General features: G+C 37.7%; 1 protein-coding gene across 3 annotated transcripts; it reads left to right on the top strand.

Annotated features, from left to right (window-relative positions):
- Nucleotides 1–23830: 23830 nt before the first annotated feature.
- On the top strand, nucleotides 23831–86265 carry Emcn (endomucin). Of its 3 annotated transcripts, XM_042701702.1 has the most exons (12): nucleotides 23832–24075; nucleotides 42881–43003; nucleotides 46528–46602; nucleotides 51183–51293; nucleotides 63418–63456; nucleotides 70462–70563; nucleotides 70789–70842; nucleotides 72894–72989; nucleotides 76360–76384; nucleotides 77444–77505; nucleotides 81792–81865; nucleotides 85714–86265. In XM_042701702.1, the coding sequence occupies exons 1-11, from the start codon at nucleotides 24006–24008 to the stop codon at nucleotides 81824–81826; spliced, it is 792 nt and encodes a 263-aa protein (XP_042557636.1). In that variant the 5' UTR covers nucleotides 23832–24005; the 3' UTR covers nucleotides 81827–81865; nucleotides 85714–86265. The 3 variants fall into 3 exon arrangements, with proteins under 3 accessions (XP_042557637.1, XP_042557636.1, XP_042557635.1); XM_042701701.1 differs by lacking the exon at nucleotides 81792–81865; XM_042701703.1 differs by lacking the exons at nucleotides 70789–70842; nucleotides 81792–81865 and having other exon boundaries at nucleotides 23831–24075.
- The last annotated feature ends 57914 nt before the right edge of the window (nucleotides 86266–144179 follow it).

Raw genomic sequence — 144179 nt, forward strand, 5'->3', positions numbered from 1 at the left:
GGTGATAGTGTTCATTTTTGGCTGGGTGGGGTGCAGAAATGGAGGGGGAAAGGGTGAGCAAATGAAATCATGCTATTCAGTATACATTAGGTGGGAAATGACCCACGTTACCTGTGGACAGGGAGGAGAGGAGGAAACTGGTAGGAAGAAAAGGAAGGGGTGACATTGTTCAAAAGAAGCAAATGGACTGATTACCTGACTTCTGACATGGTAACCCCTCTGTACACCATCTCAATAATCACAATAAAAATGAGTTTTTTAATGTTACATGAGATGAGGGCTCATTCACAGGAGGGATGGGGGAGGAGGAGCCAAGGCAGCCTGCTGTCTCCCAGCTCAGCAACCATCATGGTTCACTGATGATTCACTGTTCTCAACGCTGGCATTGTACTGCTTGCGACTTCCATTTCCACTCGCATCTTTCCTTAGCTCTGAATCTCTTCCCTGAAATTGAAGGCTATTTTCGTTCTAATTTATTTCAGTCACCATCATCCATTGAAAAAGTAGCCTTAAAAAAGAAAAAGTAAGATGGTCTTAAACACTCAACCCAATGTTCTTTAGAAGGGACATTTTAGAGTTAATCATGGAACTCTTCTAAGACTAGGGAACTGAGAAAACAAGAAATTTCACAAGACAATAAAGAAAAAAGAGTCAACCACATTTCTTTTCTATAGAACCAGAGGTTTTCCATGAGAAAATTTCAAAGTAGATACCTGTTCAGAATCTCTCTTAAATTGTATAATCTTTTATCATGTTAACACATACAAAAATCAGGACTGAATGCTTGGAAAACTATGATTCCATTTTTAGATACTTCTAATTCTTTTAAAGATTGCCTTCAACTACAGAGAACAATTCACATTAACTTCCTCTGGAACTACTAGAAACATCACACCCACCTTTTAATGAATAAGCTTTCTTTTCTATAAAGACTGTTTCCATTGCCCTGTGAAGTCTTTCGACAAACTTTCCAGCTCTTTAAGTGTATCTCCTGAAATATCTTGTTCATTACTTACTTATTACTTTAACAAATATTTCCTGAGTGTCAGTTTTGTACCTGATCCACAGTTAGATGCTGGTGATATAAGAGTAGTTAAAATATTCCTGATTCTTTAAGTCTTTTGGGTGAACATTTAAACTATTTTTGTGTGATCACATCAGTGAATAGAAATGAAGCTGCATGAACAGAATTTTATTGCTGTTACCTGAGCTTTGATTTGTACTCACTAAACCGCTCCGTGACTCTTTTACATGAAGAAATGTTAAGACACAAATCCTCCATTTTTAACGTTTCTATTCAGAAATACAAAGTATTGGTTGTTTTTCCTATTGTCTCTGCACTTAAATATTTTTTTCTGTTTAGATTTCTACAGCTTCATTCATGATGTAGTTTAAAATACATGAAAAGAAAGCTATCAGCAGAGTCCTGTAGTATATCAATAAAAAACTTATTCCAATAAACCTTGGGAAATTTTGCAATGAACTGCAACACAGAAGCCCACTTGTATGAGTCACCATTAAATCATTAAAAAGCACTTGTATGAGAATATGTGTAGTAGGTGATCAAATACATTTTGAATCAGAATTGAAGTTTTTCAAGTTAAAATGGCATGGATTTCTAGAAATTTCATAATCTGCTAACAACTGTACAACCATTACTTATTGGAAGTGGTCTTATATAACAGGCAAAAACTTATGAGTAAATATATATATATACATATACATATTTCATTTGCTTTATGTAATGTGTATACACACGTATCTATTCATCTTTGAAGATGAATGAATGAAGATTCCACAAATCCACTTTCAAAAATGTTCACAGATTTTTAATATACCTGAACTTCTTTTGCTATGAACAACTTCTTTCTGACTTACAGAGAGTCCTACATGATAGAAAACAGAAATGCACACTTTTACTCCTAAGCTGGTTTAGGCCACCATCCCAGAGTCAACACTAAATATGCTTTGTGTCCTTGGGCAACTTAATGTCCTTCTTTGAGCCTTAATTTCCTCTTCTGTAAAAGTAGTGCTATTTTCAAATTCCTAGGAATGCATAATATCTGCATAAAAATTTCACTGGATATAAAAGTTCCTTGAACATAGAGTCTTGTTTCACATTTTTATAGCTATCTACCCGGAGCTTATAAAGCTGCATATAGAAAATGTCCAAAAAGTAATCATTGACTAAATGCACAGAACATATTAAATGCCAATAAACATTGTTTTGATTGCTCCCTATGGCCTCCTTAATGCTTATTTTTTTTCTTGGCAGTTTTATGCTGCACACTCTGAAGATCCTGTCTTTCATATGGAAAGTAGAAGTAAAATAAATGTTGACTTATTCTCTTTCTCCCTGGTTTAAGACCAATTCTTCCTTGAAGTCCTTCCATACATATAATAGGAAAAAGAGAGGTTTTTTTTTTTTTCTTTAATCACCTTAAGTATATTTCAAGTCCCTGTTCATTCTGAGTTTTAGGGTTTTTTATCATGAATTCTCTAGGTAAAATATTTCTTTATGTTCCTCACGTGGATGATGCCTCTTTTTCCTTCATTTCCTGCATTTCAGATACCTCTGTTGCTAGCTATATGGATTTCTTTAAGTCACCTTCTTTTTCTCCTGTTACGGGATTTTGTTTTACAATTCAATTGTCAGAACTTATATTCTTAAGGATTCATATCCTCGTCTATTCCAATTGGTTTTTGAATTACCCTCTTAAGTTCCTGAACTTAGGTTATCTATGAATATTCTAACACCGTTTTCCTAGAAACCAGTGACCACATGAGTCTATATCCTGTGTACATCCTTCCTTTGATTTTTATGCCAAGGTTAATACATAGAAAATAAGCTTTTTATTTTTGTTCAGTGATGTTCTTATAGTTGCTTTCTAGAAAATGAAGTTTATTAGTGAAGAAAGTTGAACATGGGCTACTTTAAGGGGAATAAGACTTCCAGAAGCCATTTTTATATATGAGGACTTCAGTATACTCTTGTGTCTTTTATATATTAGTAACACTCTTTTACCCTTTTATTTTATTTACATTATCCATACGCACCATGTGATCTATTGTGTGAGCACTGTTGGTCCTTTGGTAGTAACTGCATTTATTATTCCTCTTTTCTCCCCTTTATTTCCACTCAAATGCCTTCCAAATGAATACTACCACAACAACCTCATGACTTCTCTTGCAGATAAATACTTTGATCACGTAGGTATCTAAATTACCTTACAACTAACCTCGCTCCTAGGTTGTAAGCTAACTTATCCAAAATGGCCAAGTGGTCAAATGATGGCTAGGCTATTTGACTGAAGCCATATTCTTTTTTTTTTTAATTTAATTTTATTTTTTTTGTGAACATACTGTACAGAGGGGTTACAATTACATGGGCAGGATAATGCATACGTTTCTTATCAAGCATTGCAGCTTCCTCCTTTGTTTACCCTTCACATCCCTTCCCAGCCTCCCCCCTCCCCCCCACCCAATCCTCCCCCCTCCCCCCCCCCACCAACGTTGTAAAGCTCGTTTTCGACATGACCTTGTACTTCTCATTGTTGCAACAGGTCCACCTGTATCCTTAAACCACTTGTTTTTCCCCATCTCCTCCACAAGTTATACTGACATCAAATACAGTGAAAGCAGGGGTTATACTGTGGGGGAGGGACATACAAAGCAAAGAGATAATCTTATAAATGCGTTAGAAACAAATGCATGAAATAAAAAAGCATTAAAATACATATCTAAGGGTTCGTTTTCCTAACATCACATTATCTGACCTTTTCCGCTTGACTCATACATATACTAGATATTGCAAATAAGGGAAACCATGGGACCTATGTTTTTTTGGGCCTTGAAGCCATATTCTTATATTAGCATTGATTTGACAAGGTTTTTGACTACATCTTGAGTTTATTCTGGTTTCCCATGTATATATTTCCTGATTTTTATTTAAGACATGTTTTTATATTTTAGTTGTTTGATTATTTTTACCAACTAATAATAAAAGAGAAAAATATACTGGACAAATTAACACAATAACCTCCATCATAAATTAAAGCTAATGTTAAGAAGGAAGAGTAACTGTGGAGTAAATGCTGAGATTCTCATGAGATAGCACTTTCCTCACTTTCTGTTGTTATTATCCAGGCTCAAAGCATAAGCTCCCTCCGAACAGAGGTGGGTAAAATGAGATTTGTGCCTGGAAAGGAACAACTGAATTTTTCAGGCTTCTGGAAAATTAAAGACCAACCCAAACACACACTTCTGTTTTGTTTCCTTTGAGACACCCAGGAGTATGAGATAATAATTCCAAGCATCTCAACTATCAGGAGATGCCAAAACTGATGCATTGTTCCCCATTTCATGAGCTCACAACAGGATGCTCAACCCATAAACACGTGTAGGGATCTTTATTGGACACAAAATCACTTACACAGCACTGGGAGTCTCCAGTTTTTAATTCCCTTCCAAATTAATTTTTATGACTTCTCAAGGAGCTTTTTCAATTCCCTACACAGATCATGAAATTTTGATTAAACATTTAATGAGGTTCTTTGCACAGATCTGTCTTATTTCCCAAGTCCCTTCAAGCCACCATAGTCTACACAGTAACCCATCTCTAAAATAAACTAAGGAAAGTAACTCATAATCCTTTTATAAAAGTTGGATAACGTGGAATTTTCGTAGCAAGTTTTAAAGCTTCATAAATTTAATATGCAGAGCTCACTGTTCACTGTCTCTGATGATAAAACATAGATAAATAAAAATGTGACAATTTCCTTCGAAGAATTTTAGTTTAGTTGGAACACAAAATATTATTTATAGTGTTTAAGTACATTTGCCATCTTTAAGTGAATTGCTTCTCTATCTTTTGGCTAAGATCAAGTGTGCTTAGTTCAAGGGACACAAAAACAAGTTCCTGTGGAATACCTGTTACAGTGGTCTTTCTTTCACATCATTTTTGTCAGAATGATAAAGTTGTAGATTCCAACACAACTAATAGAAGTATTTTCCTTTAGTGCAAACAATAAAATTAGTGTTATCTGACCTACTATATGTTCCTACCAGTACGTATATACTATTTGCAGGTTACAATAGTTATCATTTTAAAAAATTATAAGGAAGATTCAATGTCAACATTTTTTAGGAAGAAGAACTGGCAATGTGTCAACTTTTGCCTATCACCTTGACTTGGATGTAAGAGCTCTGCGAATATCCTTGGATTATTCTTGACAATTTTATAAGATTTGAACCTGCTCATGAACCCCCATCTCTGAACTCTGAACCCCCAACATTTCAACACTAAATTACCTCCCTTGACATTGCAACCCCAGCCTTACCAATATTTGTACTTTTCAAACTTTAATATGTCAGGGTTCTGACTCAGGAGTTCTGGGGTGAGATGTGAGACTCTGCACCTTTGACAAGCTCCTGGGTGAAGCCATAGCTGCTGGTCCATAGGCTGTGATTCGGCTTCAGTGCACACTGATGCCATTTTCCTCTCAGACTCTTATTGTCCTGGGACTCAGGATGGACTCTCTCTTCATTTCCTATGACTCCAGTACAAACTATAGGACACCCCCACCCCAAACCATTTGCTGGGAGGGGTCCATGTTAAATTCAACAGAAGAGCACTGGTTACCACTGTCTAAACCAAAACTATCTTTCATTAATTTTACAAATAAATGGAATTACACTTAAAAATATTCTTGTGCATCTAAAAGTTTATAAAACCCACTGTACTTCCCTGAGATCCTAAACAGAGAATACTAAAAATGATCGAATCTTTCATTATTAACTCAGGAACTTTATTAGTCTGTCACGCCGTGCTATCCGCTGGAGCTACTGAGATCTGTTTATCCAAACTGAAAGAGGTCCTAGGTTGTAATTTTCCATGTTTTTGTGTGCTTTTGGAAATAGTTTTTGTGTTCTTAATTCCCTGACAGACTCTCGGCCGCTAAGTTCTTATGATTAGAGCTGACCTCGCTGTCACAGGCATTATTTTCTCTTCTAATTGCAGTGTCAATTCAATTATAAAAATGTTAAATGAGTAACCAAACAAATGTGTCATGCAAATATAAACTAAAACACTCTGAACAAGCACCTAAATGAACATGCAGGGGTCTTAACACTCCACTTTTACCCATTTGGCAACTTAAGAGGCCCTTGTCACATTCTCTTTTATGACATTGATGTTTGAAGATGTGCTAGTCCACGTTGGATGCATGAACCATTTACAGCTGTTTTGTTTATTTATTGAGGCTGCTAGGACTGAAGCCCCAGAAATGCAGATTCATTATACCGATGGGATTCTGCTTAACAGCCAGTACCTCAGGGACTTCCTGTGCCCGGTATACTTGTTTTTTGTTTTTTTTTAAAAAATTTTATTTTATTTTATTTGAGAACATACTGTACAGAGGGGTTACAATTACATGGGCAGGATAATGCATACAATTCTTACCAAGCATTGCAGCCTCCTCCTTTGTTTACCCTTCACCTCCCTTCCCAGCCTCTTCCTCCCCCCCACCCAATCCTTCCCCCCCTCTCCCCCCACACCGACATTGTAAAGCTCGTTTTTGACATGACATTTTGTACTTCTCATTGTGGCAACAGGTCCACCTGAATCCTTAAACGACTTGTTTGTCCCCATCTCCTCCACAAGTTATACTGACATCAAATATAGTGAAAGCAGGGGTTATACTGTGGGGGAGGGACATACAAAGCAACAAAGAGATAATCTTATAAATGCGTTAGAAACAAATGCATGAAATAAAAAAGCATTAAAATACATATCTAAGGGTTCGTTTTCCTAACATCACATTATCTGACCTTTTCCGCTTGACTCATACATATACTAGATATTGCAAATAAGGGAAACCATGGGACCTATGTTTCTTTTGCCCGGTATATTTGAAAAGGCACCATTACCATGTAGTACCATTGAGCAGCTGACAATGGATCTGCTCTCTTCAAATTCTCATTGGAATGTGTCTTTCATCTACTGGCTTCAGGAGAATGGCTAAGCCTCACTTTCCACGCTGGACCAGAAGATTTGTTTGTCTCCACAAGGAAACTTCTTATCACTGGATGACTCAATCATTCCCATTTCTTGGGAGTGGAAAATTAGATGGAAATATACAAACTTCCATAGCAGGATTCCCAGTCTGGTGTGTGACCCTCCACACATAAAAAAGCATCTAAACTGCAAATTCATCTGTCTGCCAATATAGACAAAGTTTTCCCAAATGAAACTACATATGTGTGAATGATGTCTCAACTTAAGCTCTCCTTGTTAATATAAGACCAAATCTTTTATCGAAATGATAGATCATAATGTAATTATGAGCAGTTAGTGACTCTAACACTCAATTAGTGACTCCAGAATTTTTACAGGCCCTCTAAGAGTGAAATATCCTTAGCTTTTCTCTGTCTAAAGATTCAGAAAACATAGAGAAGTCCAAAAAGTTATCTATGGTAGAACAAGAGAAAAAAAAAGGTCATCTTTGAGCCAAATTCCAATGTAAGTAGAAACTCATCCCTTGTTCTGCACCCCAACAATTCAGAACTAGAGCAGAAAAATCATGTGATCATAGCCACCATCCTCAATTGGCTGTCATTTATTGTCTAGATAAATTTTGGTCAGGTACACATATTTCTAAGCACCTGACTCACACTCTATAATTCTTCACTTAACAGGTATTTATGAAGCACCTAAAAGCCAAACACGGTGCTAGCCACTAGAAACAATTGTGTTGAAAAATAACAATAAGATGAAAAGATTAAAGTATACAATATGATGAGGAGTTATAAATGATGAGAAAAAAGTAAAGAAGGGGAAAAAAGATAAGAATTATTTGTTCTTATGGGATCTTAATAGGGCCAAGACTATAAACTATAAATTGTATGTCAGCTTTTTCAACAGATATGGCTGCTTGAAACTGGAAGAAGAAATATTCCCCAGTCATCTTGGGGAGGAAGATAGGTGAGAGACTTGAGTCATGTAATTCCCTCCTACCTCATGTTTTCTCCTGGGTAATGTCCAGTCCTCCAGCAGTTAAGTTTTCTGCTCTTTTGAGTTTTGTGGTGCATAACTTTTAGGGTATCAAATTCCATACTGTCAGAGTGGTGTGTGTTTATAATCCATAGCAGCTCAGAAAAGAAAAAGCTAAAAAGTCTAGTCCATAGGTTATGGAGGGTCACCTGAGCTGCATAAAAGTAGCCAAGAGAAAGACCCAGTGTTTCCAGGGCCAGTTGAGCCCAGACTGTGAACCTGTGTTGACCCAACACACTTGATTTGTCTCCATTGGAGGCAAGGGTTTGTGAAACAGGGGATGCTTTCTGGGATAGTCACATGGGATGAATGGCTTCAACAACAACACAAAGCTCTCTCAAATTTGCTCCGACCTTCAACTCTTTACAAAGTGTTACCTCTTAAAAACTTGATTTTGTACTCCATTTCCTTCTATTAACTCTTTTTTATTTTGTTTTCGGTACTGAGAATTGAACTTAGAGACCCACAAGAGCTAAGCAAGTGTTCTACCATTTGAACTACAGCACTAGTCATTTAAAATTTTTATTTTTTTTATTTCAAAAAATTTCAAGGTCTCCTGCCTCCTCCTCCAGATCAGCTGGCATTACAGACATGTGCCACTAATTAACCCACCTTTCTTCAATATTGGGATTTGGATTTAGGACTTCATACTTACTGGGCAGGTACTCTACATCTTGAGCCATACCCTACCTAGACCTCTTTTGTCTCAGTTGTTTGTATTTCAGGTAGCATATCCTGATTTTTTGGTCTGACTGGCCTCAGACTAGGATCCTCTTGACCCATGCTTCCTATTAAACTGGGATTCTAGACAGGTTACAATGCCTGGCCTTCTATTCACTTTACTTAATTAAACCTATGAAAACATTTCTATTATTATTTCAATCCCTGTGTCCATTGATTAGTTCTCAACCTTTGAGTCATACCTCAACCCATTCCACTATGGATTCTTTCCCACTGGACGCAGTAGATCTCCATATCTCTAAGTTCAGAAAGAATTCTAGGGACTTTATCTTACTTAGCCCAATTGTTCTTGACACACTCTTCTATGTAAACAGATTTGAGTCTTAGCTTCCTGCAAGTTCTGTCTCCATCCACACTCCTTATCATTCACTCAGCAATTGAATGTTGATGTTGTCTTCCTGTCTTTTCTTCCCTGGGCAAGTTCATCCCTGCCTATTACTTTAAAAGACACTGAATACACAAAGGTACATCAATCAAGTTCATGTTTCTTGCTCATGCTTTTCTTTTATTTTCAGATTAAAAAAAATATGTACATTCCTACTGGCATCTCCACTTAACTATCTCAAGAGAATCAAAAAGTTAACACCGGCAGAATCAGACTTAAGAGCTCCCTCCTGAACCCTTGTGTATTCATGATGGTTTTCATTTACGCTTGTGTACTCTTTGTTCTTTGAATTTTGTAGGTCAGAAACTTGACAGCATCTCTCTCTCCCTCAATTTTTAATTCCATCCTGCATCAAATGCTCTCAGTATTGACTGCCTGCGAGAATCTCTCTCATTCACTGACTTTTCTCCGTTGGCTATAGTTTCAGTTTTCTATCATCTTAGATCTGGGCATTTTTCATTCATCTCTTTATTAGACTATCAGATTTGCTCTTGCCTATGACAACTCCATCCTCAGTGTAGCACATAGGTGTTGTTATCCAAATGTAAACCTGTACCGATACTCTTAGGATAAAGGCAAGAGTTTCAAACATAACTGAAAACCCTGACATCACCTATCCCAACTTCTTTTCAGCCCTTTTTTGTTTTACTTACTTTGGATAAGATCACACACGTTTTGCTTGGCCTGGTCTGATTGTGATCCTTCTATCTATGTCCAACATAGCTGTAGTTACAGCATGTAACACCTTGCTCCTGTTTGTTGACATGCAGACTCACTAACTTTGTGCTCAGGTTGACCTTGAACCAGAGTACCCCTGACCTCACCTCCTTACTAGCTAGGAATATAGATGTGAACCACCTTTCTTCACCCTTATTTAACTCTTAAATGTACTTCAAATTGAAAAATAATTCTAATTTTGCCAGTGAAGCCTTGATGTATTTTCTTAACTGGATCACTGCTATGTGAATTTTACTAAACCAAATCCCCAAATGTTTTCTCATAACCTGTCATATAAAATAAATGTTAATTTTGACATTTTTGGTACATTTGTGATTAATTCCTAGCTACTACCCTCCCCACAAAATTGTTAGCTTCATGAGAAGAGTGATGCTCACATTCATCATTTTCTCCCTCTTACCTATAACAGTATTAAGAGTGGAAAATAGACAATTAATCTGATGATAAATGAAATGAATGCACAGGGCATATTGCTTAGGAGAGTCTCTCCTTTTGAAGATTTATATATGAATGAAAACGTTAAAATATGAGCATCTCTAACGTGCTCCTCACAAATCTTCATGAATGTATCACATTTGTTAAAAGCTGAGCACCAAAGACAGGTCTCCTGGGATTCAGGTTCAGTTTTACTATCGAAGACATGTCAATCCTTGTGTAGGATATTTAACTCTCTAAGCCTCACTTTCTGATAAATGGGGAAATTAGTTGTGCTACCACATCCAGTTCCCATGAGAACTGAAAGGAGAAATGTGTGCAAGTGAGTTAGTCATCACCTGTCACCTACAAAGGTCACTAAACTGAAGCTCTTTTGATTACTGCCTTTATTTCCTCTTTTTCTACCCATGTGTCTTTTCAAGTTACTTAAATTTCCATCTCTTCGGTGAGGTTGATGAAAAATATAGCCTCCAAGCAGCTTTTATTAAAAAAGAAAAATCAGCTAGCACCAAGTTTATTCCAATTCCAGAGGTTTTAGCAAAGATAAGCATTTGTCAGACTTACCCACGACCCAAAATAACTCTTCCTTTGGTTTTAGCCTCATAGTCTACCTTCTTTGGCTATCAATCTACACTTGATTGCTTTCCCTAGCTCTATGTAACCCACGATCTACCCTCACACAGAAGTCCTTAGAGTTTTCATTCCAGTTTTCTTCCAGCAGCATCTATATAGCGTGGTAGTCTTGTCTGGCTTGACTCCTGAAGAGTTAACATTTATGAAAATGCTCTATTTCACATCAGTAATTCCCTCCCTTGCTCAGAATCCTGCTCTATGGTCTCCTGAGCCTTACAGTAAAGTCAAAGCAAGTTTTGGCATGAGCTGGCTCCTACTCACTTTTCTGTTCTATCTCTCCCTTGCTCAGTTTTTTGTGAATACAAGAGAGTTTTTGTTATTGTGGTGGTTGTTGTTGTTGTTTGCCCAACACTGTATGTCTACCTACCAAAGTCCCATTTTTCTTTTGGATCTAGATTTAATAGCTCTTACGGTAGAAAATACTCAATTACTAGAATTAACTTCTCCTGTTCTATATTTTTATTCCTAATATGTATCTCCTGTGTGACTCTCCTCACAGCTGTACGAAATCATTTGCTAATTAAATCCTTATAATTATATTTTCTATAATTGGCATAAACAGGATTAATTACGTAATAAAAATCAAGGTTTGTTTTCACATCATAAATGCCAGCCATGAGGGTAGGTATTATGTCTGTCCTATTCATTGCTTTATATTTAGTCCCCAGACTAGGGATGAATATATCCTGGGTATTCAGTAAGTATTTTCTGAGTGAATGATCATTGAATCTGTACAGTGTACTATTGTGGGGTTTTTTTTTTCTATGCTACTTTTATCTTATTAGAACTCCCAAATCATTCACTAGTCTCACCTCCATGGAGGTCTTAAGTCCTGAGTTGATTCTGTGATGTTGAACCTGAATCTATTGCTATTATAATCCCGCTGGCTCTCACTAGGATGTTGCAGAGGGCACAAGAGTGTAATCACACAAACGCTGGGCTGCAGGCAGCAAGGCTGGTTCAGAGCCTGGTGGTGCCCTTTGTAGCTTCTGAGACTTCATTCAGGATGAGTGTTGAATTAAATGAGGACTTCAGAGGTTTCCTTGAATGCAAAGTTGTTCCACTGAGTGATCTTGTCTTTGTTTTCACAACTGCATGCAAAAATCCTAGTCACTCAGTCATTGGTTTTATACATTTAATCATATAATCTCTTCATCTGATTAAGGAATCTGTTGTGGTTTCTTGTTTTCACAGAGAGAAAACTGAACATATTTTTCTGTGTGGTTTTGAGTTGTTTTTCTAGTTAGCATCTGCAGCATAATCATGGAGAATGGCTCAGGAATATAAAAGGACTTTAGAGATCCCTGTAAGAGACACAACAGATAAGCAATCATTAGAGATACCAAAGGTTGAAAAAAAATGATACTCCAAAGTTGATTTGGAATCAAACAGGGGAAGAATTATCTGACCTTTTGTAGAGACAAGAAAATGAAGGCCACTCTAGAATTGTCTTGCTGAAAGTGATAGATCTCATGAAGATTACAAGAATATGGAAAATATCTGTATTCCAAAGTATAGAAAATTCCAGAAGGCCTGTGGTGTGTTTGTGTGTATGTGTGGTGTGTGGTGTGTGTGTGTGTGTGTGTGTGACAGAGAGAGAGAGAGAGAGAGAAGAGAGAGAGAGAGAAAGAGAGGGGCAAAAGGGAAAGAGAAAGGGAGAGACAGACTTCAAGGGTGAGTTACTCTGAAGTGGTTCTGTGGCTCAAGTGGTAGAGTGTTTGCCTTGAACTGAAGAGCTCAGGGATAGCGCCCAGGCCCAGAGTTCAAGCCCCACGACCAAACAAAAAACAAAAACAAAAAACCAGAAACAAAAACAAAAGAGTGAGAGTCTTGAAAACTCAGATTCAATTAGTTTCATTCAATTAGTTTCATTAGTTTCATTTCATTATACAGTTTTGAAAAAATTATTTTTAGAACTACATTTTTTTCAGTTGGTTTTGTTGAAATTTTAGATGTTTTAATATCCCCATTTATTTCTCCCGGGAAGGAGAAAAATAAGATTTTATGGGTCTTGAAGCTTATAAAATTTGATGGTCACTTTTTTTTTAAAAGAAGTTATAGGAATACTATTCATCCAAAATGAGAAAGAGAAGCACAACAAAACACTTTTTGAAAGCCCATAAACATCATAAATATCATAAGAAAGATTCAGTAGTACTTATTTCTGTGTGCTTTGATTTTGTAATATCTCATCACTGCTTCATTTGATAAAACTTTGGTAAAACATCATGTCCTGCAGAGTTAAAAAATAATCAGCTTTCTCAAGCTAAGATTGAACAAAATTTGTGAAAGGTTACGTGTAATTAGGATGTCTAAACGTGTGGTTGAACACACATATGTACTCGCTTTTATGATACTAATTCAAGAAATTCAAGCATAGCAATACATTCTATTGCCTATGATTTACATCCAGACAGAAACAATTGCACTGTGTTACCTACTGGAATGTCTGGCATTTATTAAGTGCTTCTATGGCAAGGAAGCCACACACCCTGCTTTTAACTCGATATATCTGATGATTAGAAGAGTTCCCCACAAAATAGCTGCTCTCTCCCTACATTTCAACCGTCTTCGTTACTTCCACAATCCACAAAATTCCAGTACCAAAAGCCACTAAACACACTCATAGTATGCACATCAATAGTATAACCAGTGCAATGAGCAGTAGCTGTTCTAAAAAGCACTGAGCCAGTCGAATGACATAAGTATGTACCATTCAAATACTAAATTCTCCAGCTCAAATTTTCCTTCCCTGCATTCTGAAAATCAATTTCCAAATCTACTCAGCAGGAGAAAGGAGACAATAAGCAAGAGAGAGAGAGAGAGAGAGAGAGAGAGAGAGTCAGTCATGTTCAGTGTCTTCAGTCTGAATATCTTCTTTTACAAATACCACAGCAAAAACATAAGACTAAATGGATTGCTTGCAAGATTCCACTCAATAAACTTGGGGTGAGCATTTGTAAGTGAAAAACTGAAACTTATATTTCAATTGCCTTGTTATAATTGGTTCCCAGCTCTGTATCTGGTGAAGTCTTATCCATTAGTCTATGGCAGTATTTTTTCTCCTTGTTGAAGGAAACTGGCAGAGGCCACCAAGGTGGAGGAAAAGTCTGTCCTCTGGCAGATTAGGACTCTCTATGGCTTCTTAAACAGCCTTCAGCCCTCAGCCCCAAATAGTCTTTTAGACATTTGTCTCCTGGAGAGTCAGGGGAAAAAATAAATTCATACCTGAGATATGTAAATAGTATGTAACTACTACTAGTTTACATTATGATCACCACCATGGAGAAAACCAACAAAAGGGACTGACAGGCACCAGTCAGTGGCTCATACCTGTAATCCTAACTACTCTGAGGATCATGGTTCAAAGCTAACCTCGACAGGAAAGACTATGAGACTTTTATCTCCAATTAACCACTGAAAAACTGGAATTAGAAGTATGGCTCATGTGATAGAATGTTAGCCTTGAGCAAGAAAGCTATGGGACAATGCCCTGCCTTTTAGTTCAAGCACCAGTACCAGCACTTTTTTTTTAAAGGGATGATGGGGTAGACTGTAATCTCCCTTTAGGGCCCTGGTTGTACACATTAATAAAATTTAAAAACAAGTTTTCATAGGCTTTGAGTTCTTCTCAGATCCCCAATGAGAGCATATTTCTAATGTTTGTTTCTACTTTATATGTAGTCTTCATCCTACAAAATGTCCCCAGTATTGTAAGTTCACTCTTTAAGCTAACTGGTCATCTCAGTCACGGGCTTAGCTCGAATCAACTTCCCAGAGCTTATGTTTTACTGCACTGCAGCAATTCGCTTAACAAAAGAGCAGAGACTGTGGTTTTAGTATATATATATATATAAGAACACATTTAGTATTTTAGTACAAATTTAGAACAAATTTTAGTATACATAAGAACCATCTAGATGAACCTCTTAAAAATATAATTTTGGGTCCTACTTAGAGAATATTAGACTTCAAGCTATCATTTTAAATTTGTTTTAGCAAATTTCCTGATACTGATATACTTAATAGGACACTGATTATATTTTCAAGCTCAAGTTTGACAAACCTGGAGTCTTGGTTAACTCAAATTGAGTTAAAGCTAATCAGTAGTCTTAATATACAAACATTGAATACTTTTTCATGTCTTTCCACCTCTATAAACACATGGTAGGTTTTGTTTATTTATGATGCAACAACCTACTTTAACACTTCAAAATGTTGACCTAATATTTCTTTTTGCATTTTTAATTTTAGAATTCCTTCTTTATAGTCTTCCTTTTTTGTTGATTTCTCCTCAGGACAATATAAATTGTCCTTCAAAGACAACACTCAAGAGAAATCAAGCAATCCAGTAAAAACAAAAGCCTCTAGAATCAATTGTGTCTAGCCAACTGTGAAAATTTGGCAGCAATTACAAAAAAAATTTAAATCAATTTTTTTTTTTAGAGTAAGAGCTGCTTAGTTCAAAATCAATATCAGCAGTGAAGCTGCTGGAATCAGGAATCTGATCCTGGAAGTGCAGAAGGAATACGCTGTAAAGATAGATTTCTGGAAGAAGTATCTTGATTATCATGTAAAAAATAGTGTACTGTGTAGGGCCATGGAAACTTTGGGAATGCCATGCTTGTCTTCTGACCTTCCTTACAATGTGTAAACTTCTACAAAGACATAGTTGTTGATGTTCAAAACAGAATAGGTCAAGTTTTGTTAAACTTCAATAAACATCAACATCACCGTTCATAAAAACGATGTGGAAGAACTGCAACAGCTCGCTGAGATCCTTTGTCTCTTTGGTCTTAAAGAATGGTTCAAGGACAAAGACGAAGAAGAAAAATGGCAAAAATTTACTGATTACAAAGTCACGTCGAGGGTACAGAGCAAGGGTACTACCTGGGGTATATTATACAGCAGAGAGATACAAGGTTCTCAAGATCATTCATTGAACAGCCAGTTGGGGCATCCCAGAGCCAATCAGAGGCTCCACAAAGCCTGCATCTGCTCTTTCTCCCCTCTGACTGGATGTCTATCCAGGCACACACCTCTAGGGAGCCGGGGTAGGGGTGTCCAATCAGCTTGTTATTCACATTCAAGTCTTCCAGGGTTGATGGACCATGCTGTGAAATCCAGGGGCCTGCATTGCTCAAGGCTATGGTAGGTGCAGCCTGGGAGCCTGCATGAAGGACTGATCAAGGCCATGGGGAGGGATGCTGAAGGTCTATGGGAGGGTGTCTTTGTCCTGATTACCCAGACAGGCTTCTTTTCTCAAAAATAAGAAAACCACATTAGAGAGAAATGTGAACTATTTCTCAACATTCAAGATTCAAGGCTTAGAGAGCCAGCTTTGACATTTAAAATAGTTGTGGGGATGGGGAACAAAGAAGAGAGATAAAAAGGTTCTTTATAGTATAGGCAATAATAAAACTCAGGAAATTCTTATTGTAACAGGAGCAATAACAACACAAACAGGGCTGTGATCCTGTGACAATCAGTCTGGGCTTTCATTGAGTCATAACTTGATGGAGGCTCAATGGACCAAGGTCTGGCATTCACGTTAACAGAAATTCAAACTTATCAAATGTGGAGAATTAAACCAACTTGCTTATGCTCAAAAGAAACTGGCTGAACAGAAACACAAGTGTTAGTTCACTTGTTTAAACTAGGTCTGCTTGTTCAGGTGTCTCAACACATGCTTTATGAATCAGCACATTATTTTTCCAAGAGGAGAACTGCATTTGGGTGCAAACTTGTAATTAGAAAACTTTGGAAAGCATGAAATAAAACATGGCATAGTTAAACACGAGTAGAATGCTATTCTAATGGAAGTGCATTTTATTTCCTATGCCTCAAACATGAATGTTCACAATAACATCTTATCCAAACAGAAAGGAAAAGTTTCTAAAGCTTTTCAAGAATGGGAGACATTTTATTCCTACTCTAGAAAACAGGATGCAAATAGAATGAAATTTCCATGAACCAATTTTGTGACCACTGGAAAGAATCAGCACAGGCTTAATTAGCTGTGCATCTGACCATTTAATAATTGGAATTTATATTTTACTTGGAAGTGCTAAAATTTTTGTAAATGTGACTTCTTAAAATGTTTCTGTGTTTACATGAAGAAATGTTCAACCTCTCCGGCCATAAAAGAAATGCAAATCAAAACAGCATTGAGATACCACCTCACCCCAGTTAGAATGGCTATAATCAAGAACTCTAATAACAACAGATGCTGGTGGGGATGTGGACAGAAGGGAACCTTACTGCATTGTTGGTGGGAGTGTAAACTTGTTCAACCACTTTGGTAAGCAGTATGGAGGTTCCTCAAAAGACTCCACATAGAGCTCCCCTATGACCCAGCAATCCCACTTTTGGGCATTTACCCAAATGATCACAAACATGACTACACTAAAGCCACAAGCACAACTATATTTATTGCAGCATTATTTACCATAGCTAAGATATGAAACCAACCCAGATGCCCCTCAGTAGATGAACGGATCAAGAAAATGTGGTATATATACACAATGGAATTCTATGCCTCCATCAGAAAGAATGACATTGCCCCATTTGTTAGGAAATGGAAAGACTTGGAAAAATTATATTATGTGAAGTAAGCCAGGCACAAAGAAACATAGGTCCCATGGTTTCCCTTATTTGCAATAACTAGTATATGTCTGAGTCAAGCAGAACAGGTCAGATAAGTTAATGGTAGGGAAATGAACCCCAAGATAAGTATTCAAATGTTTTTTTCTTTCATAAGATTGTTTCTAACATATTTATAAGATGATTACTTTGTTGCTTTGTATGTCCCTCCCCCACGGTATAACCCCTGCTTTCACTGCATTTGATGTTGGTATAATTTGTGAAGGGGAAGGGAAAAAACAAATCGTTTAAATAGAGATACAGGTGGACCTATTGCAACAATGAGATGTACAAGTTGTTATATTGAAAAACGAACTTACAACTTTGGGGGAGGAAGGGTGGGAGGGGGGTATGGGAAGGGATAGGAAGGGGAAACAAAGGAGGAGGCAACAATGCTTGATAAGAAATGTACTCATTATCTTGCCCATGTAATTGTCACCCCTCTGTACAGTATTTTCACAATAAAAGAAAGAAAAAAAGTTTGTGTTTAGAATTACAAATACGTTCCTGTTAAGAAGACTTGAGAACTGGATGTGGTGTCATATGCCTGTAATACCAGGTGCTTGGGTGATGGAGGTATGAAGATAAAGCAGATGCAAGGGAAAAAATGGAAGGTTCATAGATGAGCATGTTGAAGGGTGACAATGATCAAAATGTCTTGTATTCATAAATTGCTTTGTTAAGTAGAAATTCCTTTGTGCAACTATCAAAGACAAGAAAATGAAATAAAAATGCAAGCTGCCAGGCATCAATGATTCATACCTATAAATCTTAGCTACTCAGGAGGCTAAGATCTGAGGATCATAGTTTGAAGCCAACCCAGGCAGGAAAGTCTGTGAGACTCTTATCTCTCATTAACCACCAAAACACTGGAAGTAGACATGTAGCTCAAGGGAATGAAAAGAACAAGAAGAAAAGTCTATCTAAAAATATTTTAAGGCATAAAGGGATATGGGTGTGGATTAAGGCTTTAACTGACACTTCAGTAACAAAATAAAATTCAATGAAAGCACATTGTCATTGTCAGAGAACATTTATTGACTCATAACATGAAAGCTTTCTGGGTGCATGCCGGCATAGAGAACCAGGAAATGCAGCTGCTTCCTTTAAAAACTAGCAAGAACACATTCCAGATATGTTGTAGTCATAAACTGCCTTGCTCCATGGCAACTCCTTTGTACTATTACTTAAAGATAATAAAATAATTTTGATCAACTACATAATAATCCAAGTCATTCCTGAGAATAACCATCAGAATTACCAGGGGCCCTGTCTCCACACATATACCTGGCCCCTGCCTTATACTTCCTAAATCTCATGGACAAGACCTACATATCAATGTTTGTGAAAGACTCCCTGTGGTGATTGTGGTGTAATAGTTGAGGAGAAGCAGAGGCAAACTTTCTAATGTGATAGCATGAGGCTAGTCCAACACCTCCCAACTCAGAATGTTTAGATTTTATAGATGTAGCACTGCTCTGCTTGTGAAAGTCATTGTGGTTGTTTCCTCCGACAAAGGCTGGATTGGAAGGATGAGTCTAGTTGGGTTCCAGCTTTGTTGTTCATCCAAGATATTTTTATGTTTAGTTACATATACAGGGTGGGAAAATATTCAACCATTTGTAAACAATTCTATTTGCTGATGTAATGGAAATGATTTATTTCAAGAGGCTTGGTACAAAAGCTATTTGTAGTTTGCTAAAAGTATTTTCATTCTGGCTCAACAAGGAATTTGATAATGATCATGTTATTAATTATTGACACCTTGGTCCTAAAACTATTTGTATTGCTTTATAACTCATTTCCTTAATTTTTGGAAAGCCTAAACCTTATCCTGGGTCTTTTTTACATAGGAAGGCATAGATTTTGAAATATTTTCACTCAAATCATTTTCAATTTCAAAAATGATACTCTGAACTGGATAGTTCTAGAACTAAGAATTGTCACTTTATAGATGGGTAAACTGGCATGTAGAGATAAATGTTGTTTTGTTATTTTTATGCCATTTAATAGCAAAAGAATGTAAGTTATGATGATGACTTCAGATAACTAACATCTATCCTGTTTTAGTACAGCAGCCACCAACTATGGTCCAGGAGGTAGTGGTGTTGAGAAACTGCTATGGAACCTTTAGCCTAAGGAGAGTCTCATGTGTGTTCGAAGTCATAAGGAACAAATCTTGGTGGCTCTCCTGTGACCCTTTAGGTTCTCAGAAGACAAGTGTTATGAGAAACAGCCAGCATGACCTGCCTCTTCTCTCACTCTCTGCCCTGGCACGTGTTCTGGTTGTTGTCTGCTATAATGTGGCACAGCAGAGAACCACAGCTGAGAACCATAGCACCAGGCTATGGAACCTCCAAAACTGCGAACTAAGTAACTCTTAGCCTCGGTCAAGTATTCCATTATAGTAATGCAAAACTAATCCAAGTCCCATGACAAGAAAAAACCAAGAGAATCCGTTTAATGACTTGTTTCATTACCTATAAAGTCACAGAGAGAATTATTTGCTCTCAGTCTAACGAGTGCATCTGTGTGAATCATGGAGACCACCTGGAAGCACTCTGCTTTCTACCCAACTCCTTGATCACAGCGAGTCTGTGTTGAGGACCAGAACCCAGCTGAGGTCCTGGGATTCTACATCAACGCAGAAACTGAGACCATGCTGGCAGACTCTGAATGTGTGGGTAACCTGAGGCTTTAAGCAAAAGAACAACCATTGAACCTTCACTTGGATTCCTGGGGTTTCAATTGGATTTTGTTGCTGAAGGCCAAATGGGAAAGGTGAAGGGAAGGGGAAAAGTCTAATTTAAAATCTTCCCCCAAAAGTCAATTTAGTTGACAAAAAAAATTATTCTGTGGCAGATACTGTGGGGATGCATGAAAACACTTCTGCAGTCTGGTACAGGAGGTAAATTATATACAACCAAATCAATCCTAATTCCATCAAATTAAGATTTTCAAGTGAAGGTAAGAGGATCCTCTACCAGCCAGGGTCAGGTACATTAGGGTTCAGTTACAAAATAAACTTGAAATGTTGGTGGTTTAATGCAACAAATTTTTGTGCCATGCTTATGCAAACTTAAAGCAGATCCATGCTGCTGTGGTTACATATATACTCATGCAGAGACCCAAACTATACTGTTGGGAATAGATATTTTTAAAGGCCACATAGAAGCAAAATAAAAAGCAACTGATAGGGCTGGGAAGGTGTCTCCGTGGTAGAGCACTTGCCTTGCATGCATGAGACCCTGGGTTCCATTCCTCAGAACCACATAGCAGAAAAAGCCAGAAGTGGCACTGTGGCTCAAATGGTAGAATGCTAATATTGAGCTGAAGAGCTGAGGGTCAACACCCAGGCCCAGAGTTCAGGCCCCATGACCAACCAAAAATTAAAAAAAAAGTAACTGACTAGTAATTTCAAGACTTTGAGTGCAAAGTGATAGTATTATGAAAGAGAGACTAAAGGAGAGACAGACAGACAGAGACAGAGAGGTTTATGTAGGTTTGAGAATCAGTAGGAGGTGATCTCTATGTTTGAGTATAATTTAAATGGATATTGGGGGATGTGAAAGAAAAGGCCCTTGGAAACCCAAGAGCCAGTTTGCCATTTGACCCAAAAAGGACTTTTTGTACAAATTAGCCTAGAATTTCAATACTCTTGATCTCAGCCTCCTCATTAGACAATACTATGGGTGTGAGCCTCCAAGTCTGGCTTGGTTACTTTTTATATTTAAATCTAACATATAAGAAATTAATATTTGTATTTGAGGCAATATAGAGACATTAAATATTTTACATAGTTAACGTCAAATAAAACAGTTATTAAATATACACTGTATTCACCACATTCACTGTATGTAAAATTCACTTATGTCTAGTCTCTCTTTATACACATGCACACACATAACCCTTCATGTGTGTGCAAACATTTCTATATGTATATATAAACTGTGTTTGGACTTTCTATTCTATTTTGTGATATTGATTTCTCTGTCTTCTCTAGCTATCATCACATTTGAATTTACTAACCTAAAAACAACTTCCTGATCGAGTACAGAAAAGCTGCCCATCCTTTATCACTCCTGGTTTTTGTTGCTTATTTAGCTACTTCCTTTATTTATTTTTTTATTTTATTTTTTGGTCGGTCATGGGGCCTGAACTCTGGGCCTGGGCGCTGTCCCTCAGCTCTTCAGCTCAAGGCTAGCGCTCTACCACTTAAGCCACAGCACTACTTCTGGCTTTTTCAGCTTATGTGGTGCTGAGGAACCGAACCCAGGGCCTCATGCATGCAAGGCAAGCGCTGTACCACTGAGCCACCTTCCCAGCCCCCTTCCTTTATTTTTATGTTTCTGCTTTCTTTTTCATCTATGGGTCTTCTGTTATTTGTTTGTTTTTTTGCCTGCAACAGGCCTTGAACTCAAGACCTGACACCTAGTCAGTGTTCTTGTACATCAGTGACACTTTACCTTTAATTTTTTGCCCAGGCTGGCTTTGAAATGAGATCTTCCCACTCTCTGCTTCCAAAGTATGTAGAATTGCAGGCCTAGATAATGATTTCTTTTGGTGGAGGAGGGAAGGGGTCCAGCGCAGTGCCTGAACGTCTGCTTGTGTACACTTGGTTTTTAGTTCATGGCTGGTATTCTACCATTTGAGCCACACTTCTAGCCCTTCTGTCTTTTAAATAGCCTAAGCATCTATGATTAAGCAATCTTAGGACAGATATTTTGTATACTGCATGAAAATGTGGAAGACTTAGGGCTGAGGAACCCAAAAGCTGAGTCCCCATAGAACTTGTTGTGTTCAGCCTCAGTGGGCAGCCTGTATGTCCAGTGCTCCAGGGTCAAGTATGGTAAGAAGCAGGAAGTGAGGCATTGTGCTTTCTTGAAAGTGCCTATGACATCTATTTGCATATGTTGCTATTTCTGTATTTTCCAGGATATGACAAGTAAATCAATTAGAAATGAAGGTTAAAATTAATCTTGCTATGCCTAAAACATAGTTCCTCTAAGCTTCAGCAGAACTTCAGAATGAAGCAAGCTATATTTTTAGGTATTTCAAGACCTTGACTCACCCTGGCCCTTCATGAAAGGAATCTTGTTCTGAATGGTGGACAGAGATGTGTGCCATCCTGATTCATAGGTCTTGGGATAATAGTTTTACGAGTTTTGTGGTAGGAAACATATGCATCAACACTCCTGTCCAGTACACATCATGCCTAATGGTACAGGAAGAGTCATTGGCTAAGGTTCAATGTGAAGTCTATGTCTGGGAATTTGTAGAGTTCCTTGTCACACACAGGGATTGTATCCAAGACTGAGCAATGTTCCCAGCATGATTTCTTCAGTTATCACTAATTACAGCGAGACCATGATACACAGACTAACCTGTCTGGTTGACATTTTGGTCCAGCAGAATTTATCTGTCCCTATCTTACAGTTTCACTCTCATCACATTCCATTCAAGACCATTCCAATTCTATTCACATGAAACATTATGAGAAAATATGTCCTTGGTCTTCATCAAAAGCCATCAATTCAAACCAAGAACTGGGAATGGAGGTCAGTGGGAAGAGTTCTTGACTAGCATGCACAAGACCCTAGGATCCCCAGTACTACATGAATAGCAACAGACATATATATATATACAGACACAGACACACAGACACACAGACACACGCACACCCCTAAAAGTCAGGAATATACAATGGATATTTACATACCTTTGCTTAGTTATCTTAGCAATATCTTTCAAAATCTCCCTAGATATCCTTCACAAGGCTTTGCTTTCTCAAGAGCAGATGGTGATCTATTTAATAAGATTTTTTCTCTCTCTCTAGAAGATGGTCTACACTAACCTGGCTTTAAAATTGAGAAGAGAGGAGAAAAGTTGGTGTCTGTGGCTTTGTTGTAAAGATGTAGCCCTTGGGAAGTGGAAGGATTTTTTTATCCCAACCAAGTCATGCCGAAGGAGGTCCATTTATGACTACTTCCAAAATGTGCTTTCAAAACAGAAGGAGAAAGCCTGCTAGTCCATTCTGTAGACGGATCTGATTCTGTTCAAAACTCATCCTGACCTTTTTGTGGAAGAAGAACAAAATAATGTAGCAACAAAAACACAAGTGGCTGCCAAAGGAAGAGAGAGGAAAAAAAAAGAGTTCCTGTAGGGACTGAAACAATAAATCTCCTCTCTGCTGAACTCCCCAAGGGAGTGTGTGTATTTCCTCCTGTTCTTTATCAGAGCCCCCAAAATAAGTAGGAATGGGCAGTGGCAGTTTACACTCGACATACCTTTCCCTTGGCTAGTAAGACCCTACCAGGCTGGGAGGAAGGTTTCCCAGCCTTATTCTGGAGAAAGAAGCCACTGAGACAATCCATAGGCACCATGAGATTTCTTCAGGTGACTACCACTTTTCTTCTGCTGTCCAGTCTTTGCAGCAGCCAAGTCAGTGCAGGTACTGTTTTCTCTTATTTTCTGTTGGTATATGTGTTAGGGATGACTGCTAGAGGGCTCAGCTTTAGTTTACTAGGAAGAAGCTTTCCCCTGAAACATGAATGCAGCAGTCTCTTTGCTCAGTGGAGTGTTTGGACATGGACTTGCAGCTCAAGGAGTCTGGTTCTCAACAGGGAAAATATTTGCTTTCACTAAAGAGAAATGCTTGCTGGTGCAATAGCCAATGTGTATTGAGTGAAATCACAGAGGTTAATATATAAAAATCTGGTAGAAGAGAGTAAAACTGGAATAGTAGCTAAAAATGTTGATATTTCATTAAATATGTATTCCTTTCAGAGATAAGTCTAGAAATAATAAAACTTGTCACATATGGGCAGTGAAAAGTTACACTTGGCAATACTGCACTGTCAATGTCAACCTGAACTATTCTCAAACACTTTTCAGCTCAACTAGTACAAAGATGCTTAGGGAATGAACCTTAATTCACTATTAAGTGAATCATAGTTATCTTTAAGTGAATGAGAGAGATGAAAGTTCAGAGACTTTTGTTACAAAACTATTCACCTATCTAAACATACCCGAAAAACATTTCATGTAACATTTCAGGAATTTATACACATAAAAACACTCAAATGGAGGATATATGTATGCTAACTACATTAATGACTGGTTTTTAAAATGTTGGACACTTTACCCTTCCTAAGTAATTCAAGATAAAAAGTTAAGTTTAATCAGTATTTATTAGGATTCTACCTGTCTTGGACAGTGCAAACAATATAAAAATGAGAAAAATGACTTTGCATATAAAAATGAGAAAAATGACTTTGCATAGTGACAAAGGCACTCTTGAGAAAAACAAACAAATAGTTCTAATATAAGACAGATTTAGTAATTTGTGAAAGGTGAAATGCAAACTATCATTTAAAAAAAAACAAGAGAGATTGATTTTGATCCTCAGAAGACTTGGGTGAATTTCTTTGAAAGGTCAGTTATAATTTTATTTTGATTGTGCTCTTTTCAAAAGTTTTCGGCCTATAAAATTCTAATTTCATAGTATATTTCTTCTTGAGCAACGTTTTTATCAGTAATTTTTCAAAATATCTGCATATTTAGAACAAATTTCAAAGCACTTCAAAATCATCTATTTGCTTACTTTGCATCTTGGAATTTCCAATTAAGTTGCAGCAAATATCAAAGCCAGCAAATTTAACTTCCAAGGGATACTAAGACTTGGACTTTTTAAAATAAAGAATATTTGTGAGGTGTCACAGAAATCAATGCATTAACTTATAAGGAACTGTTTGTTATGCATGAGAAAAATTGATGTGAATTCCAACTCCTTGAAACACATTGCTCATAAATATATACCTGGTTAATATAAATTCAGAAAGTCTAGGTTAGGTTGCTAGCTATTCCAGGTCTATAGGCTTTAGTTAGGACACTACTCTGCTTGCATTGTTCAATACAGAATGGATTATATGTCTTTCTGAAAACAATATGGAAAATTATCAATAGAATAAGCTCCGATCCATGTCCATATAGAAAACTCAAAGGCAGAGAATGGCTTGGCAGATTTTTCTATGGTCCATATTAAGAAAACACCAACTTCTTTTAGCAAATTAGCAATGAACTCACCTTTTCTTTAACCCATGTAAGATCAGATCTCATTTGAAACATGATACCAGTTACCCAGTAACTTCAACTATCTACTTCAACTTCAAAAACAAGCACAAATCAACCATTTGAATTGACTTTGAAGGAACTGGACTACATTTTCATGTATGACTTTGTTCCATTTGACTCTGCCTGGTTTATGTTCCCTCAGCAGATCAAGCACCGGAAATGAAGCATTGCCTAAGAAAATCCAGTAGCTTCTTTCCTAACTCGCAGTATCAAAAACACAAGGATTTAAGAACTTTCCTTGTCAACCAAACTTAGAATAATTAACACATTTTATCAGCAGAGTTGATGGTTTCAGGAAAGAGGCACTTCATCTGCCTGAAATTTACAAATTGTCAAGCAGATGCCGGCTTTTTACATAGTAATTTACTTCTGAATAATAATCGTTTAGCAAAATTGACTGTTTTTCTTTTCCTTTCTGATTTTTTTAAGTCTCAGCTTTAAGTAAATACAAGCTTTTGTAGTTTTTTTGTCAAAAATCAAGGGAATCTTTTTACAGGGCATTGAGTGGCTTTTCTTACTTGGTTGGTGGTATAATATTTTACAATGTCCAATTTGGAAGGCTGTTCTTGTGAAATATGTATGGGAGGTTCAGGAAAGGAAACAGCCATTCTTTCTTAAGTTTTCTAAATTGTATTTAAAACAGAACAGACCCCTGCAGTGGCTTTTAAACTCCTTTGACTTTTAGGTCTTGATCGATGAGCTTTTTGACTGTTGGAACTCAGAAATTAAAAGAAAGATTTCAAGAAAAGGGAGACCTTGGGAACAATATGTACTTCCTTCTCAAATGTCATATACTGTTAAAACTTTATATGAACTTAGGAGATATTACCATGTTTTATAAATTTATAGCAAAGAAGAGATGCCACTTTATTGGAATCTAAAGGACTTAACTGCTAAAAGAAATTGGGGAGTGGGGGTGGGTGGGAGATGGGAAGGGATAGGAAGGGGAAACAAAGGAGGAGGCAACAATGCTTGATAAGAAATGTACTCATTACCTTGCCCATGTAATTGTAACCCCTCTGTATGGTATTTTCACAATAAAGAAAAGGAGAGAAATTCATCTGTTAGTGACATAATGTTTCAGAAAACAAAAAGTGGTTAAAAGCATTGTAAGCAGATACTATACTAAACACTGAAGGCTTACGGAGAGCAATATGACACATGGAAAGGGAGGAGAGTCTCCCCAGAAATTTTAAGTTTGATTGATTTAAGAGGTAAGTTTGGTTTAATTGTAAGTTTGATTATTTAAGAGGTAAATAAAGACTGGAATACAGAAAAGTGATAAACTCACAAAATTGGCCTGAGGTGTAAAGATATCACATAAGTTCATATATAAATTTGTAGATTATGAGAAGCTTTGAAAGTCTGAAGATCAAGAGGGTTCAGGTGAATAAAATTTCTTGAGTAGGAACACTGAAACATATTCTGGTCTAAAAATGAAAGGAAATCACCTGTTAGCCATAGTTAAAGATTAGAAAATAAGGTTGAAACTATGGTATCAGTAAATACTAAATATCAGGACAGGAAGTACTGACATACATTACTAGCAGCTCAGTGGTAGAGTACAGGCTGAAGAAAAGGAAGGACTTGAGTTCAACTTGTAGTGACACCAGAAAAACAAATAACATACTGACTCCCATGGTTAATTACTTTAAAGCCTATAACTGTGTTTTAGAATAGGAGGTACATCATGATTAGAGCTCTTAAGTTGCGAAAATTAATCTGAATTAACTTGCAGACTATTGATCAGATGTTATTAGAATCTGGAGAAATAAAGGTTAAATTAGTTCAAATCTGATGGTCTTTCAATTAATTGAAAAGATGAGTCATACTTTAAGGAAGTTGAAAGTTTGTGATTTTACACACTATACTGGCAATGCAATGGACGGTTGAAGCATGTAAGAGGTTATTTGAATTCTAAATGTGGGCAAATGGTTTGGCAGCCAAGATGATGAAAGAGAAGAGGGGATAATTCAGGGATAAAAATGGTGTCTGATTTCAGACAGGGTAATTTTGAAACCCTGATAATATATTCAAGTTTATCTGTCCAAAGGCAAATTAAAGTTGCTTCTTGGATAGTAGGAATACAGCTAGACCTAGAGATGATGGGAGGGGCCTAGAATTCTGCATGCAAAGATGTCTTACTCTAGCCCATTGCAACATTAATAACATTACCAATTTACTTCCCTCCTAGATGCCCAATGTTTTAATTCTTTTATGACACTTACTTTCTAATTCTACAATTTTCAGGTATTTTTTCTGCTTAAACCACTGCAGAAGAAAGAGCTAGATTTAGTACAGTTTATCTATAAGCAAGAGTACTAAACCTATAATATTGAGTAGTTGTATGAATGAATGCATACATAAAATCATGCCCTCTTTATTATTGTCATCTTTAATTTCTTTCTATGCCAATCATTTACCAGCCTATCACCTTGTCTCTGAGGGAGATTGTGAGCTGGTGTGAATGGTATAACACAACAAAGATAGGAGTGGATGATAGCCATCAGGGAAAAAGGATAAACAGAATTGGTTTAATTCCTCCTTTTTTGGTTATCGGACATTTATAGTTCCTTAGTATTAGAAATGTTCAAGCAGATACCCTGTGAGCAACCAGCTTCCCAGAAATACAAAACAATTTTAAAAATAAAGAGAATTTGGGGGCTGGGAAGGTGGCTCAGTGGTAGAGTGCTTGCCTGGCATGCATGAGGTCCTGGGTTCGATTCCTTAGCACCACATAAGCAGAAAAAGCCAGAAGTGGTGCTGTGACTCAAATGGTAGAGTGCTAGCCTTGAGCTGCAGAGCTGAGGGACAGCCCCCAAAGTTCAGGCTCCACAATTGACGAAAAAAAGAAAAAAAAAACAAAAAGAGAGACAATTTGGAATAAAAATTAATATTCCACATTTTTACTTTATCTTTCATTTTAAGTAAACCAAGTTACTTCAAAGTAGATCATTTAAGCTAATACTTTGTATTTACTTAATAGTTTAATTTGCACCTAAGCTGATATGGGTGATCTGTTACAGGAGTAGTAACCTAGTGTGGAAAAAATCCAACGGGAAACCCATTCCCAAAACAATTTCAGTAGAATTCCTCACTAACTCATTTAAAAATAGTCCCCACCCAAAAATAGAAATGATCATTGTAGAATTTCTATTTTCAGAAGATTCATAATGGTTGCCAGAAACAAATTCCCTGGCAATTTTTATCTTAAGGATTGTAATTACTCAGAAGACTGAGGAAAATACTCATGTTTGAAGGTTTCAGAATGCTTTTCATTGGCTAGGTAACTGACCTTTTCCTCTTTATTGGTGAGGACACATTCCAAGCTTAGATAAAGATTTGAACTTACAATGATCTAATCTCTGTTACTTATATTCTTTTTTTTTAGTAACTATTTGCCAATTTCCTCTTCATCATTAAGAACATTTGAGATACACATTTTTTATTAATAATTTTTTATTGTGAAAATACCAGACAGAGGGGTTACAATTACATGGGCAAGGTAATGAGTACATTTCTTATCAAACATTGATGCCTCCTCCTTTGTTTCCCCTTCCCATCTCTTCCCACCTCCCTCCGCCCCCTCCTTCCCCTCCCCTCCCCCGCCAAAGTTGTAAAGTTCGTTTTTCTACATAACGTCTTGTACATCTCATTGTCGCAATGGGTCTACCTGAATGCAAATTTCTTAACATTGAATTTCCAAAGAGAAATTTGCCATAAAAGATATTCCATTCCTGTGCTGTCTACTTCCATGCATCTGAATCCCCTGGGTCATTATAGTAACTCTTGGTTTAAGACTAAGAAAGCCTGTTGAGGGTTACAAGTTCTCTCAGGAGAGAGGTATTTGTAAAATCAGTTACGTTGACAAAGTTACATCTATAGGACTCCTAAGTGTTGGGCAACCAGATGAAAAGTGTTTTGCTAAACTTGAATAGAGGTTTCAGGTCTTGAAGAACGATCTATCAGTAGAGTTATTCCTAACTGTTCTCTAAATAGAAGCAGTTACCATATGGTGCCACAGACACCTGCTGTGTCTTTCCCTACATCTTTTCTGGTCATGGATATTCCAGCCATTGCTGTGACAACTCTCTATGAGCAGGTGTACCAGCCAGCACCTGCCTTCACTTCAATGCATAGATTCTGCTTTCTTGTTAGTGCTATTCTGATACCAACATATGTTCCCCAGTCCCACCTGGCACTGTTAGATCCTTGAGCTAGAAGCTCAAGGAATGTTATCGTTCCTAGGATAGCTCTTGACCAAGGCGGGAGATGAATAAAGGCTGTCCTCCCTGACCCACTCTGTCTCCTTCCCCTGGTATCACGTCCTTTCATAAGCTAAACTGAATGCATCCATCCTTCACTCATGCTTTGCTTTCTGAGGAACTCTGGGATTTATTTTTCTAGATGGAAATCTTTGAGTTTGGAGGAGAGTGTACACCCAGATATAGATTCCAATTTCTCTGACATGTTTAATTAATAGGTGCTAGCATTCTTCCTCTTTACTTAAACCAACTAAAATGTGTTAATCAATCTTTGGTTAAAGAAGCTAAGCAATATTCTCAGTGGGACCTGTTCTAATGCAATCATTCTTCAGTTTGCAGAGTCTCGGTAATGAATTATACTGTGAGGTTAGTAGTCAAGAAAAGGCCAATGTGGTTGCTTTTTACTGAAATTAGAAAGGGTTTTCGATCTGTTTCATCAGTCATTCTGGCTGAAACCTGAATTAATTATAGCAAAGACTGGAGAATGGTGATCACAATTGGATGTGGACCAAGTTAACCTGAAGATATATGGTACCATCTGCAAACATCTCCCAACTATGCCAGGCACTTTACATGCACTGCTTTCCTCACCACATTTCATGTCCATCTGGATTAATCCTATTTAAGAAATGGAGGCTTAGCTGGGCGCTGATGGCTCACGCCTATAATCATAGCTACTAAGGAGGCTGAGATCTGTGGATCTCAGTTTGAAGCCAGTCTGGGTGGAAAAGTCCCTGTGAGACTCTTATCTCCAATTAACCACTCAAAAACCAGTAGTAAAGCTGTGGCTCAAAGTGGTAGAGTGCTAGCCTTGAGCTCAGGACAAGGGTCCAAGTTCTGAGTTCAAGTCCCATGACTGACAAAAAGGAAAGAAAATCAAAGAAAAGGAAAAGAAAAGATAAGATAAAAAATGGAGGCTTAGGAACAGTACAAAGTTAAGCTATACTAGGATTGTATGGCTTACAACCAAAAGCAAGGGTGATTGATGCTCTTCAAACCTTTCCCAGAGTGAGGGAACACAAAACATTGTATGAAAGGAAATGTACTCATTACCTGACTCATGTAATTGTAATCCCTCTATACATCACCTCTAATAACAGTAAATTATAACAAATCAAAAACAAAGATGCCTTCATTTGCAAAACAAAAACAAACAAACAATAACAACAACAACAACAAAAACCCTTCCTGTGGCTGGCTATGTTGAGCTCTTTCGTTAAAAAGAATTGGGTTAGCTGGTGCTTCATGCATGCAATCCTAGCCACTCTGTTGGCTGATCTATAAGCATTGTGGTTCAGCTGGGGCAAAAGAAACCCTGTGATTCTTATCTCCAATTAACTAGCAAGAAGTCTGAAGTAGAGGTGTTGTCTAATTGTAGAGTACCAGCTTTAAGTGAAAAAGCTAAGTAAGATCACAAGCTTCTGAGTTCATTCCCAAGTACCAACACACACACACACACACACACACACACACACACACACACACACACACACACACACACACAGGGTTAGAGACCTACCAGTTGCACAATTTGGAAAGAAACTAAAAAGAAATACTTATTACTGAACTAATCAGTGTCACATTTACAATATCCTAGAGTCTCACTGTCTGGGCTCAAAGTCCAGCTTTGGCACTTACCAGATGTGTGAACTTGAGCAAGTTACTTAACTTTCACTGTTATAAGCTGTGGGTATGCATAGTCCTCACAGATATTTAAATAATTGCACTAGGTAATATGCATAAAACACCTAGAACAGAGTAGGCATGCGGCAAACACACATCTTGCTGAATTTTGAAAGTCAGAGTCGGATCATTTATTATATTCCATCCTTAAATAAATTCCAAGTCAATTTCAATTAGAATCAGCAAATATTTAAGTAAGAATAATGTTAATTTTCACAGGCTAAAATATATGCACATGCAAAATGTTCACAAGAGAATTAATATAGGATTCTAGAAAGATGTTTTCCAAGAATATATTTAGTCACAATATATGCAGGTATAATCTGATAGATGCAAATTTATGGGCTGGCTAGAATGGCTTACAGATTTGCAAGTCATATAACGTACTCTGTGACTTAAGTATTCAAATTATTGAGCAAAATAGTGTTAATGTTTGATGAGAACTGTAGTTTTTTAGTCTGAAAAAGTCAATATTCTCAAATACTGTTTCCTCTCACAAAATATTGAGCATTGTTTAATCTGAGAGGTGGGAGATATTAATGTAAGAAAATATAATCTTGATGTGAAAACTAAGTTTATATTTAACTTATTTTATGCCAATCCTCTTTTGCTTCATTTTCTGGATCTAAAAGTGAGAAGAAATGTGTTGACATAACATTGGTTCTGCACAACAAAGAGAAAATCATTCTTAAAATGCCTTTTAAGTCATAAATTCCTATTAGAACATTAATCATTATCGTATTAATGAATCCTTACATCTCAGAATCAACTGATAAAAGGAAAGGCATGAGCATTCTCCTGGGAAAGCTTGACCTCTGGGTATCTTTATTTACACTGCCTCTCTTTTAGTCACAATTCCTTTCCATATTTTTCTAGCCCTTTCACATCTAAATGGCCATGTGTTGAAATAATGCTTGAGTTACTTAAACACATACATGCACATACACACCCACACAAAGCACAGAAAAAAATTTGATCACACATTGAATTCATTTTTAACTGTAGAGAAAAAGAAATCCCTTTTTGTGGTACGGACTGTGAAGTTGCCATTTGAGGGTGTTGGCCAAGTATAAGGTCACAGACACAATGCTCTTAGACAAGGCCCCTCCTGCCATTCATCATCTCAGAGCCACCAGTGTCACCCCTGGCCAACCACAAGAACTCTCCACTGGGAGAGTCTCTCTACAAACCTAGTTTTAAAGATGAGACTCACCATAAAGCACAGAATTAACAGATTTCAATATTTATGAATAGCAATGGCACTATTGAGATAATACTATTACGAACAGAATACTTAGTATAAATCAATGAGCTTTTTATTCTTCTTATATTCTCCTTCCCCTATCATTTTTTCTGACAACTTCGTGTATGTGGTCCAAGTTTTGAATCAAGTAAGGTTTTTAAATTGTATAAGTAAACAAAATGAAGCCAAAGTGACCATACTGACATCCATTTGCCAAACCAAGTTGCCATCCGGCTTTGTGTAAGTAGCCAGGGAGCAAGAACCAAACCCAAATGATCTTTTCCAAGGAGAAGAAAAAACATGGAGGATGGGCACACGACAGAGGTTTAGTCATTAATCTTTGTATTAATGTGTTAAACTGTATTTCTTCAAATGTCACCAGAGTTGAAAAATACCTAAGGTATTTCTGGATATGAGGGCAATGTTTATTTTCATTCTTAGCCTAGGTCGCGGGGAAGCTGTGAGAGTCATTTAGGAATACATGCTCATTGGCTGAGCTTATTTGACTTGCTCTATGAAGATGACCTGCCATCTTGTTTTGTATAAATAGTAGGAAGTGCCTACCTCTGGATTATAATGTTTGTCCCAATTACACCATAATACCTTGGTTATCTGAATGCAAGTGTTAAATCACTGTCACTAGAAGAAAAAGTTGTCATCTTCTAGTTCTATTTCTTGTAATCATTTACCAGTTCATTCCAAACCTTTTCGACACAATTAGTCCCAACTTCACTAGAACAGAATGTAAATTTTTTAATTCAATGGGAAATACACACATATTTTACAATTTGCACCTCTAACACTAACCTGTATTGTTACATTATATTTAGTCCTGTATGAAAATAAAAGTATCAGATACTACAGTTGTTCTCATGTTTTACAATATTCATTGACCAGCAAAAAAGAAAAAAAATATTATTTATTCTACTGATATAAAAGTAACAAGTTTGTTCTTTGCAACAATACACTATTTATTTGAATATTGCATTAAACAGGAACTTTAGCTTTAAAAATTATGTATTTGGTGATATAATAATGTCCTTAAACTTTTTATCACTAGGCCCTGGCTTATATCGGAGCCAGCACCATACAGTGTGTGTGTGTATGTGTGTGGGTCTGTGTGTTTGTACATGTGTGTCTGCATATGTGCACGTGTATGCATGCCAGGAGCTCTTAATCCTCATTACCAGAGGCCACAAGTTTGCTGTGTGACTAATGTAACAGAGTGCTTATTCTCTCCAGATTTTATCTTCCACATCTGTAAAGCAAGTATGGTTTGATTATACCACGGTTTCTTCCAGACTAACAACTTTATGTTCTTAGTATACCAAACTGTTTCTATACATTTTGCCCTGAGTTATTTTGCCTAAGTTATTATCCTCATTCTGGAGCCAAATATTATCGACTAATAGCCAATTCTCATCCATCAGATACAATTGTCCCAGTGCATGTGAACAGTCTTTCTTCTGTTTTCTCTGGTGATACTATGTGGACGTAATTTGGAGAGATGTATAGGATGGGGGCTACCAAAAAATAAATAAAAGACTTGGAGAGAAAGGAGGAAAGGACTGAGGTAAGAGAGAGAAACAGAGAGAGACACACGGACAGAATTTTTTTTAATTATTCAAAACAAATCCCCAGAGGACAAATGAGGTTACAAAAGTGACAAGACTGACAGAAGGAGCTTGTCAGAGAGGCCTGGGAGGGAGAGATGGGAAGATCCTCTCATTGCTCTGATGGCTTGAAAAGATCATGTGTACTGGTCTCTGGCCTCCCTTATATTGACCGTGGGATTGTTTCTCACCATTATAGCTCTTTCCAGTCCTTCTCTGTATCCACTCCATCCTTGCCCATTCTCACAAGATGAGATAAGCAGAGGTGTTTGCTTTCCAAGGAAATGATTAGTCTCCTTCGTTCAGGGAAATTTTTGACAGGAATTCAATGTAATCTCAATTATTTTTGCTTGTACTAGTTGAAGATAGTAGGAAACTAGATTTGGCCAAGACAAATATTATTTGGACTACTGAAATCTCCCTAGGCCAAAGCTTACATTCCAGTTTTGTTTGGCAGCTCCTCTACCCCCTTTTCCTTATAAAAGCTTGTTGATGGCTTTTATTTCTACCATTATTCTCTCTCTTGCTTCCATTTACACTGACAGACCCTGGGCCTTGAGAAAATTAACCACATTTAATAACAATTGGATTAAGAAAATAGCTATAATATTCCCTTCAAAGTTTCAGGTGGGGTCAGCATATGTGAGCTAACCCATATAGAAAAACGTCTTGTTCTCAAGGAATAATTAGAAGTTAGAAGAGTTTGAGAAGATGTAAGGGATTTGATGACTAGCATTAATACCTTGTAGGCCCCAAAAGAAATTGAGAACCTGAGATTATTGTTGAATGTGCATAAAAATGTCCAGTATTTGAAAATTGAACATTGAAATTTGTCAGCTGGCTCATTACCCTGCCATGACTTCATAAATAGGGATAAGATAGAGATAGAGCTTGATATTCTCACTTCTAGAATACAAAATCTAGCCACCTGTATGTGTAACTGCCAGATGTGTGTTCTTTGGTCACACAGTATTATAACTATAGGAGAATTTTTGTTTTAAAATTCATCAAACAACATTAGCCACAAAGCAAGCAAGCAAGAAGAAAGGAAGAAAGAAAGAAAGAAAGAAAGAGGAAAAGAAAGAAAGAGAGAGGAAAAGGAAGGGAGGAAGAAAGAGAGGAAGGAAGGAAGAGAGAAAGGAAGGATGGAAGAGAGAAAGGAAGGAAGGAAGGAAGGAAGAAGGAAGGAAGGAAGGAAGGAAGGAAGGAAGGAAGGAAGGAAGGAAGGAAGGAAGGAAGGAAGGAAGGGGGAGAGAGAGGGAGGGAGGGAAGGCCTGAGTGAGTGATGCAATCATCTTTAAATGGGAGAATGGCCTCTCTCCTACAAACACACAATGCACCATGCCCTACCTGATCCAACCCTCTCACTTGATCTCTACCAAATATACACCTTGTAAAGATGTCAGTTTCATCCCTAATCATTTCAATGGATACAGAAAACAATGACTTCTTTAGATAAGTCAACATTTTTATTGTGGAAAGGAGCATGAAGGAAATCAAGAGTGAAAGGAATTTTTTCCCCAGTCAATTCCAGTAGCTGCCAAACCTTACAGCAATCACTATGAGCAATGGGGAAATGTTTTCCCTTGAGACCGGAAACAACACAGTCTTGCCCTAATTGTTACCTTCATAAACCATTGTACTAAATATCTTAACTAGTGCTAAAAGAAGAAAAAATGTACTACAAGAACTGTAAAGGAAAAAATACAACTGGTATTATTTGTAGATGATATGATAGGATCATATAAGTAGAAAATATGTAAGATGTTGCCGACAAATTATGAGACTTAAAGAGTCCATCCAGGATTCTAGATATTTAAAAAATCATACAAAACCAACTTTATTTTACAGATGCAACAGATAGCAAAAAGAAAATTGAATAACTTTTAAACAACACCAACAGTCAGGTAATCATAAATAATTCTAGTAAAAGATATGCATAGTTCCTATGAGAAGAATCATATAACTTTATTAAGCAACATCTATCCAAATTTTTTTTAATTCCATGTTCATTGATTAGAAAACCCAGTGTGTGGAATAAAAAATGTCGTATTTCTACTAGCAATGCTTGAAAGTAAAAAATTAAAACAACCAAATCAAAACAAAGCTGGTAGACATTGAGATTTCACTTTTGCACAAGAATAAAAATACAAATACATATAAAGAAATTTTTAGAATAGTAAAAAATAGAACAATTTTAGACAAATAAAACACGATTATCCTCACTCCTACATTATTTGTGGCTTTTGTATTTCCCCACATCGAGAATGAAACCCTAAAGCATACAGAATAGACACTGTATACTCTTAAACTTTCAATCAGCCACTATTGATTTTCTTTCAATCCCACTCTGTTATTCTTGTTAAATGTTACTCATTGGGGGTCAGAAACCTTCCACGTAAGCCTTACCTCTGCTCAGGTTTGCTGCCATTTAGTGGATGGCTTTCTATAAGGTGTCACTGCCTCCCGTTCTAGCAGAGTCATTTGCTGTCTTTAATGAGTCAGAGAGCAGCTAGTGTGTCTAGTTTCTCCCTAGACTGAAGGCTGATTCTGATTTGTGCCCTTCAGATCCCTAGTCTCCAGGGACGCCTAGGAGATGTTGATGAAGTGCAAATTCAAACTTTCTACTGATGCTTTCTGGTGCTGAAGGCAGAATATTATTAGCTGGAACAATGTTTAAATTCTTCAGAGAACTATTTAATTCGATTTAAAAGTTTCCCCAACCCTTTCCTAAGAACTCATAAAGTAGTTATTTAAAGCACTTCTAGGCAAAGCCATATGTTTTATTTTCTAGTGAATCATTTCAATATAGAAGCATAGTATATAAGTATTCAATATGGAAGTATTCTACATTCAATATAGAAGCATAATATATGAATGTAGACATATATTAATTTGTAATTAATAACAGCACTTCTATAGTTGTTCATCAGTTTGAGAATTTATCATGTTTTCTTCTTTATTTCTACAACCTCTCAAAGGCCAATGTGTTATGTGTTAACTGTTTTCAATGTATAATAAAAATTTAAGTATTTAAAATTTCAGTAAATATGTAAATGAGACTAAATGTTAAAGCGTGCTGAAAGTGACTGCTAGTTTTTATTAACAAATTAAACTCTACATCGCATCTATATAGGAGGTTGGACTAGCAAGGAAGGTAAATGAGAATGAATATTCTTGAAGCAGATTGAATATATGAAAACAATGAAATTTGTTGAAAGTTTTTAGAAAGGAAAGAGAGAGAAGGAAGGGAGAGTGATAAGTTAGGTTTATTGGAATAATCCCCCATATAACTAATACATGTTAATAAAAATTAAAATAAACAAACAGACTTGAAAATTGAACTTGCAGGGTTAGAGAAATAACTCTTTTATTCTGTCACTTAAAAATTGAATATTGATTTCCAAAGTCTAATTAACAGTTGGAAAAAAATACTCTTCACCAAAATGTACTCTGAAAGACACCAGGAAATTCCTAGAGAATACACTTACAAAATGTAGTCATAAATTAGCAATAAGTAATGCATCTATTTACATTATTTTAACTAGCAGTAAAAAATGTAGTAGATATTATGAGCACAATTGTAAGATATTTAGTCAAAATATATTCACAGGAGAAATGAGTAGTGGATGCTTCTGTCCAGTACCAAATGCAGTAGGACTTCAATACTGAATTCAGGAAAATGACTACCCAGAATGCAATTGTACAAGGTGGGAACTACACAGATTGAGCCAGAAGAGGTTCAGGATGGAACTTGTAAGGGACGCCTCCTACGGGCTGCAAAATTTGAGTTTTAAGGAAAGAAATTATTCCTCCTATTCTCTTACATTTTTCTTTCATAAGAAGAGGAACAACACTAGAGGAGCACCAGAAATAAAAATGCCACAGTCAAGAAAGAGCAATGAAGAAAAAAACCACTTATGTCCCTATCTTTCTAACGCATTTATAAGGAACCATGTGGTTTTTTGTGGTTTTTGTTGCTTTGTATGTTCCTCTCCATGGTATAATGCCTGTTTTCACTGTATTTGATGTCTGTATAATTTGGGGAGGGGAAGGGAAAAAACAAAATGTGTAAGTAGGGATACAGGTGGATCCATTGTAACAATGAGATGCACACTATGTTGAAAAATGAACTTTATAATTTAGGTGTTGGGAGGAGTGTAGTTATGGAAGTGGGAGGGAAGGGTTGGTAGGGGAAAAACAAAGGAGGAGGCAACAATGCTTGATAAGACATGTACTCATTACCTTGCTCATGTAACTGTAACCCCTCTGCACAGTATTTTCACAATAAGAAATATATTAAGAAAAAAAAAGAAAGAAAGAGCAAGGAAAGCAGCCTGTCTGTGGGAAAGTAATGAGAAATTAAAGGGAATAGACTTCAAGTCATAAATAAAACGTATTTCTAGGATCGAAGGATTTGTTTGTAGTGGTCGTTTCTCTCCTTGGGTGAGCCTTGAGATTGCATGGGCAGTGATTAACTCCTACGTCCATGTAAAAAGCAATGGCCATTAAAATATCATGCTAATGTCATAAAAATAGACTTAGCAATGGATAGAGCAGGATATAGAGTGTATGTGTAGTGTTTACACATATACATAGTTGGATGGTTAAACATAGAACATGAATCAAGCTAAGAGATTACACAGGAGAAAGAGAGGGAAGAATGGAAAAATAAAGAAGATGAAAAATTGACACATCTCAAGTCTATGAGAGCGGCATAGAGAAACTCAACAAAAGAGGATGACCAGTAACAGAGTGCTAGAGAAGAGAGACTCTTGGGTAGGTGGGTGGGGACTAGGAAAAGGGGGCTGTGTCTGGGAGGGCAGGATAAAGAAGACTGAAGAGTGTTGAAATCAATTGCTTACAACTAGAAAATGGAACAAGGAAGCCTGTTAAGGGATGCTATTTCTTAGAGGGAAGGGCGCAAGGCCTGTGATAGAGATAGTGAAATCGGAGCCAACTCTCCATCTTCCCAACCCAAACACCTTCCAAGACCGCAGGTCCATTTGCAGATACTGCTGTGTTCTGTTTAACAAACTCAGCAAGGTAATGCTGCCTTCCTGTCCTCCCTCCCCTACTCCCTGGTGGGGCCAGGTGGCTGAGACACCTGTCCATGCTCGGAGCCTGCCAGGCTTGGCACCCCCACCCACCTCACAGATGGCCTGAAACTTGAAGAGATTCCTCTTTCCACTTATCTGAGTCAAGATTTTCTTGTTACTTAATCCACCGAAATCAGTCCACATGAGAAATGAAAGCTTTCTCCCAACTTTTGTCTTTCCTGTAGTATTTTATATATGATTGGAAATGCACCTTTAAATTCCTCCTTTGTAAGAATTACACTCACTTGGCTATTTTATTTAAAATGGGATTTTTTTCCCCTGTCTCCTTCCCCTAAAAGGCTATGTGTGTGGCTTAAGACCTTCAGGCCTCCTGTTATCTGGACCCTATTTAGGCTACAGATTGTATTACTTTTGTTTGATTTGGAACTAAGAAATCTCCCCTTCAGTTTGAATATGAAATGCATTTTCCTTATGATGTTTCCATATATGATTGCTCTTGAAGTCTCTCCCTCCAAGAAAATTATTCTGATGATATGACCCTGCTTTGGTTTCTTTTAACATTAGGTAGAGTCAATTGTGCATAGTAATAATTACTTTTGTGCCTGTGTGTGTCAGTACTGAAGCTTGAAATTAAGGCCTGGGCACTGTCCCTTAGCGTTTTCACTTAAGGATGGCACCCTACCACTTGAGCCTCAGCTTCACTTCTAGTTTCTGGTGGTTAATTGGAGATAAATGAGTCTCATGGATTTTCCTGCCCAGGCTGGCTTTGAACCATGATTCTCAGATCTCAGGCCCCTAAATAGCTGGGATTACAGTGGTGCAAATATAAGCCTAGGATTACGCCTGCTTCTGATATGTCTAATTGTATCAGCATAAATTCTAAGTTTCTTTTAAAATAATCCATGTATTTTTTACTTGGTTTAGCATCTGCTTGAATAATGCTTAATAAATGTTGATCAAGGTAAATAATTTATAAAGTTGTAACAGGACATCATTAGCTGTTGGGGTCAATGCAAAATGAAAAAAACTTTTGGCTGTGTTATCTCATGATAATTGTTTTCTTTTGATCAGAAAATCAGCAGTATAGAATTTAGTTGGCAGTGAACCAAAGTGACTGAACTTATATCAGAAAGAAACATCACCACTAGGGTAAAAATGTGTGCATATGAAACTAATGATCAGGAGACTCAAGTGACATGTCTTTCATGAAGGTTCTGTTTGATGGGAATACAGAAAATGATACCTTATTTCATTTGCATGTATTCAATATATTTGCATACTAATGTCACTTTTTTACATTATATATGTTTTATATATAGTTTATATAAATATTTATATGTTAGAGAAAGTTGAAGTCCTCAGCTTGTACTTCACTGATGGTAATTTACTAAGGTGTACAATATTTATCAGCTAAACAGCAAGAATTATGGTAGCAAATACTGACAAATTACTATGAAGGCCAACTGTCTCATCAGTTATATGGGGATTTACATAATGCCATTACATGCAAATATAGGACTTGGATCTATGATAAAGCTGTTAGGGCTGGGAATGGGTATCAAGTGGTAGTGTCTGGCCTGTGTTGTTCAAACCCTAATTACACACACACACACACACACACACACACACACACACACACACACACACACGCATACACATAAACAAAGAATATTGAATCTGTGTACATTGTATACCATGATCAATAAGGGACAAGCACCTGCAAAATCATAATTAAGAATTGATTGGAAATTACTTTATTTCAAGACTAAATTATTTGTGAGCATTTAAAGGGCTGAGGAGTCAGGAATGTGTAGAAGGTAATACTGCATAATACAATATGAATTTGTAAAAATAATTCCTATGAAGATATTTGGAATTATTATTGTCTGACCATCAATTCTATAGACCAGTTGCTCTAGATTATGAAGTTCTTACCAATAATGGTACATTGGAGAGTTTATAAGACTGTATGGTGCCTAGCATTTTCTATGTTCCATAATTAAGTATTTTGAAGAACTCTTTGCTTTCTTCCAAAGTTTGAGCCCTCTTTTGAAATTCTGATTTTTGTTTTTGTTTTTGTTTTTGTTTTTTGTCGGTTGTGGGGCCTGAACTCTGGGTCTGAGCACTGTTCCTCAGCTCTTCAGCTCAAGACTAGCACTCTACCACTTGAGCCACAGCACCACTTTTTCTGTGTATGTGGTGCTGTGGAATCAAACCTAGGGCCTCATGCATGCAAGGCAAGCACTCTACCACTGAGCCACCTTCCCAGCCCCTGAAATGCTGCTTTTATATAAGCTAGCAAAGGAAGTATTTTCTCAGAGAGACTACAGAGGATAAATACATTCCATATGTCCAAATAGTAGTGCTAGAAACAAAGGCAAAATTCCCCTAAATCGTATAATCAAGATTACTAAAGTAGAAAGTAAACAGACTTTGCTACAAATTGATGCTATGATCTTTTGAAATTACCTCCAACCTCATTTTGTGTGTGAGAGAGAGGGGTGAGAGAGAGAAAGAGAGAGAGAGAATACTAAGGCTTGAGTCTTAGGCCTGCAGCTTGAAACTTAGGTCTCAAACTCTCTCTTGACTTTTACATTTTCAGCTGGAGCTCTACCACTTGAGCCACATCTCTACTTCTGGCTTTTTTACTGGATTATTAGACTTGAGTCTCAAGGATTTGTCTACCCAAGATGACTTCAAACTGGGAATTTCCAGTTGCAGCCTACTGAGTAGCTAAGATTATAGATATGAGACACTAGTGCCTGTCTTAAATTCATTTTTTAAGGAAGAAAAGTTCAAGATTTTGTAATAGTAGAATATCTGAAAATTTATTTTTGAGCTTCTAAAAGGATTGCTGTCTGAGGCCAGTAAAAGCCATGAGATGCAATCTGAAAAAATAACTAAAGCAAAAAAGCTAAAGTCATGGCTCCAGTGACAAAAAGCCCTGCCTAACAAAGGCTCTGGGTTCAAAACCTGGATGCAAAAACACACATATACATCTGTCGAGTTAAATTTGAATTTACACATTTATTCATCACAAGCTTTCTTAGAGACTATGTAGTTCCAACAGAACAGACTTTCCCTGTCTATCATCCTTAAACCTTCACATCAGTATGAGACACATATGGCACTAGTGAGTGAAAGTTTATTACAAGCTCCAAATCCATGCTCTACTCTCTGGGCTATTAGCATCATACATGCAGTTTCATGGCAAAATAATGCAAAGGCAACAATATTAACATAATTTAATTTTTTTCAGATGTTGACAACGTATCTCCGACCTCATCCTCACCAACAAATTCTGCAACGAAAGAATCTTCGCTAACACCAGACACAAAGCCAACATCAGAGTCTATCCATCCAACACCTGAAATATCTATAGGTACGATGACCTCTCAGTAAAAGAAAAAAATACTATATATATATAGTAAAAGAAAAAAATACTATATATATATATATATATATATATATATATATACATATAGTTTGAAGAGCAAAATTAGTAAAGCCTATACATTAACATACATAAAAATGACATGGGCTCCTGCATTCAAGGATCATAAAAATCTGTGTTCGTTCACTATTTTGAAATCCTTGTGTGTATGTGTGTGTGTGTGTGTGTGTGTGTGTGTGTGTGTGCGCGCGCGCGTGCACGTGTGAGAGAGAGAGTTGATTTGCATACTGAAACTTGACTTCTCAGTTGGCTTTTCTGTTCATTGTGTCTTGTTTGATCATGATCCTATTGTGAGTGTTACATACACAAAATTTTCTTTCAGAGAAATACCGATTACCTTGCCTATGTCACAAAGTGATCTTCCCAAATTCTGGAGAATTCCAGTTCTCCACTTAGGTAGCCCAGTCCCCAAGGTGAAGCTATGTTAATTTCAGGCTGATTTTGTTGATTGGGCCATGCTGAGAACAGATTTAATTGTAGCTTTCAATACCGGTGTCGTTGGTTTTTGTTGTTGCATTCAGTGGCAGCAACTATATCACTATTTGAAGGACAGTTAGTAAAGGGAATCTACCCACCCCTCCATCTTCCCTAAAAATATTAAAAGCCATTGAGCATCAATTGAAAAGTCAATGTGAGCACCAGAAGTGCTACGATGGGGGAAGACTGACAGAGTTCTCCAACAGCTGGATGACAGGAGAGAAACATGGATGAAGAGCACTGGAGAAGGAAGCCAGAAAGGAGCTGGCAGGGGTTCGGTTGCCTAGTTACGCCCTTGTGTATTAAGGCATAGTCGAGTTGAGCTATGTACAGTATACATAGTAGTATCTAGATACATGGATAGGTAGATAGATAGATAGATAGATAGATAGATAGATAGATAGATAGATAGATAGATAGATAGATAGATAGATAGATAGATAGATAGATAGATAGATAGATAGATAGATGGATGAATGGATGAAGGTGACTATGTTACCTTCCCCTAAAGATAATACAATTAATTAATTATGATGAAGATGATAGATGATTGTCTTCAGAAATCACACTCTTGGTTGTAAACTAGTATCTCTAGCTTCTTCATCTCAGGACTGTGGAGAGCTTAAATTTGAGTACATTTGATAAACACTCTCTCACTTTCCAAAAAATAATCCAATTTTAACTTCTACAACCATAGAAAAAGTATCCTTGCAGTGAAACCTTTTTTTTTTTCTCCTTTACTTGTGGCCAACATCTTCTTAGCTACACAAGAGTTTTTCCTCCCAAAAATAGGACCTAGAGAAGCTTATTTATTTTCATTTCAAGGCTTCCCAATAGGATTTTCTTTGTTTAAAGGTCAGAAGACAGTTGGTTTCATAGTACTTATGTCTATCTGAAGCACATAAATGTGTTTTCACTTGCCCGTGGCAGAAATTCTATCATCTGAAAAGTTTAAAAAAAAAAAAAGTGCAACAGAGATGAGAATTTTCACAGTAACACAGTGACAGAATGATGGGGGGAAATGACATTGGGTCTAAGCAGTGCTGGCCTTGAGCAGAGATTTGCCACTTACAGAGATGGGGTTAGGCTCTTCTTAGCTGGGCATCCAGCAATGACAAACTTTGTGGAAAGGTCAAGTAGACAGAATTTAAAAAACCAACATTTGGTAGACACTGCATCTTACCACTCTAAAATGAACTTCTAGGATTATGAAATTTGACTTGCAATTTTGTTTTTCAGCTTTGTTATTCAGCTGGACCATAGGAAAGTCACATATGCTTAACGAGTGGAATTATACTGAAGGAATAAGAATTTCTGAGCATGGTTCTTAAGTTTTGTGGTACTAAATAGGTATCCAGTTTCTGCTGAGATTAGTAGAAGAGCCAGGTATTTTGGGCCATCTGTTTCACAGAAAGTGTTAGATTTGGCAGTTATTAAATTGCATGTCTGATATGGAGAAAAAGGGAAAGATGAACCTATAAAGAATAGACTTTTGAAGAACATGCTTGGAAATGTTTTGTATGACTAGTCGCCATGAAGGTGGGATTTTTCTCCATTGTCTTTCTCTCCTACTCATTACCTTTCCATCAGGAAGCCTGAATGGGAAAATGAACAACTGGAAATATCTCTTGTAGATGATTCTTTCATTTGTCCTTTGCACAGAATTTTGATGTGGTGAAATTGACATTTTTAAGTTTAATCCTCATAAAATATGTTTACCAATTATTTTCTTGAAAACTTTATGACCTAAATGGGATTCAACACAGCCTGTAAAGTTGACAAAGCAATTTCATAGAACAGAATTATGATAGTCTAATGACTTAAGCTTAGCCTTTGTTGACTTAAAATTAAATACTAGCCTTTACAGTGCATAGCTATAGTTTTCCCTTATTTGTGCTGACTTCAGTCCGTTTGTCTGATCAACTTCTTAAAAGTTCTTCGTCGTTACTCATACACTGAAAATGAACAGATATCACAGTTATTGGTTACTGAGATACTCATGATGGTGATACACAAATATGTTCCAGAACTGCAGCATAAATGCCGAATATGAGAAATGAACTACAACTTATATGAAACTGCTTACTAGTGTTTGAAGCGACTATTTATCAATTCATGATAAATCTGAAATAGTATTACTCTTACTCCAAAAAAATAACTAAGGGGTGGGGGATTAGCTCAAGTGGTAAAATGCCTGCTTAGCAAATAAAAGGCTTCTAGTTCAAATCCACCTAAAAGAAATTGCACTGAAAGAAGAGCTGATGAGCTGTTGACGAGGAGAAATTTTGTGCTTTGTTGTTTCTCTTCTCTCAGGGCCATTTATTTGAATTATTTCCTTATTTTTACTATTACTCAGATTTAAAAGGTACTAAGAGTCCAGGACTCTGGAAGAGGAACAAAGCAGAATTCAAAGAATATTTCATGACTCAAGTTTTCAGGCTCCTTTATGACTTACATTTAACTTAGAATTTTCTTCACTCCAAGTTAACAAAGTGAAATGTAATTCTGAAAAATAAATTGTGATAGTCCTAGATCCCACTGGTCCAGTCATAGTTTGGAGGAGATTTTGGAGAAGTAGAAGGAAGACAGGAAGAAAATAAAATCATTTTAAATTTCTGCAATTTAGATGTTTTGCAATACTTTTTGCATACTTAATGATATTCACCTAACAATCTGCAGTAGAAATTTGCTACTTGGATCTTCATATAAAAACACATGTGTTTTTGTGTATACCTCTATGTGTCTCTCAAGCATACACAACTATATTCCTCTTGAGACCCAAGGAGTTAGAAAATGGAAAAAAATAGAGGTAAAAAAGATAAAGTTAGTGGGAAATTCAAAAATTACAAGGAAAAAAATTAAAGGTTTATCCAGCACATCTTCAAAGGGCTTCCATTTCACTTCCAAATTCAGCTTTTATTTATTCTGGTGGGATAAGATTATGAATAATAATGTCATCTGTCTTATCAAACTAGGAACAACCAGCAAAGACTCATCGAAAATATCACTTACGCCAGAAATTACTTCACTAACAACTGCTAAAACTACAGGTAAGTATTAATTTATTTTGCCAGCTTTAAATACACACACACACACACACACACACACACACACACACACACACACACACACACACACATAACTCTTCCTACTCAGGAGGCTGAGATTTGAGAATCACAGTTTTGAAGCCAACCTGAGCAGGAAAGTCTGTGAAACTCTTATCTATAATTAATCAGCAAAAGTCAAGAAGTGGAGGTGTAGCTCAAGTGGTGGTATACTAACCTTGAGCAATAAAGCTCAGGGACAGTCTTGAGTTCAAGCCTCAGAAACAGCACTAAAAAACAAAAAACAAAAGCAAGCAAACAAACAAACAAACAAAAAACCCTGTAATTTTTACCCTTATAAAATGTACATCAGTGACTTTTAGTACATTCATAGGTGTGCTATCTTCCCATCTCTGACCATGATATTCCTTAATTTCACTGATATTCAGAACTTTCAGTGTGGAAAGATTGTACTTTTTGTTCAACTTATCACTTATGGTATCCAAGTTTTTGCTTTTGTAACTTGTTTTTCTATCAATGTTGCATTGTTCAGATTCTACTGTATAGAAATACAATTTACTTTCACATATTATTATATCCTGATACTTGGTTGAATTCATTGATTAGTTCTGATCTCTGTGTATCTATGTATGTATCTATGTGTGTTTATTAGAATTTTCTAGATTCACTATAATATCATCTGAAAATATAGCTTTACTTCTTCCTTTCCAATGTACATACCTTTTGAATTTTTACTTATTTATTTTTATTGCTTAATTATGTTGGCCATACCACCCAATACAATGTTAAACAAATAGTAACAAAGGATATCTATATTGTTTCAAATTATAAGAGAATGTTGCCTGTATTTTGCCACTAAGTATTATAATATGACATTCTCTTGTTTTGGGGGGTTTTTTTGGTCGGTTGTGGGGCTTGAACTCTGGGCTTGGGCGCTGTCTCTCAGCTCTTCAGCTCAATGCAAGCGCTCTACCACCTAAGCCACAACACCACTTCCAGTTTTTTTTTCTAGTGGTTTATTGGAGATAAGAGTCTCACGGACTTTCCTGCCTGGGCTGGCTTTGAACCGTCATCCTTAGATGTCAGTCTCCTGAGTAGCTAGGATTACAGGCATGAGCCACTTGTTCCCAGCCCTCTTGTTTTCTTAATATGACATAAAGTACTGATTTTTATGTGGAATCACCCATGCCTGTAATAAGTTTAACTAAGCCATGATGTATAATTATTTTTAAAGGAAACGTGTTTGGTTTATTTTGCTATTTTCCTGTCTATATTCATAAAAGATAAAGGGTTGTAGCTTTCTTTCCTTGTCATGTTTTTATCTGGTTTTAGAAGTAGGTAATAATTAGGTAATAACCTCTAGATTGATATGGAATGTATTTCTTCCTCTACTAATTTTGGAGTGGGGGAAAAATGATGCTCTTCTTACTCTGAGAGAGGACTGGTAAGATGAACATGATAGAAAACTCACTAGCAATTTAGACCACTCCTCTGTTCTTTTGAATCAATAAAAATAATTCTACATTTTAAAAAAATCTTAGGAAAAAGACCCAAATGCCAATAACTTAACCAGACAGGAGTTAAACGGCAGAATCGTTGCATGTCAGGAGCAAGGTAGACATACACATTTTTCTTTTACAACCAAATAGAGATCTGGAGGATTTCCTGACAAGCTTGGTATAAACAGGACTTCATGGATACAGTTAAAAGGACTGGAATAAAATACTTTTTAACCTCATTCATAGTAAGACAAGAAATTAATGTACATTTTTAAACCAGAAGAACCAACAAAGCACTCTTTCTTAGCCACCACCTGGCCCAGGAGTGACCTCATGAGAATGTTTGTGTACTGAAGTGTTCAAAAGGGACAGCTCAAATGTTCTAGAAGACGTAAGCCCTCCATAAACACTGCTACTATTGATTCACTGATTTGTAAGACCACATGAGTAAATAGGGTCACTCTATCTGAGAAAATATAGAAGAAATCTTACAACATTTACTCCAACTCCAAGAAATATTGTTGAAAATAGACTTTAGGGAAGACAGGGACCAATATCTACATATTCCATCAAGTGTCTAATTAAGATCAGATAGATTCTTCTTTTTTAAGTTTTACTACCATTTTAATAACATCATGGTGGGCTCTTCATCCTGCTGGCAGATAGAAACCTAGCTGCAAACGTCATGCATAAGAATACAAAATTCAATTACTAATGTATCAAATGAAGGAAATAGAGCATAAGATTAGAAATATATATATATATATATATATATATATATATACCCTTTAGAAGTAGAAAAATTATGTGTTCTTAAAAAATTATCTTTATATAGTTGTACACAGCTTGCATATAGTCAAAAAGTCAGCTTCTAAGTTCAAGGTATCTTCCATCATTCTTCTCCATCTTTCCCAACCTCATCTCCTGAAGGTACCTCATTCCACTTTTACATATGTGTATCAAGGAGGATGACTATCTCCAAGCACTGCTCCTCTCTCCGTTCTTGACCCTCTCCCTCTTAACTCCCATCCCTCTCAGACAAAATGTCTTAGCTTCCTAAATTTTATTTTCTTAAACTGTTCATTGTTCAAAGGGGATAAACCATCAAAATCCATCCCTTCATATACCCTTGAGTCAGTTGAATGGTGCAATTACACTGATGGCCATGTATGAGGTTTACCTATATGTTTCTATTTTAGATCTAATATATAAAGAAAACATGAGCCCTTTGCCTCCCTGATACTGACTTACTTCACACAAAATAACTTTTCCAGGTCCACCTATTTCCCTGCAGATGAGATGATGTAATATTATTCTTTCCGATGGCTGCACTAAATTCATATATACATACACACACACATATAGACATATACATGCCACAATTTCTGGATCCATTTGTTGGTATCTAGGCTGTTTCTACAACTTGGCTAAACCATATGCTGCTAAAACACAGATTCACACCACTGCCAGAGGGATTATTGTTAAATCCCAAATTCTGGATCCTTCTGATACCATGAAAATATCCCAATTTATTTGATCTCTGAACTTTGTATACAAGAGGCCATTCTAAATATAAGCATAATGATATTCCTAGCCTGGGGTTAGTACCAAATCTCTGTAGGGAGCTACCTGGCAAATAGGTTGAGGAAAAGAGTAGATCAGGAGGTAGCCAATTGCTCACTTAGCCAAGGTCTAAACAAGAAAGGACTCAGAGATGTCTGTTCTTTGGGTTTAAACTAGGTCCTTTCAAGTCTTGCGACAGCAAGAACATTGCTACACATGTAACTCCATAGGGGTCTTCCTGCCTACCTTAGCCAACATGTAAATGCTACAAAAAAAAAGGTTTTTAAAAGTTTAATACTCACATAGAAATAAAGCTTTCTCTCTTTTGTTCCACCACTAAAACCTCAGATCCCACTCATCTTCATTTTCCCAACACTGTTCTTTCATTCTCTCAGTGTTCCTTGAGCCTCCATGGTGCCTGGTTCTCTGGTTCCATCATCCGAGCTTCTCTTCCCTAGGTGTAAGTATTGGAGGAGATGAAGTCAGTTTGGAATGCATTCCTTCACATCTATTTCCGCTTCTTGGACTCAACACATATTTATTTACAACCTGGGCTACTTATTTTCACCCTAAGCAGAGACACCAAAAGAATCTGAGGAAAATCTTTGCCAATTTCCTGCCACACTCTTTGCTAATGCTTAGAAATATTTCTCTAAGACCAATAGTACAGACATTGAGGCAAGTAACAGTCTTACCAGAAGAAACTCGTATCCTTCAAGTTATTGCAATGAATCAAGACATTAATTAAGTTTCTGCCAAACCACCTACCCCCCTATCATGGGGACAGAGTTTCTATGAAGCACTTACTCAAAATAGTTCTTGAAAATGGAGGTCCTTTGGCAAGTGCTTTTAAAAAAATGTTACCCTCCTAGGATTTCACAATAACGCATTAAAAAAAAAAATTATCAGTCCTAATATAAAGAAATCCATGAAAGTTTTAAAGCTGTGAAGCTCTAAATTAGTTTGGCAATTAGACAACAACTTTAATAAAAAACAATAAATGTTATTTTGTGTAGTTAAGGAATACAATGTGGTGCTGTGAGATTTAGAGAGAGCTGAATGGTTACTCTCAGAGCAAAACACATCCACATATCCAGCCTTTCACAGTTACCCAACTTTTGTGGCAAAAAAAGCTAGAACCTCTTTTGTAGTGGAAATGCCTGATAGAGCACAATGCTGACTGTGATCCTCACGCTGTATTTGTCTATCCTACACAGCTGCTACTTCTCTCTGCCCCCATCTCTGAGTCATAAGCTGTTTCCTTTATAAATCTATGATAACAATGTAATAAAAATACTAACACAATGTCCTTAGTGCTACCCTGTATCCTCTGAGCTCTTCAGGTCCTCCATCACCCCAAAATATAAAACTTAAAATACTGATTTCTGTAAGACTTTCACCAATGAATCCTCAAGTTGTAATTGGATGCTAATGTGAATATTAATAAGACTAGCTAGTGATTTGTGGTATGCCTAATGGATGCTCCTTTTTCCACATGATTAGACAGCACAACTCTTGGTGTCACCACAAAAGAGCTCATCACTACAAACAAAACAGGAACAACTCTCCCACTCTCAGATGCTGCTTCAACATCCCAAAGTTTCCAGCACACATGTGAGTAAGAAGATTTGAACTGACATGTTCAACTAGTGTATTGCGTGGGACTAACCTAAGAATGTGTTCTGCCTCATCCTACCTACATCCTCTTCTAGCCCCCAGCAACCAAGATAATAATTTGGTGTTTTTTTTAAACAATAATGTATTATCCCAGAGCTACAAATGGTGGGTACCAAGGCAGAAGAATATAAAGCTGGGCATTAATACATGATATATCATCTGGCAACAAGAGACAGTTTGGCCAACAAAGTAGGCAATTTTGATAAAATGAGAAAATTATCCTGTAGTTACCAGTAATTGTATTATTGCGAAATACAGCAGAACTTTGTTTTCTTATTGGTAACTGCATGCACTTTGGTCAGCCTCTCTCCTTCTCTTCCTTACTTCTGTCCTTCCCAGCACCTAGTAAGCACCATTTTTAGGTTTTATGATATCCATACCTTTGTATTCCACATATGTGCAGGCTCATGCCACACCTCTTTTTAGGGGACTGGCCTAATTGACATACGATCCCTAATTCCATCCATGTTATAACAAATGACAGGATTTCACTGTTTTATAACTCAATACTATTCCACTGTGTATATGTACCACATTTTCTTCAGCCATTCGTCAATTAATAAGCAGAGAGGCTGTTTTCCAAATTTTTACTATTGTCAAGTAGGCTGCAGTGAACATGCAGGTGTTTCTTGACCTTCTAATTTTACTTCCTTTGTAAATGTACCCAGGAGTAAAATGGCTGGATCAGATGGTCCTTCTATTTTTAATTATTTGAGGAATCTCTGTGAGACTTTCTATAATAAGTATATTCATTTACAACAAAGTAATAAGGGTGCCTTTTTCCGTAGCCTCAGCAACACTTTTAATCCTCTGTCATTTGGTAAACCATTCTTATAGAAGTGAGACTATCACTCACTGGGATTTTGATTTATATTACTCTGATATCAATGATATTGAACATCTCTTTTGAAAAAGAAGAAAAGGATATGACTTTTAAGAAAAGTTGTCTTTGGTCTATTGCCCATTTTTAAGTCTGATTATTTATAGAAATATACTTTTAGAAGAACAAAAGCAAGTGATATATGCAGCTAGAAATGGAATGAAATCAACGAAAAAATTCAAGGGAGTTTTTCATGTTGATGAAAATGTTCTACAACTGGATTAGAGTGCTTCAAAACACTGTAATCTTACAAAAATTATTTGTTCCATAGTTAAAGTGATACATTTAGATATTATTCAGTGAGTAAACAATGTATTTTTAAAGCTTTATTCAAAAAAAATTGTTGACCATGACCAATTACATTTCCTTCTTACATAATCTGAACCAAAAAATCCAAGCAAACAAACAAAAAGAATTCACCATGGGAAATACATTGGCAAAGTATCAGTATTAAAATGAGTCTGAGAACATCTTGATGACTCACGGGCATATTCGTATATAAAGAGGCAAATGTCATAAATAACTGAAATTGGCAAGAGGATGGGCAGAATATGGTGGTGGTGTAGAAAGACTCCATGAAATCGCTTAATTTCCTCATGAGACAAAGAGAATGCTAGTTAATTTCTGATTTCTGGTTTCAGTCCACATGTATCCTTACAATAAGCATTTCTGACCTATATATTCCATGTAATCTATGCATATAATCCGAATGTCCTCACCAGCATAATTAGCAACCTATCAAAATAGCTTTACTTAAAAACTTGTAATTCATGCATGTGTTTTGGGCATAGTCACAACATGATAAGAACCAATTAAAGGCAACTCATCATGTCTAAGTCTCTGGTTTAGAGATCTCTAAGGTTAGAGGAAATGGTCAGTAGGAATGATGGATGAGCAAAAACACACCAGGAGGATACCATAATTGTCAACTACTAATTATATTTAAGGGTAATACCATCTCTTAGAAAATGGGAAGAGTAGTACCTTTTCCTATATGCACCACATTTTTCTATCATACTGTCTCGGCTGTGATAAGCAGCATCTATTTTGTAGGAAAATATGTGTATGAAATGAATCTTCTGCAACTTATTCACAACTTATCTACTTCATAATACATTGATCCCTAATACAAACAAAAACAAAGCTATATTTGAGTCATCAAAGGTCATAGCATGTTCTGGAGATTAAACTGCTTTATACTCTGAACTGAATATTCACCCATTCATGACTGATGACCAACAAAGTAATATCCAGAGACTATGACTTCTTGAAATTATGACCCACACGGAAGTACATCATGAGTCACCAAAGACGCTTAATTTTACTTTGATTCACAAAATAATATGCCCTGAGCATCTAAGTTCTGGGTACCATTGTACTTCTTAGTTTCTAGACACAGTAAGGAATGACTTTTTCCAAGTTGTTAAAAATACATAAAAGCCATTTCTTGAAAAATGAAACATATGGAAAGCAAGATAATGAAAGAAGGGCATTTACTGTTGCTCTTTGTTACTTAACCATATATATATATATATATGTATATGTATGTGTGTGTGTGTATATATATATATATATATATATATATATATATATATATATATATGCACTTGAGGCATTTGTTATAAATACCTAACAAATTCCTGGGACATCCATAGATCTCTCTATTCTGAATGCTAAGCTGTCCTGAAGTGTCCTCTACCACATTAATTACTAAATTACTTTTCTGTGAAGCCTCACTCCAAAGGAGTAGTACATGGATGAAATACAGACAGATTCTTTGATAGCTTGCGTTTCTAAACTTTTCCGATTTCTCCCACAAACCACTTGAAAAGAACAAAAGCCACAGTCAAGTTTAATCACTGCAATGATTCTATTCCTCTCTCTCTCTACATTTTAGTATTTGTTACTTTTGCATGGTATTGACCAAAATACTTAGAAAAACAAAAAACTTAAAGGGAGAGAAAGATTGATTTTGGCACGTGGTTTTAGAGATTTCAAACTGTAAGCCTGATTACGAGTCTGAATATCATGGCAATGAGGGTTTATGGAGGAGAAAGCAGTTCATCTCATGGTTGACAGGAAGCAGAGGGGAGGGGAGGAGCAAGAGACAAGATATACCCAAGGCATGCTCTCAGTCACCCACTTTCTCCAATTAGGTTCTATGGATTTCACTACAAAATGAACAATTCCGGGCTGGGAAGGTGGCTCAGTGGTAGAGTGCTTGCCTTGCATGCATGAGGCCCTGGGTTCGATTCCTCAGCACCACATAAGCAGAAGTGGCGCTGTGGCTCAAGTGGTAGAGCACTAGCCTTGAGCTAAGAGCTTAGGGACAGCACTCAGGCCCAGAGTTCAAGCCCTACCACGCCCCCCCCCCAAAAAAAAAAGAAAAAAGAAAAAAGCCGGAAGTGGTGCTGTGGCTCAAGTGGTAGAGCGCTAGCCTTGAGCTGAAGAGCTGAGGGACAGCGCCCAGGCCCAGAGTTCAGGTCCCACGACCAGACCCAAAAAAAAAAAAAAAAAAAAAATGAACAATTCCATAGTAACACAGATATTTAAAATATTCTGTTGTATGACAGGGTCTATAATCTAGTTCATGCAATATTAGAGAGAAACAAATACTGGTTCAAGGTTATTGGTACAACCATCTCAAAAAGTTAGGAGAAAAATAATAAACCCAGAGAAAGGAAAAGGAAGAAAATAATAAAAATAAGAGGGGATATTAATAAATGACAATCACATATTTCAAAGTGGGCCAGCAAAATTAAAGTTTTGTGGTTTAGGACATGAAGACATAGAAATAGAAATTATTTTACAAATATAAGTCTATAAGAAGAAAAGCTGAAAAAAATAACACTCAGCAAGGTATTAGCCCAAAGGGTTCAAATACACATGGTTGAAGTTCCAGGAAAAGGAGTAAGAGAGGGGCTTAAAAGTAGTTTTTAAAATACTTACCAACTTGATTTTTTAATAAAAGCTATCAACCCATAGATGCAGCAAATTCAATAAGCCCAAACTAGAGAAACAGAAAGGAAATCACATCAAAGCGCAACATCATCAAATCCTAGAAAAATCAGAGGTAAAGTCAAAAAAACAATTGTAAAAATGACAACAGAGTTTCATCAGGAGCAATACATGACAGAAAACAATGAAGTGACATCTTTCTACTGGAAGGGAATAAAAGTATCACCCTATTTATATTCTATAAATATTTTTTGGACATAAAACATCAATAAAAATCTGGCAAGAAGGGGAAAATATCACCAGATGGAACTTTGGATCTAAATAAATGCAGGAAGAGATTTGACCATAGTAAATATATGAGGAGATATAAAAGATTTTTTTTTACCTATTTTAGTCTCATCCAAAGATTGTTGAAAGATTGTTGTGATTGTTGAAGGAAAAGATAACAACAGTGTATCAAATGTTTAAGCTATCTAAATCTTACAATCACAGAAGAATAAATGCCAAGATTGAAATATAATTGCTGGAATACAATCCTTAAATATACTCAAGTCAACTTGGATCCCAGTGGTTCACTGGGCACCAGTAGTTCTAATCCTATCTGAGAGATGAGGATCTAGGTTGCAACCCAGCCTGCTCAGGAAAGTCCTTGAGATTCTTATCTCCAATTAACCACCAAAAAGCCCAAAGTAGAGCTCTGACTGACAGAGAACAGCCTTGCAGGGGGGAAAAAAGGCTCCATGACAATGCCCAAGCCCTGTGTTCAAGCCCCTAGGATCGCCACCAAAATAAAATCGAAATATTCAGCCCCAAAAAAAGACAATAAATAGAGAGAAAGAGAAACTAAAAACAGATAAGAACTTAAAATCAAATAAAGATCAGGATAATATGATTATATCCAATTATAATGACAAGCACAAAAACCAGGATAGTTTGAACTCCATTAGAAAGATGAGACTGTGAGACTGGAACAAATATATGGCCCAAATGCAGTACTAAAAAATCATTTAAAATATAAACTGATTTGAAGCAAAAGATGGGAAAAGTATGTTTTGCTAAAAATAAAACTGCCATGGCTATAATAATATTGGCCAAAAAAGTTTCAGAGTAAGGAATTCACCAGGGATAGTAAAGTTACTTTAATCCATTGTGAAATAATGTAAGACTGTGAATCTTTAAATACTATGTTACAGAAGGAACTAAATCTTGACATCTTTGATGATGCTATCACTCTAAATACATTATCACTCTAAATACATTCTGTAAAACAGAGACAGAGAGAGAGAGACAGAGGAAAAGAGACAAGGGGGGAAGGTGAGGAGGGAGGGAGAGATTAGGGAAAGAATACAATGGCTTCTATATTTGAGACCAATCAGAATAGAAATCACACCGAATCTCAATGATATATATCAGTCGGATCACTTAGCAATACTAAGAAGCAAGGATCACCTACTGAGGATCACTTATCAATACCACAAAATCTTGACATTATTTTTATGATTACTCCATTTTTAGATGATCATCCCTCAAAGAGTTTGTGTTGTGTGAAATAAACCCTAAAGCTCTTCTCAGTTTAAACATTCCATTTGCAAATCCAAGATGTATACTGGAACAAGGTACAGTTTGAGTAGATTTTATTGTATACAGAGTCCCCAACTTTCAACACCTAAGTTCCTTACCTGCAGAAGCCCACAAGCTTATTAAGAAATGCCAGATGGCCGGGCTCACACGTAGTCCCAACAACTCAGGAGGCTGATATCTGAGGATCACAGTTCAAAGCCAGCCAGAACAACAAACTTCATGAGACTCTTATCTCCAATTAACCAGAAAACTGGAAATGGAGCAATGCCTCTAGGTGGTACAGTGCTAGCCTTGAGCAAGCTCAGGGACAGAGCCCAGGGTCTGAGCTCAAGCCCCACAACCACAAGCAAGTAAGCAAGCGAGCAATCGAGCAAGTGAGCAAGGAAAGAGAAGGAAGGAAAAAGGAAGGAAGGAAGGAAGGAAGGAAGGAAGGAAGGAAGGAAGGAAGGGAGGGAGGGAGGGAGGGAGGGAGGGAGGGAGGGAGGCAGGCAGGCAGGCAGGCAGGCAGGCAGGCAGGCAGGGAGGGAGGGAAAGAAAAAAAGAAATGCCAAACATCCACAAACAATATCAAAATTGCAATATTGCCTACAAAAGATCCATGAGTATGCAAAACAGAAAAACATGAATAAATATGCCAAGTTGGAAAAATGACTGTAAATGAATTTGTGTTCAGAGAGACTTAAAAAGTGAACAGTGAGACTAATGCACTATATTACACAAATGAAAAGCTACTCAGCTTTTGATAGCTAGTGACAATGAATCCACATGATGTCACAAATACTTTGTAAAATCCAAATCAATAAAAGTATTTGTTGGGTATAAATTAGACTTACTGTACTGCTTTCAAAAATAAAACCATTCATTGTAAACTATGCCTATAAACACTTCAATACGTTTCCCTGCTTTCTTCATTCATTAGGCTGAGGAAACATGTTGATTCTTCCTACCCATGAAGAAAATGTGTGTTCTCAGCTCTAGCAAAATAGTTCAAAACTCTTAGCTCTGTGAGAAAAGAGGTTCACACCGTGCCACAGATGATGAACCTGTATTAGTTTTCTGGAGCTATGATAGTAAAGTACCCACAATCAAATAGTTTAAACCACAAAACTTTAGTCTCATAGTTCTAATGGCGGTAGTCTGAAATCGAGGTATTTGCAGTATAGTTTCTGCATGCAGTCCAAAGAACCCATCCTAAGCCTTTCTTCTAGCGTCCAGAGAGGGCTGCCCATCCTCGGTGTTCCTTGGCATTTCAAATGATGCATGTATCACTTTAAATTCAGTCTTAATGAATGGAGAGGGAGGAAGTGGAGCTAAATACAAGTCATAATATTCAAGGTAGCTATGTGAAAATGGAATAAGGTATCTTGAGAGGATAGGTGAACCATCTCAAAAAGTTGAGCTCAATCATCTGTACAAAGACCTTTTAAATGTTTTCATAAATCTTGGGGAGGTGGCCCTAATGAAACGCACTATCGGCCATCCACATGAGTTAAGACTCACTACACCTAAGTTTGTTCTTCATGCATTTGTTATGGTGTATATGCAGATCCAAATTTCTGGACCTTTATGGGGGATTCCAAAGAAATGTCAATCACAAGATTGACATTTATGGACAAGATGGGTCTAAAACTATTCATCTTCTCTTCTTGAGTTTCTAATTTGGGGCCAGTGTCTTGAAAACATAACATCTTCCGTGGCTCATTTTTTATTTCCTGTGCTATTGTGGTTTGGATTTTATATGTACTCCCAAAATTCATGATCCGTAAGGAAGCAGTGTTTACAGGTAGGAACTTCAGGAGGGAATGGATCCTTAGAGATCTGGCCTCATGAATGGATTAATGGACTCGTGGATTCATAGCACAGTGTGTTTGGAGAGAGGGTCTTCGATATAAAAGCCACTCTGAGGAGGCAGTTGTCCCATTAAGCCCCACCAGTATGTCTGCTTTTACTCTAGACATAATGTGACCACAGACTAAAGTACTCTGAAATCATGAGCTAAAATAAACTATGATCCTTTTTAAGTTGATTTACCTTAGGTATCTTGTTACTGTAACAGAAAGATGACTAACACTTTCTGCTGGGTTTTTTTTTTTATTGTGATTAAGTGATTACATAATTTCCCAAATTTCACAGTATTGTGGATAGTGATGCTCAGTTAAAGTCACAAACACATTCTAACCTTCCTGGAGGAAATTGTCTGTCACGGTCTATCACATTTACGAGCTCTATGAGCTTTGCGATACAGTTATTTCTTCCACATTGGGTGGGTTCTGCTGGTTTTGTAGAAGGAAAGAGGAAGCTATGGAAGGGAGAGAGGTACACAGCATAGGATACATCAAGTGTCTATAGCCATTAGAAAGGAGGCATCTTGTTAGAAAATTAACAGAAAAGGAGAAACTGTTGCTCCCTTTCTCCCTCCCTCTAGTAAATTCTGAGTTGGCTTAGGAAAGAACGCACAATAACATTATAGATCAATAACAAGTTGAGATGGGGCAGAACTTACTACCGAACTATAGGATGGCAAATAGGTAAATACCTCTAAGAGTTTTGGCAGGACACAGCTTCTTCTGGTAGCATAATACAATATTACAGACCTGAAATATGAAGAGAAAAGTCTGACTTTTGTTAAGTAGAAAGAAAAGTATTTATAAGTAGGCTGTAGGTTATCAAATAGTTCATAACATTTATATGTAATAAATGGGTTATGAAATACATTTCCTTCTGGCATAGTTGACACTAGTTTAAGGTGCAGTTTGCTTTTTCTCTCTCACACACACACACAAATATATAATTTCATAATAACTGAGCAGACATTTTTAGATATAGTATTGGCTGGATTAGAGAATGGCCTACACCCAAGTCTTTCCTCCTCAACATGCCACACCCCTCTTAAAATAAATATCAGTATCTGTGGTCATGCCAAGGGGAAGTTGGCTCATGAGTTATATATAATGATTCTCAATTTAGATTGTCAAGGTTCAAAAAAAAAATGTAGCACAGTAATTTGTTACTTCCATGTCCAACAGCTCAACATCTTAACATCAGTTTGTCCATCTATAAAATAACCGTAATAAGATTACAGCTCCAGGAAGGAGGAAGGGTAGGCAGATAGAGTCATTATATTCAACGTATATTGCATAAAAGTTGAACTCCATAACTTGACCGTATAGATGGGATGGGGAAAGATGGCAGAGAAAAAATGGAAAGAGTAACATTGACCAAGAAGCATTGTACTCATAACTGGACTTGGGGAATCAAAACCCTTTTGTACAATACTTAGTAAGAATAAGTTTGTCAATGTCACTTACTTGAGGACATGACCCAACTTTTTCTTATATGCTATTTGATTATTTGCATATCCTTTCCCATGAGTAGATATGAAAATTTTCCTTTGCACTATAAAGTCAGTTACATGTTCTGTCTTAACCACATGAGAAATAATCTTATGTCCCATGACTTAGTCAATGTTACATGAGAGAATAAGAAAAACAAATAAATAACTGAGCTGTTCATAATATATTACTTTACAAGTGAACAATAAGAGAATTATGCCTAGGCATGTTGCACATAGGTCTACATCATTCCTCCTGCGTTTGATGATAATGTTATTCTATTCTATTTGCAGTTGCATTTTACTAGCTGGAAACGCAACATACTTTGTCAGATAAGAGGATTTAACCAAGTCCATTGTATTGCAATTAAAGTTTCTGAGTCAAAAGATAACTTTGAGGACATTTTTGCTTTGGATTAGTATGAGCAACATTTTGAAATTTACTTGTACTCTGTAAGAAAATCAAATTCAACACACACATTTTAAGTTGCCAACCACCCCCACTAGATAGACATTTTGATCTTTACTGAACATCTAACTTGGAGAATGATCGATCCGTTTGCTATTTAGGTTTCCTTATTTCCTCTACTGATCAGAGACTGGTCTTTTCTCACAACACGTATGTATCATGAACAAAAACAAGGGATAATTACAAATATCTTCACTTTTTCCTCCAATATCAAATTACATTACATTACAGCATGCATCTGTACTATACTTTCATAGTTTCCAAACTAAGCTTACATTTGAAACTTGTATTCATATGAAAACACTTATTCAGTTTTTATATGGGGATACTTTGTATTTTCTTCCCGTCTTTTCTTCCTTCCTTCCTTTCTTTCCTCCCATCTTTCTCTGGGCCTCTTTGCTTTTTTATGTGGCCTGGATTAAGCCCGAAATTCAGTGTATGCTAGGTGAATGCTCAACCATGGAGCTTACATCCTCAACTCTTGTTTGTTTTGTTTTTGTTTAGCTAAATTTTTTTGAGACAGGGTCTCAATATGTAACTGAAAGCTGGTCTCAAGCTGATGCTTCTCTTATCTCTGCCTTCAGAAGTTGCTGGGATTTCATATACCCTATGCCCAACTACATTCCACTATATTCCATTCATATGTTTAATGTTCATGTAACCTTAAATTACATTTATATTTCTTGGGTAGTTTATGTTCCTTTATAAAATTACCCATTTTGAAGGCTACACCAATTTCAGATAAAGGATATTTAAAAGGTTTTTGTTTGATACAAGTGTAAATTTTCATTCTTAACCGTCTTTCAGTAAGAAAGGTTGTGACCCGATATTATTAAGAACAAAGGATTTTGATTTTCTTTCTATTCTAATCCTCTAAATGCTAATAAATATTTTAACTGCATCTCCCAAATGCAGCATTATACCACGTTCAAAAGCATTTTAATTAGTTATCAAAGTAGGAATTAATTCTATAAACTTTTATTTGCAAAAGTTTAGTGGAAGGAAAAGCTGACTATTTTCATGAAAGAAGATGGATTTGGAATGAAAAGAGCTGAATTATAATCCAGTTTCCACCTACAATGAAGTAATTTCATTTCTTTCAGCAACTATTTATAGATTTGCCAAATGAGAATAATTGGTCTCTTATAGACATCATCAAATAATCCGTGTAACCAATCACAAAAAGATGTTTCAAATGGTAGTTATCATTATCCAAGTAGCAATTTTAAATGAAGTATCAATTTTCTTTTAAAATCTGAATTCAGGTAGGTAGATAGGATTACTCTTATTATCATATGGAAACAATATGAAAATATAGGATAATATAATAACATAACAATATAATAACATTTTATTATATATAATGTAAAAACATTTTATTATGTATAATATAATATAAAATGTCATTATATTATCCTATATTTTCATATTATTTCCAATCTACCAGGGACCTGCTCTGCAACATCCTGGTGGTTGGCTCTATAATCACAGCTCTGAGGAAAACAGGAAATCTATCACCATAGAGTTCTCTTGTAGGAAACAAACACTTCTGTGAAGAAGAGAAGCAAATGCCCTAGGGTGAGGAAGGTGCTTTGGGCCCAATGAAGCGGGATAAATGGGCTCCTTTGAAAGGGAGGGGCAGCTAATTTAGGTATGGTAGTAGAATAGGCCTCTCTGAACACACATTTGAGTAGAAATTGAAAGCAAGGCATCAGGGCATGCATGAGAGAACACTGAGATGGAGAGATGAGACCTGGGGCTCAGGGAGAGCACTGTGTCTTTTATCTATGGTGAGTAGCTTGGATTACAGGCAAGAGCCACCAGTGTCTGGCTGATCTATGGTTATAAAGACACAACCTAGAGTGAGGTCAAACAAGAAGCTGAATGGTTGGAGTAGAATTCAGGAGCAAGGGAGAACTCACGTTCTGTTAAGACTGCCCAGCCACAGGAAGGAACAGAGAGCCACTGGAGCGGGCAAGTTTTCACTTGAAGAGCTTTGTACGGAGCTTTGCAAGTAGCAAACGGAGATATTTGAGTATGGTGTGAATAGTAACAGAGCCAATGATCAGGCATGATGGAATCTAGAATGCATTTTGAAGCTAAAGCTCATAGAAATCGGCAGTCAAGTGACCACACAAAGGAAGCAAATCGATATTTCTAAGTAACATTTTTAAGGTTCTATTTATTGTCCTTGTTTTAAATTTTTCACACAGCAAATCCTATTTACATTTTATTTATTCAAGGTTGGTACAGGGATGTTTGATTATGATTCCCTCAAGTGACTCTCCTGGCAGAAAGCTCTCTTAGACTCAGTGTTTCATAGATGCATCGCCCTGTGTTTCCCAAATGATCTTTCTGTCCCTTCCCCACCCACTGAGTTACATCCTGTCTTCGCAAAAATTCCACACAGGGCAGGCAGCGCTGTCCAGGAAGCAGCTGCTAAAGTATCTTCCATTCACTGTGCTCCATGCCCTAAAGCAGGATGGAGCAAATGGTGTCCCACAAACCCAATCTAGCCTCTTCTTTTTCTCAATAAAGTTTTTGTTGAAACACGGCATGCCCATTTTGCAGATACATAGGGCACTCATCCTTAAAGGTAGGATTGATCAATTACAACAGAACTTCTGTCCCCGAAAGCCTAAAATACTTGTCCCTTCAAGAAAAAAAAATTGATTGACTCCTGTTCTCGAGTGTCCTCTAACCACGAAGTCTCATGGTTCTATGAGCTGAGGAAAAAAAGAGTCTGAAACAGTCTAAGACCTATATCCACTTAAAAATAATGTAAAATCTGTTCTTTTAGGAACACTTCAATGTTTAGTAATTTTCTTTTCTTTCTTCAAAGCTGAGAATCAGAGTTCAATCAAAATGACCACAGTGACAGGTAAGTTTACTATTTTCTGAGTATCTTCATGAGTAAAACCCCAAGAATGAGACAAAGCAGTACCAAAGGGTATATAGGAAAACAATATGCAGCATCAGAAAGGTTAGGCAACCTTCAATTTAAAAAAACAATGCAGCCCAGGAGAACCTCCAGGGAGGGCTGGAGTGCTTTGTGGCCAAGGACAGTAGCTAAACAAAGTAGCTACTGAACTGTCCTCTGCTTGAGTCTAATTGTTCTTGGTCTATGGAAAGTGCACCCTCTCCCCAAAGTAAAGTATCTTATTGCACTTTGGGGGCAAATTCTGATCCTTCCAAAAATCAACAACACCTGGCAGATCCCATCACAATCATGCTTGGCTACATGTCTGGGTGTACTGTGATCTAGTCCAGTGGCTACATAAAGTCAGCCATCATCTCAACATTCCCAGTGTCCAGTACACTTTTGAAAGATCTCATTGCCCCTCTCCTTTTTTTCATATGTCTTGGCTAAGTTTTAGAGCCTTAACTATTTGGCAGACAGCAACTTCAGTAGAAAAATAGAAGCAAGACCAGTCATGGCATGTCCTGCCATGTCTCTCCTCTAGCCAAATTCCAAAGGAGAATGGACTATCCTGTCTGAGCTCATTCACTGTGCCCACACTTTCTTGCAGTTGGTGGCCAACCTTTCGAGCAAGGTATATAAAGTGCAGCATGTTGCAGCATGATTTAGTCCCTGCAGGAAGTTGTCAATCTTGTTTTTCTACCTTTTTTGTTGTTGTTTTGGGATACTAGAAAAAAATTTTCTCTCTCTTTTTTTTAAATACGTTTTTTATTGTAAAAATACCATATAGAGGGGTTACAGTTACATGAGCAAGGCAATGAGTACATTTCCTATCAAGCAGTGTTACCTCCTCCTTTGTTTTTCCCCTGCCAACCCTTCCCTCCCACCTCTATAACTACACTCCTATATTCCCCCCTTTACCCCCCCCCACCTAAATTGTAAAGTTCCTTTTTCAACATAGTGTCTTGTACATCTCATTGTTACAATGGGTCAACCTGTATCCCTATTTAAGCATTTTGTTTTCTCCCTTCCCCTCCCCAAGTTAGAGAAGGGTATATACAAGATGCAGGGCATTGTCAATTGAACTCAGAACCTTGCACTTGCTGGGCAAATGCTCTTCCACTTGAGCCATGCTCAGGTCCTTTTGTATTTGGTTTGCATTCAGTTGAGTCTTGATCACTTTTGCCACTGCTGACTTGAAACTGTGATCCTCCTATTTTTACCTTGGAAGTGGCTAGATTACAGGTGTGCATCACCATGCCAGACAATTCTTTCAGTAGCACAATCTTGGTATTATTGTTCACATTGGATCTTATAAGCTAGACATATGCCTAAATCAAAATAAAATTTAGAGCCTTTTAAGACTTTCAAGATCTTTTTGATGCTTAAACTATTAACTTTCTCTGAAAAAATGAATCACCTGGTTTTATTTAACTGGTCAAAAGTTTACAAGAAAGAATTGACTCTACAGCGTACATTAAAATGCTGCCTCTGCCAGCTCCTTGCTGTGTGATCTTGGACCAATCACTCTTCCTTGGCTTCAGTTTCCAATTGGTAAAAATGCACATTATAATGCAATAACTGAATTAATATGTTTAAACAATTAGAATGATACCTGCTAGCTATTGTCCCATTGGATTCCAAAATAAAGTCCTTCTTTAATATTTATGTTCATATTTTCATTGGGAGAGAAAGAGCATGCTAAACCTTTCAGCACACTAAGAACAATTTCACTGATCTCACTGATAATTATAAGCAATTAGATTGTTATAAAATCTATTGCCTATGGAAAGGCAATGGAAAGGATTTTGAGTCACATTGACTTATTCTTTTAGCCTTCCATTTACTGTCGACAGATTACAGTATCTCCTTGGCCCAAGGTATCATAATCTTTAAAACAAAAGATTAAGGCAGGTACAATGGCTCATGCCTATAATCCTAGCTATTTCAGAGGTAAAGATTGGGAGGATCATGGTCCAAGGGCAACCTAGGAAATTTGTGAGATCCCTTTTTCTAAAAAGATTTTTTTAAAAAAGAAAGAAAAAGCTAAGTGTGGTGGTGAATGCCTGTCATCCTAGCTACTCAGAAAGTGTATCTGGCCCAGTATGGCCAGAGTAAAATCTGATAACCTATTTTTTTAAATAATAAAAGCAAAAAGAGTTAGAGGCATGACTCAAGTGGTAGAGCACCTGCCTAGAAATCTCAGAGCCCTAAGTTCAAATTCTAGTACTGCAAATATATATATACATATATGTGTGTATATATATGTATATTGAAAATGGTCTATTAACTTGTAAAGGCAGAAAATTCAATTCTATCTGGAAAAAAATATGTTTGGTTGTTTCAGAGATGTGTTTTATTTGCTTCTTTGCCTTCTTCTGTTCTTCTGTGTATTTTTATATTAGAAATTTTGCAAAAGTTACACAACCTAACATTGACTGGATGTTTCCACTTTCTAGGGGCTTAATCATAATATAATTTTATTTAATATCATGTAATAAATAATCATATAGTATAGTATATATGGATTACCATCAATCTTATCACCATTTCTTTTTTAGGTAATTTATATTACTTTTATTCATTTAATCTTTCCAACAATAATATGATGTATAATTCTAGGACTCCCATTTACATATGTGAAACGTCAGCTCCAAAGAGTTTAAACATCTTACCAAAAAAACCATAGGAAATAAGTTCCACAATCAGATTCAACTCCAGTACTTTTCCTAGAATTTCCTTTAAGTGCTGCTTTATACTTTTGTATACCTTCCCTGACAATTATCTTGATAGTAATGTAGGATATTACAGTCTCACCAAACACATAGAAATCATCAGACCACACCATAAATCCCTCAATCACAGAAAGAATAACAGTGGTCTCATAAATTGTGAATCCAGCCCAGGACTATAATCTCAACCATATGATTATGTCAATAGACATAGGTAACTAACAGAAATCATAACCTATACTGTTTTAAATTAAGTAGAATAGGAAAGAAAATGCCAGATGGCATTTACACACATGGAGGTAAATTTTGTGTAAGTTTTGGGTTTCGTTTTTTAAAAATTTTAGAAATTTCTGTCCCAAGAGCCATTAAATCCTACCTGTACAAGATGCTCAGCAGTGTCACTAGCCCTGGACAACCCACATGCTGTGACTAGAAAAGCTTCGGTTTTCATCTGTATCCAACAAATTAGATTAGACTCAGCCTGAGGCTGCCACATAGCCTGCCCTTAGCAACGTAAGATACGCAGTCTTAGAGATAAACCATTGGAGAAGTGGTGCTGTGGCTCAAAGTGAAAGAGCACTGGCCTTGAGCAGAAGAGCTCAGGGACCGTTCCCAGGCCCTGAGTTCAGGCCCTGTGACAGACAAAAAAGAAAGAAAAAATAAACCGTTAGGAAATCATAGGAAGATGGAGACTGCTGGTTATTTAACCAGCCCTTATCCTCTAACACAACTGAAAGAGTAGTTCATCATCATAAACAGCATTAGAAAAAGCACATCAAAAATACCAAGGTTTCAGATAGTTCCCAGTCTTCACTTTACTATCCTCTTTTCTGCCTGCTTGGTGCACTGGTCTGACATTTTGCTTTGTTTTAGGGGTATATATCTAGCTTCCTCCCACAGATCTTGTACATGGCAAGAACAGTACAGACTCTGAAGCTTGTTCTTATCCACAGATGTCAGAAAAGCATGAGCACATAGTACATGCTGGGCTGTGGGTGGCAAAGAAGGAAAGCCAAGATGGTTTCTTTGATGCAGTTAGACAGGTCCTCAATCCTTCTAAGGGGTCCCAATCCTAAAATGCCTCTTAGTGTAATCAACAAGTCAGCTGCTTGCAATATCATGCCTGCAGTAGCAAGAGTGCCCATGGGGTTTGGTGAGAATTTCTACCTTTTGTCCTCCACAGACTTGCTGTTCTGTGGGCAGACAAGGCCAACAGGCATCATTCAAGGAGAACATTTCACACCACAATAGAGGAAGAACTAATTTTCAAAACATCCTCTTTAAGAACTAATTTTTATTTCTAATTTGCAGTAATATCAGCTTATCACACAGCTATTTGTATTTCCTTTAACGTTATTGGGATATTACGTTGTACATGCAAAGAATTATAAGTTATTCTTAAAAATAATGAAATAATTCTTATAAATAATTCTTTGTTTCTGTTTTGAGGCTGGTGCTAGGGTTTCAACTCAGGGACTTGGCATTATCCTTTAGCTTTTTTGCTCAAAGCTGGTGCTCTACCATTTGAGTAATAGCTCCACTTCTAGCTTTTTGCTGGTTAATTAGAGATAAGAATCTCACAGATTTTCATGACTGGGCTGTCTTTGAACCAGGATCCTCAGGTCTCAGTATGCTTCCGAGTTAGGATTACAGGAGCCAATGCTACTTAGCTATAAATAATTCTTATGGATACTTTCTGTTTGTTTCTTCAGATTGAAGGTAACCAGTGATAATTAAGTAAACTAATAAAGATTAAATTTTAATAAGATGGTCCTTGGATAAAAGGGCAGGGACTAAATCGGAAACAAAAACAGACAGTTTTTAAAAAGGTTAGGGCTGCAATACTGCCAAAGGTTATCTACAAATTCAATGTGATGCCTATCAATATCCTAACCTCATTCTTCAATGAAATAGAAGAAGCAATCCAAAAATTCATATGGAACAATAAAAGACCCCGAATAGCAAAAACAATCCTTAGCAGAAGGAACAATGCTGGAGGAATATCAATACCAAATTTCAAACTCTACTACAAAGCCATAGTAATCAAAATAGCTTGGTACTGGCACAAGAACAGACCTCAGGACCAATGGAATAGAACTGAAGACCCAGAAATGAACCCACAGACCTATAGCCACCTAATCTTCAACAAGGGAGCTAAAAAAATAGAATGGAAGAAAGACAGCTTCTTCAGTAAATGGTGCTAACAAAATTAGTTAAACACCTGTAGAAAACTAAAGTTAGATCCTTATATATCACCCTCAAAGTAAAAGCAGACACCCTGAGAACATTACAGGAAGGAATAAGAGAAACTATAAGGCTCATTGGCACAGGCCAAAATTTTCTTAATAGAGATGCAGAAACACAACAAATCAAAGAAAGGTTGGACAAATGGGATTGCATGAAGCTGCAAAACTTCTGCATGGCAAAAGACGTAGCTAGCAAGATCAATAGAAAGCCCACGGATTGGGAGAAGATCTTCACTAACCATATAACAGAAAATGGTCTCATATCTAAAATATACTTGGAACTCAAAAAGTTAAATCCCCCAACAACAGATCCTCACAGACACAACTGCCCAATAAATAAGTGGGCTAAAGACTTAAAGAGAAACTTTTCTGAAGAGGAAATAAGAATGGCCAATAGACACATGAAGAAATGCCCATCTTCTCTGGCCTTAAAACAAATGCAAATCAAAACAACATTGAGATTCCACCTCACCCCAGTTAGAATGGCTATAATCAAGAACTCTAATTACAACAGATGCTGGAGGGGATGTGGACAGAAGGAAACCTTACTGCATTGTTGGTGGGAGTGTAAACTTGTTCAACCACTTTGGAAAGTAGTATGGAGGTTCCTCAAAAGACTCCACATAGAGCTCCCCTATGACCCAGCAATCCCACTTTTGGGCATTTACCCAAATGATGACAAACAAGACCATACTAACGCTACCAGCACAACTATATTTATTGCAGCATTATTTACCATAGCTAAGATATGGAACCAACCCAGATGCCCCTCAGTAGATGAATGGATCAAGAAAATGTGGTATATATACATAATGGAATTCTATGCCTCCATCAGAAAGAATGACATTTCCCCATTTGTTAGGAAATGGAAAGGCTTGGAAAAAATTATATTAAGTGAAGTAAGCCAGGCCCAAAGAAACATAGGTCCCATGGTTTCCCTTATTTGCAATAAGTAGTATATGTCTAGGTTGATCTTACCAGACAAGTAGAAAAGATCAAAAGCTGTGTACATATGACCATATAAACTGATGCTAAGTGAAATGCACCCCAAAATAGGAGCACAAAAGATTTTACCTTTCTTGCTGTCCTTTTTAATGTACTTATAATGTACTATGTGATTTTTTTTCTTTGTATGTTATTCCCCCATGGTATAACCCCTGTTGTCAGTGTATTTGATTTCTGGTGCTCTGCAACATATATTTTTCTAATTTGGGGAGGGGAAGGGAAATAACAAAATGCTGAACCAGAGATACAGGTTGCCCCATTGTAACAATGAGATGTACAAAACACTATGTTGAAAATGGACTTTACAACTTGGGAAGGGGGAGGAGTTGAGGAGGTGGGAAGGGAAGGGATGGTAGGAGAAAATAAAGGAGGAAGTAACAATGCTCAATAGGAAATATATAAAACCCCTCTGTACAGTATCTTTACAATAAAAATATACATTTTAAAAAGCTTATGGTTAAAACCACTGAAATAAGGAATGAAAATGAAGGTGCCTTTGATTTCCTCACTCAAGTCTTAACCACTATCTTTTCTTTACAACTACTGAGGAATACTATGAGATTAATGTCCTGTGTATTCATACCCATTCTAAGTATGTGTGATGGAGAAAATCATTTTCTTTTAAAGTTGTAATATCTGAAATTTAAATAATGCTTCGGTATAGATTTGAATCTCACAAAAATCTCATCTAGTATTGGCTCTACAGCCTTTTGCTGAGGGTAAAAAGACTTAATTCGTGAAGCCAATTCATGAAGATAGAATATTGATACTTAGGTTGTGTGGTTTCAAGTTTGAGCATCTTTCCAAGAAAATAGATGAATGTATGGTCTACTGTTACCATGGTATATATATATATATCTTATTATTCAGCAATAAATGATTTTCCCAGATCTCCAGAATTTCAAACTGCTAGAATCTGCAGAGAAACCCAATCAGAAGATTCAATACTATTGTCTGACTGTGGATTTGTGATTTACCTGCAGCTAGTACTCACCAATCAGGTGCATCACCTTCTAAACCCACTGTGCTCCCCTTCCTGCCCTCGACATCAGTGACGCCTCCAAGAAATATCTCACAGTTCCAAGGTAGGATGTGTGTCCTGCTGTGTTCAATCCCTCCTCACCAAGTAGACCCCACCAGTCTTCTCTCTTACCTCAAAACAAAGCTTTTTCAAGATGTCAAAAATGCTGCCTGGCAAGACAACACCCACAGATCATAGATATTTCCTTAAATGAGTATGATGAGCGGGATATTTGGATTGACACACACTAATCAAAGATCACATGCTCCTTTTTCTTGCTTAATGATAGGTACTGAAGATGTAGAAAATGCAACCTCTCCACCAACCATCCCATCTTATTCCAGTGAGTAACACATACCTCTGTGTATGGCAGTAAGATGTGCAGAATGCGACGTTAGAGTGTAAGCAATTAGGGAGATGACTTTGCAGGGAGACATCCTAGGGAACAAATGGCTGCTCTGCAAATGTCCTGATTAACTAGCACCCTTGGCAAGTGTTTCTTACTGTTATACCAAGCAGTTATCACCAAGGCCCAAAGATGACTCAATGAGCCTAGTTCCTGATAAGCCAAAGGACACAGCTTGAAGTCTCAAATCATCATGCTTTATGCCTCGACTATAGTCTAGACTTATTCATCAATTCATAAATTAAACAATTTAAGTAAATTACAAAAAATGATTTTTGACAGAACTTTAAAGTTTAAAATGGCATTTAAGATACATTCCATGTTAACTAAAATGTATATTTGCCTTATAACATATTGTATGTATGATAAGACAGAATGCAGAATATTCAATAGTTTCTTTAAAGTAAGAATCAAGCCAGGCACTGATACCTCCATGCTGTAATCCTAGCTACTAAGGAGGCTGAGATCTAGGATTGTGGTTTGAAGCCAGCCTGGGCAGGAAAGACTATGACACTCTTATCTCTAATTAACCACCAAAAGTGCCAGAAGTAGGGCTGTGGCTCAAGTGGTAGAGTTGTGCTAGCCTTGAACAAAAGAGTTCAGGTACAGAGCCCAGGCCCTAAACCAAACCCCCAAGACTGGGAAAGAAAGAAAGAGAGAAAGAGAAAAAAGAGAAAGGAAGAAAGAAAGAAAGGAAGAAAGGAAGAAAGAAAGAAAGAAAGAAAGAAAGAAAGAAAGAAAGAAAGAAAGGAAGGAAGGAAGGAAGGAAGGAAGGAAGGAAGGAAGGAAGGAAGGAAGGAAGGAAGGAAGGAGAAAGAAAGAAAGAAAGGAAAAGAAAAGAAAAGGGGAAAGAAAAAAGAGGAAGGAAGGAATGAAAAATGAACAAAATAAAGAAGGAAAGAAGGGAAAATGAAAGAGAAAGTGAAAGAAAAAAGGGGAAGGAAGAAAGAAACAGAGAAAAGGAAAATGAGGAAGGAAGCAAGGAACGAATGAACAAAAGAAAGAAGGAAAGGAAGGGAAAAATAAAAAGAAAGGAAGGAAGGAAATCAGCAGCATAGTACACTTAAAAGTATTTCCTCCTGACAGTAGAAGGGTAGCTCACTCTGTTCTTGGATTGAAGAACTACCCTCACCCCTGGGAGGGGCCCGAGTAGCACACATATTACCCAGTGGGATGCAGGGCTGGGAGTGGGGGGTTCCTGACTAACCAAGCACATCTCATTTGACTTCCAGACTAGCCACTAGCTCCATGCCTACAGCAGCTTGCTGGCCTTCTGCTCTGTACTCTTAACCAAATAAGCAACTATCTGGAGGGGAACAAAAGGCAAAAACTCTAAAATCTTCCTAATAATTAAAAAATAAATAGACTCACCCTAAGTTAGCACAACAGACACCCAACAGACACCCAATTATGTGCACACAGATACACAATTTTCTTGAACCATAGTGTACAGGTTTTTAAAACATATATATATATATATATGTATATATATGTATAGCCATTATGACATGCCATTTGTACATTTTCAAACTTTAAGACAATATGGTAGAATATTTATGAGGGATTTTTAAGTCAACATTAGGACTTCAGTACTCCCAAATGGGCTATATTTTTGTCAAGTAACTTCATTACAAAGCACTAATAAATATTAATGAGTGAATGATTTTTGCTAGGCTCTAGAATCAATCTTTCTGGTCTTCCATTTTCCCCACTCCCCAGTCTCCAGGAAGAAGGGGAAAAGACCTGTCTGGTGTTTTGAAGTGTTTCAGCAAGGCTACAAGACTGACATCCAGTGGATTTGTTAGAAACGACAAGGAGAGCAAAAGCCTAATCAGATAAATCTTATCAGCCTAAAATATATTCATTGTTATAGACCTAAAGATTACAGCAGAAAGAAAGCATGCATGTGTTTAATCAGCTACTGGCCTATCTATATGAAATTCAGTAGCCACTCTAGCTGACAATGTCCCCTGTATTTTGTTTTTTAGGTATCATTTTGCCAGTGGTTATTACTTTGATTGTCATAACACTCTCAGTATTTGTTCTGGTGGGTTTGTATCGGATGTGCTGGAAGAAAGATCCGGGTAGGTAATGTGCTTTATCTTTGTTTAGTTTTCCTGAAAAGGAGAATAAATATTTTCTCAGTGGATAGAAAAGGTACACACAGAGAAAAGAAGTACACATAAAGAAAATACCATATTGCATGGTCACAAAAACTGAAGGGGGAAAAATACAGGAACGTGTTGAATGCTAGTGACTACACAGAGTGACAGTTTTCTATTGGCAAGTATTAAATATGGATAAATCCTCATTAATAAACTAGCCCCAACTTTGTGGGTGGCCGAGGGGTGATGTCAGAAAGAAAAACATGAAATGGCATGCTTGATCTCCAGTCAAAATTTTCCCCTTTACACGTACAGAATAAAAACACTCCAGAATAAAATGATACAGTGATGTAACAGAATAAGAGGAAAAACGTTTTGCATGTATACTGGTACTACAGCTTGAATTCAAAGCCTCACATTCTTGCTTAGCTTTTTTTTTTTTTCTCATGGCTTGTGCTATTCCATTTGAGCCAAGCCATCACTTTTAGCTTTTTTTTTTCCTGATTAGTTGGAAATAAGAATTTCTTGGATGTATCTGCCTGGACTGGCTCTGAACTAGGATCCTCAGATGTTGGCCTCCTGGAGTAGTTAGGATTACATGTGTGAGCCACCAGTGCCTGGCTAGAAGTCTATAATATTGAGAGCAGTGTTCCTTCCTTTCCAGTGAAGGTTTCTTCCATAACTGTTACATTGTCTGTTGTTAGTTTCAATAAAGTTTGTCTCTTAGAATCCATTCAATGCACAGATAATTTATCAAAATAAACATTAGCATATATCTGGTTTTCCTTTTTAATAAATGTTATGTTAGTATAGTATATTGCCACAATTGCTGCACCAATCTTGAAAATGATTATTAAACTCTCTACTGTACTGATACTTCCATTGTTTTTATTCCATTTTTCTGCTCTTTGGCTGAGCTCTCTTCACCTCCATGACTAAGCTCTCTTCTGTGCTACTGTAACTCTAATCTATCGTCTGTTCCAGATCCTGGTTGTATTCTGTAGCATCACATACCTGTGCTTATGTTCCAAATATACAATAGACCCTTACTCCCTGAATGTAGAGTTTCATTTTTAATATCCAGTTAAAGTAAATCCTTTCTTTCCCCATTTTGATTTTAAATATTTCACTAACAAAATCCTACCAAAGTCTTATAAACCGTAGAAAGGTAAAGGCACTTATTTTTCTGGGGTGTATAAGCTTCTCTATTCCTTGCTTACTCCATGGACTGTGTGTCCCCAGGACACTAGTGAATGTTGGTCAGTTCAATGACTGACCAGGCATCTCACAGGCAGTAGGGGTGTGATCTGAAGAGTGTAAGGAAAAGTTAGGAGACCCAGGCAGCAGAGATCACTTTATCTCTGAGTGGGAAAGAACAAAACAAATCAAATGTCTTTTCCTTCAGGAGCAAAGTGGATGAACTTTCTAATCACATCTGAAGCATTGTCCTGTGTCATTTTTAGAACCAAAGCAGCATTTTTATAAATTAGTTTTATTTTCTGTAAGTTTTTATGCCATCCACATTGTTTGGTAGGAAGTCAGCCATCCGGGTATACAGTATATAGGAAAGGTAAAACTTAGTATGCTATATCTATTTGTGAAAAAAGACTGTGGTGAACAACTGCTTACATAGGAAGATCTGACAATATGTTTTTTGAAAAGATGGCATTTTTCTATTCTTATATGGGTGTACACAATTCCTACCACAATGGAGAGTTTCTCTGACGACACATAGGACTGTCTGAAACTGTATTTGGCAATTTGGAATTAGTCCATCTGTTTGGTTATAGTTTAACTTTGTTTTCCAAACAGAATTTAGAGCATTGTGTTATCACTAAATTAGCACCATTAGACACCACAGTTAATCCCTCTTCAAGTATGTGGGTGGGATTTCATTAAGTTCAGAAAATTAGGAAACCCACTGTGTTCTCTGGAAGATCTGTGAGTCAGAGATTTGACATGAGGCTTCTCTGGCTAATAATATTGACAAGTAGGCTGAGCTTTAACTCATGTAAGAAGGTGTATATTCAAGTTATCTTTTGACAGGTATCTGTCGGCTCACTAACCTCTATCAAAAGTATTCTGACCATCATACAAAAATTGTTGATTCATTTTAATTAGCACTGTGTGCATTGTGAACAATACTCTATATGACACAGGATTTTTTTTGATGCCATTGAAACCCTACTTAAGAGGAAAGAGGAAATCAGACCTCATGAATAATCAGCACAAGATGTTATGGATCAAACCCCAGGGATTAAGAATTGTGATTAAATGCCAGGTCTAGTGACTCAGCTGTGAACCCAGCTACTTTAAGAGGCAGAGAGTAAGTGGATCACAGTTCAAGGTCAGCCTGGGAAAAAGGTCAGCAAGACTCCTTCTCAACTAATAAGCCATGGGCTCCTTTGAGCCCATGATATAAGAAGCCATAAGTAAGAAGATCACAATTGGAGGCTGGCCCAGATCCTACCTAAAAAATAACTGGATCAAAAATATGACAGAAAGTATGGCTCAAGTAATAGAATGCCTTCCTAGAAACTTCAAGGCCCTGAGTTCAAACCCACAAACAACAACAAAATTTAAAAAAAGTAAACAGAAGCAGCTAGGCAGAGTATTAATTTCAATTAGCACCCTCAGTGAGAATTTACAGGACACTTTTAAGAGGTTAAATAAGTGGATTTAAGATGCAATTAGAAACAATATCTACACTGTAGCTCACCACAAAATATAGGAATTTCTGTCCCACAAAAAGAGCAATGTAGAAAGGAAATTAGAAAATTCAATTTTCTAGGATGAAAAGGTAATTACTTTGAGGAGAAGTTTCTTTGAGATATTATTAAATAAACAGAGATTTTCTAGTGTATCTGGGATGTGATAGAATATAGGACTTTCTCAAAGTCATATGAAATTATAAGCTCAAAACTAACCCAGAACCAGACATTGATGGCTTATGCCTCTAATCCTAACTACTCAGAAAGCTGAGATATAAAGATCGATGATCAAAGCCAGCCGGAACAGAGAAGTCCATGAGAATCTTATCTCCAATTAAACTCCTAAAAGATAAAAGTGGAACTGTGGCTCAGGTAGTAGAGTGCTAACCTTGAGCATAAAATCTTAGAGACAGTGCCTATGCCCTGAGTTCAAGCCCTAGAACCAGCACAGACAAACAAAATTTAACCCAGAGCTACATTCAATAAAGCTGATCTAATTAGGACTATCTTATAAACATCAAGATGAGTGCTAACCATACTTTACAAATACTTCTGGAGGGATAAAATTTTCTTTAGAAAAAAGTTTTAGAAGAGCAGCAAAGGGTCTCAAATTTAATAACAACTGTCTCCTCTCCTAGGTACACCAGAAAATGGAAATGATCAGTAAGTAAGACCATGCCACAGTTTTGCCTTAGAACTTATCACCATATCATTTACAGGGATGAACAATTCTATATTACACTTTCTGGGATTTTTTTCATTAGAAGAAAACAATGTAGAAAGTACCACATATAGGATTTTTTGGAAATAGCCAGAGCTATTTCCCAACTTTCTATCTTCAACACAGATAAAATGATAAAGTAGAAAATGGCTAAGTAGAAGATCAAGAAGAAATACCCCAGGAATTGCAGCTACAGTTTTAACATCATTTTGCCAGTACATTTTTCAGTGTATTTATCAGCTATGGAGAATTATACCTCTGATCTGAGCAGTGTCTGATGGGCTTTTCTTTAACAGCAGATGCTCATCTACTTTGACTTCATCCAGACAAAGCAGCTGTTGGCAGTCCAATCAATTGTTGTCACCAAGGTGCTGCAAGTAGACATGACAAGCTGTTTTCTGGTCAAGAAATAATTCGGTTGCCTTTGTTGGCCTGAATTTGTAGCCTGCATTTCATTTTGTATTTCATTAGGTTATAGACATTGGAAATAATGTCTCTAGGTCACCTACCTGTCTGGATTAAAAATAGAGGGATGAGGGTTTGAACCTATTTGAGATCTGGAAAGGAATGAGTGAGAATGTTTGATGGAAGTGGACAGTTCCATATGAGTACTATAGTGTCTCCGGTCCCCATGAGAAAGGGTATCCTCAGAGTCCAGCAGCTGCTCATAAGTTTGGAAACACTTCTGGTTGGTCTGTCCTATAGTCCAGAAACATATTGTAGACCTTGTGAGATGTCCCCAAACATCCAATGGACAGGTACTTCAGCTGGTGATCTCAACTATAACATAGTAATGAGGATTTGCTGGCTTGATTCCAGGAGAACTAGGAAGTGATAGATAGAAAGACACCAAGTTTTTGTGAAAACACACAAGTATAGCCCTAGAAGTACATAAAACACATCTGTGCACATGTCTCTTCATTCTGTGTGCGTGGCATATGCGTCTTTCATAGTCACTTTGTGATCGTTGAGGTGCTGACAGTCTTCTCTGTTTCCAATAGACCTCAGTCTGATAAAGAAAGTGTGAAGCTGCTCACGGTTAAGACAATTTCTCACGAGTCTGGTAAGTTCCCAATTGGCAGATGAAAATGGGCAAGGTTGAAATCTAACTATATCCTTGGATATGGTTCATCTGGGACATAACCAAACAAGCAACAACAACAACAACAACAAAACACAGATTTTCTAGATGTCACCAAGTAGTAACTCTCAACAAATCTGACTTTCCTAGAAACTTTATTTTTATAAGATTATTGGACTTTGAGACTTTAAGGTTTAGTTTCTACGTGTGCTCTAATGGCCAGGGGATGAAGGCTAGCCACACTGCTTACTCTACAAGGGTGCCAGAGATGACATTAACTTTGTTGACAGGGCTTTTAAATAATTATTGCTGTTGTTTTGTGTCACTTTTGGCAATGACTATATGTAGTCATTGGGACCAATTAAAATGACATTAATGTTCCATATCATGTTAAATGATTTTAATTGAATTTCTCAATAAAGATAAATTTCTGGTTAGTAAAATCTACTTTATTTCTAATTTCTTAGTTATGTTTATTTAATTTGGGATGTAAGTCTTTCAGAATACCATGTGACTGGTACAAGTGACATTTGTATCAAGAACAATAGAAAATGAGATGCTAGATAGCTTTTAAAAACAAAAGGCACAGGCATTTTTTTTCTTGTTTTGAGTAGACCAGACATTTAAAACAGCTATCACAAAACAGATAAGTTAAAAACCAATTATAAGTTTCTCAAAACGATTCTTGTAATAAGATGTTTGCAATAGACAGTCTCCCAAATTTTACTTTGATAGCATGGTCCAGAAATATATTGATTATTATACCATGAAAGCTTAAGAATGATAAACTATATTATAAATATAGAAAGTATTCAACAACAGTTTTGTAATACAAGATGCTATAAATATGGTCTCAAATCAAGAACAAGCTATCCTAAACTGAACGTGAATCCAAATTCATGCTGGCCATTACAACTAGAAGAGAAGATAGCAGAGAGAATAAAAGTTCCCAACACTGGTATAAATAGGTTCCGCCCCTCGTGTGACCCATTTTCTCCTGAGAAAGATCCCTTGAGCTGTTGTATCTCTTACATTCTTTGAGGCAAACATTTCCCTCACACCCACCCTATTTGTTACATTAGGAATAGTGCGCGCGTGCGTGCGTGCACGCGCACACACACACACACACTCACACACACACATGGCAAAGGAGCAAAATCATTCAGAGAATAGTTAGAGTCCACTCCTACATATTCTCTGGCTATTCACCAGACTTGACTTAAGCACCAGCCACTAGTTGAGAGAGAAAGGAAGGGAATTAGTGAAATCGTTTAGATGTGATGACTCTTGAGCCAGCTTGAGCATGACGTCATTGCTCAGGAAAGGTTACCACACCCAGCGTGTGGTTTATAAGTGAGCATCACAAGATTTCCATTTGCTATGTCACTCTCTTAGGAATTCAACCAAATGCTCTGCCATCTCCTGAGCTCTTAGAGCTGTGAACTGGCACCCTCTGTGTTTCTCTGTCTCTTTTGTCTGTGTGTGTGTGTGTGTGTGTGTGTGTGTGTGTGTGTGTGTGTGTGGTGTGTGTGTGTGTGTGTGTGTGTGTGTGTGTGTAGGAGTCAGGATCAGGATAACATACAGCTTTCAACCACCCATTCTAGAGAAATGGTACCTAACAGCAAAATCATGGTTTTCTGGTAGGAAAATCCAAAGAACATTTCCTGTTTTATAATGCACACAGACAGCAGGCTCTTCTTTAACACCCAGAGAAAAGTCCACCTCTGCTCACTCCCACAGTGGCAGTGTCTGTAGCAGTGAGTGGAATAGACCTTGCAGATAATCGAGAAGACCTTTCACTCTACATGCTTCCTATATTTCCTAAAGGACTTGTATTGTCACAGCTCTTATGTAATAAGGTATTATCTGGTTGGGTCTTTGTTTTTTTGTTATTTTTAGCTGTCAGTCATGGGGCTTGAACTCAGGACCTGGGCATTGTCCCAGGTTTGCTCTAGGTTAGCACTCTATCACTTTCAACCACAGCTACACTTCTGGTTTTCTGGTGGTTGATTGGAGATAAGAGTTTCATGGACTTTTCTGCCCTGGGTTGGTTTCAAACCATGATCTTCAGATCTCAGGACCCTGAGCACCTAGGATTGCAAGCATGAGCCATTGGCACCCAGCTATCTGGCACTTTTAATTCTATCTAGTTCTATTTAGGAATTAACAAAATAATTTCCTAAAGGTCAACCCAGCTGATTGCCATGCAAAATAGACAGTGGTAGGGTAAGACATTTTCAAGATTTTAAATACAAAAACTAATTGGACAGGATAGTCATCTGACCACTCACCAATCAGAACTGATGACTATTACAATGTCTCCTATTTGGTTCAAGGTCTAAGAAATCTTAGTATCAATGGATGTTATAAGTGGGTTTTGCAATAAAATCTGTGCCTCAATGCCCTTTGGACTTTTATCTCAAAATGAATATGTCATTGTAGAGGCCAGTAAGCAATGTTTCCAAGGAAACAGACCTTTGCTGCAGTCTGTCTGCCAGTAGATGCTAAATACTCCAGGTTTCTACAATCTTTGATGAGCCATGGTTAGACTTCTAACCCTTTCTCTGAGGAAGAAATTTCCTTACCTCAAATCCTCCTTCTCACATTAAGTGCTAGTGTTCATCCAACTGTACTTCCTGATTCCACTAAATAGGTCCTCTCCCAAGCAAGGTCTTCTGCTGGAAGAGTTTAAATGTGGAACATCCTTTCATATAAAGGAGATAGTCTACTTTGAAGCAACTAAGGTTGACTACAGAAATACACACACGACACTACACATTTTAAACGTGATTCTCACAATTGGTCTCAGTTAAAATAACACTGCTCCACTTTGGTATGTGTAACTGTAAGAATTATAACGAAAACTGCCTGAACTAGTTAAACAATACCTAGCTACACAAAAGAAAAGAAAACATTATATCATTGAACCTAGTTTCAGAACATTGGTTTTGAACCACTAGAAGTGATGCAACAGCAATCTGAATTCACATAATATTCCTCTGCTTAGAGAATGCTAATCAATTCTTACTAAGATTACACTTAAAGCCCTTAATACATCAACAAGGCCTTCTATAATGTGTCAGCCTCTTTCACTTAATTAAACCACTTGATACATATTCTCCAGTTTTCCGCCTCCTTCTTTCCCAACTAGACCTAGACCTCTCTGTCTTGGAAAGAAGGAAAAGTATAATCTTTCACTCTCCTTTCTTCCTCTCATTTCCCCTCCTGAATATTGTGGTAATTACTCAGTATTAATGCATCAGTAATATACTGGTACTGATTAGCATACCATGAAAATTGCTCATTTCTATGCATAGTCACATTTTTCCATTTTCACATATTGTCACTAGTTGAGGAAATAAACAATAGTGAACCAAAGATTAAGGGAGATAAAGGCTGGAAGGGCACATGAAGAGAGGTTCCCCACTCTACTCTCCTCCGCCCCAGGCCTCTGGCACTGTTTATTATAGCCATGATCACACAAGTAACTAAAACCATCTACAGAGAGCCCTGAAGGCAGCTTGGCTGTTCTAACCATAGCAGAGAAAAGCTGGAGCAAAACCATGACATTTACTCTAAAAGCTGGAGAGTCTCCTATGTCACTCCTGTACAGTTTGACTGATGATATTTTATTCTACCTGAAGGATGCAGGTAATGTGAAATAGATTGGCCAGGAATTCAGTTTCATGTAAAAAGTGCTTAGGATCTCTCAGCTTCCCATCATCCTAGGCTAATACATTTGTCTTTATATTGGATGGTGGAGAGTCCCTGGGATTTTTGATGAATGTCATCTGTACTGTCCTGAATGCCAACAATGTATTCGTGTTGGCTGATAAATTCAGATCCCCAAAACTCTCACTGAATTATTTAAACAGAAGGACTAAAGTACACCTGCCTTATAAAATGGCACTTGAAACATATGATATGGGTTTGCGGAGGCAGACCTAGCTCATGAAGCAAGCAGGAATCAATAATTCAGTCCCCGGGGTGTCTCTGTGGTTATGGCTCAGCTTCCTCCCTCCCTTTCAGCCCCATCTCCAGCAAGTTAACTCCTTTAGGGTGACATGGAGGATGGCTGAAGAAAGCTCATAAATCTTAGTGCATAATTTCCAGGCAATACCAAGAGGCAAATATGACTTTAATGACAAATTTTGCAGGAAAATTGAGCTTCCCTTAGAGAAAAAAATAAAAGGTCAATTCAAGAAACTTTATTTTCATCCTTAGTTGCTCTCTGAGCTTGTAGATCAAAACCTATCTTCTGTTCTCAGGTGAGCACTCTGCACAAGGTAAAACCAAGAACTGACAGCTTGATGAATTCTTCCCACACCTGGGCAATGACTGTGTAAGTTTCCTAATTCCATTCACTGAGATGCTCATTAATATCTGGTTTCCATCACCTGCTGCCTCTTAGATGATTTCAAATCCTGAAAAGTTAAGACTGGTGTCCATGAAACCATGATTGTTGGTTTGTCTAAAAACAAACTGTAAGAAAAGCTGCCAGAGAAATGGGTACAGAAGATTTCTTCCCAGAATGCCCTGCCTATCTAAGGAATGGCACAATTCACTCTTTCTGCCTTATCAATGCACTCTGTCTTTTCCTGGGTCAGTAAACACCCACTAGCAGTGACAATTAGACAAGACTCGGCAATCTTGATGACAGTCTTGGCTCTCAAGACCTAAGTGACAACGCTGGCCAATCTGTAGCTTATTGTTCTCAGCCTCCCAAACAGCTATGTAGCTACCATTCCAGGCATGAACTTGATGTTAATTGATTTGTTATGAGAAGCACCAATCGAGTGCTCTCACAATAGATGGGATGCTTTTTAGAACCTCCAGAATAACCTGTTCCCTTTGGATCAAACAATAAAAAGCAAAAGAACCAATAAATATTACCTGTGCAGAACTGGTGTGACCACAATGTTCCTCACTCTGGGTAGTGTCTCCAGTAAGGAATATCGTTATTCTGTTCACTGTCTTTGTCTACTGCCCTGCTACTAATCCAGTGCTGCCATAGACATTCAGAATGTGCTTGTTGACTAACTGGTGTTCATCATGTTTATCTGGCAATTCGCAGAAGGTAGAGGTAGAGACACAGAGAGAGACATCCAGCAATGTGTGTCAATATCAGAATTTCATCTCTCTCTAGCCAACAATTCAGGGGCAATTACAATAGAAAGCAGCTGAGAATTTGCTCTTCCCCTCTTAATGGACATTTTCAAGTGTTGAATTTGAGAAGCTGTGTGAGGAGATATGTGGACCAGCCTTAGCTAATAGATGCAGAATTTCTTTACCAAACTGGCTATGGTTTCTTCACAACTCATCTGTAGAAGAAGAGTGCTTTCTACAGGACCAAAATGCTCCAAGGGAGGACCCACTAAGCCAATGAAAGCACTTTTATCTGTTCATTTGGGAAAAAAAGAAATGGTAGGGAACGCTGTGCTGGAAGGAAACAGCGACTCCTTCTCATTCCTGTATACTGTAAAAATATATGTATTTCTAGCCTCTGGTTTGTGCACTGCAGAGGTACCATTCTTTTGGTGTTTTTCTGTGTAATTTTTGAGATCCATACTATGTTCTAAAAGGAAAAGATCAGAAAGTAATAGAAAGATACAAGCTTGACATTTGTTAATTCTATAGTCAATCTTCCTAGCTTTTTTTCTTTTCACTTACATATTTCTGTCATTGTCCTGGGAATTACTCACTATACCAGTGAGTAATTGCTTTCTTGGTTGCCAAATAAATTCAGGTATCAATTCAGACACTCTAGCTCAATAACAATATTTTTGTCAGATCTAGAAGATTTAAGGAGAGAAGTTAAGACGTTTTTGAATCTCTGTGCAACAGCAAGCTATAACATAGAAATAGTCACTTGCATTTAGAATCTCCAGGCTGAGGTTGTAGCTGGGTGGTAGAGCACCTGCCTAATATTCAGGTTTTATCTCCAACACTGAAATAAATAAATAGATAGATAGATAAATCCTACCTCAAAATTCGATTCTAGATGTATTAATGTTTTTTGTTTAACACATTGACCTTCTGTTTTGAGCAGATAATTATATTTAATGTGATTTGACAGAGCAGATAGGAATTCCAAAATGCTTATGAGCTATGATTCTTGTCTTCTGCCAAGTTGTCTACTGAGAGCATAATATTATGCACAAAACAATAAAACAATGTGAGAGAAAAAACAAACAGCTAAGAAAGCACGATTGATGCAAACTCATCAATTCAAATGCATCCTAAACATCTCTGCAGTTTTTAGATCAACAATAGGAAAGCTGAGAGAGGTTTCAAAAAACATTACCCTGACACTGAACGTTTATTGCTGCATTTAGGTACCATAATATTTTTAGAATAAGAAAAGGATTGTTTTAGCTTAAATTTTCTCTGTGCAATTTTCTTTGATACCAGCTATACAAACAAAAGTGCTTCATCCCTCAAAATACCTGCTACTACCTTGAGTTATACTATACATGTAGCATGCAAAACGATTTTCCTTGTCAGTATAACTTTTGAAAAAATTAAAAGAAAATCTCAACTAAGTGAATAGGTTATATTTATTTTGGAGAGTCTTAATTCACAACTTTTTATCATCAGTAGTGAGGAAATTCTAGAGTTTTATGTTACCTTTCCTGTTTCTTTATCTCCAAATTCCTATTCGCAGCCTTGCTCATTTACTGCTATCTCCCTCTTCGTATAAACTTCTTTGTATATCGAAGACCTTAATGTGATCTTACGTTTACATGTGTATCTTCTCACAAACTTACTTGAGAAGTAGCACAGGGCACTAGATCACGGAAAGACTTACATCCCAGTGTAAGCCATAATGATTTGATAGGCTAGAATGAAGTGCTAACTTTCCTGGTTTGTTAATATCACTAACGAGTCATTTAGTCACTTTGAAGGCTGGCCCTTACAACCTAGCATACAAAACATACCCAGAATTTCCACCTACTATTTGAGCAACCTGGTCTGAAACCATCCCTGCCATCACAGTTCTCTTTGCACCACACTGTGCTCATATACACTGGACCATCTTCCAGCCACACTTGCTGTGGGAGGATGCCAAAGTTATCCTGCCCTTGCACTGTGGGCCCTTCCCCCAGGCTATGACTGCCTCGCTCAGGCCATGGAAGTCAGTACCCAGCATTCCCTCAGCACCAAGGCAACAGTGTAACCACCCCAATCAAAGGACCTGCCAACCAAGCCATGGAAAAGCAGGATACAGGTCTCCACCACTGGTGCCACTGCATCTCAAATGTACAGCATAAGCTACAGCTCTCTCTCTTCACAGACTCCAACAAACCATTAACAACCCCCAGCTCAGACTCCTGTTCTGAGAAGTCTCCAGACATTGCTTTGGGGGTTTTTGTGATTTTTTTTTTTTTGTTACCAACACAAATGTTTCTTTACTGAAAACTCTGAAGAACATGCTCAACTACTAAACTTTCTTCGGAAGTGCCGAGTTGCTTGCTAATTCATCTCCCTGATGACTGTGCATCCCAAAGCATGCATTTCCTAATGAGTCACAGTGTTTCTTTAAGCACCAGTCTTGAACCATGCCCTTTTAATGATAGGGTACCAAAAGGGACAGAAGGGTGATCAAGTACAGAAAGGGACTTTGGTTAGAAGAGGGATATATGAGCCCTGTGCTTGATCAACACCACTGTAAGCTTGATGTGGAAGAGGACCAAAGGTAGAAACAGTGAAATTGGAAGCTATTAAAATATCCCATTGGAAAATGATAAGGACCTAAATTCCCTAGTTGAAACTCCTTCAGCTACAAGAGGGACATAGAAGAAGAAGGAAAACAGAGAACTGGGTAGAAGATAAAAAGATTGAAACACAATGACTGATTGGACATGGGCAGTAGGAAATGAGGAAGAATGTGACTATACATGATACCCAGACTTTCAACCTGAGTGCCAAGTTGAATCATGGAGGTAGGAACAAAGATTGGGATTGTAGGTTGGAAAGAGATAGATCTGAGGCAATACATTTGGCTCACAGAATGCTCAGTTCGGAATGTGTGAGACATACAAGGGACTTCTGTGTGTGGAAAAATGCAGCTAGTCACTGAATTTTTGCTTTTTGTTTTTGTTTTTAACCAAGAGCTGGTCTGCTTCCACTTTCTCTGTGTTTTCTTCACCTTCTTGAAACCTGACCTTTTCTTGTTCTAATATTTCACAGGTTTAAACTTCAGCAACTGCATTCCAGGAATGGAAATGGAGGAAGTATGGCCGAACCAGTCCTGAATCTCAACCTTGAGCACCAGTCTGCATGAATTACCTTTCTGACTCAAGTGGCAATCTCCACACCACAAGGCATATAATTTGAAGCCCCAAAAAGAATTCTTGGCTTCCCCTTGTCCTTTGAGATACAGAAAGAAAAGCATATTACCACAGTTTGTAGAGACGTTCCTAAGACAGCACAATTTAGGAAGGGATGTTTTGAGCAATGAACCTGATAACCCAAGCAGGTGGGCTGAGGATAGAATCGATCCATAGATTTACAGTTAACGTGGCTGACAGTATTGATCCATGGAAACTTTCCTACTTTCTTGTTGTTAGTACTAGGGTTGTATTTATTGTTTTCCACTATGTTAATGTAGAGAAAGTTTGCAAGTACGTTTTTAAATATTAAGTACAAATCATACCGTGCTACTTTGTACATAGATGTATTTTGTTCATGTTTGCATATGTTTAGTTTTAATAAATAATTGTGTTCCATGCCCTAAATCTTTTTGTTTTTTTTTTGGTCAGTCGTGGGGCTTGATCTCTGGGCCTGGGCGCTGTCCCTCAGCTCTTCAGATCAAGGCTAGTGCTCTACCACTTGAGCCACAGAGCCACTTGTGGCTTTTTCGGTTTATGTGGTCCTGAGGAATTGAAGCCAGGGCCTCATGCATGCGAGGCAAGCACAATACCACTGAACCACCTTCCCAGACCCATACGCTAAACCTTAAAACTTGGCTTAAAACTTGTTTTTCCATAGTTATGGGTACGTTTGAATGGAGTTTTAGAGTATGAGAAAGGTATCTGTAGTAAGCGAGAAAGACACAGCAGCTCCATGCATCAGTGCAATGGTGATTTGCCATTCCTTTGGTCTTTGTATGTGTGATTCACACCTGGTGTAAAGGCAAGGCATTTCTGACACCCTGTGCTTTATTCGTTAAGAAGATAACAGGATTTGTTGGCGATATGAGGATTTATTGGAGATTTTTCGTTAACTCATTTGGTTGATACCATCTCTGTATTTTTTATTTATTTTAGAAATGTAATTATTTATTCTGTCAGTCATTGCTAAAACTTGAGTTTCTAGAAAATTAGTATTTCATCAGTACATAATTGGGATATTATTTTCCAGAACCTTCCTAAACATTGCATAAGTATAGCTATGACAGGAGCATTCATCTGCTCAAACCTGACTGATCAACCTTGACCACTTCTCCACAGGGGAGGGGGGGGGGTGCAACAAGGAGATCAAAATGAAGGCTGGTTGAGGTTGAGCAGAAAGCTCTGGAACCAGCAGCTCTTTACCTCCTATGATTTCATATATATATATATATATATATATATATATATATATATATATATATATATATAATTTTTATTGTGAGAATACCATACAGAGGGATTACAATTACATGGGCAAGATAACGAGTACATTTCTTATCAAGCATTGTTGCCTCCTAGTTGTTTCCCCTTCCCATCCCTTCCCTCCTATGATTTCTTAAGCTGATTTTAATGCTCTATTATCTTCCTAATGTGAGGTCAGTATGGTGGACATGAAATGACACCAAGCAGCACGCCAGTCAGTAATTCTGATGTGTGTCTTTATGTTTCTCTGAGAAGGATGGGGAAATAGGAAAGAAAGAATGAGAGAGAGAGAGAGGAGAGAAAAGAAAGAGAGAGGAGGAGGGAAGAAAGGGGAAGGGAGGAAGGAAGGAAGGAAGGAAGGAAGGAAGGAAGGAAGGAAGGAAGGAAGGAAGGAAGGAAGGAAGGAAGGAAGGAGGGAGGGAAGGAGGAAGGAGGGAAGGAAGGAAGGAGGGAAGGAAGGGGGAAGGAAGGATCTTTACCACATCTGCACTGGCATCAGAGCTGTTTCCCTCATACTTAATGCTAGTTTAGAAGTCTCTAACTAGGTGAGGCAGGAGCTGGAGCATACTCAGCAGAGAACTTGTTTTCAGAAAGCAAAGATCCCAATACCCTAGTCTGCGCCAATGAGCTCCTCAGCCAAAGCTTGTTACACAGATGCATTGCAAAAAATACAATAAAATAAAGAAAGCAAACTCTTCCATTTTCTAAATTACTGCAAGTACTCTATTTTCCAGGGGGAAAAAATCCTCTGGCTTTCATAAGCATTGTTGGAAAAGAATTTACAGGAATCTGGAAGAGAGAAAGCTTTTTTAGAAGTTGTAAAAGATTGCAATGTATTCTAGTTCAAAAACTGGACATGATAAATATTTTATACTAAATGCAAAAGCATTAAATCTTTAAAAAGGTCAAAGTGCTAAGAGGATTGAGGAATTTATAGATATTTGTGTAATTCTGCAGTAATCTCTAATATCTGTATTTTGAAACTTTTATTGAGATTGGGGGTATTTTGTTTTCAAAGCAAAATTGTCATTAATTGTTTAGAATTAGATGATCTGCTTTTAATGTCTGACCTATTATAAGCTTTTACTCTGAGTTACAGTTCAAATGTCACTGCAACTAGGAAAGCCCACATCTACATCCAAGGCGAAGCTTTCTTCATGTTTGCTCCCCATGGCAATATGAACATAGTTTAAGTCTACCAAATAGTCCAAACAGAAACAAGAGCTAATTAACTGGTACTGTTGTCAGCTGAGAATAAGTAGATATTGTTGGCTGACACACTAGATATGATCAGGCAGCAGAAAAAGACTTTCAAAACTCCTTTTGCAGAGCTGAAGTATTTCATTACATATGGCTGACCAATCAAGGGTTTTTTCCTTGTCTATCTGTCATATTTACATTTGAGGGAATCAACTTAGGATGTAGTTGAACCTGCTGTGATGAATGTGATTTTTCTCTGTTGACCTCTGCTTGTTCTCATTAACATTGTATAGGATTCTGGGTTTAGGCTACATCTCAGTAAAAGAATGCTTGCCTAACAGGCATGAGGCCCAGGACTAGATCCCCAGAACCAGCAGATGGGAAGGGAATAATGAGGCTATAAGATAAAAACTAAACATGTTTTTAAGATCATGTGCTTACAGCTATCAATACGACTCAAATGCTGGAGTGTTCGCCTAGCAAAGTATAGCCAACAACAACCAAAACAAAGAAAAAACATTCTGGTATAAACCTGTAATCCCAAAGAGGCTGAGGTTTCAGACCAGCCTGGCTTGCATTTTGAGACCTAATCCAAACTAAAGCAGTTCATGAAAGGTTGGGTTTGGAGTGAGTGTGCCAGCTTTCTATATCCCCCCACCCCACCCCAGAGTTCAGTATCCACCACTTCAGTCAACCTTAGGTTGAAAATACCAGAAGGAAACAATGTGTCTATACTGAACATGTACAGAATATTTTGTGTGATTACTCATTAACTCTACCATAGAACAACTGTTTACCTAGCCTTAGGTGTTACAGGTAACCAGGAGAAAATTTAAAGTATATGGAAGAATATACATGGTTTATCTACTAGTGACGCATCATTTTACATAAGAAACCTGAGTATCCGCACGCTTTGGTATATTGGAAGATCCTGGCGAGTTTCAGGGCCATTTCCCCAGGGATATTGAACTACTCTAGCCTCAAGATGATGAAACTGTGCATTAGTGTCTGTGTCACCTTTCGCTTCCTGTAATAAGTACCTGAGAAAAGTCAACTTCTTAAAAAGTAAAGGTATATTTGCAGTCACAGGTCCGGAACCAAACCATAGCAGGGCTGATATTAAAGATGGTCACCTCTATGATGAATTAGACCCACAATAGTTCTCTGAACAGAGAATTTGTGATGGATTATCCACAGAACATATTTAAAGCTTCTCTAGTAATAAAGTTGGGTTTGGTGGTACACAGTTGTAATCTCAGTACTCAGGAGGTTAAGCAAGAGGATAATAAGTTCAAGGCCAACTTTGGTTCCATAGGGAAACCTTACCTTAAAAAACAGCACACTATGAAACAAAAACATAACAAAAAGAATCTTCCCTAGAAGCCACACCAGGATAGTTTACATTCTATTAAATGAAGTTGCCTTGTCTTTTCTCCCAGAAGATGTGTCTTTTTATAAGAAAAAGTACCTTGGACGTCATGGAAACCACTCATCTTCCCATCAATATGACAGTCTTGAAGTTGTAGTCAGAAATTCTGCCCAAGTCCTGGTCACAAGGTCCTGGAGGTTAAAAATGACATGTTTTCCACTTAGAAATAAACTTTAAATATGGAAATATTTTGTCATGCTGTTTTTTCTTTAAAAAAAGAGAAAATAGGGTTAATCAAACTAAAATATAATTACTATATACATGTGCGAAATACTATTGTGAAACCTCTTTGTACAATTAATGCACAGCAAAATAAATGACAGGGACATAAAACAGGCTCTTCAGAGAGAGTAGGGAAGAGAACAAATAGAGGGCAAATGAGGTCATAAGGGTGAGACCTAATCCAATTAAGAAGATGAAATTAGAACACACATGCATACATGTACACATGAGTGAGTTTTTACTAACACACACACACACACACACACATACACACACACACAAGACCATCAGAAGACATTGGTAGAGGAATATGTAAACCAACGCCAAGATCAGGGGCCTCAACCTGAAGCCCACTCTGCTGAAAGCTTGACCTTCAATTCTGAGGAATTACATTTCTATCCTTTAAGCCACTCTACCTGTTGGACTTCATGAGCATTTCCACTGGCAAACTAATACACATTCCTGCAGCTATTAAGACCATGAAGTGGGACAATGAATATTAGAGACGACTAAAGATCTGCATCTCATTTTCTTCGTTTTCCTAGTGGCTAGAAAAACCTTGACTGAAGATTGTCAAGTTTGAAATTCCTATTTAAGAACTGGAAAGTGTTCTAAACTTTTTTTTAACCACTAGATCAAATCTATCTGCATTTCTAAGCATCAAAATTCCAGTACTATCTATGAATATAAATGAGCTTTGAAAAATGTTGACATTTGTCAAATAGCCTGTTAAAATATTGAAATGCTCTGATACAGAATAACACAGAAATGTACCCACAGTGACTTATACCAAAGTGACCTGCCACACAATCCCTCGAGACTTCTTCATGACCTGGCAGGTAAAGGGTTTATGCCCGTTGCAAGTGAAGGTCTACGTTCCGATTAGTCAAAGGCATGTGCCGCGCTTGTGATTCATATTCATATTCCGGTGCTTTTTGGGGGGATGTGTTTTTAAAATGAAGAAGACAACAAGGGTGACTCATCTGAGAAAAACTTTTTTATTGTAGGTATGTTTAATTTGTAGAAAATGTTCATTTTATTTGCCAAAGGTAAACCCATATGAACTCAATTTAAATGTACTTAATACAGGATAATATTTACAATGCTTTCAAGTTCAAAATCTCATCTATGCACCCACACTTAAGCTCAGGTATTGATTATCCTTCTCCAGTGGTGAGTATTTGTGGATATCAGTCTTTTGAACCCCTTGCTCACAAATGTTAGCCACAGTGTGTGTGTGGGGGGGGGGGTGTTATAATAAGGAACAGGGCTCCTGAGGGCACTGGCAATATGTTATCAGAAGACTATTCCTGCTGATTCTGCAGAACAGAATACTAACGCTGTGCACATTTAAATTATAAATATAAGCACCCTGCAGGATTTATAGCGTTTGACTTGGAACCAAATATAAAACAAATCACAGACTTTTAAACAAAGCTATCAGCTACTGCACTGCTAACCCCACTGCAATGCTACTGAATCTCTTCAAGTGGCTTGGATGATCTGACAGATGTGGAGGAGGTATCCATAGGTTTGTTCCAGCTTCCCAACAAAGCCCACTTATCTGCTGAGCTCAGTACCACTTTCTAGGATGGAGGTCGGTGCCACATTTACTCGATATACTATTATGTGAGAATTATGGTGCCTAAGTGTATTGAAGTTCACTTTGGCATCCAAGGAAGATGTGCCCGATCTCAACTCCATCCTGCTATTATGATATAGCCAATTCCTTAGAGTTGGCATGACTTTTTATTTCAAAATAACAGTGACTCTGCAGTTCTGATAGCCAAGCTTCTCATTCTGTGGACTCTGCAATATGGAATGGAAGTCAAACTATCTGGAAAGAAAAAATGGGAGATGATTTCTAAGGTTGACGTTTAAGAAGTGTGCATGGAATCTCAAATAAAATAAATTAAAATTAAAAAAAAAAGAAGTGTGCATGGGAAAAGAAGCAGAAATTCAAATCATTGCTACATGAAATACTGATAATGCCTACATCATTCATCATCACCTTCATCATAATTATCACCATCATCATCACTATCATCATGATTGTCATCTTTATCATCAGTTTGATTACCGCCAAGTGCTTAAAGACATTTTTTATGCACAGGGATGGAAAAAACATATAAGAAATCATTTATTCCAAAAGCTCATTGTCTGTAAAGACAATAAAGGAAATAGATTAAGAAGGAGAGTTCATACAGTGCTAGTATGATATGGAAAGATGATGGAAAACTCTGTTATGTGGTGTTGCTCATACTCTAGACTACATAAAGCCCAGTGAACAGTAGTGGAGTAAATGAAGAGTTCTCATCCATTAGATATCAATTCAGTCTAGGTTCCATCCATTATCTTCCCATTGCTAAAATGGCTTTATTAAATTTGGAGAACATAATACATGTAAATCATTTAGTACAATATCTAGCTTATAAACAGTGCATGAAAAATAACAATTTCAAAACAAAAACAAATGTGGTGAAGAGCTAAAAGGCAACTAAGTACAAAACTAACTAGGTAACTAAGTACAAAAACTCAGAACGTAAATAATAGTCACATCCTGGCAAAGTGTAGGTTTTTTTTTCTTGACAATATTGAAGAGACTCCAAATATATTTCATCTTGGTAGTGTCCTAGAGTAGAGAGAAACAGAAGAGGATACAGCAAAAGTTTTTTGTTTGTTTTTCTTTTTCTCTTATGATGCCAAAGGGAAGACAAAATACAGTCAAGAAAATGAAATGGAAACCTTGGGACTTTCTCCAAATTAAATGATATTTTAGGTAAGAAAGAAAGCACTAGGAATATAGAAAAACAGAAATATTTTCTAGTACCTTCTATCATAATGGAATAAAACTAAAACTAAACAGCAAGAGAAAACACAAAAATTATAGAAGAGCTTTTATATCTGTGTGTATATGGTTACAATGGTCCACCATGAAGGAAAAACCACACCTTCTCAGGAAGTATAGAGTTTTCCAGTACTAGACATGCACACATGATTTACTTCTGGAAAGCAAAGAAACCCATTGTTTTACAAATGCAGAATAATGCAAAGGAAAATATCTTTATCTTTTTCAGCCTTCCTGTCCACTCAGAGGATATGAACTGACTAAAACATCAAACAAAAACTTCTCTGTTGAATGGTAACTCCTTTATACAACTATCTCAAGAAAATGAAAATCTATTTAAAAAAAATAAAAATAGAACATCAATTGTAAATTCTCTTGTTGTGTAGATTTTATGTATTGAAGCAATCAAGTTCCCCCATCACCCTCCCCGCCCCCTCCCCCAGCATCCTATCTCTTTCTATATCTACATAGAGACTGCAGTACTCAAAAATCAACTAGTCAAGAGAAAGAAACACGTTTTCCAAAGCACTGGAACTAGAATATCCCGAGGACTATTTTGGTTCCCTTTCCTTCATTGATGATGCAAATTGTTACAGATGGATGGGGAAATCTTAAGAAGAGGATGCCATCAAACTGAATAGGATTGCATTCAGTAAAAGCCTTCCAGGCTTCACAAACCAAAATAGAAATCGGAGCATCAATTTGCTCTTAGGTCATGTCATGACAATTGAACAAAGAAGACCTGCAAGTGGATAGTGAGTGCGATCACAGGGGATCTAGTTGCTCTGGGTAGTAACACCAGCCACAGATCCAGTAACCTGGAGGTAAGAATTCTAGGGTTCCAGGGAGGGTTTTGTTTCTCCAGAACTCCTTGAGCAGTACTTCCTACTTAGGCAACACATCTGTAAGTGATGAACAACACTCAAGAAGGACACTTGAGTGTCCTTCTTTTGTATTTATCTTCCTAAGTTCAATGCCTAAGTCCAATGCGATAGCAATTCACTTGAGCTGTCAGAGCAATAGACCACAGACCAGGTGGCTTCAACTATAGAAATTCAATTTCTTACACTTCTGGAATCTGACTATCCAAGATCTGACTCCTTTCTCCCGGGGTTACAGTGGCCGCCCCCTGTGGCCCCGCGACGTGTCCTATCTTCAAGTGTATGCACCCTTGGGATCGATCCTGATCTTCTCTTCCTGCTCAGGTGGGATTAAGACCCATTTGAACTTAATAGATTCGAATGGCTCCACATTCACATTCAGTTACATTCTGAGGTACTTTTAGAATGTCAGCACATGAATTTTGGAACAACAGAGTTTAATCCACAACAGATGGTTTGACACGTTGTGAATTATAGTCGTCCAAGTGTCTGAAAGTGAGGACAACTTGGGCTAGTTGGTAGAGCAAAGAGAAAGTCCAAATGAAGATGGAGAGAAAAGACCAGGAGAGGCAGGCCAGAGGGCCCTTCCCACATCCCAGGTCCTGGGTCGGTGTATTCATAGTGGCAATTGGAGGACAGCTAGGTACAATATTTGCAGCTTTGCCTCTAAGTTGCAGGAATTCCCTCTGGGTCTTTTTGTAGTAAGTTATCTGTGATGTGTCACAACTTGCCCTCACATACAGAGGCACTCTGTGTTGCAAAAATGCTGACTTAATTTTAGAAGCCTTCTGCCCAATTGATGCACTGAAATTCCAACACTGCAGGAATGGCCCACCATTGCATACATCAGTTGACTTTGAGCCTACTGTCTTCTCAGGCAACTTCCTAATTTCCTTGAGATGTATGGTGCCTGAAACACCCATATCTCTGTAAGAAATGTCCATAAACTGTAGTTGAAATGATTGTCTAGCTATCCAGATTAGTCTCTCAATAATATTGGTGCTCTTCTTTTTTTTTTTTTTTACCATTTAACAAAGCAGTTTATTCACACACTATATCTTGATCAGTGTCACCTCCTCCAACATTATCAATTGCTGCTCTTCTTGAACCATAAAACATTATGTACTTCATTAGTATTATCCATTCACACTACATTTCAATGTTAACTAATTAATCTATTCGCATAAATTTCTATTGCACACTAGAAGATAATGCTATAACAACAAAACAATTGTGATTACTAATTGAAAGGCAGACCTGAATAACTCTCAGGTATACACGTTTACAAGGGTTAAGAGGATGGGTCCCATTATCTACATTTTCAAATAAATAGAAAATGAAGCTTCTTTTATTTCCTTTGCAACTCTGTACAGTTAATCCTTCTACTTACTCCATTAGATAGACCAGAGAGGTTCATTTCCCACACAAAGAAGCAGAAGCAGGCCAGGCATCCATGGATCATGACTATAATCCTAACTACTCAGTGACTGAGATCATAGTTCAAAGCCAGCCCGGACAGTAAACTGTGACTCTTATCTCCATTTAACCACCAGAAAACCAAAGTGGTACTGTAGCTCAATGTGGTAGAGCACTAGACTTGGGTGGGAAAAGCTAAGGGTCAGGCCAAGAGTTGAAGCCCTATGATCGACTCCTCCCTCCAAAAAAAGGCAGAAGCAGAATTCAAATCCTTAACATGTGGCTCCAGAGTCCACACTCCTCACCATAGTGATCTCAGAGGCCAAAAGGCTAAGTAGCAGTTTAAGCCTTATAAATGATCGGCTTTATGATCTTGACAGAATTAGTTATTTGGAAGTAAACTCTGAGCCCAAATTTGCTCCAGGGAAGTGAACACCAGATGAGATGATACACATAATTTCACTATTATTTTACAGCCATTGTGATCATCTTTCATCCACACTTCCCAGCTATTAGCACCACTAGTGATTCACGCTACATTGTCATTAATTTGATGGATAATGTTCACAGTACAAGTGCTACACATTGTCACCATTTTGTGCCATTTGGCTTTGCTTCAGTCTTCAATAAGAACAAAAACCAAAGGCTAGAGGTGTATCTCAACACAAGGCCCTGAGTTCAAATCCCAGTACCTTCACAAACAACAAGGAGAAAGACAAGAACAAATATAAGAAGGTGTAGGTTGGCTTGGAAATCCAGTCCAAGTCACAAAATCCCTTTCATGAAGTAGAGTTTGAAGGTTGAAGTCACTACCATCCTGCACTGATGTCAAAGAATTGAGGTCATTTTCTTTCACTCTGCCTTTGGAGCAACAAGGGCTAAAGGGAATCCACATAGGCTCAGGGCCTTTTCCTGAACTATTGAGCTGGAGAATGGCACAACTGAAATCCAGTATCCAAATAAGATATAAAAGACAGCAACAGCAAAGAAGATAAGACAGTAAATACAGAGAAAACATGATCCCCTCCGCCCTCCACATCCCTGTGCCAAATTAATTTCAATCAGAGCAGCATAACTTTCCCATTTCACCTGCAGCTGTGGCATATTTGGCCACTGACAGATTTGCCTCCTGCTTAGGTTGGTTTTCAAGCTAGGGGACCTTCAAGAGCTCTGATTTTTTTTCCCTCAACCCTGATGCTTCTGGGAAAACTTCAGGGTATGCTTCTGCCTACAAGTCAAAACTCTCAATTGGCTGCCTGCATCATTTTCCCCCCTCTCCTCCGTTCCCATTTCAAAATGCTTTAATCCCCCCAATAGTAAGTTGCCATGGTGACTATTATTGTCGTTGCTAGAAGCTTTGGTAAGATGCAGCTATCCTCTTGTTATAGTTCAGTTTTTAGATATTTTTTCCCAGCAACAGGGAAAATGAAACTTCTGTTTGTTAGCCTGGGAAGTGGGGTGTAGATCCATGTGTCAGCAGCGTGAAAGGGAGTTGGCAGCGGGCATTGGGGATACTCAGAAGGCCCCTGGGAAAGGGAATGTGGGGTGCTGATTGCAAGATAAGCCACCCTGAAAACACCAGCACAGACTTTCTCTCTGGTTTAGTTTACACAGTCTTAGTAACCAGGAACATACACGAATTCACTAAGTCAGCCAAAGGAAACATAAACCTGCAAACCAACTAAGCTCTGTCACCTGGTTTAAAAAAAAAAGTTTTGTTAGAACATAGTAGTATCCACTCATTTGGGGGTTGCCTAAATATACCCGTGTGTGACAAGCAGAGAGATGAGTTGTTTTAGGAAACACCATATTGCCCACAGGTTTTTTTTTATTTTGTTTTTGTTTTTATCTTATTGTTCCTTACAGTGAAAAAAAATTTTCTCGAGAGCTGGGTAAAGGCAGGTAAGTTGAAGCCAAAAAACACAGGGTTCCATTTGGATATCTTTTCTTGGTTCTTTGGTTTTCTTCAAGGTATTATTCCTATTTACATTTAGAGCTGTATTTAAGCCATGGAAGAAAGCCTACTACCTTCCTGCATAAAATTAGGCTCTCTGAGAAGCAGATACCCTGAAGTAGCATTAGACCTGCAAGAAAGAGATTAACTGAAGAAAACCTCTATGAGGGACAGAGCTGAGGCAGGGAGCTACCAGGAGCCGGGAAGAATTCAGGGGGCCAGACAAGTCTGCTCCTGTGCAGGAGATGCAGAAAGAAGAAAGGAGGGAAGGAAAGAAGGAAGGAAGGAAGGAAGGAAGGAAGGAAGGAAGGAAGGAAGGAAGGAAGGAAGGAAGGAAGGAAGGAAGGAAGGAAGGAAGGAAGGAAGGAAGGAAGGAAGGAAGGAGGAAGGAAGGATGTCAGTGAAGTTCAGCTCTAAGAAAACTTGACCCAGCCTCAGAGTCTGCAGACCACTCACCATCAGAGCAACGCTGCCCCTCTATCTGATGTAGATTCTATAAAACAAACAAACTTCACATCAGTGGGTTCAGAAGACAGTTGTGAGATCAACTGTTCTCCAGTAGCAGATCTAAGGGATATCTATTCACAACCCACCCTCCATACTCCTAATTCACTTATCATATGTTTAACCTGCCTTGATGGTTGTTTAGCACTAGCAAAGTCTCGTGGTAAGAAGGAGAGAAGTGTGTTATAAAAAATATTACCCGGTTTAAAGCAGAATGACTATAACTTTGGAATCAGTAACCAACCAAAAATAATCTCTGATTATTTTTTCCCTTGCAATGGTTACTATTTATTTTCAAGACCACTGGCTGAGAGTCAAACTTTTAGGGCATATATATACCTGAAACCTACTTCTTAACTTCATTCTAGCTGTCTGACTAGGTAGACCACAAAATGAATGGTCTCAATTTTATCAGTTCCTACTCCCTGCCCATGGGCTTCTTTTCTTCTCTGCTGTCCCACAGGAATGTACAATGGGGAGCAGAAAGATGCTGCAGCCCCACAGTGAATGCATGCAAACTGCCCTGAAGTTTCTGGTTATTACTCTGCTTTACAGCAGAAACAGGCAGAGGTGAGGAAGGGACTTCAAAAAAAGAGAAATCTGTATAATGTTTCTCACGATGTACATGTCCAGAATTCTTCCCTCCTTTTCTTTTGTCCTCTTCCCAACCTCCTTTGGTTAAAATCTGAAGGTGTCACTGTGGGTACTAACAGAACAATGAAAACAATGTGAGTTTGAATCACACCAACCACTGCCAAAGCAGTCGAATCAATGAGGGACTGAATTATGCATTTTTATTCTTGGTTCAAATTACTTAAAATGATGGTGGTGATGGTTTTAGAAAGGAGTGTCCCTTTAATACATGCTGTAGTTACAGTGAAAGGACATCAGCAGGTCCACTGCTTGCATTGACTTTGAGCTGAAATTCGGGAGATGATATTAACAGACCCAGTACTGGTCTATCTTGAGCTCATGTCTCCTGTATGTAAGTTGCCTGGCTGCCATTACAGGATGCTTTCCAATCTTTGGTCCTCTTTTCTAATTCTAAATGGAATTAGAAGAAGACAGAGCCAAGAACAAATCACCTTCTGTTACACAAAAGGTAAAAGCTAATAGCTTCCAAGGAGATCTCACATTCTGCTCTTCGATTTTCTTACCTTAGTCACACCTAGCGTGACAGACTATGGTTTGCTGGTAGGTTCCAATGTCCAGACTTTAATATGCAAGCCATGATGCAGAAAATAGAAAAAAAACTATGTTAGTGAGATTGTAATTGCAAATATGGATTTTAAGGACACACTTTTATACCTTATGTAAGACCCAGAAGTGAGAGATGATACTAATTTCGTTTTTAAAAAAGCACTCTGAAGTTGAGCCTCCCACAATCTTGCCACCCACAGTACCCATCCCAGGAAGAACACAAATGTAGAATTCAGACTTACTGAAGGCAAATGAGACAGGCAACATTTCCAATGGCCATAATGAAAATTAATCAGCCCAATATATTTAGGTCTGTGTCCTTTATGCATTTGTTCTTCTCCAATATTTTAGGGCAACATGCATGTCTGTTCAATTGTATGCAAATGTGTTATTATTAAGAAAGAATTCACTGATGAAAAAGCAATAAGATGTTGCTCCTATGCCCCATGCTACTTTGCTTTAAGTCAGTAGTTTCCAAACCTTTACCTGTTAAATGAATTCTAACTATTTTATTCCAATGGTGCTAATGTGACTAAACTTAATGAAGTAGAAATTCATTTTTCCATTTTTTATTCATGTAATGGTTCATTGGAACTTCTAAATGGAGAGTTCATATGATTTTAACATGAAGACAAGAGTCAAGATTTTAGCCAGCAGCTGCAGAAGTTTTGTTTTCAGTAGATATCTAGGTTCCATGAGGTTGTTTCTAAAAATAATGAGCATTTCCTGCAGTTCTCTATTACTAACTTCATGAATCCCCAAAGATCTGGGACATGGTTGAGAAATACTGCTCCAAGACAGTAGAGCTATGTTTTCAACTTTTTTTCACCTCAATATCTAGGACATACAACCCACCCTTATAAGTAGCAATTGATCACAGTGGCAGAATCCATCCAACCCCTCCACTGCATCCTGAGCAAGAATGTGTTAGAATCTTGGGAAGAAAGTAAAATCTATTGAGAAGAGAGAATACAAGATTTGAAAAAGTGTCACAAGTGATTCAAAAATACCCTTCCTTTCAACCACCTTAGCCAAACAGAACTGCTGCAAGTTACATAATTCCTGACTAGAAAGGGAATTCATTTATTTACTTATGAAAATCAAACTTGTTTTCTATGATCTTGAGATGTAGCTGGGATCTGGAACATTTCCATTAATTTTTTGTGTTCTGGAACAGCATCTTCAGTCATTTTTGAAATCCAATCATTCTGAGAAAAACACAGAGCTGCTCAAGAATTCCTGAAGTTCCTTTTTGGTAGGTAGAGCATCTGTCTCACTAGTGAGCCATGCCACTATCTCAACTCTTTGGAAAAGTACAGCAGGGGTCTTCCAGGACCTGTGGTGAGATTGTACCACAAATTCCTCCACATACTCATTTCATTTCAGCTCCTGGGTGGCCTTTTGCTTTTCAGGAAGATACTTTGAATTTCAGATGCTAAGATAAAACAACACAAAGAGCCACACTGAATGTGGGAGGCAAAACGTATTGTCCTCTTTTCCATGATGATGAAAAATACCTCCCACATCACCAAGTTAACATTCCAAAGGAACCATAGGCCTGAAATCCACCGTCTATTTTGGAAATAGTAGTCTTGGGTGTGCATGAAGCTGATTTGGTTGAACTTGGATAATCTGCCAAAGTCTTCCTCATGTGTTTTAGGGAGCTTTTTATTCTTGAATTCAAAGTACACGTACACCTTGAATGTATTAATGTAATCCCCATAGCTTTATCTTTCAAATGATTTTAAGCTAGAATTTTGGCTAATTTTATTTTCTAGTAGACATCCAATCCAGCCAACGATCCAAACCTGGAAGCATTCCCAAAACCAAGCTTATTTGTTTAAAATGAATTATCTTTCATCATAGCATTTTGCCAAACATAGGACTGTGTACATGTTAACCATATAGTTCATGGAGTAAGTTTTGGTAGTTGATCATGTATAATTAAGAGAAAGAGAAGCATAACATAGCACAAAAAATAAAAGCTTAAAGAATAAATAGAAGATGCCATAACAAAATTGATTCCTTCCTTCCTTTTCTTTTTCTCTCTCTTTTCCTTCCTTCTTTCCTTTCTCTCTCTGTCTCTCTCTCTCTTTCTCTTTCTTTCTTTCTTCCTTTCTTTCTTTCTTTTTTTCTTTCTTTCTTTCTTTCTTTCTTCCTTTCTTCTTTCCTTTGTGCTGGTAGTAGATCTGGAGCTCAGAATGTAGGCTTGACTTTTTAGCTCAACGCTGGCCATAGCTCTACTTCTGGCTTTTTGGTAGGTAATTGGAGATTACAGTGGGCGGGCTTTCAGTTGTGCTCCTATTTATCAGACAAAGCTCTTAAATGCAGGAGAAAACTTGGAACTGATTTAAATGAATTGTTAATAATTATGGATAATGATGAGGCTCAGTAGAGCCAGAGTACTGAGCATCAGGTGACTACTAAAGGGCTAACTGGTACAGAAGGCTGTGGAGTAAATTGGCACTGGTGGGCTCACTGTGTGCTGCTGTTCTGGCCAGCTGGAGCAGAGTAGGGAGAGCACCCTTTAAACAATTCTGATTTTTTTAAGTTCCTTTTTGGTATATGGTTACACTGTAGAAATGGACTAATATTTCCTTAAGCTAGTTCATTTATTCACAAATAACAAAAAATTCCAATGTCAGTATAACTCTTAAGTTTCTAACCATCCCCTAATAAGTGAAGCTTCATTAAGCTAAGAACAGATGTTGCTCATGAAAGACCAAAAAGTAACCTCGATAAAACTTCTAGCCTGCTTCCCACAGAGTAGTTCATGCTACATTGTGTTGAACTTGGACTATATTAGAAAGTATGCGCTCTGAATTCCCTAAGGCCCTAATGAGATCTTACCATCACAGTTCAGAGTTCACCTCAACAGTATTGGATCCCCAACAATGCTTTATATCCAATTTTACTGAATAGAATGCTGTTTGCTAAATTTCTAAGTTCAGAGGGCTGTGCATCCTGTGCCTTCAATGCAATAATCATCCCCAACATAAATCTAAGGATGGCAGGAGAAGGTGGCCATTAATCTGAAGACAGCGATGGTTCATGCAAAGGAAAGAGGTAGAACTGCCCACCCATTGCTTAAGTACAGAGATGACTTTGAGACATAGCTTTGCAGATATCACAGCATTTCTGAGCCTCCCTGGCAGGCTGGTAGGGTCAGACTAATCCTTATTGAATATTGGATTACTGCATTTATGAGAAAAATACCTCGTTGTATGTAGAGCTAGTACATCGTGGTGGTTTTGCTTTTGTAGAAGCTACTGAGCCTGATACAGACCACTGAATATCACTGTCTACTAATTATTTTCACAAAAATCCACAATGAATGTTTGTCTGCTGCTGAGCACATGATACTGTTAAAAGTTTCCAGCTTGTCACTCAGGAGTTGCAAGGTGGCTTCTGAACTCACGGAACGCAACGGCATTTGCTACATTTGGTTGAATAAATTATCAAAGCGACTGGGTTCGCTTTTCTGCTGGTGGCAGACCTTTGAAGTGTTTGCTCCATTCTTTAGGAAAGCATCATTATTTTCCTCCTCAATCCGGCACAGGGAGACATATTCTTTCCCCTTTCTCTCTTCCTCCTCCATAAGCCAGCTACACCTACTCTGATACTCTTAATACTTACAGAGAATTGTTTTCTAACCAAATAACTTAATGCTCAGCTACAGTTTTTAAACTCATCAAGTCAGCCTTTTCCTTTCTTTAAAAACAAAAGGATCCTGAGGAATTACTGGAATTGAAGAAGTAAAGATTAGCTTGGATGTTATTTACGAGTGTGCCACATGTTCCACTGCATTTAAAACACAGGAAATTCAGAGCTGTCACTGATGTCACCTATCAGAAAATATCACTGTGGTGTTGATCATTTAATGAGACAGTAAGTAGGCGTCTTTGGGAAGCCGAAGGAACTCTTTTATGTTATAAAGATGTACAAATCAAATTTCCTTTGTACATATTCAGCACAAGTTCAGATTTATGCCTTTAATAAAGCACAGCAATGATCGGGCTGCATATCTGAATGCTAGCAAAGTGCAGAATTTTCCCTATGGGTGCTATTTGCCTGCAAGCCGTAAGAGCAGAAGGCTGCATGGTCCCAATACAGAAAAAGAAAACACTTCCCAAAACCCTTCTGGGTAAGTCAACAATAAAATGGACTTCTAATGAAGAACTGAGTTATTGGAAATTATTATCACATAGTGATCCTCTCTACCTGCAAACAATAACAATTGCTTCTGATTTTTATCTTCTAGCTAGGCACAGTAGCTTAAGCCTGTAATCCTAGATATTTGGGAGTCAGAGGTGGAGAGATCACAGTTCAAAGCCAACCCAGGCAAAAGCAAGTTTGCAAGATTCCATCTCAACTGATGGCTGGTAATAATGGCAAATGCCTCTTATTTCAATCCCTCAGCTCCATGATTCATGCCTGTCATCTCCAACGTAAGTAGGAAAATCACAGGCCAGGCCAACATAAACATAAATCAACCAGTGAAAAAAGGACTGGAGTCATGGCTCAAATAGTAGAATAACTACCTTATAAGGAAAAGGCCCTAAATTCAATCCACAATACCACCAAAAGAGAAAAGAGAGAAATGATTATATCTTTACCATTTGAATGAACTCTGTTCCCCTTATATTTTTCAATTCCATCTAGCAAAGAGTTTCCACCTCAATTGTCTATCAGTGTTACTATTCCTAATACCTAGAGCTCAATGATCCTGGTGTGATCTAAAGCCTACCTTTTCATGATAGATGGATATGAAGACTCTTTGTGATCTACTCCAAAGGGATGAATACAGCTCAGTCTCCCTAGCTATCACTCCATGCTAACACACATACATACCGTCAGCCATATGAACTGCTGGCACTTACTGTACTTTATGTGTACTTGTTCTTAGGTTAAGTATCATTTCCTCCAAAACACCTTCTCTCCAAGGTTAAATTCCCTGAGAAGTGTATACTAGCAGAGGATTTCTAGAGAGACCTTGTAGGAGCAGTATCCACGGGTGCCACGCCGACCCCAGTAGAGTCTGCTTAGCATGGGAGACCATCTATCAGACCATGATAGGGGCTTCGAGACCTATCTCTGAGTCTTGGGACTTCACCGAAGTCTACCTCAGAGAATGGGGCTTTACAGAAACCTATCTCCAAGTTTTGGGACTTCACCGAAGTCTACCTCGGAGAATAGGGCTTCTAAGAGGCCTACTCCTGGGAAAAGGCTGGAAAAACCCCTGGGAAAAGATGTGTTTCTGCCTTTCTTCACTGCATAAGAGTGCCTATTAATCTTTTACTGCTTCTACTGCTCTTTGTACTTGCTCATTGTCAACGTTCCCTTATTCAAAGCTCTTTCTTAAGAGTGTTGGCGACTCCAATATCTGATGAGTGTCTTAAAAATATGACTAACTCACCAGAGTTAAGTGCTAACCTAAAACCCCTCTTATGGAGGCTAGTAGACAAGTCATAAGTAAATATTGGGGGTTTCATGATGTCATTTCAGCAGAAGGAATTGTTTGTAAGAGATTTACAAGAAGCTGTAGGCACGGCTAGAATAGAAGGAATGTATGGCAATTGCTGAGATAACTACTTAGGAGAAAGAACTTCTTGTTACTCTCTTTCATTTACTAAAAGACTTGCTAGATGTAGGCCTCGGTGACCTTGCTATTGAGGAAAGAACAGGAAAGATCTTATGGGACAGTTAAGGCCTCAATAGAAATAAGGTAATGGTTAGTTGATGACAAAACATCGAAACCCATTATATTTCTTAGAGATAAGCCGGAAACAAGTGCCTTTCAGGCGACCAGCTGGTGACCACCCAAGAAAGAAGCCCTGCAGCAAGATTGTGTAACCTTTTGCCCTTTCTCATGGAGACTTTTGCTATAAAAGTTTGTTATCCTCTGCATTAAATCGCACTCAGCATCCACTCCTAATGTGTGTGAGTTGTCTGTTTGCCATCTCCCCATCCTATTCCAGGTTCCTCCCTTAGGTGTCCTCCATCGTCCCGACAGAACCCGGTCCGCGGCACACGGGAGCAAAAGGAAGGTTGGGAGGAGGAGAAGTGGAGCTGTGAGGAAATGTGAATAGAAGAGTCAGCTGACCCCATGGGGAGCTGTGAAGCTGATGCCTCAGCACTGCTCCAAGTTGAACAGAAAGAGACGGCAATTCACATTCCATGTCAATCAGAAACACCATGCACAGCCTCAGATAAAGGAATCTCAGCAGCCATGCTCTCAGACAGCAGAAGAGGGTTCCCATTCTAAGGATTCATGTCAAGAGAATGCTTGGTGGCTAAGGGATGAGCCTCCCTTCTGCAAGGTGCCCACCATTCACTCCAACCCATCCTTTGCTCTACGCAGAATCCACTTCTTTGTAGATACTGAAGGTATTTCATGTAAAAAACAATGTATGAAACATTCTATGGAGAAAAATATATATCCTTTGATAGAAGAGCTTAGCAACCCATCATCAAAAGTTAGATGGTAAATAATTCCAAAGAAAGATTAATTCACAAAATGAGGGGAAACTATCGAATTGTCAGAAATTTGAGAAACAAAACTTCACAGCAGCTGAGTATGGCAGCTCATGCCTGGAATCTCAGGAACTGGGGAAACAGAGCTTGGAAGATCATCAGCCCAGGAAAGAAGCTAGCATGACCCTGTCTCAACAAATAGTTTGGCAAGATAGTACAAGCCTGTAAGCCCAGCCACACAAGTGATACAGGTAGGAGAATCAGAGTTTGAGGTTGGTCCTAGGTCCTCTAAAAAAAAAAAAAATGTGAAAAGAAAAACAGACTAGGGCATGGATCAGAGCGGTAAAACACCAGCGTTAGAAGTGCAAGACCCTACATTCAAGAGCCATCTAAAAAAGTTAATAAATAAAAAATTTTGAAAATGTTTATAGAAATTGATAGCAGACATATAAATCATACTTTCTAAGCCAGCTGGAATAAATAATGATCTTAAAATAGGGACAACCTGCTTTTAAATCCAAGAGGATAGAAAAGGTGGAGGCAAAAGCTTTAGGTGGAAAAAACAAAGAAAGAAGAAGGAAACACAAAAGACTTTAGAAGTAACTCCAAATATGTCAGTAATAGTTATACCTACAGGTGAATTAGTGCCTTAGGAAAAACAGCTTGTTAAATCAGAAACACTGATAAATCAAGGAGTCTTAGCTACGTAAGCATATTATTTAAAGATATAGAAGTAACAATAATGAGAAGAGCTGTTTTGTTCTCCATGGGCCTCCATCCTGATATCCTACCTTATCACAAGCCTAAACTAACAGAACCAACCATTCAGCATCTAATCCTCCCAAATAAGAAGCCATAATGAACATTGTTCACTTTATGAATCTGATTATCTCTGAAAGCTGATGGGACACAATTACTTTAAACAGAAATAAAGAACAAATACATACTACTTGTGATATCTCACATTGTCTACTGTATATATATATATATATATATATATATATATATATACACATACATACATATATATTCATTGATTTCAATCTTAGCATTTATGGCTTTAATTTCACAAATTGTTTTGCACAGGAGAGGATGGCTGAAAAGCTTGTATTCTGGATGTTTTCCATTGTTGTTATTCAAAGCAGGAAACATTTATCTCATGTCAATAATGTTATCTCATTACGGTAAGAAAGTAATGTTATGGAAAGTTAGGAAAGTAGATTCCTCCATTTTGATATAACCACTGACAATCGTTTGCTCCCTTCCTATGTGGTATTATATTACAGTATGCATTATGGACCTGAATTTCATAAATTAAACTAGACTTATAACTCATTTTTCATGTTTCTGTAGAATCTTAATATTAATTCAAGGTTAGGAGTGTCTGGATACTGTTCAGTTCTGAAAATGGAACAATTCATTTAATTGCTTTGATGAGGCATTGTATTTTCTAACTTTATTATTTGGGGACAGAGGATGCAACCATTTTGGGGGGGAGGATTGAATGTGTATGTTACCCTATCCTCAACCTCTTCAGGAACACAACTTTGACCATTCTGAAATGTATACAGAATGGAATGACTGGATACTTGTGAGTTTATAATCGACTTTACTTCTTGCAAACACCTAAAATGTTTTTTTTTTCCCTTTGTAAACATGTGTTACTAAGTAGTTAGTCTTTAACATCAATCACAAACCACATTCTGCATTTCAAGTTCTCCCTTGTAAAACAGGTCACTGGCTGCTGCCCAGCAGCTCTGTATGGGGTAATAGATTAGAAGACCCAATCGGTAACCTCATTAAAAATCATTAATCTTCCTTTCCTGTATACCACAATGATGCTCTCAGGTTTCTTTATTTGGCACACAGGCTTTTAATACAGAATACATTTTCTGCCAGCAGGGTAGAGTTCCTTTGTTTTGCCAGAGGAAGATTAAAACTGATGATTTTAATTGTTTCAAGTAGATTCTGTGGAGAGGTTTCCTAGCCACAGCTGGATCAAGCAAAGCCACCATGGAACTACATCCATTTTAATTGTATTTGCTCTGCCCGGAAAGCTAAAGCTCCCAAAAGCTAGGCATTTGAACTAATTCTTTTTAATGTACTGAATTACTGAACCATCACAAGCCCTTTTACATAATAAACAACTTGTTGGCTCTGGTTCTAGGATTCTGTGAAATGGTAGAGAGGACTGCTCTGTGTGTGTGTGTGTGTGTGTGTGTGTGTGTGTGTGTGTGTGTGTGTGTGTGTGTGTGTGTGTGTGTGTGTGTGAGTCCTGAGGCTTGAACTCAGGGCCCTGGGTGCTATCCATTAGCTTTTTCACTCACAGCCAGCACTTTACTACTTGGAGCACAGCCACTTCCAGTTTTGTATGGTTAAATGGAGTGAAGTATCTCAGGGACTTTCCTGCCTGGGCTAGTTTCAAATCATGATCCTCAGATCTTGCCTCCCGAGTAGCTAGGATTATAGGAGTGAGCCACTTGATCCAGCTGAAAAGACAATTATAATACTGGAAAGAAACTTAAGAATACCTATCTTGTCCAACCCTGTATTTTATACATTAGCAAAATTAGGCCCAGGGAGTTTGAAATGCCCTTCTTAGAAACACACAGACAGTGAAGGACCACTCAGGCCATAAGTGTATTCCCCCTCCTGCTTCCTCTTGAATAAGATTTCAGAATTACTGCTAAGGAATTCTGGGAAGACTTGTCTAGAGAGAAAGAAGGCACTTCTGCCACAGAATAAGGTCTATCTTATATCAAAAATATGTGTTATTAATGGCAAATTTCAGGAAAGGAGAAAAGGTATATTACTAAATTCTGTTGATGTGTCTTGGTTGTCTATGGCCAAATTCACATGGTCAGGTTAATTTATGTCATGCAACATATGTCACTATCACCTAGTAGACAATAGGTAGTCATTAATTGGTCATTCTTAAATACTTAAGAGGCAAAATTAAGCTGTTTCAAAAAATAATTGTGTCCCAAAAGGAGTAATTTATTAATGTAGATATATGGTGAACCTAAGTTTTAAAGTATTGAAATCTCTGTATGCTATTGTCGGAGACAATGGCCAGTCTGAGAGCTGAGACGCTATACCGTCACTATGGGACAGAAATACTGACTGTACTGACTAATAAAATCAGCTCCACCTAGGAGCTTGTTAAATTACAAAGTTCAGTTCCACCTAGGTCTAGCTGCAAGAAGATCCCAAGAATCCAGATTTTAACAAGCTCTCCAGGTAATTCTTATGTATGCCAAAGTCTGAGAACATTGTTCTAATAGAGAGCGAGTCTGTTTTTTTGTGGTTGTGCACTTGGGATCCTATAAGGAACTTCTTAAAATGCTAACTGCTGAGTTCCAATTGAGATTCCTATTATTTAATTACTATGCAGTTCAGCCTAAACAGCATCATGGTTGTGAATAACACTTTTGACCATTCATTTGGTGCATTTGATCTAGCATTTTATATATGAAATTATTGAAAATAGAACTCATCCTACCGAGTTCCCCAAAGAGTACGAGGATATGGATATAATCCAATGGGATGCAGGTATAAAATAATACAATTTCTATTTTCACTTATTTTCTTTTTTACTTTTATGAATTTACTATTATCTTTAAGTAGCTGTACAAAGGAATTGCTATTTAAGCAAGCAGTTTATGAATACACTATTATCTTTATCATTGTCAAGCCCTTTCAACATTGACTTACTTTCAACTTCAACACTGTAAAAGTTATTTTTGCCTCTGTCTATGATCCCTGTTAACACACACAAAAGGTAAAATACAAATACACATGTGATTTTTATCAATATTACTCTAAGTACAGAGGATGCATGCTAAATCTCTTTATCAATCTTCATAATGTAGAATGAGGGTTTTTCCACTTTAAGGGCCTAAAGAATTACTAGATAAGTATCAGAAAAATATGGATTCCTGGGGCCCATATATATGAGATAAATTTGAATAGCCCAGGAATATATTTCTATGAACATTTCCAAATGATTGCTATGCCTAAATGCTCCAGAGAAACTGGTTTAGAACCAGACTAGTTACAGCAACAGAGTAACTGAGAGGGGATAACATCTTTTCAAGGTCTCAAATGACAGTAGTACCTCAGTAGGACAGGCATAAATCTCAGAACTCAGAACACCAGCATACACAAAGGGATTTGTTTTTGGTAAAACACCAGCTACAAGGACAGCTGTGTAATGAGGAATACCGTAACAGGCATTGCAATAAGAAACCTCACCTTTATAACTTCTATAGCAGTTTTGGTTTTGATGCATCCTTGCACTGAAGAAAACATCATGGGGTGAGATAGCAAATTACAACCAAAGATTTGTTTCTTTCGCCTGGAATAAGGTAAGATGAAATAATTATAATTTAGAGTTACACTAATTTCTGCCTTCAAAATATGATAGGTGATACACTGCCAAGAGGAGAGATAGAAAAAGTGCGCTGCTTTTTAAAAAGTTTTCTTTAAGTAGTTGTATAAAGATGTTTCAGTTCAACATGTCGATTTATAAGTACATTGAATCTTGATCGATGTGACCCCTAAGTTAAAAATAACTTACATAAAAATACAGATTAAAATGCAAGATTTCCACATCATATCTAAGCAAAACCAGCTCTACATTTCCAATAAGAAATTCATTTACAAAGAGGTTAAAAGTAAAATGATGCAAGAAAATGTACTGTGTTAACACTAATCATAAGAAAGCTGAACTGCAAGTGGAAGTGTGGCTAAAATGGTACAGCGTCTCTCGTGAATGAAAAGCCAAGCAAGAGTCCAAGCCCTAGCAAGACACACACACACACACACACACACACACACACACACACACACACACACACCACATACACACACAAATTCTACAGTACTATGTAAGAAAGCTAAGAAGGTATATTTCAGAGCAAAACATACTACCAAAGATAAAGAGCGTTGCTTTAAAATGACAATGGGGTGAATTATTCAAGAAGACCTAGAGACTTTAAACATTTAAGCATCTGCCAACAGAATTTACATTGAGAGAGAGTAAAAATTGATGCACTTGCAAGAGACAGATATCTCCACAATTAAAATCAGAACAAAAGATGCAAGATAGCCGTGCCTGGAATGAGTGGAATTGGTACTCTAAACACAAAGCTGAATTTCAGACATTATACTGAGTGAAGAAAGAAATCAGTACAAAAAGAATTACCTATTATATTATTATGTATATACAGTATTCTAGAAAATAGAACCTAATTGATAGGAATGGAATGAGGTTAGAACAGGAGGAGATGATGAAAATGTTCATTATTTGTTGGTGGTTATGATCTTAAAAGCTATGCTTGTAATCAAAATGTGCACATTTTGCACTTTAAACATATCAGTTACCTGCATATTAAGACTCAAACATTCTGTTAGAGAAAAGTCATTCTTGACCTACCAATCCATCCCAATTGCCTCTAAACATGGGATCAGTACAGACTGGTTTTAGAAGCCGATAATATCCTATCCAGGTCAATAAAGTCCAAGTGAGTGTGTTACTAATCAGTTGCAGTGGGAAAGAGCTGTTTTTGATGAAAATGTACATGTAAACAGTGAGCTCTACTAAACAAGCTCCACATTCTCAATGCTTCCATTCCTAGAATGATCTAATATCCTCATTCGTCCTGAACGATTTATATTACTATGCTGCATGAATTTGCTGTTGATTTAAGCTAAACAATCTTTAATCCAAAGAATTCAACATTTTAAATTTCAGGCATCACAAATTGGGCAAGAAAAGTAATAAGAGATTAGCGAAACTCCTTGTTCTATAGTAAGAGATAAAACCCTGAGGGGCCTGGGAAAGAAGCACCTAAATAAGAAGATAAAGCAATTCTGAGAACGGAGAACCAGCTGGACCGATTCTTATGATTCTCATTCTAATCAGCCATACCCGAGATCATGATACAAGGGAAACCATAATAGCAGCATTAAATAAGCTCCAGTAAAAAAAGCTGTTTTGGACTCACTTCAACAGAGTTTAAAAGCAAGCTTTTAAAATGCACCTCAACCAGGTAAACGTGAGAGGATGGATGGAATTGGGAGAGATGTGTTAGGATGAGGGAAGAGATGACACCGATCACGATGCATTGTACAAAATTATATTAAGTGAAGAAAGCCCAACCCAGAGAAACAAAGGTTGCTTGATGTTCCTCGTTTAGGGTAGCTAGAATGTCCTATACATCTACAGGTAGAAATACTCGATGATAAGCAAGGGGTTAGAAAGGAAATAACTGAAGTGCAATAGACTGTCTGAAGAGTGCAGATAGTGTAATTCTTTTAAAAGATGAAGTCAAAGCCCAACAAAATAAGTAGCAGGTAATGGGTATTTGCAAAGGGGAGGGTGGGGCTCGAGAGAGAGGGGTAGAAGATTGAAGGGGGAAAGGGAGATAATGCAGGCAAAAACTCATTGTATATACTACAGAATTGAGAAATAAAAGAGAATGGGTGGGTCGAAGGGGATGAAGATGTGGAAATGATGACAAAGAATTAGGTGCATTGTACATATAAACTGCTCTGTGGAATGGTAAAAAGTTCAATACATGACCTAAAACTAAGGTAAGTAAGGGATAGGCTGGGTTGGGAGAGGTGGGTGATAAGGTTGGAAGGGGTGGCATTGATCAAAGTGCACTGTATTTGTGAACTGCGTTGGTGAGTGGCAACTCCTTTGTACAACCACTTAAGGATGATAAAAAAAATGTTTTAAAACAATTATACTCACAAATGAACATGTTGAACTGAAACCCCTTTGCATGATTACAGATCATTTTAAAAAGTTAAGATAAAATAATGTTTATTTTTTATAGAAGAGCAATTTTCTATTTATCTTCCCCAACAAAAATGTGATTTCCAAACTAATAAAAAATAAAATTAAAAAGTATTTAAAATGCCCTTATTATTAATGGTATTCTTGACTGATGTCTAAACAATCTCACAATCTCACAATCATTGAGTAGAAAGTCTTGTACTCAATATTTACACTATTCAGTGCTCAAAGGAACCAGACAATATAAAGTACAACCAAGAAAAATTCAACTGGCTCTAGAAACAGGCTCAGAAATGAGAGACTATAGAATAATAATAAGGCTACTAAATTTTCCCCAGTGACCAAGAAAGTAAAAGGAATCATGGGCAGATTGATTTGAAAAGTACATACTTTTTAAATAAAAGTGCTAGAGACAAAATATTCAATATCGTCAATGAAATGTGTACTGGCTGAGACAAATACAAATGAGATACCACAGAAGAAAAGATCAGTGATTTTGGGCAAATGAAGAAATGATCAGTACATTAGTGGTAGAATAAGGTATTTGAAAATAAAACATACATAAAATTTGAGTTAAGGAAGGCTAGGATGGAAGGATGGCTAGCTTGCTTTCTTGTGGCTCAAGTGGTGGAGTGCCTGCCCAGCAAGCATGGGAAGAAAAGTTTTAAATCACAGAGCTTGATTCTAAAACCACAGACTAAAAGTCATACAAATTGATGGTGGTACCATTTATGCTCACATGTTCACTGGACTTTTAAAAATGAATTTTATCAACAGGAAGACAGAATGAAAAAGTAGTTAAAATAGAAATTAAAAATAAATTCAAGACAATACGTTGGAAATGAACTTTACAGCTTGGGGGTAAGCGTAGTTAGGGGGAGAGAAAATGGGAGAAAAGCAGGGTGGTGGTACCAATGTTTGACAAGAAATGTACCCATTATCTTACATATGTAACTGTAACCCCTCTGTACATCACCTTGACAATAAAATCAATTTTTTCTAAAAGTAAAGACTTATAAATTATATTTATCCACCTGTTTCCTTCCACAATATAATACTTAGTCACAATCAAAATAAATAATAAATCCATAAACTAGGTTGTTTTGATTTGAATAAAAATCTCACATATACCAACACGTTTACACATACATGAACAATCATTTCAGCTGCCCCATATGGATTGTGGCATTTAAAAATTCAACAAGTAGAAGCTTCATTAATATGGTTAGGGAGGAAAGGACCCTAGTTACACCAAGCTGTAATATCTGACTAATTTACAGCTACCTGCTGAGCAACATAATGATTAGAAGTTCGTTGTTATGCACAGCAAAATGCTCTAAGTTGATTAGTACTTAGACATTATATCAATACGATCTTTCTTTGTCTAGCCTAGTCTAGCCTAGTGTGCAAAAATTGGATATTCCTAGCCATGTTTTAGAAGCTCAATAAATCATTCTACAATAAATACACACCAAGAATAACTGATAGAAGCAAGTTGGCGAGGGGGGGGGGAGGGGTAGATACCTTGTTGCAAAGACAAAACAGCACGATGTCCAGCTCTGACCTTACTGGCACCTCTGGTACTTAATTAATTAATACCACTCTGGTAATTAGTTAATTAATTAACTACCATTGGTAATGTGAAAACAGTGATTATCGTGATAAAATAACTGGCTCTACACCAGCAACTTAAACTGGTAGCAAAATGAGGTGAAGTACAGATCTGAAGTTACATAAACATTAAATTCAAAATGAGCGTATTGCACTACTAAATGTGTATAGAAAGCAGTCTGCAGTGGAAAATTTTCAAACTCCAACTAGATTCTAAATTTCAGTAGATGCGACCTATGAGCTCTTGGATACAGGGTGTGAGCCACACTGACAGACTAAATAAACAAAACCTTTTGACTTCAAACTTGAGGAATAACATCAAGCCACAAAGAAATCCCAACACTTTTTTCCCCAACTAGGCTAAAAAAGGTATGGGAATGTAATGTGCTCAGTTCATTCAAGTGTGGTAGGAAAGAGAGGGAATAACATCATAGTCACCAACTAATTATTGGTAGAATGCTTAGCAGGTAATTAACTGATTAAGGAATTAGAAATGCTTACCCAGTGATTCTTTTTTTTTTTTTTTTTTTTTTTTGGGTCCGGTCGTGGGACCTGAACTCTGGGCCTGGGTGCTGTCCCTCAGCCCTTCAGCTCAAGGCTAGCGCTCTACCACTTGAGCTTGTGAGGTCTACTTTCTGTGCATTATGTACCTTACTAGCTATGACAATGTCACCAGGTAGGAATCTTGCCCTACGACAAGCAGTTATTTGACCAAAAACACAAAGCTACTAAATGACAGAGTATATATTCAAAAATCTATCTTGACTGACACCAAAATGCACAACTTTTCCCCTATTTTATGATGGTACCTTTCATAATAAGTAATAAATATGCAATGATAATAAAACAATAATAATTTAAGCTGAGTACAGGTGACTCACACTTATAATCCTAATTATTCATGAGGCCAAGATATGAGGATCGCAGTTCAAAGCCAGCCTGGGAAAATAGAAGTCCATAAGATTCTTATCTCAATTAGCTACCAAAAAAGCCAGAAGTGGAGCTGTGGCTCAAATGACAGCGAATGCTAACCTTGAGCATAAAAGCTCATGGAAAGAGCCCACACCCTAACTTTGAGCCCCAGGACTGGCACAAAAAGAAGAAAGAAAGAGGAGGAGGAGGAGGAGGAAGAGGAGGAGGAGGAGGAGGCGGCAGTGGCGACAAAAGAAAAGTAATTTAACAAGCATCACCTGTGGAAAGCATGCCAAAAGTTCCAGCCATGAGATGTCTTCATTCTTGAAAGAAGCAACATGGATTCTATGTACTTAGATTCTTGGTGTGGTATATACAAACAAGAATTTAAAAGCAAGTGAGTTCTGTCCATTATTTCCTAGTAGATCCTTTGTTTTCAGCAAAAAGTAATTCCTTTACTTCCCAGAAAAGTGAATTCCCTTGTCTAGACCTCAGCGCTTCCCTCCAGTCCCCCCACCCCATGGCCAAGCTATTTTCCACCTGCCACCTCCGCCATGTGCTTCAATGTGAAATCCCTAAGGGTCCCCAGTGCTGTAATTACATAAATGTGGGTACTTCGCTGCAGCAGCTCGGCCGCCACACCTGTCTGCTCCTTCCAGCTGTTTTATATATTGTGTATTATAGAGGATAAACTACACCCTCCACCCTAGACAAGCTGGCTCCATTACATTCTTTTCTCTCAAAGCTTCATGCAAACTGCTCCAAGACATTTGCTGAACCAGCTGCCAAGGAAGAAATGCAAGGTTGGCAAAGGCCTTTCTTGACTTTTATGAAGTCTGCTGAACAGATCTGCTTCTCTCTTCACCCTCTCTTATTATTGAGTTTGACAATTAATAGTGACATTGACGGGTCATCTCAAAAGAATTTGCCAAGTCAGCTTTTTATGTAAAGTGGACAAATGAGACACTTTATTCTAGCCAGAGGAGCATTCCAGTGACAATAGTAGCTGGCCTTTGCTTTGCCCCTCTTCACTACTACCAATATTCTCCCTGGTGTTCATATTATGCTTCCAAAAGTAAGAGTTTTGACTGAGGCCTGCTCTCAGCCAGGCAATTTTCTCTTCCCAGTCACTCCTTGGCCAAAGTGCAGAGCATTTGTTCATTTACGCTGTGTGGCTGTTAATGTGACATCCAAGAAGGCAAGCTCAGCTACACTCAGCAGTTTACCAGAAACTCCCATTACGATGTGTTAGAACACTTCAAGTGTCTCTCATTCTCTCTTCTCTGGGACTGCACTGTGAGCTAGCAGCTGCCTGTGACCATTTTTTTTCTCACTTGCTGGAAAGGACTTGCCTGGAAAAGAAGGCAAGACAAAGCAGAGCTCACAGAAGAAGAGAAGCCTGCCAGCATCAGATGTGAGCACTTGAATTTAGCCATGTCTGAAGACAAAAACCATCCCTTGGACTTTTTAGTGATGCAGGCCCATAAATCCATGCTTTTTTTTTTTTAGCTTAAGCAAAAGGAGTTGAATGTTTTTTATCAGTTGCTATTCCATGGGGCTTGAAATCATCAACAGTGAGTGGTTAAAAGATGGCTGTGCGTTCTGCATTGTTAAAATTAGGGTTATGTTTACAAAGGTGTAGTAAGCTGGGTGGACTGGAACCACAATTATACATTACCTCAGGGTTGGTTGGAATAGTATTATCATTGTCGTTACCATGAGTCTTGGAACAACAAGCGAAGGGAGCAGTTACCAAAAGGAAAGACTCAAATTTAAAAATAATCTTGAGGCCAGGCACCAGTGGCTGATGCCTGTAACCCTAGCTACTCAGGAGGCTGAGATCTAAGAATGACAGTTCAAAGCCAGCCCAGGGAGAAGAGTCCCTGTGAGACTCTTATCTCCAGTTAACCACTCAAAAATTAACCACTGGAAATAGATCTGTGGCTCAAAGTGATAGAGTACTAGCATTAAGCAAAAGAACTCGGGGACAGCATCCAGGCCCTGAGTTCAAGCCCCATGACTGACCAAAAAAAAAAAAAAGTGATGTCCAATGAAGGTAAACAGCAAGCTTAAAATGAACTCACCAGAAGAAAGATAGAGGAATACACACACACACACACACACACACACACACACACACACACACACACACACACACACGTTGCAGTCTCCTACCTGGATCTCCACTGGCCATACCTCGGCTGAAATTCAGAGAAGTTTATGATGTAATCCATATCAGTCTCTCTCTGGGAGCTGATATCCAGGGTCAGAAGGATCAAAGTGGATCTATAACGTCAAGTGAAAGACATCCACCGCAGGCTGCATGCTTTGCCCTTTACTTTTGTTCTTCATCTACTTGGAAAGCGCATGTTCACATCTCAAGGGAGCTGTGAAGTCCTGGCAGCTTTTGTAGCATCATAGAGTAATGACTGCTGCACCCTACTGTCCTCCAGTTTTCAAGGTCACCACCGATAGCTGGTGCACAGTAGCTGTACTTCAGCTGGGTTCAGCAAAGCATGGCCACTTTTCCCTAAGTCAGGCCTAGGCTTTTGTCTCCATACTGCTGGCTATTACGAATGCCCCCAGAAAGTCAGCGCTGTGAACAAGGGGAAAAAAGATGACAAAGCTGTAGAAGTAAGTATCACCTGAATCTGGATCTCTGGGTCCGATACTTAATGAAGATACTCAGGACTGAACTTGTGTATAATAGGACAATTTTATAGTACAATATTGTTTGCATTCAATTTCAAGTTCTGTGGATCCGATAATATTCCATAGATAATGGAGAGCTCAACTTACATTGTGGCTTTACATCTCATGGTCTAGTGTTTAGTATTTCCCAGAGCTCAGTTGCAACCCACGAGGCTGCTTTTCAAATAGAAAGTAAATGTCAGTAAAGAAAGCAGGGGCTTGATTCCAGAACCCTGGGTATCTGTGCTATGATTTCCCAATTGAGTTTGTCAGAAACTTGAAGCGCATCTATGTCTGCCACAGACAATTCTTTTATTACTAAGTATTCCATGTCATGAGATGCAGACAGCAGGCAGTTAGCAGTGCCAGCCTATACTTGCTGCAAAACCCATTCTTTCTATAGTTTAAAACATTTAATGTTATGAATTATTAATAAGCAAGACACAGAATAGACATTATCTACATACATTATCTACAAATCCTAACTGATTAAGATGTGTACCTTTTTTATTGTAGAAGGTATAGTAACTCTGAGAGGAGATCATATTATACCCAGAGGCGTACTTATGTTTCTGATCTTAAATTTTTACTTTGTTCTTCCCTCTATGATGTAAGTAATTTGGAATCCTTGCTACTTTCTACTTACCAGATATTGGAATATTATCATTATGTTGTAGAGAATGAGGTATTTTTGTGATATAACAAAATGATCAGGGTCCGTTTAGATTATAGGATGATGCAGAATGAGTTGACATAACCCTTGGGCAAAACTAGTCATGTCCTGTAGTCTCTGCCAGGTAAAGGCAAACTGGTTCTGATTTTCCTCCCTGATTAAAAGAAATGACACCACAACTCTATACATAACCACTACTTGATTAAGTTATAACTATTCCCTAAAGCACACGTGGTTTTTCCATAGGGCAATTATATTGTACATGTAACTACATCCACCCTTTTGTTTCTCAGCTTTGATAGTGAAACAAATCTCTGCACAACCCCCCAGCATGGGACCTGTTCATCATTTTACAGTCCTGAGTGTTTCACTTCACCTTTTCTATCGCAACACCCTCTACTTCATCAGTCAGAACAGCTATTTAGAGGACATAGGGAAAGTAATGATTGTACCTCCCTCCACCAGACACAGTAGCTGTACTTACCATTTGTCCCCTAGTTAAACTATGAAAGCCACCACAGCCTTGAGGGTTTGGAGTCAGAATGTACATGCAATCCCCATCACCAGGGGATGACATTCCAGGGGACAGAGGGGATTTGCACAGTGAGCCCTAACTCAAACTTACATTCTGACTTGCTTGTTGAAAACTTTTAAGTTTGTTTTTTGCTTTTTTGGGGTGGGGGTGGGGTGGGGAAAGTGTGCAATCACAGAGCTTCCTGTCAATCCTATTCTGGCCTCACTCAACTCCACTTTTGCTCTAGGAGATAGTAAAGTATGGATGGAGAGTCAAGGACTCAGCAAGAGTCACAAAGCAAGGAAAAGATTGGTCGTTCTGATCCCAGCATTGGATTCATTTACAGTGGGGTTATTTGTTTACTTCAACAATAACAGCAAAAAGACGGCACTGAAAACTGCACACAGTTACCACCACATGTCAGCTTCATAAACACTAATAAAACTAGAAGCAGTTTGGAAGCCAGTATGATGTCGAACCCTTTTTCCAGGTGGTCCTTTAGGCTTCAAGTTTGGAATATTATTTTCCACTTTTGAAAGATAATGGAGAAAGAAGATAGAAGTAAACCTTAGCTGCATCCTAGTATGTCAAGTAATATACAACTGTGAACTCCTTTCCTGGAGAATTGTCAGGCCACGTCATATATTATTCATGGCCATCTAGAAGGAATCATTTTTATTTTGCCAACCTAGTTAGTTCTGTTTACCTCAAAGAAGTACAGACAGCACTGAATCAGGCAACAGATCAACTTCTGGGCTTGGAATTCCTCCTGGTGGGCTTGTGTATTATATCGTCAAAATTCAGGTTCCTCGCTGGAAGATCTGGTCTACTACATGTGCCCTCTATGCCTTATGAGAGAATGAGAAAATCAGACAAGGTATTGCATATTATACAAGCAGTAATAAAATAACAGTCAGCGTAATAACAGATCACATTAAATAGTACCTTGGACTAGGTACTATTCGAAATACTTGATCCTGCAGTCTTCATAACAGCCACAGGACACATCCAACTATCATCCTGATATTAGCTATTTCATATCTAATAGGTACTAGTGACAGTAATGCATACTGCTTGATGTTTTTCTTACAAGGATATTTAAAACTGAACCATAGCCAAGCACTAGTGAATCACACCTGTAATCCTAGTTGCCCAGGAGGCTGAGATCTGAGGATCACAGTTCAAAGCTAGCTCACACAGGAAAGTTCATGAGATTCTCATCTCCAATTAACCATCAAAAGACCAGAAGCAGATCAAGTGATAGAAAACTTGCCTTGAGCACAATGCTCAGGGAAAGTGCGCAGGCCCTGAGTACAAGTTCCAGGACTCACACAAAAATTGAATCATAAAGCACTATCTCAACCATCTATTACGTTGACCTCGCTAAGTATTGAGCCAGAAAATGCTTCTCAGTCTCATCTCCAAAGTGAGTTGTGACAACTCTGGAAGACTAAATTCCACAAGAAATTTAGGCTTAAAAGTAGGATTATGACTAAAGTTAAGAAAAAAAGTGAAATGGTTAGTAAATTGGTTTGAAACTGTGTTTTCATAGCAATCATCCCACATTTGTAGCTAATAAATAATGCATGTAAATATATGCAGTGTATTTAAATAGATACAATGCATACATAATATAGAATACAAATAATTCCTAGCCCTATTTTCTTTTTTTATTTTTGCATTTGATATATTTTTATTGTTATTTTTAATGTGAAAATACCATACAGAGGGGCTACAATTACATGAGCAAGGTAATGAGTACATTTCTTTTTTTTAGGAAAAAAAACAAATATATTTTTATTAAAATATTTTTAATTTTTATTTTTTTTTATTCTGAAAATACTGTACAGAGGGGTTACAATCACATGGGCAAGACAATGAGTACATTTCTTATCAAGCATTGTTGCCTCCTCCTTTGTTTCCCCTTACCATCCCTGTCCTCCCATCTCCCCCACACACATCCCCCCCAAAGTTGTAAAGTTTGTTTTTTGACATAGCATCTTGTACATTTCATTGTTGTAATGAGTCTACCTGTATCCCTATTTAAACAATTTGTTGTTTCCCTTCCCCTCCCCTAATTATACCAACATCAAATACAGTGAAAACAGGGGTTATACCATGGGGGAGGGACATACAAAGCAACAAAAAAAAATCACCTTATAAATATCTTAGAAACAATAGCAAGAAAGAAAAAACCACTTGTGTCCTTATCTTGGGTTCATTTTGTCTAACATCAACTATCTGACCTTTTCTGCTTGTCTCAGACATATACTAGTTATTGCAAATAAGGGAAACCATGAGACCTATGTTTCTTTGGGCCTGGCTTACTTCACTTAATATAATTTTTTCCAAGTCTTTCCATTTCCTAACAAATGCTAGCCCTATTTTCTTTAAATACTTTTCTTCTCTGAAAAAGATAAGAAAGGGAAGAATTGTTCCACAGTAGGATGTGTGCTTCAGAGATGAAAACTTATAGTAATTTAGGGAGATTTACTAGGAACTCCACTCACCTGTTTGCAGACCATTCCATGTGAATTTTCAGGCAGGTGGGATACAGACATGAACTTCAGAGTTCCCATTGCTGACTTTGCTTTCTCCTTTCTAGTCATGTTTATCTTCTTCCTTCCCCTCTCTCTCATACTTTCTCTCCTTTCACTCTTCCCCCTTTCTCAGCTCTTTCTTCTCTCATATCTAGCCTCTCTTTTCTCTACCCTCTTATGCCTTTCTACCTATTTTCCTCTTTCCTCTATTCCCATTCTCACCTCACTTCCTTTATTGTTATTTGGGCACCTGCTTCAACCTGAAAGCTAAGTAGACCATTTCCTACTAAGGGATGGGCCTTTCTTCCCACTCCACCTGAACCTTTTCAGAATATTTTCTACTCCCCAAAACTGCTTGGCTTCCTTTTAATAGAGGACTGTTTTATTGTACCCACAAAACCAAAACTGCTTCCCAGATTCTGACTTTGTTGCCCTTAGCTTATTAAACTGCTTGTTTCCAGTATTGTCATCAGCCACTCTGTCCTCTCTGTGTCTCTGGGGTGCCGAACACTAGCCACCCTCAAAGCCTCTGGGATCCTAGACCCTCACAGTTCTCTAACCCGGTTTGTTTCTGACCTTGTCTTGCTATACCCACCAGCAGCCCCTAGTCATGTGTGTTACTGAGTTCCTCACATGCTCTGAACTCAGTCCTGCCTACATGAAAACAACCATTCTTGAGAAATATACACTTGTTTGAGGCAACCTAAGGGTTTACATAGAAACTAGAAACAGAGGAAAATAAAGGCCAATGCAGACCAGAAGCCAAAAGGAAAACTACATGGAAGGGATTAATAAGGACTTGGGTGCTCAGAGAACCTTCTCAGAGAAGATGGAATATAAAATCAAATTTGAATGTCTGGAAGAGTTGGGTAGGGATGTTAGAAAAGGTAACATTGATCAAGATGCATTGTATTCATACACTGCTGTGTGAAATGGCAATTCCTTTGGACAACTACTTAAAGATAATAATTTTTAAATTCTTTGAATGGCTATCATGAAGCAGAGGAGTTACAATTTTTTCATATAAATAATCTGCATGTTGCTATTAGGTGTATTTTGAAGGAAGAAATCAAGGAAGATCATGAAGTCAACTCTTGGATGACTTTGAATGCTCTGATAAGAAAGAGCACAATGTGAATACCTGGAAAAATAAGTTGAGTGGAAAGGCTTAGAATAGCCTGAGTCTTGCAGGAAACTATAGGACAGATTCATAGTAGGGCAAGAAGAAACAGGTGTCTGTGAATGTGTTGGCACCCAGGGGTTATAACTCAAGTCTCAGAAAAGAATATTTCCTATTCTGGAAGACAAAGGTCCTTATATACCTGCCAAACTTCATGCATATTGGTGCAGTGCAAGGTTCACGCTGAGACTGAAGCATTCACTACGTGCCACTCGACTGAATTCGAGCATGCAGCAAGTAACTTATACCTTATAGGCTATAAAAGACATTTTGTGCTGCAGAAAACAAGAATAGACCTAGAGGTGATGCCCAGATTGTGATAAATCTTGGATGGGGCTTCAATGTTTATATACTTTTCCTATGGGCAAATAGAAGCTCATTTTTCCACTGACATTTCAATAAAAGCTAGGACAAAGAGTTCCGTACTGAAGTTTCTGCTGATAATTTTAGTCCAAGAATGTTTTAGTTCCAAGCACATTTTATTTCCTTCTCCTAAATGTATAACAGGATGAATTTTTAATAAGAAATAAATAGAAAGAGTATGTGTTGCAACCATCAGCACTGTATGATTTCTTTACTTTATAAGACTACCATCCTCTGCTCGATTCACATGCATCCATTAGGGGCGTGAAAGTACTCATTGTTCATATCTCTCAATTCAGGAGACAGGAAGACAACCATTTATGCCTTAAAGCTCACAGTTGTTTTAAATTAAAGGCAATAAAATATCCAAAGTACCTTGAATTCATCAATAGAAATGTGCTACATGAGTGTGTCGAGTCCATACATTTTAAGAGTGTCTTCTTTTCTATAGCCTAACAGCAAGTCTGAGAAGAGAAAATGATTGATTTCTGACTCAAGTCAGGACCACTTTGTAATCATCTGACTGGAAGTTTTTAAAACTCCTTGGTAAGAGTAAAAATGAAGAATTGCTATGCTAACGTAGATGTGGTTTAATAGAAAGACAGCTATGGGAATTTTGCTGGGCTACTGCAGGGGTGTGCAGGAATGCTGAGTGGCAAAACATAATGGGATTAGGGTGGATTCCTCAGAAAAGTAGAACCAATAACTATGGCTTTTTAACTAAGTTTTTTATTGTGAAAATATTGTACAGAGGGGTTACAGTTACATGAGCAAGGTAATGAGTACATTTCTTATCAAGCGTTGTGGTCTCCTCCTTTGTTTTTCCCCACCATCCCTTCCCTCCCACCTCCTCAACTACACTCCCCCCCCCCCAAGTCCCACCCTCCGCCTAAATTGTAAAGTTCATTTTTCAACATAGTGTCTTGTACATCTCATTGTTACAATGGGTCAACCTGTATCCCTATTGAAACAATTTGTTTTTTCCCTTCCCTTCCCCAAATTATACCAACATCAAATACAGTGAAAACAAGGGTTATACCTTGGGGGAGGGACATACAAAGCAACAAAAAAATCACATGGTACCTAATAAATATGTTAGAAACAATAGCAAGAAAGAAAAAAAAACCACTTGTGTTCTTATCTTGGGGTTCATTTCGCTTAACATCATCTTATCTGACCTTTTCTGCTTAACCCAGACATATACTAGTTATTGAAAATAAGGGAAACCATGGGACCTATGTTTTTTGGGGCCTGGCTTACTTCACTTAATATAATTTTTCCAAGTCTTTCCATTTCCTAAAAAATGGGGCAATGTCATTCTTTCTGATGGAGGCATAGAATTCCATTGTGTATATATACCACATTTTCTTGATCCATTCATCTACTGAGGGGCATCTGGGTTGGTTCCATATCTTAGCTATAGTAAATAATGCTGCAATAAACATAGTCATGCTGGTAGCTTTAGCATGGCTTGTTTGTGATCATTTTGGGAAATGCCCAAAAGTGGGATTACTGAGTCATAGAGGAGCTCCATGTGGAGTCTTTTGAGGAACATCCATACTACTTTCTAAAGTGGTTGAACAAGTTTACACTCCCACCAACAATGCAGTAAGGTTCCCTTCTGTCCACATCCCCTCCAGCATCTGTTGTTATTAGAGTTCTTGATTATAGCCATTCTAACTGGTGTGAGGTGGAATCTCAATGTTGTTTTGATTTACATTTCTTTTATGGCTAGAGAGGTCGAGCATTGCTTCATGTGTCTATTGGCCATCCTTCTTTCTTCTTCAGAGAAATTTCTCTTTAAGTCTTTAGCCCATTTATTTATTGGGCAGTTGTGTCTTTGAGGATTTGTTGTTGGGGGATTTAATTTTTTGAGTTCCAGGTATATTTTAGATATGAGACCCTTGTCTGTTGTATGGCTAGTGAAGATCTTCTCCCAATCCGTGGGCTTTCTATTGGTCTTGCTAGCTATGTCCTTTGTCAGGCAGAAGCTCTGCAGCTTCATATAAGCCATAGTAATCAAAACAGCTTGGTACTGGCACAAGAACAGACCTCAGGACCAATGGAATAGAATTGAAAACCCAGAAATGAACCCACAGACCTATAGCCACCTAATCTTTGATAAGGGAGCTAAAAAAAAATAGAATGGAAGAAAGACAGCCTCTTACTCTTACCCACAGTAAATAGTGCTAGAAAAAAATGTTTAATCACCTGTAGAAAACTAAAGCTAGATCGTACTATATCACCCTGCACCAGAATCAACTCCAAATGGATCAAAGACCATTTGGTGTCAAAGCAGACACCCTGAAAATGGAATAGGAAAAACCCTAGGTCTCCTTGGCACAGGCCTAAATTTTCTTAATAGAGATCCAGAAACATAACTGTGGCTTTTTAGACTGTCCCTAACACATTAATTTTTAAAGTTCCCTGGAGCAATAACTATTCAGGTTGCTACAGATCTGAAGCTACAGGGATACAGAACTCGAGCCTAATACTAGAGCAATTTGATCTCTCTCTCTCTCTCTCTCTCTCTCTCTCTCTCTCTCTCCTCTTCTCCCTTTCTCTCTCTGGCTCTCTGGGTCTCCTTTCTCTCCTCTCTTTCTCTTTCTCTCTGATGCCTTTTATGTGCTAGAGAAAGGGATATTTTCTTCTTTTATGTTGAAACAGGCTTGAGCTATATTTTAGGAAAATGTCTGCCTTCCAAAGAAATTTATGTTCACTCAATTTTCTGACTCTCCCCTCCTACAGTCCAATGTCAGTCTTGGCAAAGGATTTTTATTGGTCCACCATAGCTCATAACTCTCCCCACTGAAAACATCAAGGTGGCCCAGGTGTGGGGTATCAGAATGGCCCCAAAGTAGGTCAAATTTCTATCACTATGACAAGAAGGAATCTGCGGGGGGGGGGGGGGGGGGGGCGGGGGGGGAGTCATTTAGAGACCAGATACGTTGAAGAAAGGGATCTCAAGGGAACAAATAGCAATGTGTCTTTTGCTGGGCACATTGCAGACAGCTGGAAACGGTGCAGTGTAAATCTTAACAACAGGATTCAAAGTAACCAGGTGTATTCACTAAAACAAGCATGGTGACAAAGACAGCCACCCAGTTGAAAGAACATGGAAAAGCAAGAACACGGAGGTTGGATTTGGCCTCTCCTGTGTTCGATAGTGAGTTCAAATAAGTAGCTTAGTGTCCTTCCACTTGTTTCTGCATTACAATGACAGTTATGTTTATCTCCCAGGATTTTAGTCTAGGTGTAAGGATTCATAGAGAATGTCCTAGCAAAGGTACAGTGAGTGCTTAGGTAATACTGCTTTGTGGCCAGCTTTTAGACATCTGTGCACCAAGTCCTCTCCTTCCATCACTGTGGAAAACATGGCCATAGTGATCCTCAATATATACTCTCTCCCAAGGAAAGGGACACAGGACGGAGGGAGGGAGAGAGGGAGAGAGGAAGGAAGCAAGAAAGGAAGCAAGGAAGGAAGGAAGGAAGGAAGGAAGGAGAGGAGAGGAGAGGAGAGGAGAGGAGAGGAGAGGAGAGGAGAGGAGAGGAGAGGAGAGGAGAGGAGAGGAGAGGAGAGGAGAGGAGAGGAGAGGAGAGGAGGAAGGCAAGCAACAAGCAGGAAGGAAGAGAAATGTTCTCAATTCAGGTCAAGAAAACCATCGGAGAAACAAAATAGTGTGTAATGGAGTCATATTTTTCTAAAAGTATGGCTTGTCTGTGGAATCATTGACTTGCTATGCTGACAGTTTAATTTTTAAGATGAGTGAGGTTAGGATCAAAGTCTGGCTTTAGATATGAAGAAAATAATCAGTAGATATCATTTAAGAGTGAATTTATTAAAGTAAGTAATAGCCCAATTATACAGCTGTACTAAGTCTTATTTCAGCTCTGAAAGAGATATCAAGGTGGTACTTTGTGGCAAAGGTATTGAAATCTCTCATCTCTTAGTAGAAAATCATCCCAAGATCATTTGCTTAGTATCCATTGGGGGCAAGAAGGTATTTAGTTCTTATTCTGGAAAGTAATTACTATTACCACATATGAAAAACCCTCAAGCCAAAGAGGAGACATGACATGTCTGAGGTCAGAGCTAAGGGCACGCTGAGATTTAAGCTCCAATCTCCTCATTTAAGGATCACATGTCCCCCTTATGAAATATATAGGTGCATTGCTTCTATGAAATATTAAGATTGTTCACTCAAATCTATAAACCACCTTATGAAATATTAAAAGCCAAAAGAGCCATATAAGAACTTTACCAAGCCTCAGTACATAGCATTATAGAAAAGTGTCTTTTTAAATGAAATGCTTTCATTTTAATCCTGTTTCTAATGGACTTCTATTATAACATTCAATGTTCATTGCCATTACAAAATGGAGCCCAGGGTATAATAGAAACATTCTTACTCAAACAGAACTCTTTAAAAAATCATGTTCCAGATAAAGTTAATGTACAGTGATAAAATATTCATGTAGACAAAGCATAGAATTGAAACAAAGCATACTAGTCTGACAATATGTGATCATCTAAAACAGAAAGCAAAGGGCAGAACATCACTGACTTAAAGTTACTCATTCTGTAAAATCTTCGCCCAAGATTCTATGTAGTGCTCTCTACAACTGGTACAGCTTTGTTTCTAAGTACATGTACAAGCTGCTGGCTTCCAGAAATAAATAAATTGAGCTTGGCTGCCATGAGAAAAAAAAAACAAAAAAAAAAAGTTCAAGAGCAGAATTTCAAAATAAGTTGAAAGAAGCTTAATGGGGAAATTGATTTCCAGAAACACACAGCCAACAGCATCTGAAATCTAACTCCTGGGAATCCTCCAGCCATATGCCAAATTTTCTTTTTATTGTATAAGTTTGTAGAAATGTTGCATTTTAATGCCCAAAAGCCAATAGAAGCTTCCACTCCTGATTTTTTTTATTCACGCAAAGGATCTGGAGGAAGGAAGGAACTCATCCAGTATAGCACTGCTAATTTGAAAGAAAGACTCTTATGTCATTTTCTCCAAGGAAGCATCTCTTTATAGGCTTTACTTTCCAAACTTAAAACTTTATTTCAAACAATTAAACATAGCTTGCAATGTTAAGGAATAAGCAAAGCCTTATAGATTCTGCAAACATTTTCTTTGGTCAAATTATTGAAAGGAAATGTTAATCTACTAAAAACAAGATTTTTTTAAAGAAATCCTGAATTCTTTACAATAAAAATAAATACATGGTGAATATAAATGTAAACTAGTTGAAGTTAAAGCTAAAATAGTCCAGTTTGTACTGGAAAAATTTAACAGTAAACTTTAGAGTTTAGAGCAGTCAACTTTAGATCTAGATAGGATAAAAGAGGTTGGGAGGATGATTCAAACAGCCAAGATATTATTAGCAGAATACTTCTTAAACAGAAATGTGCCAATTGGCATAGGAAACACAGGGACCAATTTGGATTGGAAACTGAGAAAGGATCAAAGTCCCACGGAAAATAGGAGAGAATGAGAAGGAGCTGAGAGATGAATCTGAACAGCATAACTCATTTTCCTGCCCTGGCAGCAATTCAAGTCTTGCAGAACACCGTCTGTCAGTAGATGTGTCCAGCAAGGGTTTAAAAAAAAAAAAAAAACACTTCTACAACCCTGCCAAGCTACATTAAAAAAAAAAAAAATCAAAACCACACTGACAATACTCTTGGGGAAGTGAGGTTCCAAGTGTTAGGAAAGTACCAAGCTGAGATTCCTACTTCAGCCTTTTATCCCTTTGCTGTGAGCCCTACCCAGACCACTCACACAGATATGGCAAAGGAATTGCAGAGGGAATTGTTATGAGTTTGCAGAGGGAATTGTTATGAGTTTGCAGAGTGAACTGTTATGGGTTACACCATGTTCCTTACATTCTGAACCTTAAAACAAAAAAGAAATCATTGAAAGTATTTATTACTTTAATCATGTGCCATTTCATGTTGGCATCTGACGTGAACCTATTTTCCATTTTTGTTGCCAGTAATAGAGCTTGGTTGGCTGCCACTCTGAGCTAGCTCTGCACTCCTTTTCTTCACTATCTATAAATGTGACTCAGTTGTGGTGAGAAAAGAGAGTTCATGTGCCTTAATTACAGCCGGGGAAAGGTCTTTACCAAGTTTTTGACCCTTGTGGAAACCTCACATAGAGTATATTTAGTCTTTGGTCTTAACAAACAGAATGTTGGAAATAGGGGGAAGTTTCTTTTGGGAGGTTCAATGAGAAGGTGTGACTCAGTGGTAGAGCACCAGCCTAACTAGTATATGGCCTGAGTTCAAACCCCACTACTGCCTAACAACAATCATCATCATCATCATCATCATTATCATAGGAGAACGCTTTTTGTTAACCATGTCACCAGAAAGGGGCTCTGTACACAGCCAGACTTTGGACACAGAGATAACATTGAGGCCCAGCAACACCAATCACTGTGAGTATGAGTTAGCCTCCCTGAGCCTTGATTGTAGCATCTATGCATATGAATATAGAAGAATAGTTTTAAGACTATTGTTTAATAGGAAAATGTCTATGGAAAAGCCCTTTGTGAACTCAATATGATATAAAGAGATTTGCTATTAATGTTACCAAGAAAAGTCATTCCCTGTACTAAGATACATACATTGTAAACAGAGTTATATGATTTACTTTGTTACTTTATTGTATTTTGATCTCTGTACTTCATGGAACTTTAAGTATTCATGTATTGGTGTTATAAAGTCCACCAATTTTATAAGACTTGAAATGAGTTTCTCCTTTAATGACAGTGATTGAAGTCTCTCCTCATTGGGACTAATGGAGAAGCCATCGTGGATTATATTCTATTATTGCTATATATGCTATTAGATTATATTATATAATTTCATTAAGTTGTAACAGAATTAGAAATGGAAAGTAGGTGGAAGTCTATGTAATCTCCATAATCCATCTAAGAGGAGAACATATACATAAAATGAATACACAGAACAATGCCAGATATATGAGGTACAAAGAACAGTTAAAGTCATGAAAACAAAATGTTGAAAGTCATTATCAGAAAGTAAGAAGTTCTATCTAATGGGTAAAGCATTTCAGTTTGGGAAAATAGAAAGTTCAAGAGAGGAATGATATGCCAAAAAAAAAAGTCTGCTTCACTTAATGTAATTTTTTCCAAGTCTTTCCATTTCCTAACAAATGGGTCAATGTCATTCTTTCTGATGGAGGCATAGAATTCCATTGTGTATATATACCACATTTTCTTGATCCATTCATCTACTGAGGGGCATCTGGGTTGGTTCCATATCTTAGCTATGGTAAATAATGCTGCAATCAGGTCCAAAGAAACATAGGTCCCATGGTTTCCTTTATTTGCAATAACTAGTATATGTCTGAGTCAAGCAGAAAAGATCAGATAAGTTGATATTAGTGGAATGAACCCCAAGATAAGTATTCAAGTGTTTTTTTCTTTCATAAGAAAGATTTATAAGATGATTTCTATGTTGCTTTGTATGTCCCTCCCCCATGGTATAACCCCTGCTTTCATTGTATTTGATGTTGGTATAATTTGTGGAGGGGAAGGGCAAAAACAAATAATTTAACTAAGGATACAGGTGGACCCATTGCAACAATGAGATGCACAAGTCATTATGTCGAAAAACGAACTTTACAACTTTGGTGGCGGTGGGGGGGGTGGCGGGGGGAGTATGGGAAGGGACGGGAAGGGATGGGAAGGGGAAACAAAGAGGAGGTAACTTCTCTGTATGGTATTCTCACAATAAAAAAAAATCTGCCTCTAAGCAATGAAAATAATGAATTTTACTTGAAGTCCATTTTGTCACAATTTTTCAAAAGGAAGTTTTACTTGAGATGATTTGGCCACTTCATACTGAATAAGAGATTTGATTGAAATTTGTAAAGAATTGCTTGACACACAGTACTTAGTGATATCTATCAAGTTCTATTACAAGTCAGTGAAGAAAGGAAAGCAGTTATTGATGAAGATCTTTTATTTTGAGTTACAACTGGATAGCAGGCAGTCAGAATATACTTTTAAATAAAATAGTTCGTGTTAATTACTTTTTCTGTATTATACTAAAACATGACTTTAACATGTCTTGGTAAAATTTATCCTCTTAAGGAAAGTAGAGACAAATTTCATCAACTATAAGTGGGTTCCAGCCACAATAAAACTCAAAAGGAGAGGACTTACAAGGGATAAACAAAACAATTTGGGAACCATAGCAAAAGGAACACTTACATCACACTACTTGTACCCAAGAAAAATACATGCACAGGAGAAACTAATGGACATAGAGAAAAAAGGTTTGGCATTCAAAGTAAATAAAAAGCAAACACAATTTGTGTGTGTATGTGATGAATTAAAGTGTGTGTGTGTGTGTGTGTGTGTGTGTGTGTGTGTGTGTGTGTGTAGTGAATTAAGTAAAGTATACGTATATGTGTGTGTTGTTAAAATATACAATAGTAGCTGAGATAAAACAAAGCCTAAAGGAATGAGAATGTTTGGCTCATAAAAAAATAGTTTTTTTCAAATACATTATTTTGCCATAAATTTTCAAAAACCATATGCAGAAATTGATTAACACTGAGACACTATCCCTAGAAATATATTAAATACTAGTATTTAAAGTATGGAAGTTATGCTTTCTGCTTATTCAAAGAGCTGTGGCAATTTAACTGACTTATTATTTATTTCAAAGCAAGATCAAAACAATATCAAGTGAAATTGTAAGTATGGTGTCCCAACTAGAAGGAGTGTGGAAAAAAACAGGAAGCTAATCCATATTAAGTCAATTCCTTAAGAAAGGGGTCACTCAAGAACAATGTACCTACAATCAAGCGCATTCCTAATCTGACAGATCACCACAATAAATCTCACGGAATACTGTAAATCTCCAAATGTCCTCATTAAGTAAATGAAAGACTCCTATTGTTTCCTATTGCAAAATAGAGATTGATTTCATACATGCATAATTTTGGTATAAGCAAATGATTTCAGTGTCAATAACTGCCTCTAAGTCTTTTCTTTATGCAATGCCTGATGAAAGGCCTTTCTTTTTATTCTCAGCTCCAAAGTGAGCAACAAGTTGAAGATTGTTCCATTCAAGTGCCTAACACCCCTTGCCAAATCTGAATGAAGAAATTGTGTCTCTGAGCTCCTGGAGCTATTACATCATCTCAGAGTGCAGAGAATAGCTACCGTGCATGGTGGCTCAGCAGACATGAGAGCGTCTCCTTGGGAGCAGGTTGATTTCCTCTACTTCTTTACCACACTCACATCTCTGCCACCTGACTTCTGTTTCCCTTGTTCCTTTTTAGCTTTACTCAACAAACATGGTAGCCTGTTCTCCAAGGAACAAAATTTCATTTCTTCCCTCATCTTTCTGCTCCAAGTTTACACCCTTTTCTGCTTGGTTATAAAGGTAGCTATGCCAGTTCTAGTGCTCGCCTGGTTTTGTGTTTGTTATTTCACATTGGGAATTGGATTTATTGATCCAGTGACTACCTGAAAAGCCAGGCCAAAAAGCAAAAGTTCTATTCGTTTTCTACTTTCTTCTAATACAACGAGATATTGCTTTTTCTCCCATTAAGAATTTAAATTTGAAAACTCATTCTATCCTACTCATTGTTTTACTGGCATAATATGAAATATGTAACACACTGTCTCTATACCTTAAGCATCTTAGTTTTCACAACTGGTAATTATTTCACTAGGTCAAGTAGAAAAGGTCAAATAAGATGATGTTAAGAGAAATGAACCCCAAGAGAGGGACACGGTGGTTTATTTTTCTTTCTTGCTATTGTTTCTAATGTATTTATAAGGTACCATATGATTTTTTTTTGTTGCTCTGTATGTCCCTCCCCCATGGTATAATGCCTGTTTTCACTGTATTTGATGGTGGTATAATTTGTGAAGGGGAAAGGAAAAAACAAAAAGTTTAAATAGGGATACAGGTTGACCCAGTGCAACAATGAGATGTACAAGACACTAATGTTGAAAAACAAACTTTACAATTTAGGCAGCGGTACGTAGGGGAAAAACAAAGGAGGAGGCCACAATGCTTGGTAAGAACTGTACTCATTACCTTGCTCATGTAACTGTAACCCCTCTGTGCAGTATTTTCACAATAAAAAGCTTATTAAAAAAACTAAACACACTTCAGTATGTCTTATATGAGATCCACAAACCCTCATGCAATCATACATGCACAGACTTAGTACATGCATGCACATCCTATAGATTCATCTTCGTTTAGAGTCCTCATTATGCTCAGAAAATTCTAGAAAGACTTTCCCATCAGCTGAACTCCAGTAACATATGCCTAAAGAAAGAAAATACATTAACGTAAACACAAATCTGAAGTATTATTAAGCTTACTTCTAGGACATTCTCAATCATAAACAACCATGTTCTCTTTCAGCACTGTTGCTAAAATACACAATAGTGGCAGACATAATACAAAAGAATGAGAATGTTTGGCTCATAGAAAGAATAAACAGGTTTTATTTCAAATATATTACTTTGCAAAGAAATAACCTGGAATGTGAGAAATAGCTGGGAAGAAACACGGTTATTAATGCATTTTCTTATTCAAAAATCCTGAAAACCAACCATATGTTCTACATTATGAATATGCAGATGGTCTCAATGCCGTTATTTCTCTCTAATTAAAACCATCAGGGTAAAATAATGCAGTAGTTTAGAAGGCTGATTCAGCTGGGTCTCTTTTTTCCCATCTCTAAGAGTGCCCCAAAGTCTCGGCATGTTTATATAATTTGGAATTTTGCTGTTAAATGAAAGAGAGATGCAAGCAAAGCAGCAGGAAGGGTAGCATTATTCTTGTGTTCTTTCTGGTAAATTTCACACTCCATGAAGTAAATGCATTTCACAGATGGATTTCTTTTAGATACTTTTGTATAGAACCCACCTTTGGCATTTCTTAAGCAATAACTTCTCTGAATGCAGGACCCTGGCTGTGTCTGTACTTGATCCAACAATGATTTTGAAACCAAGGGTATCAAGTTAACCTGTCAGCCTGCCTGCATGTATGCTCTATGGCAGCTGGAAGCCGAGTATGGCAGTTGAGCCTGGCTATATAGCTCAAGGTAGAAATCTGACATTCTACTCAAAGGTGCCATACTCTCCTCTAAAGACAGATTGAGATAAACAATGGGTGATAAGTGCACGTAATACTATATTTGTTCTTTCACTACAAACAAACGTAACAAAATAATTCTGCTGTTAGCGAATTAATTCTGTTATTCCTGGAATCATCTCAGGGATTCTAGAACCAGTCTTGTCATGACCTTCCAGGACCCTGCCTGCAATCCACCAGCACCCATTCTATAGATCTGTGTGCCTGCTGCTCTTTGGACCAAACACAATAGAACTAGATAATCTCCACACCTCAGAAGCTCCTTCTTGTCAGGTGCCAGTGACTCTCACGCCTGTCATCCTTGCTACTCAAGAGGCTGAGATCTGAGGAACACGGTTCAAAGCCAGCCAGGGCAGAAAATTCCATGAGACCCTCGTCTCCAATAAACCACTAGAAAACTGGAAGTGGTGCTGTAGCTCAAGTGGTAGAGCACTTGCCTTGAGCTGAAGAGCTGAGGGACAGTGCCCAGGCCCAGAGTTCAAGCCCCACGACCAACCCATTACTAATTTACACACACACAAAAGTTACAGTATCTCTTGCCGTCTCATTTAGGAGATGCAAAGAGCAGAGAATTCCTATGGAATTATAAAGAGACACTCTTGGCAGAGACTTCTGTTAACCGAACCTAACAGGGTGCAGTGCAGGGGCGGGGAGGGGTGGCTATCAACTGTTAACTCGCCTCTCCGCCAAGGAAGAGTTCTTCATCAAGCATTCTCTGCTGAAGACTGCAGAATGAAGCACCCTCAAGTTTCGGTGAAAACTAAAACTTGGGTTGGAGGCATGGCTCAAGTGGTAGAATACTTGCCTTGCCTAACAAGTCCAAACCCTCGTACTGTAGTTTAAACAAACAAACAACTGTTGTCTTGGAATGGAAGAGAGGAAGAGAAAAGCATCAAACACTTGGCTATTTTGTGACTCAACGTAGCTACTTGCCAGCAACCCAAAGTCTTGTCCACAAGCCTAAGTATTTGATCCCATCCTATAATTACTAATTACTAAACACTCACTATTATGCATGAGGCTCTAGAGTCATGTTAACATATTTTCTCATTTAACCTCATAAGGAGTCACAAATGGTATTGATAAACCTGCAACACATTGTGTGCACTGCTTATAGTATGAATATGAGTACCTTTCTTGTATAGGAATTGAAGTCCAGCTTGGTTAAGATGCCTGAATATGGCTGTGCTCAATAATAACACTAGATCACAACACAATATCTGCTTTAATTTCTTCTAACAACAAGCTCAGATACTTCTTGGTATTTTTGTATCATCTCCAGAACAATTGATATGAAATTATTCTTTGGAATAACTTTTATCTTGCAGTTGAATTGACTTACTAGACCACCTATAGATCCTTTTTCCAAAATGGAATCAAACCACAATGTATGGACTACATGCTATTAGGTCACACATATAGATGATAGACTTTATAAAATAAATTTAAGAAGTTGTTTTTTAAACAAGAAGATAGCTCTGGTGAGCATTGGGAGCTAATTTAATCATCCAGTCGTGTACACCTCTAAATAATATCACATTCAGATGAAAAAAATCTAGAAAAATCTTGGGTCATGCAAATAATTTCATGTATCCAACTGTCTAGTGCCGTGTAGGCAATCTATTGAGTGTTTGTCTGATTTTTACTTAAGTATTTAGAATTAGTTTAGACCTTTCCATGTGATTACTAGCAAGGCTTTTATGGCTCACAAATAAAGGATAAATTTCTATTTAATTCCCATTGTTTCTTACTTTCTTTTTGCCTACTGCAGTTCCTATGAATGTAGTATCCATAATTTTATTTCTTTAAGTAAATATACCAAACATGAAAGTAACCACATGGTTTGAGATTTGCACTGATACATTAACATGCAAAACATAACTGGGAAGTTGGAGTGAGTGAATTACCTGGTCAAAGGAGAATGTGGTCTACTTCAAAAGGCTGGATTTACCCTTGCACATTTCCAAGTCTTCAACTCTATTTTAAACTCCAAGTGGCACCATCCACATGCCTAATGAAGCACAATGAGGTCAATCAGGTATATAAAGAGGATGAAAAATAAATAAACAACAGAACTGCAGAAGGCAAGAGAATGCCCAAGAAGGCCAGGCTTATTATGTAGAGTGATGGCAAGCAAGGGATCATTAAAACCAGCCTCGGTCACACAAGAGACCTTGGTGTTTCTCAAAGAGCTGTAAATCCTATCAGTCTGGTGGACGTGAGTATTAGGCTGAATCAGCAAATACTTCTCATTGTACTCTCCTCCTATTTATTGTAGAGATTTACACTTCGTTAACATTTGCAAACCTCTGGGCCTAGAATGGCCTTTTTTATTTTTATTTATTTTGTGTCAGTGTGGTGCCTGAACTCCAGGCCTGAGCACTGTTCCTCAGCTCTTCAGCTCAAGGCTAACACTCTACCACTTGAGCCACAGCACCACTTCTGGCTTTTTCTGCTTATGTGATGCTGAGGAATTGAACCCAGGGCCCAATGAAGACAAGGCAAGCACGCTGCCACTGAGCTACCTTCCTAGTCCCTAGAATGGCTTTTGGAGATAAACAACTCTTTTCACACTTCAAAAGTTCCCTATGGTAAGGCTCCTGCTGTATTATTGGGGGAAAATTAATACAATTATTATATTTCTAACTATCCATATACTCTACTTCCACTTAAGCAGGACTATCAACCCTTTAGCAAATTAAATTTTACCAATAGCGTTGTTTTAAGAACTCTTCCATTTCTATAAACTTCCCATTCAGCAGCATCTTTGTCAGGTGGCTATGCCTGTGTTCACTCAGACTCCATTTTGCCAGGTATCTGACCTTGGATAATGTGCCAGAGATCCTGTGAGGAGATTACAGAAGACAAGGAATGATAAGAGAGTTCTAGAATAACCACTCATATTCATGTATCTTTTACCACACCTCAGATGCAGGTGGAAACACTTTAAATGTCTCTTCAGATTGTCATGATAACCTTTTTAGGAACTGAGTACTATTATTATCCCCAATTTATAGTTGGGGAAACAGAAACAGTAAAATAACTTGCCCTACTTTACACGACTAAGTGGTAAAAGTGCAACTCAACCCCCAGTATGCTCTTAATATGGCCTCCTACTGAAAATAAGATGCTTTCTAAAGGTTATTCTAGAAGGACCAAAATATGGATAACTGTCCTACTAAAGACTATAACCAGGTAGGAAACAAAATGAAAGGCTTTTAACCCTGTACACCATTACTTTATGTGACTGAGATGAAAAATAACCTATATATAATTTGTCTATATGCATTTACATCATATGCACATGAACATAGTCATACATATACTTAGTAAATATTTGCTATCTTAATAACTTCCAGGAAAACTAATTCAGAAGAACAGCACATTTAAGAAAGAAAATTTTAAAAAACAAGAAAGTACTTTTTGTTCTAATCATAAAATTACATACCAACTGGGATGCAATATTTCAAAAAAAAATGATTTTTTTTGTCGGTCTTGGGGCTGGAACTCTTGGCGTGGGTGCTGTCCCTCAGCTCTTCAGCTCAAATCTAGAGCCCTACCACTTGAGCCACAGTGCCACTTCCGGGTTTTTCTGCTGAGGAATCAAATCTAGGGCTTCATTCATGCAAGGCAAGTACTCTGCCACTGAGCCACCTTCTCAGCCCCTCAATAAATGATTTTAAAAGCTGAGAGTATCTTGCAGGGACCTGCAGAAACAGGCTGAATGACTTATCCTCATGCTGAGAAGATCTCATGGCTTATTTTTTAGTGTCTATTATCACATGTAACCAAACTTTCCAGTATGACTATTTCTATGAATTATATGCAACTCAATGCAGGTAAGGGCATGGGAGCCCCTGGCTTGAGCATTTTGTCTAATCCTATTAATATGACACATATCCTGCTCTCTCTTAGGGGTTTGTCACTCAGAGGAAAGAAAGAGCTATTACTAACACTCAATCACATGATCTCTGATAAATGTAAATTTACAGAAATAGCAGAAAAAAGAGTGACATCCAGAAGGCCTCATGAAAGAGTTTTGGTGTGAGATGTTGAGATATTAGTGGGAAGAAAACACGGAAGAATCCAGAGGAGAAAATGAGTGAACAGCAGCCAAGACACGTAGGTTCTAGGGGAAAAGAGTAGGTCAGCACAGGACTCTGAGTTATTGGATCATTGTGTGGGTGGATTGAAACACTGCTACTAGTGCCAACGAGATAAGCTAGGAATAGACTGTAAGAACTCATGACCTTACCCAAGGAAGGTGGATTTTTTTTCCCAAACTCCAGATGAAAAAAGACTAAAGCATAAAAGCGTGTGTGTGATTCTTCTTAACTATCCAAGTCCATTAAAAATACTTTGGAAATTTAGTCTTTTTGATATTATCTTTAAGTAGTTGTACAAAGGAGTTGTCATTCAACAAAGCAAAGTTTATGAACACAATGAGTCTTGATCAATGTCACCCCTTTCAACTTTCTCACCCATCCCTCCAACCCAAACCTTCCCTCACTTTTCTTAATTTTGGTAGAATATACATTGAAATTTTTACTGCATCCCCCCCTCTTTTTTTCATTTTTCTAGGTCCTTTGAAGTGAAAAAGGCCTAAACAAGAATAGCCATATAGTCCTTCCTTTACTGATTCTATATAATTTTAGCAAGAAAATCTGATTCCTAGTGAGTGATGCAGTGTATCAGATGTTTTTAAAACCAGGTTCTAGCTGGGATTACTTAAACTGTGTGCATGACCTGGAACTAGTCTGGTTTAGTTTCCTTAGCAACAATGCAATGATTTGTAGGATAGGGTTGCCCAATGGCACTTCTATGGAGTATCTCAGGAGAGGTTAAGAAAGCAAGCTTCCTCTTTATGCCCATTGTGTACATATGGTCTCCTGTAACAATGATCCTTGAAGAAAGTGTTCTAACCCCCCCCCCAAAAAAATAAAAAACATTTGAGAAATACCTGACTGTATCTCTTTTAATACACCTGTGGTTTTATATGTTCCTAATCCATACTTCATTCATTTGTTATAAAGATACATTGCCCTTTAACACACACCAAATAAATATCTGTTCATGCTTTTTTTGTGACTGCATTTAATAAGGCCTGCACTGGTTCCAGTTTTTATTTGTCTGATACACTGTCTGATATATTTTCTCATTTGGTCTAAATGGTATAGAATAGCAAACAAAAAAATGCAGAACTTTCTATGGAAAATTTGTTTCCTGTCATAGTCATTAATTATCCCAGCTGTTTCTGATAGCCTGGAAAATGAACAATATTCAGGTCTCTGGGTACCAAATGTGCCAAATACTTTTCTTTGTTCCATTAATCCTCAAATTATCAGAGGATATGGTCCACAACAAGTTGCCTAATCAGTGAAATGGCCAGCAGACATGATATATATAAACATTAACTGACAAGGATTTCCAGAGCATTCTAGTAACTTGGCGAAGGTCTACAAGAGAGATTAATGTGCAAGCCAGCATTAAGTCCACAAGGAATGGTTAAGTTTCCAAATTCCCGAGGACAAACCAGCTCCTGTCAAATCAAGAGTGGTGTAGATCTTTTCTTGTGCTGAGGTAAGCCATATGCACAATTAAACATCTAAAACTCAATTTTGGAACCCTCTCCTTACATTGCCCTTCAATCCCAGCCCTGCATCCAGGGCTTTGGGGCCTCTGGCTATCTCTCAGGTCCTCTCTAAGCAGCTGAGACAATTCACTCAGATTCCTTTTTCTCTACAAGTATTCATTTCTTGGGTCTTTGTACATGTCCATTTTCAGAAGGCAAAGTGCACCTGAACCACGTCCCACTTGCTGAGGACAGTTCTCTGCTAGTTTCAGACAGGAAATGTGGCTGGCTCATTAGTGTTCATGTTTCAAGGCACTGGTGAAACTTGTAGCCTACCCAGGAAAGAATTAACCTGGCTAAGGAAGCATCATGTGAGAGCTTCCACTAACTGTTTCTTTCTTCACAGTGAAAGCTAGAATCTTTATTGAAATAGCCAGGAGGAGTTCAACAAAAATCTAAGGATTCTCTTTATCTTGGACTTCATAAGAAAGCAAGTTGGAATGCCAGGCATGGTGGCTCACAATTTTAATCCAAGATATGCAGAAGGCAGTTCAAGGCCAGCTTATGGGGAAAGTTAGCAAATATCTATCTCAAAAAGCAAGCTGAACATACTTGCGTACACCTGTAATCCAAACTAGGCAGAAAATAGAAGTAGGAGGATCAGAGTCTGAGGCTGGCCTTGAGCAAAATTACAAAACCTTACCTAAAAAATGGATTCGATTAAAGCAAAAATGGCTCAAGGCATGGTTCAAGTGGTTGAATGCTTGCCTAATAAACACAAGGCCCTGAGTTCAAGTCCTAACACACACACACACACACACACACACACACACACACACACACACACAGCAAACTTGATTAATCTGAAAAAATGAAACCTGAGCTAGAAAGCTAGAATTAGTATACATTCATTTTACCATACAGTAGTCTTAGACATAAGTGTATTCAATAAATAATAAAGGAGGCTCAGGATGTCTCGCGTGCACTTACAGTTCTTCAAATCACCAAGGGTCAGTGAAAACACTGTCAGCTTTGACAGAAAGTATCCCCTTCAAGTTTCATCTGAACGCATCCTTATCTTGTATCATCACATTTTTTGATGCTCTGCACAGCACCAACTATTCCTGTTCCACACAGCTCCATTATGGTCAGGGATACATTCTTACATCTAGACAACTAGCCACCGTCTGTATCTTTGCTCAGGCTTCAGATTTCAGTAACAGTATGGGAAACATTGTTCTTCATGTAAGGCTTTGCACACCTCTAGTTTTCAGTATTCAGCCCCTGCTGTTATCTGTTTTCCCAGGAACACTGTAAAAGTTCTGCTTTAGGGCTTCCATACAAATGATCTCCCAAGTGCACTCAGTTTGTTCCCTGGGTATTCTTCTCAATAAACACTTCTTTTGGTCATTAAGGTGGTGGGATTCAGAATCCATTGCTTTTCATAAGAATAGGAACTGGCAAACTAATTTATAAACACATACGGGTTCATACCCCAGTATACACGAATATATTAACCGAAAGATAGTTAATTGCAGGGGAGAATTAATGAAGTCACAATCCAACAAAAATGAATACCAGGAAAATAGTGCTTGAAAGGTGATGGAGGTAGGGGAAAGGTCACAGCAAGGGGGTAAAGAGAAAAGCCGGTGAAGAAGGCAGTTATAAAATTCAATGCTAGCCAGGCACCTGTGGCTCACACTGGTTACTCTAGCTACCAGGAAGCTGATATCAGAGGATCATGGTTTGAGGCCCGCCCAAGCAGGAAAGTCTCTGAGACTTATTTCCAACTAAATCACAGAACAAGTCAGAAGTGGCACTGTAGCTTAAGTGGTAGAGAGCTAGCCTTGAGCAAAAGGAACTCAGAGACAGCACCCCAGCCCACGGTTAAAGCCTCAGGATCAAATCCCCCCCCCAAAATTTTTTTTCAATGTATAACATACAAAACTAAGAAAATCAAAGAGAGATGTTGGGTTGGGAGGGAAGGGAGAGAATGATGAAAGGGGTGACATCGATCAAGATGCCTTATGCATGTAAACTGATTTGTTGAATGGTAACTCCTTTGTATAACTATTTAAAGATTAACAAAATTATAATTTAAGAAAAGAATAAGAACTGTGTGTTGTCAAGGCATCCTTTTTCAAAAAAAAAAACAAAAAGCAGATTCTTTTCTGAAGCAGAAATGTTGAAACCACAAAAGTTCTATTGGGATATTAGGAAACCTCCTAGGCTACCATTTAACCTAATGACCAGAGCTGAAACTAACTCTCCAGGGGACAACTCTATATTTACTTGTAACTGTGGTCATTCAATCACTTGGTGGAGAAGGGGGCAGGGGAAGGGTCTGCCAAAGGCCATTTGGATATTATAACATCATTCATGGGTCATACACAATTATCAGTACCAGCAGATGCTGAGAGTAGCTTATTAGCATACAAGAAGCATATGTGTCTGTCCTTCATGCACAAAATGATTTTGCAAGCTTTCTAAGACCTGCAGGCTGGATCTTCCACACTCTGAATAGGAAGCAGAAGCAAACTGGGAGTTAAATGAAAATATCATTATATTACCATATGTCTATCTTGGAAAGTTCAACGAGAATTGGACACCTAGATAAACATATATCTGCCAACATAAACTCAGCAAGGATCTGAGGTTGGGAGTCGTGTAACTTGGTTTATTCTTGATTCACTGGGTCCTTCCTAGATGGAGAATATAGAGAAGTCTTAGACACTAAGGACCTCTGGGCATACTGAGCACAGAGTCCTGCTCTCAGAGGATTCAGAGAAGTAGGGAAGGAGATGGCATACCAACCAAACAAGCAATGTGCTAATTGTCCACTGGGTCACAAAGAAGTTGGAGGAGATGCTAAGAGTAAGGCATGCTACCTCCATGGGTAGCAGGAAAGAGGACTGTAGGGATGAGCTTCCTGGACTCCACATCTACTCAGACCCAGAGACTGGCCCTGTAGTCAGGAGCCCTGCCAGGAGGTCAGAAGATCGCTGAAACTAATCGGGAGTTTTGGCATCATTTGAGGTACACCTAAGCTGGCCCAGAGGCACTCAACCCTCAAAGAAACTCAACCCGAAAGCGTTCTACTCCAACTTGTAAGCTGACCCTGGGGCCATCTGTGCTTCTCCTAGACTAAAGGTCTAGGGCCAGGATAAACCACTGGGTTTTCTTGGAATGCTCATTACCCTGCAATCTCTTCTTATCTGCCTTATACTTTCTTCAAGGCCCAGACTAAATCTCCTCTCTCCTAAAGTGATGTCCGGTCTCCTGTCTATGTTAATCTTCCCAAACAACCACATGGAATCCATCCTCTCTGCATTTAGTTTGTTTTGATTTGATTCTGTGTTGTCTTTAGTATGTTGCTTAATGTGGATTCTCTACCCCAATTCCAGGGTTATAATCTGAAACCCTAGAGTTGGAAGGAATACAGTATTTGAAATGGAACAGGTCCAGTACTTCAGAAGAAGAAAGAAAGTGGTCAGTACTCAAATGTATCACTACACTTTGATTTAAGTAAACTTTGGAAGGATTTCCAACCAACTCTGATACCATAATCTCCTTAAAATTCTTTCCACAGGGAAAAAAGAAAGAAAGCAAACATCAGTCAATATCAGTTATTCATAGAGGATAGGAAATTATTTACAAATATAAGCAGGATGCTAAGGAGAATATAAATTAAGTAGAGGATTAGTTCAACATTTGCCCTTAGTTAGCTGAATAATGTTGGAAACAATTTTATTTCACTCTCAGATCATCAGAATATATACTGCAAAACAGATAATGAAGTTTTCTTCAAAGGACTGAGATGAAGCCTCATCAGGTTTCTGCAGAAGTTCCTGGAAAAGTTACAACTCTAATTTAGTTTCCCTTCACCTCCATGTTTGACTGGCTTATCATTCTTCAACCTAACAACCATTACTTATAAGTGTCATGAAATAAGTAGTAAACAATAAAGATGGGTTTCTATCTTCATGGTTTGAATGATGAATAGTTAGCAAATATTAACTCACTTAAATTATCATGTGATGTGCTACAAAAGAACTGTAGGGCACCCAAAGCATGAATAATGGACAAGGCACACTAGTCTTCTGGAAGTTTGGTTAGGAAGGACTTCCAAGATGGGAAGTGTAAGAAGAAGAAATGTTGGACCTTGCATGACAATTGTCCAGCCAAAAGACTGCTTAAGAGCAATGGGTCCAAAAGTAGGGCAAATATATTCAGAGGCAAAGATGGGTGGACAGGAGGACAGATGAGCAGAGTCTAGATTAGAAGTGGAAGATGAGACATGGCTGCCAGGCATTGTCCAATTACAACGTAAGGATTACAATAACAGGAAACTATTAAAGTGCAATCCTATCTTCAAAATGTACATCAATGAGATTTTTCCCTAGACATACCCTCATGTCCCTCCTCTGCTTCTTACCTCCCTCAACCTTACCTTAGGAAGCCTGATCTCTTGCCTTGAGACAGGATTGTACGATAACAAAAGGCAAAGGCAATAGTTCCCTTCATGGGACTTTCAGAGAGAGACTTGAAAGTCTTTAGATGCAGAGTGCATTGGAGATGGGCAAATGTTTGTGAGGAAGAGGTTAATGGAAGGTTGTGCTTCCCAAATCAAGAAGGTAGAGTTCCATCATGCCTCTTGCCTCTAACTCAGACAGAAAATAACACTCCCCCTTCAATAGCTGTGGACAGAGATAGAGGCCTGGTGCCAACACATTGAGGGTATAAACAGTGAGATCACTTGTTCTGACCCTGAAATAATATGGCCAATCCTGGGAAAGGCATGAAAACTCTGAAAGCAGAACCACCCCTTGACAGAGCCTCAAGAGAATGATTGGCTGAATGGCTATTCCAGGTTCCCATAGCAACTCTCCTAGGCCCTGTTTGGACTG

This window comes from Dipodomys spectabilis, unplaced genomic scaffold (genome assembly GCF_019054845.1).
Source record: "Dipodomys spectabilis isolate Male_0828 unplaced genomic scaffold, ASM1905484v1 ptg000297l, whole genome shotgun sequence".
NCBI lineage: Eukaryota > Metazoa > Chordata > Mammalia > Rodentia > Heteromyidae > Dipodomys > Dipodomys spectabilis.

Coding starts and splice junctions, on each gene's coding strand:
- Emcn (XM_042701701.1), top strand. CDS start 24,006: ATGAGATTTCTTCAGGTGACTACCACTTTTCTTCTGCTGTCCAGTCTT. Junction 76,385..77,443: donor CCAGAAAATGGAAATGATCA/GTAAGTAAGACC, acceptor TGTTTCCAATAG/ACCTCAGTCTGATAAAGAAA. Junction 77,506..85,713: donor GACAATTTCTCACGAGTCTG/GTAAGTTCCCAA, acceptor AATATTTCACAG/GTTTAAACTTCAGCAACTGC.